Source organism: Nannobrachium achirus (assembly GCF_963921795.1).
Source record: "Nannobrachium achirus genome assembly, chromosome: 13".
Lineage (NCBI taxonomy): Eukaryota > Metazoa > Chordata > Actinopteri > Myctophiformes > Myctophidae > Nannobrachium > Nannobrachium achirus.
The window spans coordinates 17,693,603-17,837,781 of record NC_137833.1 but is presented as its reverse complement, the minus strand read 5'-3'; the positions used below and the strand labels follow the sequence as shown (position 1 = coordinate 17,837,781).

The window sequence follows — 144,179 nt, the reverse complement described above, 5'->3', positions numbered from 1 at the left end:
AAACAACTTCTCCAAAATATGTCCCTAACTCTAATGTGAGTAATATTTTTTAACTCTCCAGACATCACCACCATCATGCTGGGTGCAGATTGCACTGTGGGATGATTCAGCACGGCTGAGTGTTGATCATTCATGGGGACTCTGCCTTTCTCTGTCTCCACCTGGACCATTGTTTGAGAAGATTCGGCTTTTCCCTAGCCTAGTAAATAGACTTCTCCTGCCTTCTGGAGTCTGGTTTACGAGGCTAGCTTTTCCCCACCAGCATTTCTTCCCCACAATCCCGAGAGATGTCACCTCTTTCTTTTTCCCTCTCTCTCTCTCTCTATCTCTCTTCATTCACAGGAAATAATAGAACAGAATTTACATCAGACGACGTATGTCATTTATCAAAGGAATTTTACCCCTGAGATGAGAAACTTCAGTGCAATTCTCTCTCTCTCTCTCTCTCTCTCTCTCTCTCTCTCTCTCTCTCTCTCTCTCTCTCTCTCTCTCTCTCTCTCTCTCTCTCTCTCTCTCTCCCCACAAGAAATAATAAAACAAAAAATACATCTGAGAACATATTGTTGAGAACATGGGAGACTGGGGATGCATTGGGGGAGGGATACTTAGGAGAAACATGGCGCGAAGGAACTATCTGTGTTGACACTCCCATTGTTTATTTAGGGAGCTTAAATCAATGATACAGAGTACTGACTTACTGTTAGCTACTTTACCGGAGATGCAGTGCCTCAAAAATAAAATAAAAACCGCCAAACAGCAAGAATAAGAAGAAGCAGCAGAAGCAGAAGAAGAAGAAGAAGAAGAAGAAGAAGAAGAAGAAGATGAATATTTTAAAACAACAAAAGAAAATAACATTAATATTTAAATTCCAAGAACAAAGCAGTGACTCTTGGCCTATTCAGGGCCTAAATAAATAATTCTGTTTCGTTGTCACAATTATTCTTTTGAATATCAATCTACAGGTTCAAGGAAACTTCTGCATCTGAAAATACATTCTTCCTTCCTGCCACTGGTGGGTTTAGAGAAGGTTTGAAGAGAAAGATGTTTGATCCCTCAAACTAATGAAGTCGAGGTGTTATTAGTATACTATGTAATATGCCGGATGAGTCAATATTGCAATGTTTTCAGAAGTATGTTGTTTTTGGCTTCCCTCCACCTGAGGGAAGCCATGATGGTGGGCAGGGACTTTACCACTGTGCCACCCGAGCGATTAGGTACACACTGTTCCACTTTTACTGGAACTGTACCCAGTTTTGTAACAATCATTAAAGGATGTGGGGTGTGTGGGGTGTGTGTGTGTGTGTGTGTGTGTGTGTGTGTGTGTGTGTGTGTGTGTGTGTGTGTGTGTGTGTGTGTGTGTGTGTGTGTGTGTGTGTGTGTGTGTGTGTGTGTGTGTGTAGCTCCACGGTCACCCTGAGGGCACCTTACCAAAACAGTACCTGTGCAGAATGTTCTCATTGGAAATATATGAAATCAATATCTTTCACTGGACTGTATGAGATGCACTGCATTTCAATGCCAGCAGATACAGCATTTCGGTGCCAGCACATGCAGCAAATCATAGCAGATTCCTGTAGGCCTTTATTTATAGTAGTCACGAGATTGTGAATATTGTTTCTGATTACTTTTTATCTATCAGTGGAAAAACTATGAAATAGTCACTTCATGCATAGTATATATCTCGCCTCTTCAGCTGTGCCTCGAACACATTCCTATGAGTGGTGTGACCTAATTCTTTTGACTTCCACTTCTCTTTTGAGGTTGACACCAAATTGTCAGCTCATACTGTATCTCCAACCATGGCTCACGCAAACGCTCGCTTCAGCAGCAAAATATTTCACTGAAGTTGATCTCATGTGATCTGAGGAAGCTCTGGGATATAATATCACTGATAACGCTGAAGCTCGCCTTCAGCGCAAGGACTCAGAAAATCTGCGAGTGTCAGGCTGGTCATTTAGCAGCAGTGGTGGAAAAAGTAATCACATGTTTTACTTAAGTAAAATAAAAGAAATACTGCAATGTAACTGCAATGTAAACTCTGTTACAAGTAAAAGTCCGGAATTCAAAATTCACTTGAGGAAAAGTACAAAAGTATTGGTATCAAAATATACTCAAAGAACCAAAAGTAGAAAGTACTCACTCAATGCAGAAAGTTTTCAAATTATGTGGAATGTATAAAAATCCTTTGAAAATAGCAGATCTACAAGCTCACAATGCGGCACATCATGACACATGATGTGTAGATCGGCTATTTTGGCCAAAATGTATGAAGTGATGAAGTTAATGTAATGTTTTGTAATTATAATCAAAAGCTACAAAGTAAGTAGTAACTAAACAGTTCTATGATTGCAGTGGAGGTAAAAGTAGGCTACAATATTTGCCTCTGAGATGGTGTGTAGTAGAAGTAAAATTAAGTAAAATTGGAAATACTCCAGTAAAGTACAATACAAACACTTCAAAATTGTACTTATGTACAGTACTTAAGTAAATGTTTAGTTACTTTCCACCAATGAAAATGTGAAAATGTAGGCTTGTGTCTACATGTACACACAGTAAAAACATCACAGTCCCTTGTCCACTTTATTTTGGCTAATCTCATTCAATGGTGTCCAGCACCGAAAACAACGGATGTACAGTACAATCTCTAAGCTTGTAGATCTGCTATTTCTGGTGTCGGACACCATCGAATGGCAAAGTATAAATGCGGCTTTTGTCTCTGTGATGAGGACATCCCTCTCCATGCTCTTCAGGGCATCTGATGAGGACGCAGTTTTTAAATCAAGTGGGACCGTAAGGGCAAATGTGTCACATTCACTCTGTCAGCATGCTGTCGTCACAGACACTATATGGGCCAATGCATACTGTATACCATAGTATGCCGTTTGTCAACCAGTGGTCCACAGACCACTAGATGTCCATGGCATAATGTTTCTCTGCATATACAGTAGCCTTGCGTAGCCAGGCTTACTAATCTGCGAAGAGAAAAGCCTGGTTACAACGTGAGGCTGATACGGCATAGAACGGTGCTGCTTCTGCTGGAAGAATTTTACCAGATGTTTTAGTTTTTTCACAGTGGTGTATTCCCCGCTGGCGAAAAAAAACTGTTCTACTTTTCCCGACTCTTTGGTTGCGCTCGTAATAAACAATATCCAAACAAAAACATGGATTCTGACAAAGTTACACCTATTAAGAGCTACAGTCTATTTAGGTTTGTTTCGCTGGCGGATGTAAACAGACCTGCACTGCGTGACATAACTTCCCTTAACCGCAGCACTTCCGCCACTTCAAATATGCAGCCCACAGCGGATATTGTGGCCAGGGTGCATATACATTAGCTACACGCAGCGGGTGGTGTTTTATAATATGCTAGTGGTCCAGAGCTCCAATAAGCTTTAGAACCACTGATATACAGTAGTAGACACACGCACGCACGCACACACGAGACATCTACTCACCATTACACATCCATACACACACAGACACAAACGCATAAATAACCATGCTTCCAAACATAAACAAAATCTCACACTGCATTTTCATTGCCTGTAGCCATATACACTTGCATCAATGAGTAATCTCACAATTATGCCTTGGCTACTGTACTGTAAAAAGAAATAAAGACATCACCTTAGGACAATCAGCATACATTTCCTTTCCATGTACATAGTCTGAAGTCTCACTGTGATGGTTGCATGTTTTTTAAGTGTCTTAACATTCAATGTTCAAAGTAATCTAAAATAAGCACAACGATAAGACTGTGTTCAAAGCATGGCATTCATGTTTTAACATTTCAAGTATATGGAGCATGGACATAATGAGGCTGTGTGTATGTGTGCATGGCAGTGTGTGGATTTTTTTGTGTGGTCGTATGTGTGTTTGCGTGTGTTAATTAAGCATGGGTGTGCGAGGCTGCTTGTGTTTCCGGTGTGCGCATGCGTGTGTGCATACATTTGTGTGTGTGCATACATTTGTATGTGTGTGTGCGTGTGTGTGTGTGTGTGTGTGTGTGTGTGGGGGGGGGGGGGGGGGGGGGGGTTACAGAACATATGCACAATTGCACATAGTCTGAGAATGAAAAGGGTGACTTGCAGGGACACACTCCAATTGTCTGCATGTCTGTAAAATATGATTAATAACCAGCATCTTGATGATGACAGACAAAGGGAGTCTTTGTAATGGCTGCTTTTGTGGCCGTGGATGTAATTACAGAACAGTGCATTCAATACATCTTCCTCCACCCCTCTAAGTGTATTACTTTGTAGCTTCTCTTATCAGTAAATAAGATTTCTCTGCAACACGGAAAACTCATTTTCATGAAATTAGAATGATTTATAGCACAAAGTGTACAACCAGACCTCTATAGAGAGACATGGATAGACATAGACCCCTGTGTCTCCTTGATTACATACGTAGCGGTTATAGATAAAATGTGTATATACATTAAGTAGTGACATTGACAGTGCCCTATACGGTACCGTATACAGTACTAACTCATTCATTCATGACCTTTTGAAGTGTCTGATAGAACACACGGAACAACAAAGACGAGTATGGTGCTCATTACAAGTGATCCTCCATTAACCAATCGAGTGACATATTGATTCTAGCTACAGTATGCTACAGTGGGTAAATTCCCTTATCTTCCATTTTTCATTAACCACGGTATTGTGCTGGTTATTAAAATTGTATTTGTATAGCATACCCCCCCCCCCCCCCCCCCCCCCCACACACACACAGGATTTATAAATCCCATCTTATGTCATATAACCTCCGAGTGTATTAGCAAAACCAACTGATAGAGAAATTGTAGCACTACTGCGGTTGCTGACTTCTTTAAGGGCAAACCATGATATGAGAGCCCTTGAATTTGAAACACTGGAAATACCGATATATTTCTTACACAGAGAGGGAAGAAAATCCAGATTTACAACAAGCCCACCTGTGGAGAAGACATACAGTGCTGTACACCCATCTTGGAGTCAATTTATAGCCTTTTCAGCCTTGTTGCACCAAAGACAGAATAAAATACCACACTGCCGTATGTGTTCAGTAGCTTGCATGCCAGCCTGTCTTCATTCAGGCGTGTCTATATTTGTGCACATAATGCGGGTAGGAAAGGTGACTTGCAGCGACATATTCATTTGCATGCAAATGTTGGTGTCAATTTATATCATATTTGTATGACTTTTTTTGTAGGGCAAACAATAATCTCTCAAGAACAGATGAATTGCTGCGCACAGATAGGGCGCTGTTTTTCTTTTTTTTTTTTGGATGATGGGTTTCCAGATTGGGCAAACAACAATACATTAGTCCTGTGCCCGGGGGTATGCACACTTGCACACTCACAGTATATGAGGGATTGAATGTACTGTAGGTGTCTCAGAAGTGATGTTGGAGAACCCAGACCGGTGCCCGTTTGGTAGAACAGTCACCATTGACGTCCAGTTGTGCAATACCTGTGGTATCAGTCTGTGATGTCAGTACTATGATGTCAGAGTATGACGTCAGCATGCAGACAGACAGCCATGGTGCCGACACTGTTTATTATCAGTGATGTCAGCATGCTCATCTCCAAATTTGGGCATTGTTTCAGCATGCAGCTGTTATGGTGGTGACACTGTTTAGTATCAGTGATGTCAGCATGCTCATCTCCAAATGTGGGCATTGTTTCAGCAAGCGGCTGTTACTATGGAGGAAGTCAGCATGCTAATCTCCAAATTTGGGCATTGTTTCAGCATGCGACTGTTACCATGGTGGCTACACTGTTTAGTATCAGTGATGTCAGTATGCAGACAGACGGTCAGACGACGGGCGGTGGATGGACAGACAGACATTCGCTAAATTAATAGTTAGATAGATATAACCCCTTTCACGATTCACAATTCTGAACCACCGTCCATTTTCTGGATGTGAGAGATTCCATTTAGAAAGTGTCCGCTGAGGTGCAGGAATATACAGTGCAGGTTGTGCGTCAGACAATCCATAGGTTTATCAGTCGTAATGCACCAAAAATAGTAAAATACATCTCTTCTCTCTGTCTTTTTGCCCGTCTGAATTTATATTGACCTTAATATGACCCTAGGCTGTGGTGTTACAGTATTGTGCTCCTTAAGCCCACCTAAAAATAGCTCCTTCTCCATCTCCTATGGAGGAAAATCCTGCTTTATGCTATGGCTGAACAAACACAACCTGACATACTGGATACTGACACAATTGCACCATATCTATCTATCTAGGTCGTCCTCAGACGAGCCCTCCATCGTTGTTTCCAGTCATCTCGGTTCTCCATACATCTGGCCAGCTCATTGGTGTTCTGTGTCCCTACGTCTTCCTTGAGTATGTCCACGTATGTTTTTGTGGGACGTCCTCGCGGCCGGTGCCCGTGTGTTGGCTCCCACAGTACCAATTTGCTGGCTGGAAGCTCCTGGTGTCTTTGGCAGTGTCCTGCTAGTCTCATTCTTCTGGTGGCAATTTTCTCGCTTACCTTTGGTATTCCCTCATACAGGCTCTCGTTTGTAACATGTGCACTCCTGTTGATGTTGAGTACTGCACGCAACATTCTAGTGTAGCACCCGTCTAGAGACTTCTGCAGGGTTGGCTTCAGGGTCCAGCATTCACTGCCATAGAGGAGAACAGACTCCACCGTTGCAAAGAAGAAGCTAAGTTTGATTTGGTGGGGGAGGTTAGAGTTCCATACACTGTTCATGCCGTTCAGGGCCCTCCAAGCGAGTGCCTTCCTTACTTTAAGGTCTTTCTCAGTTGAGTCGACCCATGCGCCCAGGTACTTGAAGTCCTTGACTTCCTTCAACACAGCTCCTTCTGTTGTTGTCAGAGGTGAGTGATCAGGTAGGTTATAGGTGATAACCTCAGTTTTCTTAGCGTTTAGCCTGAGACCAACTTTGGCACACTCTATCTCCACCCTGTTCAGGAGTTCTTGTGCTTGTTCCATGCTGTCGGAGAGCAGGCTGATGTCGTCCGCATAGTCCAGGTCTGTCAGAACTACTGCGGGATGCCGTCTTGACCTCCTTGGTGTTAGCGTGAAGCCAAGCTCTTGTTCCCGTCCCCCTATGGCTTTCCTGAGCGCATAATCTAGAACTATGATGAAGAGGTAGGGGGCTAGGGTGTCTCCTTGCATTACCCCAGCTCGGATGTCAAACACCTCACTGCTGCCATCTGGGGTCACCACTTTGGCCCTTGTTTTTGCGTACATGGTCTCGATAGCCCGGAGAATGTTGGGAGGGACATTGTAGGCCTCAAGGATCTTCACCATCTTGCTTCTGTGGATAGAATCAAAAGCCTTTTTGAAGTCAATGAAGCACAGTACAGCTGCTAGGTTGTTCTTTTTCACCTCCTCTATTAATCTCCTTAATGCCAGGATCTGTGCTACGGTTGTTCTCTCCTCTCGAAAACCATTTTGGTTCTCTCTCAGGTGAGGGTCGATGGCATGCCGTATCCTGTTCAGTATCATTCGGTTGAAGACCTTAGCAGTGATACATGTCAGGCTGATGCCTCTGTAGTTGTCTGGCTTTGAGAGGTCTCCAGCTTTAGGCACCGGGATGATATTAGACAGAGACCATATTTCAGGTTGCTTGTTGTGCTGTAGAGCATTGTTGCAAAAGTCTAGGATGAGGTTGTCTAGGTCGCAGTTCTTCAAGACCTCTGGGGGTATGCCATCCGGCCCAGCACTCTTTCCCTCTCTTAGGGTGGATTTTGCCCTGGCGAGCTCGCTGATTGTGAAGGGTCCATCGTCGATGTTCAGGCCCTGGAGGACTGTCGGTATATTTTCCTCCTCTCCCTCTTCCACTGATGTTCCCAGGAGCCTCTGGAAGTGGTCGAACCATGTTGCCACCCTCTCCTCTGGACTGTGTCCCTCCACCTGGCCCTCCTTGGCCCTCTTCCGCCCTGTCATCTCATTTATTACCTTCCAGGCCTCCCCGTATTGCCTTTCACCTTGCGCTGCCTGCACTCTTCGCACACTTTCCATCACTTCTTCCCCTTTGATGGCGTCGTAGGTGCTGAAGAGAGACTGTTTGGCCTCGTTCAGTGTCTCGCGACCCTCCTCTGTTGGTTCACGCTCAAAGTTGAGTCGTGCTTCCTCCATCCTGCCTCGTGCTGCTACAACCTTCGGGTGTCTGGACCGTGGTGGTGCTCTTACTCTGTTCAGCACTGGCACGCACAGTCTGGTCGCCTCCTCATTCGCTGTGATGAATCTCCCATATTCACGGCTGGGCTCCTCTCCCCTATCCAGCTGCCGAAAGCGCTTCCTGACTTCCTCCGAGTACCTGGTTTGGAGGCCCGGATTGGTCGTGAATGCCTTCCAGTCATGCCGAATCTTGGGGCTTGGCTTGGGGACCCTGAGGCTCAGTCGTACCCTCATGGAGACCACACGGTGGTCAGAGCCTACAGAGCTGAACGTGCTGTATGGCTCAGCGTTCAGGATGGAATTCCTCCACTTTTGCCTCACTAGGATGTAGTCCAACTGGTATAGCCTAGGTAGCTCCCCAGGCCTTGAGGCTCGGTCTCTGAAAGTCCATCTCTTCCCTGTTCTCTTTCGGAACATGGTGTTCGCTGCCAGGAGCTGGTGTTCCATGAGAAGGGCTTTGAGGTATGTGCCGTTGCGGTTGGTAGACTCATGGTATGGGAATGGTGCATCCTCCTGTCCAATCCTGGCGTTGAAGTCGCCAAGGATTGCCAGGAAGTTGTGCGCTGGGACACCACGGACTGCTTCTGTGAGGTCCTCATAGAACTCCTCAACCTTCTCAGGTAGTGCCGTGTTAGTGGGCGAGTACACCACTATGACTGTTGTTACTGGGTTACCTGCAAACTCAGCTATGAGGATCCTTTCAGTGTGCTTGTGTACCCGTCGGAGAGCTCTGCGCGCCAGAGAACCCAGCATTATTCCCACACCCCCTGTTGCAGCCTGGGCCCCGTTTCGCCCCGCAGATGCAGTGATGAACGTGCGTTTCTCTACTTGGTGGTAAACTATCTTGTCGCCAGTGTGGACTCTTCTGTGTTCCTGGACTCCCAGGATCTCTACCCCCTGTTCTTCAGCACAATGTGCCAATTCCACCAGTCTAGCTTCTTCTCTCACTGTGCATGCGTTGAAGGTCCCCATTACAAATGGTCTCCGACAACGCATGAGTGCATTGGATGGGATGCTGTGGTCAGACAGAACCCTCCCTCGTTCCCGTGGGTTTGAGGCCCTGTCGTCATGATGTCCTCCGGAAGGAGGACCAGCACCACCATCCGCCGCGATGCTCCTGCGGACTCCCGCCGCTGGAAGTATAGGATTTGAGATGACTTTGTTCTTCATGGTTGGCTTTTCAATGCTAGTTAAGGACTGTGGGGTCGCAAATTCTCACAGTCCTGGTTTTTACCTCAGAGTGACCTTCTCCTAGGTGGGTTGCCTACCATGGCTAAGAGCCCCACCCGCCCCGACTGATAGCTCAGATTGCCGGATCTGAATGGTGCACATGCTGATGTTTTAACTCACTGAATGGTTCTAATTCTAAAGTAGTTGTAACTAAATACAGTTCTAAAGTTTCGAAGTGTCTACCTGAGCCTCTCCCTGTTGAGTTCCATCAAGCTGTGTGCTCCACTGTTCCTTTCTGATCCATGAGTGTCTGTGTGTGGCCACTGTCTGCCCTTAAATGCATGTTGAGATGCATAGTAGGGGGAGTGACAAGTGGTGAGCACAGCCAATCAACTGAGCCAGAGGTGATAACAATGTAGTGCCAGCCAAAACCCCCCAACAGAAACCAACCTAAAATCTAAAGTAGTTGTAACTAAATACAGTTCTAAATTTCAAAGTGTCTACCTGAGACTTGAGAATTGCACCATGCAATTATTAATGCCAGCAAATTCCTTTGAAGGAGTATCGAGAAACACACACACACACACACACACACGCACGCACGCACGCACGCATGCACGCACGCACGCACACACACACACACACACACACACACACACCCATGTTCTTGAACTCTTTGGGATGGATGCTATATATATACTGTACTTATTTCTTGACTTTTCATTTCTTTGAATTCAAACAAAAGCTTTCAGGCCTATACCCTGGCAATAAGAACAACAGAAGACAGACAACTTAGGCAGAAAATGTGACTCTTGACAAACAGGAACAAGCAAACAGCTTAGAAATCCCAGCACATGCTGTTCCCGTCAACGCATTTACACAAATGTAATACTGAACTCAAAACTATTTTGGAAGCACCATATTGTTCATCATATCATAATATCAGATATGAATACTGTGGCATACTGTATTTGCAGCATGTGTAGCAGATTACTTCAGGGCAATGGACTAAGAGTGCAGACATTCTAAAACAGCATAGCATTATTTCTTATTTAGCATCCAGACTACATCCTTGTTATATCTCTCATCTGTTTACTCCGCTCTGTCTGTTACTCCATCCCTTTTTCCATCTCTCACTCTGTTTCTCTTGGTCTGTCTGTCTCTGTCTCATCTCTCTCTCACTGGGATTGTGCTCATCATTTAAATATCACCAATAAGTGAGAGATGAAGTGATAGGGGTGTCCAATACGTCAGCTTTTCTGTGTGTGTGTGTGTGTGTGTGTGTACAGTATGTGTGTGTCTTGGACACACACACTCACTCATGCACGCACGTGTGAGTGAGTGCGCACACACACACACACACACACACACACACACACACACACACACACACACACACACACACACACACACACACACACACACAGACATGCTTGTGTAAAGGGGGCTACTACAAAGCCCTGTCAAGATGACGGGGGGTCTAATATGTCAGCTTAGCAGGTCTGCGTACTATGCATGAAGGTGTGTGTGTGTGTGTGTGTGTGTGTGTGTGTGTGTGTGTGTGTGTGTGTGTGTGTGTGTGTGTGTGTGTGTGTGCGTGCGTGCGTGCGTGCGTGCGTGCGTGCGTGCGTGCGTGCGTGCGTGCGTGCGTGTGTGTGTGTGTTAAAGGAGGCAACTACAAAGCCCTGTCAAGCGCGAGAAAGCAGCAGTTTAATCTCAGAACAAACTGTGCCGCAGGACTTAGCAGCTGTTTTTTTTTTTTCTTACACTACGCTACAGCAAAAGGAGAAGGAGACCTTTACATCCCCTTTTTCTTACATGGGGCAAATCAACATGGCCTTTCATGCCTCTGTTAGAGTAAAGGCTGCATCATAGGCTACTCCTTGAGGAAACTGCACTCCAATAGGCTACTGCAGGGGTCAGCAACATTTTTGAACTGAAGCGCCATGTTTTTATTTTGTAGATAGTGAGTGTGCCATGTCAACATACATTTTAATGACACCGCTTAAAAGTTCTGACATAATTTGATTGTCAGGACATTGTTATAATGATCATTAGACTCAGAGCGACTCAGACCTATCTCCCCGACTCCCTCCCCAGTCAATTAAGTTCATCATTTAATTGACTTTAAAATAAAAATCCTCTCACTCACACTTCTGCCAGTGTACCAGTGATCACCCTCCCCTGTGCCAGTGTTGGCACCCATGCCTAAGGTTGTCTACGTCGCTGAAAACTACCGACCACGTTGCGACCCGGTTGTAGGTCGCTAAATGATCTCGCTCTTACTGTATGCACAGCAGCCATATTGGAGAGAAGTTGGGTCTCTTCTCACTTCTTTCACAAGTGTTACTAATAACACTAATGAAGGCTCTGTTCCATTCTGGTCAAACAGAGTCAGGGTGCTGATATTGTGCATGTTGGCTCACACTCGGCTACACCAGTGGGTCTCAAAGTGTGGTCCAGGGACCCTCATGGTTCCTTAGGGTTTGAGAAGTGAGAAGAGGCCCAAATTCACCCAACTACTCTCCAATATGGCTGTTGTGCATATATCCCAGGGGTCTTCAACAGGAGGTCCGGGACCCCTAGGGGGTCCTCAAAATCACTACAGGGGGTCAGCCAAATCTTTGTGTGATAGGATTTTCCTTTCCTTTTTTTACCACTTGAACCCTAGCATCCCTATTTTGAGGAGAACTTTAGCCAAAAATAAACGCCTCACACAAGCTCACAACGCCGTTGTGAGCTTGTAGATCTGCTATCTTCGGCAAAGAGGTTTGGTGTAGAGGGGAGGAAAAGGGCAGACCAAGTACAGAGCCAAAGGTCAAGTTTACTTAGTATTGAGGATTGGTTAAATGTCAAACATTAATCCAACATACACTGATGACAGTGCTGTCAAACGTGTCTATGAAGCTATCTATGAAATGTATTAACTCATTTTGTGCTCCAGAAATGAACGGATTAAAATGTCCAGCGTGCCTCTCGCTTTCTCCATAAGCGGCCAGTCTCTTATTTTGAAGGCCAGAAGTCGATTGCGTAAACACTTCCGGTTTGACGTCATCACGTCATTCACCGGAATCGCTCGTCGTCAACATGCCGTTGTGTAATGGCGGATCGTTGCTTTTCAACATGTGTTTTATTAGCGAGAATCTACTGCCATCCTCTCCTTTGAAAGTGTTGTTTGGAGATAATGGACATTAAAGATGAGATTCCCCATCTGCCTCAATGTTATGGGATTACTATTTTGTGCACGTGACGTGGATCCGTGATGATGATGAATCGGCGAGGGCGATTGTGCCAGGACCTTCCGCGCAGCTACAGGGTAGGAGAACCGCCGTTACAGTAATATAGTACTTTTCACGAGTATACTCGGGATCGGCACCATATGATACTCGAGTATTTTTCACGAGTATTCTCGGGATTGGCTACAAATGAGTTAAAAGGTTTAATATGCAACACAATTTTATACAACATTTACACAGGGTCCCTGCTTCATCTCTCTCTCTAGGTAAAACGCACAAAATGAGTAATTGCAGAGAACACTTTGTCATTACAAATTTGCTTTGGCAGTTATTGCGCTTTCAATATTTTCTATAACAAGCTGAACATCATAGAGACACCAATGCAAATATTATTGGTCAGAAACGTTGCATTATGCCAGCAACGTACCATGTATCACTTTGAAGAAAGCTTGGCTGAGGAGGATAGGAAGCACAAACTCTCCTAGGGACCACACACACAAGCAGATGGGAAGTAATTAATGCACGGTATGTCGCCAGAAATGTAAAAATCTCCAAGACAAATTATGTCACAGCATGTTGGAATATCGTGAAAACAAAGAGTGGAGATCCAGGTGACAAAATTACCAGTCCAGCACTGTACAGTATGCTGCCAGTTTTAGGAACGGTATCTAAAATCCTAGCATTCGGTACACAGTGTAATCTTTTTCTTCTCCAGGCAGACGCCTACCCAAATTATGATTGCATATCAGGGATTTTCTCATGATAGCTTCCCAAATAATACCCACGCATCCATCTCACCAGGGAGGCATAAAGCATATAGTCTCCCTGAGACTATATGTGGCACTTGATCTTTCCCTCTATCTATGCCATTACCACTAGTGAACAGCCTCACAGCTTACAATGAACAGGAGCAGTGTCTCTGTGGCTCCAATAACACAATAAATGGACTCTTTAAAGCTTCATAGGTGACCTACCTTTTCCTTTAATTCTTTTACTTTAAGTATATTACATTATTTCTCACATGCATCTTTTTAAGTGAGACAGAACAACTAAGCAAACAAAAGTTTGGGTTTGTGAAAGACATGTCATTGGCATTCCTCTGATTAATAGCTTTGTTTTGTGGGTCCTCAGACGAATTAGGCATCCATCACCTGCAAAGACCTGACAAACTGACAAAGTCTGTCAACGTAAGTGAAGAAGGATGTTTACCTAGTTGAGAAGCAGAGCAAGAAACAGAAGATGTAATGCTCTACACTGGTTCAATTATTTTCACGAATGTGTCTACCTATTAAAGGCGCGTTTCAAATGACTAAATGTCTTATCGTATAGGTAAAAGACAGTCTAGAATACTAGTTCCCTGTCAAATTATCATGAATCAATATTGGAGCACGAGTCACGACACTGACAAAGAGGTGGATTAGCCTTTGGTGCGTGTATTTCCATGATGGTAGTTTGATCAGAGCAAGAAACAGAAGATGTAATGCTCTACACTGGTTCAATTATTTTCACGAATGTGTCTACCTATTAAAGGCGCGTTTCAAATGACTAAATGTCTTATCGTATAGGTAAAAGACAGACTAGAATACTAGTTCCCTGTCACATTATCATGAATCAATATTGGAGCACGAGTCACGACACTGACAAGGAGGTGGATTAGCCTTTGGTTCGTGTATTTCCATGATGGTAGTTTGATCCGTGACCCCCGCTCCCCCCACACATATCATTATGCAAGACAAAACACATATCATTATGCAAGACAAACACTGACAGGACCTTATGCCACGTGTGTGTGTCGGTGTGTGTGTGTGTGTGTGTGTGTGTGTGTGTGTGTGTGTGTGTGTGTGTGCGCGCGCGCGTGCATGCGTGCGTGTGTGTGTGTGTGTGGGTGTGGGTGTGTGTGTGTGTGCGAGCATGCGTGTCTTTCTAGGACAGATTAACAGAAACAAACATTCACACATTACACCCATACTCATGCACGGTCGCACACACAGAGACACATGCGCGCACACACACAAACTGCCAAATGTTTATCCTGGGAAACAGAAGGTCCCCGGGTTTGTGTCCAACTGTCTGCCCATGGTCGACGTGCCTCTGAGCAAGGCTCTTAGTCTTAATCCCTAACTGCTCCTTAAGGCGCAGCCCTCGTAGCTGCCAACTCCTCCTGGTACTTACTTAGGATGCATGGGTTAAATGCAGATTAGACCACATTTCATTTCTCAGCCATATGCAAATATACAGTGACAAATAATACTGAAGTGACAAATAATACTAAAAGTAGTGGTGTGGACCAAATTATTACACATGCACGCACGCACGCACGCACACACGTACGCACACACACACACGCACGCACACACGCACGCACACACACACACGCAAGCACACGCAAGCACACGCACACATGCACACACCAGATGTGGAAGTGAGTCACGAAACAGGACTGAAGCAGCTTAAGGGCTCTAATGAAATTCCATTTCTCAAACACTTAACAGCTGCACCTCCAGACAGCCCTGCTATAAGTTATCCTCTGAGCTCTCCTCATTAGGACTTCAGGCCACTCCAGGTAACACTCCTGACAAATGACCACAAATCTCAATTTTCTTCTGCTCAATGTTTTAGTTCTCTTTCATTTTTCGTTTGTGTCTGTCTTAACTCCCTTTCTCAGACAATCCTGGTGAATGCAGGTTAAGGGAATGGAGTGTGCTGTGAGTGTGTGCCGTGTGTGTGCGTGCGTGCGTGCCGTGCATGTGTGTAGTGGATGATGGCCACAACAATACACAGACGGTCTGTGGGTCATTATATGCAGTGTCACCAGAGGGGACATGGAGCGAGGCGAGGAATTAGAAAGATAAGGAGGACAGCAAACCCCCAGTAGGCGCTGAGGCTTAATCACCCTGTCCCCGGTGGAGTCAGTCCTGTCAGCACGGTGCAGTGGATCCACCAACGCTGCCTCTCATGGCCGCTGCACACGTCTACAAAGCCAAAACTTTTGGCTCTTCACCAGGTTTGTGAAATGCTTGTCAGGGGTGTCTCTCAAGCCCTTAATGAAGACCCTCATGACATGTGCCCGTCTCCTATCCATGTGCAATAACATCCCTATCCCTATTTTAGTTGAACATGCTCTTGTTTTACTCCAGTAGTTTCTAAAACTTTTTAATTTCAAGGACCCCGGTAACTGTCAGAGTTACAGTCCTGTAAGTGTCCTTTGGGACTTCTGGGGTTGCTTACCAGTGTTGCCAGATTTTGTGAGAGTAAAAGACAGGTCAAAACAAGACCATAAGCAACAATAGAGGGTATACGCGTGTCATCATCATCATACCTGGAGGTTATGCGGGAACGCCTACTGAGTGGTAAAAAACGACTTTCTGGCCTTGACAGCCCATACATCCAAACAGAAAAGTCCTATCTGATTGCATTAAACGGCGTTAAACGACGTTAAACTCACTTTGCCACTCGGTTTCCCACTCGTTTTGCCATTCACTTTGTGCATGTGCATACCCTCTATAGGGCAGGTCATGCAACGTGTTGTGAGCTTGTAGATCTTCTATTTTTGAATAGCTGATGTATACTTGCCTGGCTCCAGCCAATAGACCCGCCCACTCTCTGAGTGGACTGCTTCTCTTGGTCTGGAGGTGTCATATGACGCGTCTCTTGATTCGGTTTCTTGGCTAACCGACCAATGAAATCAATGCAAGACAGAGGAGGGGTGCATCTAACTTTTGAAAATCAACAGAAACAGTGGAGGGAGGGGTGGCTCACCAGAGTTCTTAATTGCCTCCTTTGAACTTCAGAAGAGCTACAACTACAAGTGTCGATAGCTCGTTAGTGATTCTCTCTAATCAATGAAACATCAAAGACAATGACCTGTTTGGTGCATGTCACAGAGGGGAGGGGGAGGAGGGAATGTTTTGTGTACACAAGTCAAACACAACCCCTCCCACCAGATCTCTTGTGATTGTGAATTTCACATTTCAAATCCCCTCCCCTTTGTAATCAAATAGAAGCTCCAGCGTAGTCTGAAATCAGGCTAGATGTATTGTATACGGCTAAAGAAGTGGTTAAACTGAAGCAAGCCCAAATAAGTAACTACACTTTAGAAACAAGCCCGCAAAAATAAAACACACTTCCAATTATTTGACAGGCCAAAGACGCTTGAAAAAGTTAGACTGGGCAACTAACTCTGCTGCAACCCTCTTGGGTGATGATTAGCCCTGGTCCAGAGGGTTAGCGAGTTCTCTCTGCTCTACCAGGCAGTGCTGCCATTCCCATAGACAGAAACTTACACTACTGTGCAAGGTCTTCAACTGTAGTGAAATAAAGACAATTATTTCACTACTCACCGGAAAAAAGGGTCTGTTTTGCGCTGTTGAAAGACAAAATTTCTCTGGATTGCAAAGCAAACATTTCCCTCAAAAATATTTTTACCAGACGATCAGCTTCTGCTTTTCAGACATTCACTTTGTTACTGTTCTCTGACAGTAAAACACAAAACAAAAAATGCACAAAAGTGCAAGCACTTGCACACAATGACCTCCCCTCGCCAGGTATGTGACCTTGCATAATTGGAAATAATTATCTCTTGCTGAGAAGTTAATTTAGAAAGCCACGGAGGCATTGCTCTGTTGTTTTTATGCATTAAATGCATTAAAAATATGTGAATAATCCGAAACACCTAACCTTGAGGTTGAAATCAAATGCAACGTGTGACGTGGAGTATTTTGAAAAGGCTACCACAGAATGTCTGGAATGCGAGGGAATTAATTGTGAATATCCCAGCATCAGAGTCAGAATCACTTTCATCATCAAGCACATTAGCACAACTCCCAAACCCGGGGTTCTTAAACCTGCATAGTTCTGCATAGTCAGAACTTGAAGGAAGTTGTTTACCTCACTTCCTGTTTGATATAGTCTCGTGTGGCCAGACAACTATTCCACAATCTCCGAATGCTATATAGTCTGGAACTACACCTCCCAAACGGCAAGTAATGGAAGCTGGCATTTCCGTTCATGAAAATATATTTTAAAATTTCATTTCTGCTAAGCAGCAAGCTAAATATGCTTGGATGATTATTATTTATATTAGGATAAATGTGCTTCACTTCTGCTTTAACCGGTTACTCATCATTCTTCTTACGTTACCACAGGCTGTATGACGGGAGCATTTGCAAATCGTGGAGTCAACAGTCTGGCCACACGAGACTATGTTTGATGTAAAGGAAGACATAAGTAGAGAGTGTGAAGGACAGACACAGAGAGACAGACAGACAGACAGACAGACAGACAGACAGCCAGACGGCAACGAAAACTGAAAGCCATATCTATCTATAAATGCGAGAAGTCTCTGCGTGTCTGCGTGTATGTAATCCGCGTATCTCGAGAACCGTTCGTCCCACCGGCTTCAGATTCGGCACGCACGTTCTCCGCCGCGGCGCGGAGTGCAGTGCCCGGCCTCGACCCGACCCGACGCGCGTTTTTTCCGAAACGGCGCAAAACGTTCGGAATCTCCTTATGCGGAGCTGATTGTTGACATCAGGCTGTTCCGGAGGAAATCGGCGAAAGCTCTGACTCATTGTGACATCACTTCATAAAAGGCTCTGACATCACGTACGCCACATGAGTCAACAAAAAATCTCTTTGAGTGTGTATGTATGCATGTAATCCGCGTATCTCGAGAACCGTTCGTCCCACGGGCACGCGCGTTCTCCATATATGGGCAAACAGGTATAATGAGGTTTGCATTAAAGGGGGAACCGGCACTGTGTCTGCAACACAGTTGGAGGCACAGACAGATACTCCATATATGGGCATAAAATGGACGCAGATAGACAGATATCTCCATATATGGGCATAAAATGGACCCAGAACTATAACTGCAGTGATCTCCATATATGGACATAAAATGGACGCCGACAGACAGACAGACAGATACAGATATCTCCATATATGGGCATAAATGGACACAGGCAGACAGATGGTCAAAACGGGTCCTATGAAAACAGGTATAATGGGGTTTGCATTAAAGGGCGGGGCATTCATTCCCTATTTACATTGTTCCGAGTTGGCCAGGTCGCCGACTAGACGCTAGTAGAGAAAATTAGCGATAGAGATTGACGGAGATATGCATGGGCCTAATTAACGTCGAGTTTGGCATCTCGGCTCTAGGGAGACACATTTTCAGGAGCGCGGCGGCCCATCTGTGCCCTTACATAAAGTCTTTCCCTCAAGAGGGATTACGAATGGGGATGTGGGGAATGCCCCGATCTGTGCCATTCAGTCTGGTGAAAGGAAAGGGAGATGAACCGTGAAGAAAAGCTGGAACTAACCTGAAGGGCATGCGTTGACAGGACGTGGTAAAACATCTCCATCACATCACTGCCTTCCCCCTCTCATTTGCATCCCTCTCTCTCTTCCTTTGCTGTATGTGTGCGAGGACCAGGATCAGAATCATTGTCAGGGAACCTGCCATGTTGAACAGGAATTCACAGTGATCAGAGATGTTTTTGACATTACCCACATGAAGTTCCCAATTCTGGGGGTGAACATTATGGTGAAAATAGCAATTTCTTGTCTTTGCATCATAACATTTTGAATGACACTGTATTGAATTAACCATAGGGATTCCTTATTGGGGTTACACATCGCCACTCCGACATGTTTCCTTTCCGACATGTCGCCTTTCCGACACTAACCCTATCTCTAACACTAACCCTAAACCTTAGGCCCATGGGGAGTGTCGCCACTCCGACAATAAGAAGTCAATGTCGGAGTGGCAACACGTCGCAATGGAAAACCGTTACCCCTTATTGGGGCATGCCGCATGTGTCCTGGGGCCATGCAATCTGTTGGGGAAAAAATACAATATACTGGTGTCTTCTGTTTTTGTTTAGACTTTTCAGAAGGATGCCTACAAAATGACATGTGCCAGGCCCAGAATCCTACATTTGTTTCCAAACCTCATGCAAATAGCTACACATGATCTCTGTAATGTAATGTGATCAAGATGTATGTGTCAGATTTCTCATATTCCATTCTGACTGGCTATACGAGTGGCTTCCAGTGTGTGTGGAAGTGGCCCATTTTGCTAGGATCGTACGATCCAAAAAAATATTGCTTGAACATGTACACATGTCCAAAGAGAATATGTTATCCATCTGTCTTTGTAGTTCTTGTTGACTCTGACATCTATTAATCAATGCTAAACAAATATAATTGTTCTCATTATGCACATTATACATTACAGTATCCATCTTTTGTATAGTTAAAACATACAAAAAACACAAAAAAACACTGTTGTCAGATTCATCACTACACTGGTATGGAGGGTTGTAACTGAAATCCCCAGCAAACATACAGTATATGATGCAATTTACTGTGAGCTGAGCTTTTAATTTTCCCTCTTGTAAACATGGAATAACAAAACATATTCCTTTCTCCCATGCATAAATACATCAACAGGACTTTATCAACATGTTCACAGGCACATTTTCATAACTTCAAAGGCAACAGAAGGGGAGGAGAGAGAGCTGCCCTTCTTGTTAATGTGACCGTGAGGTGAACTTTGAGTGTTGTCTCCATCGTGGGTTTTGCTGACATTCCTCCGCCTTCTCTCTCCCAGCGTGAACTCAAAGTTTCAGACTATGGCATATACAGTATTGGTACCCGGCTGCTACTTATTTTTAAATGGGTGATTCTTACAGCAGACTGCACCCACGGGTGGTGCAGGACCAAGGGATTCATCCGAGAGGAAGGTTTGTGACTGGTTGCCATGGTGCATGAGCTCAGCGATGTTGCAGAAGGTTTAAATATATTACTGTGGATCCATATGGTCCAGCAGCTCTCTGCTCCACCTCCACAACCTGGCTTGACCATAACCTCACACCTGCTGCCAGCAAGAAGACATGCATCTGACGAAGAAAACTTGCTTAGATGCAAAAAAAAAAAAAAAAAAAATAGCATGCACATGCTCATTTACGCATACACACAAGTGTCTGTGATAAGTATCTCCTGAAATATTACATGAAATAGTGTAAAAGTCTTGGTATACTTGGAATACTTGGTATTCTTTCATTTCTTTTTTGGTTCCCAGCTTATAATTCCTAGAAGGTCAGACTCCTCTGACTAGTGTTTTATGTTCCAGACTGTGGTGGGAACGTGGGAGCCAGTAACAGCAGGAGGCCTACAAATGGGAAAAATCAAGCTCTGACTTCCAATGTCTCAGAGGCAAATCTTTTCAAGACAAGTATTTACCCAGTGAATGTTTGCAGAGCAAACATCGACCTTTCTAGCAATGCCGTGCTTCTCACTCATTAAAACACATTAGGGGCGTCCGTGTGGCACAGGGGTAACAGTTCCTGCCTGCCTGCCAACCGCAGAGACTAGGGCTTTGAATCACATTCAAAGCCTTTGTGTCAATTCCAGGCAGCACCTCCAAACATATCTAATAAAGCTGTTGGTTGGTTGTTAGCTGCCTTGCCCTCCGTAAGGATACCTTAACAGTAGTTGTTAAGCGAGGGGAGATCGTTACTCATTCTATATTGCTGTCCAGAACACGGTCAGCTTGGTCACCAGAGAAAACAATGATACATTTCTGCAAATTGAATGTCAAGGTTTCTATATGAGGACCATGTCGACTGAATTGCAAAGTGAACTACTTTACTGAGTATTTTACCCTGGAAGAATGGGGTCTACAAATACAGTTTCAGTTTTCCACTCAACACTACGCTAGGCTGGAAAAAAGCAATCTGGGAACCAACCCTTTTTTATTTAATTAAATGAAACTTTTTGTTTTTGCCTCTGGGGGCATCATCTCCTTTTTTTTTTATGCAGTAACAGGAACTTGGTTCGGCTCCTCCCCTCTCTTAGTCAACTTCCTCCCAGATGCTTCTGTGTGCTTTAATGCAGTGGCGCTGACATATTCTCCTGAGAGATTAAGAAGAAAGTAAAGTTAACATTTTAAAGAAGAATACCTGGGCACTTCAGTGGAACACTCGACTGGTCTGCACGTTTCTTTATTGCAGGGATGACTGATGTTTCGATGCTAAGTTAACATTTGCTTGTACACACGATAAAATAACAAGATTTACTGTTACTAACTGTACTCTGTGGCCGCAAGCGCATCGTTTAATATTTTCTTTATGTGGAAATGGTATCATATGGTTCAGTATCGCTCAGAACAACTACAAAGTGGAACTTGATGTTCAGCTGATATGCTGCAGCATACTATCTCTTTGTATCCCCCTCCTAGATATACACAAAAACTTAATTCCCTACACATATATGCTGATATGCCAGAGAGGTCAGAGTGCGATGTCAGCAGCAGAGGAGAACTCCTGGAGCATTTCTGTACTTCAGTGCCCAGCTCAAGGGCACTCGGGTAGAGTATGGGCTCAGCTAGAATACCATCCTGATGGCGCCAAGAGATCAAACATGCTTTGAGTCACTGGTTGGTCCCCTGGCCCCTACATCAAGGCCAGCCTCACCCCCCCCCCCCCCCCCCCCCCTCCCTCCCTCCCAGTGGAGCGCTTCTAGCAACTCCGGGTTTATCTAATAAAGCGGTTGGTTGTTAGCTGCCTTGCTCTCCATAGGGGCACCCTAACAGAAGTTGTTAACCGTGGGGAGATCATTACTCATTCTATTTTGACGTCCAGATCTTCCCAGCAGGTGTGTGGTTTCAAAGTGGCTATACCTTCCAGTCATGAACCATCCAAAGCAGCACTTCATACTCCCCCACTACCTACAGTATCTCTGATCTGCTGTTACCTTCAGAACATGAAACAAAAGCATTAGAGAGTAGGAGTCAAGAGACACGCAGACATTGAGAGGAGTCCTCTCAAAGAGAAGTGGGACAGTCAGCGACAGCGTGTACATTTTTTACCACAGGGAATGGTTAGATGCTTAAATACATCTGTGGCACTGAGCATCTTTGGGTTCCACGAGGCAGGTCTCTCAAAATTGAATTTAAAGTTGTGAAAATAAAATGCAGATTATGCGCAGGTCAGCTTATTCCATATCTTTGAGGTTCAGGAAAAGGTAAAGCGAGGGGTTGAAAAAGCACGACCAGGCAGATAGCATCTCTGAATCTATAAGTGTCTTATGACGCCTGTCAGCGTGGTATGAGAGTGTGCCTAATAACTACCGACACTGTGGATGTGTGCAGATGGTGGGGAGGAGCAGCGGAGGTTCGAACAGCTTAACGAGCCAATCAATCAACCCGGTTTATCCGCAGATCTAAATGGAATGAAATACATCCATGGAACGCAGACTCATTTATCTTCCATGCAGTTGACTGCGCAACGGATTAATAAGTGCTCAATAGATCCTCAGCCTCCATTAGATGCATTAGAGTTTTTTTAATCACAGGTCATTGAGCAATTACAGTGAATATTAAACACCATAGATCTGAAAAGCATCTCGGGGTGATTTACAGCAAGTGTCAGAAAGGACATTGTCCAAGTTTCTTTTTTTTCTCTCTCTCTTCATAATCCCCGCCATGGAGGTCATGTTTTCGGTCTGTGACCTGGCTACCGTACATACTGTCTCCACAAAATAATGGCTGGACTGTTGATTTTGGTGACCCCATGACCTGGCCCCTAACTGTACATTTATTTTCTTGCTAATAATTAATAAGTCGTGAAAATTGCCGATCCACAAGCTCTCAACGTGGCGGGAAGCAACGTGTTGTGAGCTTGTAGATCTGCTCTCTTCACTATTTTGGGTCCCGGGCCTATGTTTAATATCTCTTTTGGCTAAAAGGTTTGGGAACCACTGGTGTCGCGTACCACACGTCTCCTTCAATATGGAGTGGCCAGCTGCTTCTTTTCAGACAGTGAGGAGTTTCACCAGGAAAGTGTAACATTGGCTCACACATCTTCTCAGTTCCCCACTGAATATGGTCTATGATCAATCAGTAGGAGTCCCTAGTTAACCACTTAAAGGGAAATGCAGCTCATTTTCAACACTATAGAAATATGCCATTCTGGGAAATTGCAAGTTGCCGTGATGCGAGTCACACTTGCAAATCTTACCATTTGAAACTAATTCACTAATAAACCAGTAAGACGCCCTAAGGGCGAGAAGCGACCTTGCCCCCAAGGGCACATTGGCGTTGCATTGCATGGGGACCCCCCAAAATATTTTGGGGACCCCTCTGGGGGTCCCGACCCACAGGTTGAGAACCACTGATCTGGGGGGGGGGGGGGGGGGGGGGGGGGGTAATGGATGGAAGGCAAGACAAGTACAGTACTATAGTCTGGTTGCCCTGACCACACTGGTAGCCTCATTACTACACCTTAGAGCTGTTGTGTGGAATAAAAGTCCTCCCCACCTCTTCTGTGTTGCCTAGAATTGATTTTTGCGGACATGTGATCAGTGATGTATGGCCGATGTAATCTTTGGCCCGCCCTCCAGGCAGCATCATAGACTAGAAGGGGGAATCTCATTTCCAACTGAAACGGCGAGACTTGTTTGAGCCTTTTCAGCCAATCCAGTTATATTGTGTACAAGTGCTACTGTATGTCAGTCTTGTGAACAGAATATAAACTACTAGATTTACTTGCACCTTCAAATCCTCTGTGTGACATATTGTATATGAGCTTATTTGTATTGTAACATGATAACTTTTCGAAACAAACATGATAATTTCTAAATAAATGAACGGTTGCTAAACATCTATCATCACGTTATCGTGTCCGTTCAGAAACATCATCACGTTACCAGTCCAAATAAGGGCATATACTGTATATTAGCGATGATTTCCACATTCCGAATCTCTAAGCTAAGGAATAAATAATCGTTGTGCAAGTAATTTATTTATGGCAAATGGTTATACTGTATATTCTGTTTTGCGGGACATAGCACTTGTACGCAACAGTACTGAATTGGCTGAAAGGCTCACACGAGTCAATTTTATATTTAAGTACCACCGTATCAGTTGAAGATAAGATTCCCCATTCTACAGAGGCTGCCTAGAGGGCAGGCCAAAGAGTTCATCGGCCGTATGTCACTGATCCCCAAAATCGATTCTCCGGTCCTACCGTCCTAGGCAACACAGAAAGGGGAGACTTCTTACTCTAACAGCTCAGAGGTAAAGTAATAATAACATAGTCTAAAGTTGAAAATGACCAGCATTCCCCTTTAAGCCCTATTCATTTTTTTCTTCCTAAAATAACCTTAGCTCACAACTTGCCACATTGCATTGCTTTTAGATTAAAATAGTCAATAAGCTCCAATAATGACATGCCCAAAACAGGGACGCCAGAGACAATCCTCTAATGACTTACAAGCCTCCAATAATGCTAATTGCAGTTGGAACTCCCAGACCAAGCTGGAGGCATCGCTGCTGCTACAGTATTGTACCCAGACTCCTCTCCAAATTTGCATGCAGACACAACATGTGCTGTGCACAATGCACATCCATGTCCCAATAGATTTTGGTGGCATGACCTTTCCTCTAGTGCTACTGTACTGGTCATCAATCCACATTGAACTAGATTGGCATCCAGGGAATGTGTGTGCTCACTTTGGCAGCGACCGGGCCAACGGCGACTGAGATTAGGTGCACACAAACTGCGAGGACACACGCACGGACGGACGGACACACGGACGGAGGGGAAAACATACTCTCCCCCATGCCTTCGGCTGGTGGAGACAACTAGGGAAACTGGGGAGATTGTAGGCCTTGGTTGAGGTCTGCACTACTCAATAAGCTAGCAGTATAAATGCTACAGTATACATACCAATCTTCCCATGTTGTTTATTACTTCCATGTGCTTATATAATAAGAAGCAGTATAATCTCACTGTGCAAACAGGATTGGTTCATTTAAGATTCAACATTAATTTACAATATCTTTATCCTGTCGCATAAAGATAAGGCACTCAACTTACCTTAAAGAACATGCACAATGCATGGAGCAAAGCTTGAATAAGCTTGAATGTAAAGCTTCTACAATTCAAGCGTTTTCAAAATGTCTTATCTCTATGGAAGGAAACCAATAATCTCTATATGCATGCTGAGAAGGATTGGGAACGATTCAGATAGTCCTGAGCACACAGCCAGGGTGCCATCAAATCCTATTCCCACACTGAATGATGTTTAAACAAATCAATGGCATCTGTCATCTACAATAAGACCAAGAGCAAGTGAGTTTATACCCTCATCAACCATCTGAACACATGCTCGTAGAGATAAGAGAGATCCTACGCCAGCAGTCCAACTCTGACAGCAGCACAACAGGCTCATTGCAAAGCTGAACTCAAACTGGGATACCAAATCATGTGCAGTCTATCCAGACTTCAGCAAAAAATAAACATGCTCAACTACCATTATTACACGAAAAAAGAAGTGGGGGAAAAAAGTCTGTGTGCTTAGCTGTGCTCATTTGAGCCAACATTTTAAATGACAGGTGAGGAGGTGGGGTATTTTTCATTAGGCAAAACAAATGCTTGCAAATATGCCAACAATATGATTCACACAAATAATTGCACCAATGCACCTCAGCACCATTGTCCATTATTATGGACAATTTAAATGGATCTACAAAAAGAGCAATTACAGTATATAAATGTTGTTGTGTGGCTATCTTGCTGTGGTGATCTTTAATGATTTCTAAGCAAGGGAAATGATTTATTACTGGAAAGGCATTGAAAAGGATGCTCCTCATATATAGTGCCTGCAATTAGCCCCAGGCCCACTGGGCAATCAATGGCAGTGGGGGTGTTACGGTTGTTGCTTTCATATGAGAAGAAGGCTGTGGTTGTCGAGGAAGTAATTATAACCAACTGAACTGCAGCCTTCAGAATCAGACATGAGAATTTGCTGAAGTGCAATCGCTGAAGGCACTAACACCTATTTGGAATTTCATGCGGACTTTAAAGTGAGTGGTCATGCTTATGCTAACTCATTAGTTGCTTAACATTGGTGTGTGTGTGTGTGTGTGTGTGTGTGTGTGTGTGTGTCTGTGTGTGTGTGTGTGTGTGTGTGTGTGTGTGTGTGTGTGTGTGTGTGTGTGTTTGAAAACACACAAGGAATTTGCCTCTCCTTCTATGATAATAATGAAAACTGGCAGATATAGTTTACTATATCAGCCGAGATCCGCGTAAATCTCTTTTCACCAGAGATTTACAGTAGATCAATATTAATGAGCCCATTAAAATATATGTGACCTTGATACTATACAGTACACAGTTCATTACACATTCAACAAGCTTGTACCCCAGTTCAACACCAAAGTAACATAACATCACAACATACTAAGCTATCAGTATGTTACCGATGGATGCTACCATAACTATGGAACATTGCCATACTGTCCATGGTTTGATGGTGGGAGACTTCTAGTCGAGTGCAATTGTACATTTGCCTATGGGGGCAATTAAAACACAATACAAAGAGTCCATAAGCAAAGGGCTTTAAGTCTTTCAGATTTTGCAAAGACAAGAAAAAGCTGTTTACCCACAAATAACACATGTTAGAGCTAATCCTCAAGACCTCAACCTGAGCAGTAGTTCCCAAACTTTTTAGTTTGGAAACTAAAAAAAGAGAAGAGAAAAGAGAAATGCCTGGTGTGGTTTAGGCCTTTAAACATGGAACCAGAAGTTGTGCTGCATGTATTAATTATTGATGGAAGAGAGTTGATCAATAATTGATTTGACCTTGTTGAGGTACTGTCTCAACAATGTTATTGCTGTTATTGCAGGGGTTTTCCAAGGCTGAAAGTTACCTCAGCAGGGATCCAAACTAACATAATTTATTCAATTCATTGCCTTTCAATTAATTGCGCATGGAATAGTGAGGGATTATCGCAAAACAAACTTCTAAGCTAACCTCTGTAGCTCCAGTCATTGACTACTGGAAGAAATGCCTTGCACGATCAATTTGTGAAACTTTGTCTGCTCCAACTAGTTTTATCCAGTCATTTAATGAACCAGAAGTTTGGCCTGTGGCCTGCTTGGTATCTCACACTGTTCTCTATGCTGAACACTATCCAGCCCCTGTAAACTAGACTGCTAAAAGGATTAGTGTGTCTTGTCGCCCCCTCATTACCACACTTTCTTTTTCAACAAACACCCTCATTAAAACTTCTAAGACTTCAAATCAAAATAAAATAATAATGAATAAAAATAGCTTACACATATTTTTGATTAATCTTCCATCATATCAATGCACTGCTAAATAATCCTTCTAATGTGTTGCACAACTGCAGCCTTTTGGGTTATCCCTCTATTCATCCCTCTATGGAAAATCCTGGCGTGATGATTTGAGCTTTGTTTATCTTTGTACTCCACCTTGGAGTAGATCAATTGTTGAGTTGATAAGATTGTGTCACATATGAGGCTGGGATGGTCTATGAAGATAACTCTCAATGCTACACGAGGAGCAGTCATTCGTGGTAATATTTAAATTTAATTTCAAAGAGACCATGAATTAAGAGTTTCTCTGAGAGAATGAAAAAAAAAATATATTGGCTACAGGAAAGTAAAACAAATCATGCCATAACATATAAATCTACATTTGATTCAATGATGGCAGTCAAATGTAGATTTATATACCTTTGTGTGTCCGTTTGCATGATATTACCAGGAAAACGTGTTCTGCTGCAATCATTAAGCCTTCTTATGCGTTGTTTGTGATGTCTTTTTGAAGATATGTTGTGTTAGCAGCAGGGCAGGAATTAGCCTAGGCCATGACCGCCGTTGCCCCTCAGATTGGCCTTGTGCCCATCAAACCAATGGCATGACCTGAGGCCACAGTGGCCTTAATGCCCCAGCTGACTGTAGCACTTTGTGCTCTGTCTCTTTCTTGTCAATATGTAGACAGTAGACACAAGTGTCTTTTGTTGAGATTCTGAAATCTTAACTCCCCAGAGTCCCCGTCTTTTAGTGACTTTGATTGGTGCAGGGCTGAGCATGGATCATATTGTAAATACCATCATTTATCTATTTGGACTAAAATCTTGTTTTATTTGATGGCCTTCCTGCCCTGGCATTTGGACTTTGTCCACTCCAACTCCAAAGGCCAAGTGGCCTTGCCCCTAATATGACAAAATGCCAGGCCTGGTTAGCAATACTCTGCTGTCAAAGAAAGTGCCTATTTGAAAGTCTCTACCATGTCCTGATTCCAGTTGACTACGGGAGGACAAAGGTGGAGTGAGCCCTTCTGAGCCCTCATAGGTAGAATAAAGGTGCGGTGTGACCGTACCCTAACAGAGTATTTCTACACTGCAGTACTTTTACTTAGGTAAATATTTGAGTACTTTTTCCATCACTGTAAAAAACACTGTCCTCCTTACATCAGGTAATCAGATTTTAAAGGTGAAAGAAATGACAGCTCTCCTGCGTTGGAGCAACCAAGGCCATGTATTCAGTATCTCTAGTATCGGTATAGGGAGCAGGTTGAGTCATGTACCTACCTGCATCTCATTTGTCTAGATGAGTAATACTATTGGTGGGAGGACAGCGCCTTATGTGATGGGCATGGCGTGTTCATTAAGGTGCTGGAAAAGTCTGGTGAGAACAGATTTAAATTGGAAAACTGCAGGCTACCCTCGCCTCAAGCCATCACACCCTGGTGCCAACCTCATTTTCAGTTATCGCTATCAGTGACAACAACATTGTCACTGTCTTCGTCACGGTGTCTCATATCAAAATAGCAGTATAAATTGTTCAAATCACCTGCGGAGGGCACATTGAGTGAGAAAAGGCCCTGTTGCTTCCTGTCTTCTCTGTCCATCTTAACATTATGCCCTTGTATCTCCATTCTTACTTGTCTCTTCCAGGCCGGTGTGGCCGAGACTATGTTTTTGCCCCTGTAAGAAAGAGAGACATTATACATTATCTCTGTAGTCATGTGATCAAGACGTCATATATCTGACACGTTTATTATATTTACAGTCCAATTGGTTATGATTGCTTCCAAAGTTTGTGTCCCAGCAATTGCTGGGAAACTTTGCACGCACATTCTCGCTAAGCCAAGGAAGAACCTCCATCCCAAATGTTTCAAATCTCCTTATTGTGGCTACACTACGTCTTGGCCTACAGTAGATGTCTTCAACCTTAGCCATTTTCCCCCCTGGATTCCTTTGATCATGACGCAACTTATAGGTCCTATTTGTGCCAATTATATTTTCTGCCATAGTGTGTTTTCTACAGTAGACTACTACTCCTACTGATTTTGTCTCACACTAATCGATACACTTTCTCTAGGGTCATATGATCATCAATATACGTTTGTTTTTTCAGATCCCTTTCCAAGTGGCTATGAAGTTTGCAGGCCCTGGTATAGGCAACCCGGCCTGGCGGAGACCTGTGCTCTGAGGAGCACACTTTTCTTGTTATGCATGTTATTCCCGATGATGCCTCCAAGCTAATTTCTTTAATGTTGAACTGCTTCCATATCTCCCTTAGTGAAGGTAGCCTTCCTCTCCTTGAGACATTATTTAATTTCTCTAGAGAGATGGTAATACATTAATATTTCCTATCAAACAAATGTGTAATGAGCACCTTACTGTGAGCAAACACATACACATACTGAACATTCACAGAATTAGAATTACCGTTACTCACAGAAGGTGAAGCAAGTGGGTGCAATTTGTTTTTGTGCAAGTTCCATAGTTTTTGTTATATCCAGAAATAGAAAGAAAATGACAGGGGACAGCGGGAGAAAGGGGAAAAACCAAATAAAATATATATACAGATACACATAGCATATCCATCCGGTACAGTACATGAGGTTAGACATAGGGTGCAAGCTGCAAAAAGAAGATGAGATGAATATGCAAAAAGTGTCAACATGTTGTCAGGTTCAACCACATAGTTCACACAGGTAATGTTCAGTCATGGTGCAATCGACATGGTCCACAATCCATAAAATATCTAAACCAAATTAATTGGGCCAATTGTGAGAAAGTCAATTCAGGCTTTTGCAAATCCCGCCCCATTCTGCCCTGTTACTATGATGGGACATTAACCCTGGGCAGATTGTTTTTATAGTGGCAGTGAATGGGATTTTTTTTTTTCATAGCCTCATTATTGCAATTTAAAGTACCAAAGGAAAAACATCTAGGTGATATTAATAAAAAGGGAAGACAAAGGTACAGTAGTTACATTGCAAAACAGGGGGTTTCCCCGAAAATATATGTTTTAATTTGTTTAATCCCAGTGGGACAGAATCACTATTGCAGATTATTTTATAGTGGAAGTGGATGGGATTTTTTTTTCCTTCATAGCCTCATTACAGCTATATAAAGTACCAAAAAAAACACATCTACGTGATATTAATAAAAAGGGAAGAAAAAGGTACAGTAATTACATAGCAAAACAGTAATTTTCCCCCGAAAATATATGTTTTAATTAGTTTAATCCTCTGGATCAGAGAGAGAATAGAAATCGCGCATTGCATCTTGGGTAGGAAGAGGAGAACTATAATCTGTTCTCCTCACATAATAGGCTGGCTTTTCGTAATTCTGCCCATTTAAAATATATGTACCCAAACGTAACAAGTTAGATCATTGATAAGGTCCATGTGAACTAGTCTGTTGAAGCTTATTCATTACAATGATCGCAAACGCTATGGTCGCGAGCGGCCTGGTCGTGCTCCGCAGTGCGGACAGCCGGTGAAAGACAGCTCCCACTTTCTCCGACTGCAGAACTCCACCCCCGCTTGCAAAAAGTGAATGTATTTTTCTGGTTGGCCAGTCAGGGAGTCTCAGGGACCAATCAGAAGGCTGACAAACGGTGAATTATATTGACCTTTCAAGATATTGTTGAAAACCTTTGATGTGAAATAAAATTCAACCATATAGGCTACTGTGTTTTATCTAGAATCAGGTTGAGTGAATTGGTGGAAAATTATTATTAGTAGGTCTATTAGATAAAGTAAGGGTTAGGAATGCACTGTTTAATTGAACTGCTGCAATTAAATCTTTGGTGGGTCTGGAATAGATTTTTTTCCTTTTTTTTTTTTTAAACACAGGCGGCATATGGCTATCATTCACTCTCACTTTGAGACAACTGTTGTTGTTTTTAAATGTGCTAGCCTATATAAAAGAAGTCACTTACATGACAGGTGGGAGAGTTGCAGGTGACATGACTGAGTGAAAGAAAATAACATTTCTCAGAGCAGGCTACACCAGTGGTCCTTGAAGGAGTTCCTGGGGGGTCCCCAGCTAAATGATAGTTAGGAACCAAATGGACCCTTATGGGTCTGTAACTCAGAGAGTGTACAAATGGGTCCATTTGGTTCCATGTGTACACTCTCAGAGTAAAATTACCATTGATTTTACAATATAAATTGGGGTCCCACTGTCCCAGAGATAGAAATAGGCTACCATTAAATCATGGGGGCCTGCATGTCAAACTGGGGGTCCTTGAAATTAAAATGGTTGAGAATCAAGTGATATAGCTGTAAAAATCGTCTCTTTTGGGGGTCCCTGGCATGTCTTTTCAAATGGGGGTCCGCGGGCTAATAAGTAGACCTATCTATTTGGGGGTCGTTGATATGAAAAAGTTTGAGAACCACTTGAGCTATAATTGTACCTTTGCGCTTACCGTCGTTGATAGTCCCCGTTCTGTTGCTTAGATACGATACCAAACAAACTAGCCTACAACATTATTGTGTCCTGTGTCCTGTCCTGTCCAAACCAATGGCATGACCTGAGGCCACAGTGGCCTTAATGCCCCAGCTGACTGTAGCACTTTGTGCTCTGTCTCTTTCTTGTCAATATGTAGACAGTAGACACAAGTGTCTTTTGTTGAGATTCTGAAATCTTAACTCCCCAGAGTCCCCGTCTTTTAGTGACTTTGATTGGTGCAGGGCTGAGCATGGATCATATTGTAAATACCATCATTTATCTATTTGGACTAAAATCTTGTTTTATTTGATGGCCTTCCTGCCCTGGCATTTGGACTTTGTCCACTCCAACTCCAAAGGCCAAGTGGCCTTGCCCCTAATATGACAAAATGCCAGGCCTGGTTAGCAATACTCTGCTGTCAAAGAAAGTGCCTATTTGAAAGTCTCTACCATGTCCTGATTCCAGTTGACTACGGGAGGACAAAGGTGGAGTGAGCCCTTCTGAGCCCTCATAGGTAGAATAAAGGTGCGGTGTGACCGTACCCTAACAGAGTATTTCTACACTGCAGTACTTTTACTTAGGTAAATATTTGAGTACTTTTTCCATCACTGTAAAAAACACTGTCCTCCTTACATCAGGTAATCAGATTTTAAAGGTGAAAGAAATGACAGCTCTCCTGCGTTGGAGCAACCAAGGCCATGTATTCAGTATCTCTAGTATCGGTATAGGGAGCAGGTTGAGTCATGTACCTACCTGCATCTCATTTGTCTAGATGAGTAATACTATTGGTGGGAGGACAGCGCCTTATGTGATGGGCATGGCGTGTTCATTAAGGTGCTGGAAAAGTCTGGTGAGAACAGATTTAAATTGGAAAACTGCAGGCTACCCTCGCCTCAAGCCATCACACCCTGGTGCCAACCTCATTTTCAGTTATCGCTATCAGTGACAACAACATTGTCACTGTCTTCGTCACGGTGTCTCATATCAAAATAGCAGTATAAATTGTTCAAATCACCTGCGGAGGGCACATTGAGTGAGAAAAGGCCCTGTTGCTTCCTGTCTTCTCTGTCCATCTTAACATTATGCCCTTGTATCTCCATTCTTACTTGTCTCTTCCAGGCCGGTGTGGCCGAGACTATGTTTTTGCCCCTGTAAGAAAGAGAGACATTATACATTATCTCTGTAGTCATGTGATCAAGACGTCATATATCTGACACGTTTATTATATTTACAGTCCAATTGGTTATGATTGCTTCCAAAGTTTGTGTCCCAGCAATTGCTGGGAAACTTTGCACGCACATTCTCGCTAAGCCAAGGAAGAACCTCCATCCCAAATGTTTCAAATCTCCTTATTGTGGCTACACTACGTCTTGGCCTACAGTAGATGTCTTCAACCTTAGCCATTTTCCCCCCTGGATTCCTTTGATCATGACGCAACTTATAGGTCCTATTTGTGCCAATTATATTTTCTGCCATAGTGTGTTTTCTACAGTAGACTACTACTCCTACTGATTTTGTCTCACACTAATCGATACACTTTCTCTAGGGTCATATGATCATCAATATACGTTTGTTTTTTCAGATCCCTTTCCAAGTGGCTATGAAGTTTGCAGGCCCTGGTATAGGCAACCCGGCCTGGCGGAGACCTGTGCTCTGAGGAGCACACTTTTCTTGTTATGCATGTTATTCCCGATGATGCCTCCAAGCTAATTTCTTTAATGTTGAACTGCTTCCATATCTCCCTTAGTGAAGGTAGCCTTCCTCTCCTTGAGACATTATTTAATTTCTCTAGAGAGATGGTAATACATTAATATTTCCTATCAAACAAATGTGTAATGAGCACCTTACTGTGAGCAAACACATACACATACTGAACATTCACAGAATTAGAATTACCGTTACTCACAGAAGGTGAAGCAAGTGGGTGCAATTTGTTTTTGTGCAAGTTCCATAGTTTTTGTTATATCCAGAAATAGAAAGAAAATGACAGGGGACAGCGGGAGAAAGGGGAAAAACCAAATAAAATATATATACAGATACACATAGCATATCCATCCGGTACAGTACATGAGGTTAGACATAGGGTGCAAGCTGCAAAAAGAAGATGAGATGAATATGCAAAAAGTGTCAACATGTTGTCAGGTTCAACCACATAGTTCACACAGGTAATGTTCAGTCATGGTGCAATCGACATGGTCCACAATCCATAAAATATCTAAACCAAATTAATTGGGCCAATTGTGAGAAAGTCAATTCAGGCTTTTGCAAATCCCGCCCCATTCTGCCCTGTTACTATGATGGGACATTAACCCTGGGCAGATTGTTTTTATAGTGGCAGTGAATGGGATTTTTTTTTTTCATAGCCTCATTATTGCAATTTAAAGTACCAAAGGAAAAACATCTAGGTGATATTAATAAAAAGGGAAGACAAAGGTACAGTAGTTACATTGCAAAACAGGGGGTTTCCCCGAAAATATATGTTTTAATTTGTTTAATCCCAGTGGGACAGAATCACTATTGCAGATTATTTTATAGTGGAAGTGGATGGGATTTTTTTTTCCTTCATAGCCTCATTACAGCTATATAAAGTACCAAAAAAAACACATCTACGTGATATTAATAAAAAGGGAAGAAAAAGGTACAGTAATTACATAGCAAAACAGTAATTTTCCCCCGAAAATATATGTTTTAATTAGTTTAATCCTCTGGATCAGAGAGAGAATAGAAATCGCGCATTGCATCTTGGGTAGGAAGAGGAGAACTATAATCTGTTCTCCTCACATAATAGGCTGGCTTTTCGTAATTCTGCCCATTTAAAATATATGTACCCAAACGTAACAAGTTAGATCATTGATAAGGTCCATGTGAACTAGTCTGTTGAAGCTTATTCATTACAATGATCGCAAACGCTATGGTCGCGAGCGGCCTGGTCGTGCTCCGCAGTGCGGACAGCCGGTGAAAGACAGCTCCCACTTTCTCCGACTGCAGAACTCCACCCCCGCTTGCAAAAAGTGAATGTATTTTTCTGGTTGGCCAGTCAGGGAGTCTCAGGGACCAATCAGAAGGCTGACAAACGGTGAATTATATTGACCTTTCAAGATATTGTTGAAAACCTTTGATGTGAAATAAAATTCAACCATATAGGCTACTGTGTTTTATCTAGAATCAGGTTGAGTGAATTGGTGGAAAATTATTATTAGTAGGTCTATTAGATAAAGTAAGGGTTAGGAATGCACTGTTTAATTGAACTGCTGCAATTAAATCTTTGGTGGGTCTGGAATAGATTTTTTTCCTTTTTTTTTTTTTAAACACAGGCGGCATATGGCTATCATTCACTCTCACTTTGAGACAACTGTTGTTGTTTTTAAATGTGCTAGCCTATATAAAAGAAGTCACTTACATGACAGGTGGGAGAGTTGCAGGTGACATGACTGAGTGAAAGAAAATAACATTTCTCAGAGCAGGCTACACCAGTGGTCCTTGAAGGAGTTCCTGGGGGGTCCCCAGCTAAATGATAGTTAGGAACCAAATGGACCCTTATGGGTCTGTAACTCAGAGAGTGTACAAATGGGTCCATTTGGTTCCATGTGTACACTCTCAGAGTAAAATTACCATTGATTTTACAATATAAATTGGGGTCCCACTGTCCCAGAGATAGAAATAGGCTACCATTAAATCATGGGGGCCTGCATGTCAAACTGGGGGTCCTTGAAATTAAAATGGTTGAGAATCAAGTGATATAGCTGTAAAAATCGTCTCTTTTGGGGGTCCCTGGCATGTCTTTTCAAATGGGGGTCCGCGGGCTAATAAGTAGACCTATCTATTTGGGGGTCGTTGATATGAAAAAGTTTGAGAACCACTTGAGCTATAATTGTACCTTTGCGCTTACCGTCGTTGATAGTCCCCGTTCTGTTGCTTAGATACGATACCAAACAAACTAGCCTACAACATTATTGTGTCCTGTGTCCTGTCCTGTCCAAACCAATGGCATGACCTGAGGCCACAGTGGCCTTAATGCCCCAGCTGACTGTAGCACTTTGTGCTCTGTCTCTTTCTTGTCAATATGTAGACAGTAGACACAAGTGTCTTTTGTTGAGATTCTGAAATCTTAACTCCCCAGAGTCCCCGTCTTTTAGTGACTTTGATTGGTGCAGGGCTGAGCATGGATCATATTGTAAATACCATCATTTATCTATTTGGACTAAAATCTTGTTTTATTTGATGGCCTTCCTGCCCTGGCATTTGGACTTTGTCCACTCCAACTCCAAAGGCCAAGTGGCCTTGCCCCTAATATGACAAAATGCCAGGCCTGGTTAGCAATACTCTGCTGTCAAAGAAAGTGCCTATTTGAAAGTCTCTACCATGTCCTGATTCCAGTTGACTACGGGAGGACAAAGGTGGAGTGAGCCCTTCTGAGCCCTCATAGGTAGAATAAAGGTGCGGTGTGACCGTACCCTAACAGAGTATTTCTACACTGCAGTACTTTTACTTAGGTAAATATTTGAGTACTTTTTCCATCACTGTAAAAAACACTGTCCTCCTTACATCAGGTAATCAGATTTTAAAGGTGAAAGAAATGACAGCTCTCCTGCGTTGGAGCAACCAAGGCCATGTATTCAGTATCTCTAGTATCGGTATAGGGAGCAGGTTGAGTCATGTACCTACCTGCATCTCATTTGTCTAGATGAGTAATACTATTGGTGGGAGGACAGCGCCTTATGTGATGGGCATGGCGTGTTCATTAAGGTGCTGGAAAAGTCTGGTGAGAACAGATTTAAATTGGAAAACTGCAGGCTACCCTCGCCTCAAGCCATCACACCCTGGTGCCAACCTCATTTTCAGTTATCGCTATCAGTGACAACAACATTGTCACTGTCTTCGTCACGGTGTCTCATATCAAAATAGCAGTATAAATTGTTCAAATCACCTGCGGAGGGCACATTGAGTGAGAAAAGGCCCTGTTGCTTCCTGTCTTCTCTGTCCATCTTAACATTATGCCCTTGTATCTCCATTCTTACTTGTCTCTTCCAGGCCGGTGTGGCCGAGACTATGTTTTTGCCCCTGTAAGAAAGAGAGACATTATACATTATCTCTGTAGTCATGTGATCAAGACGTCATATATCTGACACGTTTATTATATTTACAGTCCAATTGGTTATGATTGCTTCCAAAGTTTGTGTCCCAGCAATTGCTGGGAAACTTTGCACGCACATTCTCGCTAAGCCAAGGAAGAACCTCCATCCCAAATGTTTCAAATCTCCTTATTGTGGCTACACTACGTCTTGGCCTACAGTAGATGTCTTCAACCTTAGCCATTTTCCCCCCTGGATTCCTTTGATCATGACGCAACTTATAGGTCCTATTTGTGCCAATTATATTTTCTGCCATAGTGTGTTTTCTACAGTAGACTACTACTCCTACTGATTTTGTCTCACACTAATCGATACACTTTCTCTAGGGTCATATGATCATCAATATACGTTTGTTTTTTCAGATCCCTTTCCAAGTGGCTATGAAGTTTGCAGGCCCTGGTATAGGCAACCCGGCCTGGCGGAGACCTGTGCTCTGAGGAGCACACTTTTCTTGTTATGCATGTTATTCCCGATGATGCCTCCAAGCTAATTTCTTTAATGTTGAACTGCTTCCATATCTCCCTTAGTGAAGGTAGCCTTCCTCTCCTTGAGACATTATTTAATTTCTCTAGAGAGATGGTAATACATTAATATTTCCTATCAAACAAATGTGTAATGAGCACCTTACTGTGAGCAAACACATACACATACTGAACATTCACAGAATTAGAATTACCGTTACTCACAGAAGGTGAAGCAAGTGGGTGCAATTTGTTTTTGTGCAAGTTCCATAGTTTTTGTTATATCCAGAAATAGAAAGAAAATGACAGGGGACAGCGGGAGAAAGGGGAAAAACCAAATAAAATATATATACAGATACACATAGCATATCCATCCGGTACAGTACATGAGGTTAGACATAGGGTGCAAGCTGCAAAAAGAAGATGAGATGAATATGCAAAAAGTGTCAACATGTTGTCAGGTTCAACCACATAGTTCACACAGGTAATGTTCAGTCATGGTGCAATCGACATGGTCCACAATCCATAAAATATCTAAACCAAATTAATTGGGCCAATTGTGAGAAAGTCAATTCAGGCTTTTGCAAATCCCGCCCCATTCTGCCCTGTTACTATGATGGGACATTAACCCTGGGCAGATTGTTTTTATAGTGGCAGTGAATGGGATTTTTTTTTTTCATAGCCTCATTATTGCAATTTAAAGTACCAAAGGAAAAACATCTAGGTGATATTAATAAAAAGGGAAGACAAAGGTACAGTAGTTACATTGCAAAACAGGGGGTTTCCCCGAAAATATATGTTTTAATTTGTTTAATCCCAGTGGGACAGAATCACTATTGCAGATTATTTTATAGTGGAAGTGGATGGGATTTTTTTTTCCTTCATAGCCTCATTACAGCTATATAAAGTACCAAAAAAAACACATCTACGTGATATTAATAAAAAGGGAAGAAAAAGGTACAGTAATTACATAGCAAAACAGTAATTTTCCCCCGAAAATATATGTTTTAATTAGTTTAATCCTCTGGATCAGAGAGAGAATAGAAATCGCGCATTGCATCTTGGGTAGGAAGAGGAGAACTATAATCTGTTCTCCTCACATAATAGGCTGGCTTTTCGTAATTCTGCCCATTTAAAATATATGTACCCAAACGTAACAAGTTAGATCATTGATAAGGTCCATGTGAACTAGTCTGTTGAAGCTTATTCATTACAATGATCGCAAACGCTATGGTCGCGAGCGGCCTGGTCGTGCTCCGCAGTGCGGACAGCCGGTGAAAGACAGCTCCCACTTTCTCCGACTGCAGAACTCCACCCCCGCTTGCAAAAAGTGAATGTATTTTTCTGGTTGGCCAGTCAGGGAGTCTCAGGGACCAATCAGAAGGCTGACAAACGGTGAATTATATTGACCTTTCAAGATATTGTTGAAAACCTTTGATGTGAAATAAAATTCAACCATATAGGCTACTGTGTTTTATCTAGAATCAGGTTGAGTGAATTGGTGGAAAATTATTATTAGTAGGTCTATTAGATAAAGTAAGGGTTAGGAATGCACTGTTTAATTGAACTGCTGCAATTAAATCTTTGGTGGGTCTGGAATAGATTTTTTTCCTTTTTTTTTTTTTAAACACAGGCGGCATATGGCTATCATTCACTCTCACTTTGAGACAACTGTTGTTGTTTTTAAATGTGCTAGCCTATATAAAAGAAGTCACTTACATGACAGGTGGGAGAGTTGCAGGTGACATGACTGAGTGAAAGAAAATAACATTTCTCAGAGCAGGCTACACCAGTGGTCCTTGAAGGAGTTCCTGGGGGGTCCCCAGCTAAATGATAGTTAGGAACCAAATGGACCCTTATGGGTCTGTAACTCAGAGAGTGTACAAATGGGTCCATTTGGTTCCATGTGTACACTCTCAGAGTAAAATTACCATTGATTTTACAATATAAATTGGGGTCCCACTGTCCCAGAGATAGAAATAGGCTACCATTAAATCATGGGGGCCTGCATGTCAAACTGGGGGTCCTTGAAATTAAAATGGTTGAGAATCAAGTGATATAGCTGTAAAAATCGTCTCTTTTGGGGGTCCCTGGCATGTCTTTTCAAATGGGGGTCCGCGGGCTAATAAGTAGACCTATCTATTTGGGGGTCGTTGATATGAAAAAGTTTGAGAACCACTTGAGCTATAATTGTACCTTTGCGCTTACCGTCGTTGATAGTCCCCGTTCTGTTGCTTAGATACGATACCAAACAAACTAGCCTACAACATTATTGTGTCCTGTGTCCTGTCCTGAGATGGTTTTGTCGAGGAAGAGAGGGACTATTTAGCATAGGAGTAATGTATTGTTATTTCCAGCTACCGATGTAAAGGATTCCCATGCTTGCTAGAATACGACACGAAGCCTACAAAAAACGTTTTGTTGCCACAATAAAGGCAGCAGCCTACAGCTGCTAACGAGCCATCAGTGCACCACCATAGCCACCTGGCTGTCAGTCCCAGCCGACATGGACCTTATTATTCGCCAGTACCTGACCAAGGCTAAAGAACACAACGGTATTATTATGCATGCAACTTTATAGCACGTGTATACTTGACACTATCAGTGGTGTAAAGCACCGTTTCTCAAACGTTTAAATGTCAAGCTTTCCCCCTTAACTCTGACAGTGTACAAATGAAACCAAATGGACCGAAAGGGTTCATTTGGTTCCATTTGTACACGGAATCCACTTTGAGAAACACTGGTGTAAAAGTAGGCTAAGTACATTTACTCAAGTAGGCCTACTGTCTACTGTACTTAAGTGCAGTTTTGAGGTATTTGTAGGCATATACTTTTATTACTTTACTTGAGTAGCTATTTCCAATTTCCAGTACTTTTACTTCTACTCCATTACATCTCGGATCCAAATATTGTATTATTAGCCTACTCCACTATATTTATTTGGTTACTAATTTGTACATTTGAATTACAAAACATACATTAACCACTTCAGCCCTTATACAGAAGCCTACATTTCGCCAATTTGAAAATAGCAGATCTACAAGCTCACAAGGAGTCTACGCATTGTGAACTTGTAGATCTGTTATTTTCAAAAGACGTTTGCAAAAACAGATAAAAGCCATTTTGGGAAAAAATGAGATGACTATTGTAAATAACAGTTAAGTTAGAGTTTTATTAGAATATAAAATCAATTTTGTTGTTAAGGCAGATATATCCCATTCTAAACGCCCTCAAAGATCAGGTTTTGTAGCAAAAACAGACAAGTGACATAGCTCTTTGTTTGCAGAAACAGATAAATCCATTGGGCAGCGTGTTTAGACCATGTGATCCAAGATGGTGCCCCATTATGCACCAAACTTGTCTCAAACATTGTTCAGGGGTCTGCCATGAGGATAGTCAAACCAGGGGCCATGTGTGGCCCCCAGGGACCATGTGTGGCCCCCAGGTGCCTCTGGGTGCCACATGCACACTGTTGCCCCGTTTTGCACCAAACTTCTCTCAAAGACTGTTCCAGGGGTCTGCCATGAAGATAGTCACACCAGGGGCCATGTGTGGCTCCCAGGGGCCATGTGTGGCCCCCAGGGGCCTCTGGGTGCCATAGGCGCACTGTTGCCCCATTATGCACACTGTTGCCACCATTATGCACCAAAAGTGTCTCAAACACTGTTCAAGGGTCTGCCATGAGGAAAGTCACACCAGGGGCCATGTGTGGCTCCCAGGGGCCATGTGTGGCCCCCAGGGGCCTCTGGGTGCCATAGGCACACTTTTGCCCCATTATACACCAAACTTGTCTCAAACACTTTTCCAGGGGTCTGCCATGAAGATAGTCACACCAGGGGCCATGTGTGGCTCCCAGGGGCCATGTGTGGCCCCCAGGGGCCTCTGGGTGCCATAGGCGCACTATTGCCCCATTATGTGCACTGTTGCCCCATTATGCACCAAATGTGTCTCAAACACTGTTCAGGGGTCTGCCATGAGGAAAGTCACACCAGGGGCCATGTGTGGCTCCCAGGGGCCATGTGTGGCCCCCAGGGGCCTCTGGGTGCCATAGGCGCACTGTTGCCCCATTATGCACACTGTTGCCCCATTATGCACCAAAAGTGTCTCAAACACTGTTCAGGGGTCTGCCATGAGGAAAGTCACACCAGGGGCCATGTGTTGCTCCCAGGGGCCTCTGGGTGCCATAGGCACACTGTTGCCCCATTATGCACCAAACTTGTCTCAAACACTGTTCCAGGGGTCTGCCATGAAGATAGTCTTGCCAGGGGCCATGTGTGGCTCCCAGGGGCCATGTGTGGCCCCCAGGGGCCTCTGGGTGCCATAGACGCACTGTTGCCCCATTATGCACCAACATTTTCTCAAACAATGTTCAGGGGTCTACCATGTGGCCCCATGTGACGTGTGGCTCCCAGTGGCCCCTGATATACAGGGGCCCCTGATGAGGCCTGTGAGGTGGCCCCTGGTGTGACTATTGTCATTGTAGACCCATGGACAGTGTTTGTGCCATATTTGGTGCAGATCAGAGCAGCAGTGCGCCTTTGGCACCTGGGGACCCCAAGGGCCACTGATATGGCACACTGGGGCCCCTGGTTTAGCCCTTTGTGTGACTGTTGTCATGGCAGACCCTTAAACAGTGTTCATGCTAAGTTTGAAGCAGATTGGAGCAATGGTGTGCCTTTGGCACCCCGGGGCCCCCGGGGGCCCCTGATATGGTACACTGGGGCCCCTGGTTTAGCCCTTTGTGTGACTATTGCCATGGCAGACCCTTAAACAGTGTTCATGCTAAGTTTGATGCAGATTGGAGCAATGGTGTGCCTTTGGCACCCTGGGACCCCCGGGGGCCCTTGATATGGTACACTATGGCCCCTGGTGTGGCCTGTGAGGTGGCCCCTGGTGTGACTATTGTCATGGTAGACCCCTGAACAGTGGTTGTGCCAGGTTTGGTGCAGATTGGAGCAACGGTGCACCTTTAGCACCCCAGGGGCCCCTGAGTTGTCCCCTATTGTGCCCCCTGGTGGCTACATGTGGCCCCTATAAAAGTACAGACTACTTAAGTATGTTGTCAAAACTTTGTTTTTGATCTCCTGTAAAACTCTGGAAATCCTTTTTGCGTCCTCGATATGGCCAAATTCAATGGTGAAACATCAATTGTGGAGTTATCTGTTTTTGATAAAAAACGACTGTTGGAGTTATCTGTTTTTGCCAAAAAAATAAGTTTAAATTAAAAGAAAAACTATTTTCTAATAAAGTTACATTTTTTATGATACATCTATTTTGTTAAGTCATTTTTACTTAGTCAAATCCACCCAACTTCAGTTTGATTGATATTACTTTGAGTGCACAATAAAAAAACTGGATTTGTGAACATTTATAAAAACGGAGTTATCTGTTTTTGCAAATGAACTCTTCAATTTGAAAACTTGAAATGGGACGATGAGTACTTTTACTTTTGGTACTTTAAGTACATTTTCATGCCAATACGTTTGTACTTTTACTCAAGTAAATTTTGAATTCTGGACTTTTACAGTTGTAACAGAGTATTTATATATTGCAGTATTGTTACTTTTCCTTTTAGATCTTTTCCTTGTGTGACTTTTGTTACTCACTTTTCTTCTCAGACCCTGGAGGTGTTCAAGCAGCGTACCGCCTGATCAGAGACGCAGCTGCAGGAGGAGATGGAACGACCAAACAAACAGCGTGCTGCTTCTCCCCAGAGCTGTGCGTTCTGTGTGCAGAGGAGGCTCTGCAGGTGAGAGGCAGGGGTGTCACAAGGGGGGGGAGGGGGGAGCCTTAATTATTTTATACTTTTAGCTATTGAAAAATAGCAGATACAGATCTGCTATTTTTGAAAAGTCGTGATAAAGTGTGCAAATCTTTGAATATGTATTTTTTAAGCGAACATTTGGAACTAAAATTTTGCTTCTGGGGGTCCCTGGAACTAAACATTTTGAGTTGGGGGTCCGTGGCCAAATACAGATAATTTTGGGGGTCCTTCACATGAAAAGGTTTGAGCACCACTGACATGAAAACATGTTGTATATCATGCTTGTATATAAAGCACAACATAATGCAGAATAATGCGTTCCCAGTCTAAATGGGTTAACCCCCCCCCCCACCTATGAAGAACATTCATGGGGGGCCCACAGTGAATCCTTGTACCCAGGGCCCAGAATTTGGTGCGACACCCCTGGAGAGAGAGGCCATTGTTGGGCTCTTTGCAGTGATGGAAAAAGTACTCAAATTCTTTACTTGAGTAAGAGTGCCAATACTGCAATGTAGTCTGGAATTCAAATTTGACTTGAGTAAAAGTACAAAAGTATTGGTATCAAAATTGACTTAAAGTACCAAAAGTAAGTACTGATAAGTAAGAATGTCCCTTTTCATTTTTGGGTGGGGGGAGGATTTTATGCCTTTATTGATAGGACAGTAGACTGACAGGAAATGGGGGGAGAGATGGGGAGTGACACGCGGCAAGGGTCGTGCGGATCAGGAATCGAACCGGCGATGCCGTCAGGCATCCATGCCTAAGCCAATGCCTAAGTGGTATGCCCCCCCCCCCCCCCCTTCAAGTTTTTAAATGTATAAAAATATTTTGAAAATAGCAGATCTACAAGCTCACAATGCGTCACATCGCAACACATTGTGACGCATTGTGAGCTTGTATGTAAATCATCTTGTAGATCTTGTAGATGGCATTTTACCATATTTTACCGTAACAATACCATAGGCCTGCATTGCAAAGTCAATAAGAAATGCCCTACCCACAAAGAAATCCCCAGAATTAAAGGTTGAGATGATGACACATTGATGTCCTGCCTGGAACCTGAAACTGTTTTGTTGTGTAGGCAGGGAGAATGTTGCCCTTGATGTGAATCATTCCTGGGGGCGGGCTGTGGTAAGACATGGTGTTTCAAACAGCCTCCTGACTTGAAATAAGCATCTGACTTTAGAAACAAAAGGAAGGCCAATCCTTCCTTGAAGTGTAGTGAAAACTTGCTACCGTACACAGCGCTTTGACCAGAAGGAATGTAAATTAATAAGCGTGTGACCCTGCAGACATCACTGACCAAAGACACGAGTCATCCTGCTAATTGGATAGATCTACAGTAGGCAGTGCCTGACAGTGATAGCATTACATGACCTCTTTAGCATACAGAGTTGGGTAATATTCTTGAACTGAATGGCAGAACTGTATTTCTTGGGTTTCTTTGGTGTTATTTTTCCATTTTCAGGTTTTGATTAGCTGTTGTGAGCTGTGTGAACATATTTCTATAATTAACATACATAGCTGATATTCGGGAAATAAAGACTGCTGGATAGGGAATATACAGTACATGTAGTGTATCATCATAGATCACGGCAGTTGTGGTTGCCGCTCTGAGAAGTCGGTCTATAGGGGACAGTGGTGAGTAGAATAGACATGACTAGACTTGGTTGACATTTGCATTAAAAATCTGTGCAATCCAATGAAATGAAATACTTGTGCTCAGCTACTATCTATTTTTTTTAACAAAACAAACAGCATACAATAACATAAAAAAAACTAAAGCCTATAATCATGATTCTGCAGCAATACTGTTATAAAGTGCTGGATACTTCATTATTAATGAGCATTGAGTTAAGGATATAGACATTATTGTCAGTTGCTCAGTCTAACGGCCTGGGGGTAAAAACTCTATCAACGTGCAGTGTGACAGACAGTGTACTGCCCGATGGGAGTATTATGAAAAGGTGACGAGGGTGATTGTTGTCCTTAATTGCACCCTGTGTTCTCTTCCTGCAGTGGGTGCCAGTGGTATAGAATAGATTTTCTCATCCAGTATGATTCTTGAGGCCTGTTTAACGAGCCTCCTCCAATCAAATACGTTGCCAGTCCATGCTGTTAAGCCTCCCGAGATGCTTCCAATAGTGTATGAATAGAATTAGTCTCTGTGGCCATACCAAACCTTTTATGCAAATATTTTGAGTAAAATTTTGTTTTCATGGGAGAAGGCTAACCAGAAAAATGAAAGCAAATCAGACATGCATTAAAGGACTTCCAAACAAATTTGGGTACCAAGGGATGGCCAGATGACAGTTCTTTCTCTACAATCATAATTCATTAGCCACTTTCAACCTGGTGTCCCTATTTTTGGGGATTTCAACATTTAAATTATAATTGTTTTCTTCCAAAACAGCGAGAATAGTGATCAACAAGTTTACAAATGTGAGAAATTGTGATAAATAGGGCTCTGGTGAAACGCATTGACCATCTGGTCAATGCGTTTCAATTAGAAAACATATTTTCCGCCTGGAGCGGGGAAAAAACCCTACAGTATACTGCCCAAAGGACACTGTTAAACACATGCTACACACATCCCCTCTCCTCTACAGTACAGCACATTCCCTGGCCCTGCTCTGTTTCGGCAGTCTCATTCAGAGGGTGCCAGTACTGCAGAAGAGAGATAGGTGACAAACAAACATTTCAGCTCGGTTCCGATAAACAGCGTTTAAATAAACAAAGTTTGAACTTCTGAAATCTGTGTGTTTTTCTTTTTTTCTTTTTTGTAAATGTCACGCTACAAACACAGCCGCTTCCAAGCCGGCTAGATGTAATGGGTGCAGGTAGGTTGTGTAGTGTGTGTAATGGTCCTTTTAGTGGGAGTGGAGTGAGAACAACTAGATTCATTAACATTAACGGAAGAAAATCTGCATCCGTGCGCTTGCGCGCCTAGTGGGTTTCAAGCATAAGACACTCTTTTGCCACCCTCTATTTTTTTTTCTGAAATGATGCCTCTGATTAGAAATGAGGGTTGTATTATCTATTGAGTTTGTGTTGCTTGTGTTTCAGCTGGGATGCTGTGAGATAAGCACAGCATGTCTGAAGATGTACTTTGAAGGCCAACCACCGGCTAATCAATTCTTGTGTCGAGCCTACCTCTGTGAGGGCCAGCTGACGATGTCCCAGTCAACCACTGGGAGTGTGGTAAGCACAGTCAATTGGACACCTCTCCAACAGGAGTTGTGTGTCTACAGTTTTCTACGACATGAGCGGGAAACTTTACACACAAACACAAAAACTCCCAGTGGGCCTACAGTACTCTTGAATGGTACAGTAGGTTGTTCAATCAACATCTTTTTTCCCTGGATTCCTTGGATCATGACGCAACCTGTGTTACATTTGTACAACCTTAAGTGGTTTATGATAGCAGAGATGTGTAGGTCCTTTGCCTGAAAATATTACATAAGTAGGTAAAATAATCTCTGAGTAAAATAGTGAAATGTGAAAAACTTTACAATTGTGCAGGCTCTCTACTACTACAGACGAAAACTCACTCAAATAGACCACAGAAGTTTGACGTCACTTCCGGTAGATGGCCTTATTTGGTTCACATAAAAAAGAAAATGTGTTGATATCCCATTGGGGAATCTAATAGTTCGCCCCATATAAGAACTGTGTTCCAAAAATAAACAAACCACCCTGGTGATTTTACTCATATGGCTATGAAGCATCGACTAAAGATTACCCAAAGAGTAACACAGCAAACGCTAGAAACAAGTCAAACAAAACCCAACGACTACATTTCCCTTGAACGTGGCTAGTACTGTAGTGAACAGTGATTTCAAACCCGGAAGTGTCCCGGAAGTGTACTTAATTAATTCGATTTTCTCCAGAAACAGGCTATATCAAATATGAATGAATATCATATATATTATCGTCGCTGTCCGGCAGAAACCTTGTATCTCCAAGTTTCAAATTTGTATGTTTTTTCGCAAAGTAAAGCCTTGCTTCATCAGACAAGGCTGTCGCACAAAGGTAGTGAAAACAGCAGATCTACAAGCACACAACGCCTCGCGGTGCGAGGCGTTGTTGGACATACAACGAAGAGTTTTGAACATACAAGGTTTCCACCCGACAACGACAATATATATATATACATCTGGGGTCATGTGATCAAGATGCTTGAGTTAATTTTTTTAGATCCCATTCAAAGTGGCTATGATCACAGTTTGCGGGCACTGGCTAGGCATTAGGCAACCCAGCCTGTGGGAGACCTCTGTTCTGAAGTGTACACTTTTCTAGTTGTGTTTGTATTTTTGTTCTTATGTGTTTTTTGTCGTTGAACAGACTGTGAAACTGAATATCCCTCTGGGACAATAAAGGCTGATTATTATTATGATCTCAGACACAGCTGGAACGATTGGGGTCAACCTTTGCGTGCAATAGTCCCAGTAGACCAATTTTCTTCAATTTGGCCTTATGGTGGTGTTTTATCAGAGCCACCTTATATTTTGGCCTATACAACCAATGTTTGGTTGTACAATGAATCAATCTTTCCCCCCTGGATTCCTTGGTTCATGATGTGACACCACATAGACAGTAGGCTATGCCCATTTCCACTTTTTCCATTTCCTTCATTTTCTTCAAAACACACTTGTTGCTACTACAGCGCTCCTACAGTACTACTCATGTGATAAACATGTATCAGTCAGATGCTTCATCCTTTCCGATTGGCTTTTTATTGCCAGCAAAATTTGCACAAGGGACCATGCATAAAGTGAATGGCAAATCGTCTCTTTCTGTACAGTTTTTTTTTTTCTTCCTCCTAGTATAATCATAATACCTGATTATCATGTTTTAGGGGCGAAACAAATCATGGCACCCCATCTTTAAAATAAACTGAACATTTTGGAAATATTTTCAAATAGTTTTCTTTTTTCATTTAAAATTCTTACTGTACCAAAACCGAACCGAAACCATGAGCCAAAAACCGAGGTTCGAACCAAACCGTGGGCTGATGTTGCACCCCTAGTTAGCTGCAGAAACTTGATTTCTGACAATGACCGTCAAACCTGTTTTTGATACCCCCCCATTAATCTGTCCTCATGGTCATGTATTTACTATTCTCTCATGTTAAAGGATTATCTTCAATAAATTATTAAATGGCAGCACAGATTGAATGGTAGACTGTACTTGTTTGATGATTTGTTCTTTCCTTTCCCCATCTCAGGAGGATTTTGAAAAGGCTGCACTGTGTTTCCTGAAGGCGATTGAGATATCAAAGGACAAGCCAAGGTATGCAATTCGGCAGAAGTTAGCTTGGAATTGCTTTCCCCTCAAAGTGGCAGGGAAGTTGAATAATTTATCTGTGTATCGTCTTTCACATTGTCTGTCAGGACTCTGGAGGAGCACTAATATTTCAACATACCACTAAGTGAAAGGGATTATAAAAGAGAAAAGGGCTGGAAGGAGGAGAAGGATGTCATGTTCATGGCTCTTCCACTTCAGTGATAATGCACAAGATATTTTGGGACATTAAAGACTGATTTGCTGAGAGTGGAGTTTCATTTCAACAATGCTTTCTCTTCCCGCCAACCACCTCATGAACGCTCCACTGATAGTAAAATACATACTTTAACAATGCCATGCTCCTACGTAAATTATATGAACTAGCCCTTACCCGTTCAAAGATATGAGCTCCGAAATGATGTGCAGTGTGTGGGTTATGGGATGTGCACTGTGCACACAGTATATGAGGGATGGAAAGTAACTTTAACTGGTGCTTGCATGATAATATGTAGGGGCATCAATGTAAGAAATACCCGTTTCGTTTAATGGCTACAGAGATACTGTGTACCGATCTGCATGATTTTTGGACAAAATCTGTAACAGGGCAAGACAAACGACCCCCCGCCTGCACACACACACACACACACACACACACACACACACACACACACACACACACACACACACACAGAGCTGGTTAAACATGTTGCCTCATGCTAGATGCAGAATAGATATGCCTCAAGCTAGATGCAGAATAGATATAGATACACCATAAAAATGCTAATATACAGCATATGATTTGTGAAAGTGACAAACGGGCTTCACAGTTATGTCAGGTGTGTTCATATGCTAATGGTGATGCGATTTCAGATCAATTGCTCCAGCCACTGAGGAGAAACGCTGTGACAGACACTCACTCAGACAGACAGACACTCAGACAGACAGACATTTGGAAAATTATATGTTTGATATGAATGAACGAATGAATTTTATGCCCAGCCAGCATAAATTAAAACAAGCCATTGTGAAAAGAAATAAATTACTAATGCATCTTTCAGCCTTCAGACCATCATTGAGTAGGAAAGAAGTAAATCACTGACAGAAGCTTACTATGTATTATTGAAATGTTTATCCATCCATCCATCCATCTTCAACCGATTATCCGGAATCTGGCAACTTCCTCCACTCCCTCAGGGAGTATTCCGAGGCGTTCCCAAGCCAGTTTGGAGTGCCACGGGGTGTCCGCCCAGTGGGATGTGCATCGAGGAGTCAGACCCTCCTAGGAAGGCGCTCGGGGGGCATCTGTACTAGATGCCCGAACCACCTAGGCTGACTCCTTTCCAAGTGTAGGAGCAGCGGTTCTACTCCAACCCTAACCCTAACCCTCTCTCGGGTAACTGAACTTCTCACCCTATCTCTCAGAGAGATACCAGCCACCCGTCTGAGGAAACCCATTTCGGCCGCTTGCACCCGCGACCTTATACTTTCGGTCATGACCCACACTTCATGACCATAGGTGAGAGTAGGAACGAAGATTGCTCGGTAGACAGAGAGCTTTGCCTTCCAGCTCAACTCTTTTTTTCTTCACAACAGTGCGATTTAGCGACTGCAAAACAGCTCCTGCTGCTCCGATTCTCCGGCTGATCTCCTTCTCCGTCTTTCCCTTTCTCTCATTCGTAAACTCCTTCACCTGGAGTAAAGCCTCATTCCCTACTTGGACTGCACAATCCATCAGTTTCCTGCTGAGAACCATGGCCTCAGATTTAGAGATGCTGATCCTCATTCCAGTCGCTGTACACACTGCTGCGAACCGATACAGAAATGTCTATATAGGCCTACTAATTAAACAATCTTTTCTTTTCTTCTATTCCAGGCTTTGGAGATTTAAATAGTTGAACAATCTCATGGGATGAAATGGGGAACACAAAGATGTAATAAGAACCATCAAACATAATCTTGTGTCTTGAGACAAAGGCTCTGAATGCTTCACCTAATGAACCCATAATATGTCTCTGAGATGCTGAGTGAATGCTCCCAATTAGGCTAACAGCAAAGGGAATACATATCTATCTAACACATGTAGTCCAGACTAATGCACAGCACACTCTCTGGTGAATAAATTAGCAATATGCAAACAGGCTGCCCTCCCTCCACCGCTTTTTTCTTTCTTTCTTCCTCTCAAACTGGCTAGAATATATAGATTCTATAAATATTTTATTTCTCATATGGAAATGTGCTATGCAGCGGATTGATTCCCCTGTGGCTCATTGAGTTGTGGTTAATAGATTTGCAATGCTCATTTGCAACTCAGACAGGTTTGAGGTTTCCATCCAAAGTTGACACTTGGGATAAATTGGTTGGGTTAATTGAGATGCAATCTGGCGTCAAGGATAAGTTCGGTCGCTCTTTTGCGGAAGTCTGTAATCGAGAGACTAATTGAGATGTACCAAGACATTGGGTAGCTCATATATATGATATGCAGCCATATCAATAATTGGATGGACTCCTTTCACTGCTATTGTTATCTAGTTGTTTGCTTTCTTACCAGTCAAGTCACAGCTCACGCTACAACTAAATAATATCATGAGACAGAAACAGACCAGGAAATGATAAAGTGAAACTAGCGAAGAGAGATTGTTGTATCATAGTTGTTAATGTATGCATGTAAAAGCTTCATCTTCTTACCTGCACTGCTGCAAACATATTGTATCAATTGATACAGATAGCTAATGTTCTTGTTTACAGGGATTCCATGCTGTAATTAGACTCATGTCTTGTTCCATTATGTTTACTTGTTTATGTATTTATTTTTACCAGATATAATTTTGTGGTCTTCAACGCCTCAGTGCTTTACTTCAAGGCAGCGCGGCCTCTCCTCCATCCGGGTCTACGTGCACACCTTGTGCCCTCCCTCACACAGGTGGTCAGAGCCCTGGAAGAGGTAGCAGAGCAAGACCTCGACTGGAGGGCTCAGCTCATGATGCAAGTGCTGCCTGTCTTTCACTCACTACCAATCAATCACCTCGCATCAGCGTCAAGTGCACAGTACAATCCTAAAGGGCTGTCCATACTGTCTCCGTCCACCAAACTTTTCGACTTTCGGACGTGCAGCTTTCTCTATTTCGGGGTAATGCTTTTTTTTGTAAAGTGACGTCATTTTGTTGTTGAACCGTATGGAAGCAAAGTCTGTTATTTCAATTTAATTTTCGCATTCGCCATTTCATTTGAATTTTGTCATATACTGTACAGTATTTGCTTCCATAGAACGGGACCTTTCCGCCGAAAGGTTTGGTGGTCGGAGACAGTATAGACAGCCTTTAGTGTTAAAGGGATATTTCACTTTCATAAAAAAAAGTTTGGTCATTTTATCGTCTACTCAGGCTTTTGGGAACACCCGGGACAGTTTTTAAGTTGATTTATTCAGTATTTACTAGACCTTGCCCGGGAGGGTGTGCACAGTATATGAGGGATTGAATGAAAGAGTCTCAGAAGTTATGTTGGAGAACCCAGACGTATCAGTGAGGTCAGTCACTCATCTGCAAATTTGGGCACTGTTTCAGCATGCGGCTGTTACCATGGCGGTGACGCATGCGCAGTATACAGGCCGCGGTATCAGTGATGTCATTTATTTGGGCACTGTTTAGTATCAGTGATGTCAGCATGCGGGTTCCGGACAGACAGACAGACAGACAGACAGACAGACAGACAGACAGACAGACAGACAGACAGACAGACAGACATTTGTTCGATTAATAGTTTAGATATATTTGAAATACATTTTATCAGCCCTTCTTATACAAAACCCTTGTAAATTCAAACTCCATTTTAAACATGATAAAACCTGTCCTTGGTTGTTGGTGTTGTTGTTGTTGTTGTTGTTGTTTTTACAAGTCTCAGTCACATGACATTCTGCTCTTCCACGTTCCTTCCATCTCTTTGCAGACTCTTGGTTGAGTGCCTTGTGGACTCTGGGAACACGAAGGATGCTTGCAGTTTTGCCAAAGTTACAGAAGATTTCATCAAGTTGAATCATCTCCTTCATCTGTATCCCAAAATATTTACCCTTCTGGTAAACATCCTCCATTTTTTGTTCCATGTTCTGTAGATCTAGATTTTTGTGGGTGACTCATTTACAACATCACTCTTCTCTCTCTCTAGGTTCAACACAAGCTGTTTGAAAATGACCGCCATGAAATTAACCAGCAGTGTACCGTTATTTACAAAATACAGCAACTTAAAGAGTAAGTGACCTTTTTTGTTATTGTAATTTGTTTTGAATGCATTAATGTTTTCTTTCTTTTTTTTTTGCTGTGAGATTGCTTATTTTTTAATATTCTTTTGTCAGAAAGCATTATTTCCACACACTATAATGATGAAGGCCTGTCTTATTTATCCTCAACAGACATAAACTGTTTTTAAAAACAATCAAACTTTGAAAAAGCATTTTGTGAAATTGTTCGTGGCACAATTGTTCTAAAATTGTTGCTGTTTGTGGTTTGTTAATGCATCCCTCCTAATCCGGATACCAATTGAGTTAACAAGGTCACAAATGCCGCTCCATAATGAGCATTAAGGCACACACAAATGCTTTCTGAAACCCATGAAAATGTATTTTTCACAGCTTGCCATGCCCTGCGAGGTGATAGGATTAACGGTGGTGTGTTATTGTTTTCTCTGCTCCTAAAGCTTTTGCTCTCTAAAGCCAACTCGGGCCCACTGGGACTACCGGACTTGGGTCATTGGGGCGGTCATACTGCCTGGGCAGTTACATTATGAGTTAAGCGTGGCTTATGGTGGTTAACCCATTTAAAACGGGTACACATTATTGTGTATCATTATTTTATGCTTTAGCTATTGAAAAACAGCAGATATACAAGCTCACTGCACAGCACCGAGTGCCGTGCTGCGAGCTTGTAGATCTGCTATTTTTGAAAAATTGTGAAAATTAGAATTTTGACCCGATTCTATAAGTGTCTTTTGAATCCTTCTAAGGTTTTTTGAAAAACCTATGTTTCTATGTCAGCAATCTGGCCAGCCATCGTCAAAGAAAAGGTCCTTTTCACTTCAACTGGAGCTCAGTTAGTCTGTTCTTGAGAGACTACTATGTCAGTGGTTCTCAAACCTTTTCATGTGAAGGACCCCCAAAATGATATTTATTTGGCCACGGATCCCCATCTCAAAATATTTAGTTCCTGGGACCACCCAGAAGCAAAATTTGAGTTACAAACGTTCGCTTTGAAAATACATATATTCAAAGATTTGCACACATTTTCACGACTTTTTCCAAAAATAGCAGATCTACACGCTCGAGCTTGTATATCTGCCTATTTTTCACTGGTTAAAGCATTCAATCATTCTAGGCCTAAATGGGTTTTAAAAGAGGTGGACAAAACCCGCACCCCTGCCCCCCGCCCCTCTCTGCGGGCGTGTGCTGGACGTGTCAGAGCGCCTTATGGCTCACGAGCTCAAGCTGTAGGCATAGCATGACTCACTTCGACCCCACCATCATCAGCATTACGTAGGCCATTATGCCTGCCTGGGGTTTATTCAGTGATTAATGCTTTTGTATGGGTGCGCGTACTGTACTGTATGTGTGTGCGCGTTAGCGCACTCGTGCATAAACACATGTTGGCGTTTCTACCCGATGTCAACAGCAACACGGACGAAAGCAACAAGGATAAGCTGAAGAAGAAGGAGGAGGAGGACACTGCAGCCAAGCTCAAAGAAATATTTGATCTCCTGGTGGAATGCACAGCAGGCCCTGCTCCCCCTCAGAGCACCCCCATCCCTCCAGTGGACAGGTGACCCCCTGCTTTCCCATCACATGTCCTCTCCAACAGTAAAGCCACGATTCCCCTCCTTCCTCCCAGTCTGATCTCTACCATCGCACCCTGAACTCCAACTATAATAAATCCCCATATGGCTATCCCATGGGATTACTGTATGGCAGCATGGTACAGTAGTGATGTGGGTTGCATAAACCCTATTTTATCTTGGGTTTGCAGAGTGGCCTTGCTGTTAGAGCTGTCTCTGCTGTCCTTGCAGCTGAGGCATCCGGAGACGGCTGCTGACTGTTTGAAAGAGCTGAAGTCTGCAGAGGACGCCGTGAGTGACCGATAATCACACAGGACCCACTGTGTTAGCATGTATTTAAGCCTGCGTGCACCGTCACATATGATGAATTTATGCAAATGAATACACACAATTTGACGCCCACGCTCCGTGGGGGAGCACATGACAAGAGATGCGATAAAACAGCTGAGTGTTCCCACGAGGGCTTGCCACTTTTCTCCATTAATCTCCGCCATTTAAAACAGATTTGGTTGAAATGGGCACATTTACATGCTTCTTGTCTGCTGACGGATCTTAACCACTTAAGCCCGTTCTATACTTTGTCGTACACCGGTGTCGTGCGGTGAAAATAGCTCACGACGTGTCTTGAAATAATCTTTCCTATAATGACATGCCCAAAATAGGGATGCCAGGGTGAATGTAGTTTTAATCACAACGCCCCTTTCATGCATATCGTCACTGTCGGGCAGAAACCTTGTATCTCCAAGTTCCAAATTTGTAGGTTTTTCGTAAAGTAAAGCCCTGCTTCATCATACAAGAGTGTCGCACAAATCTAGTGAAAATAGCAGATCTGCAAGCACACAACGCCCCACGGTGCAAGGCGTGTGTGCTTGTAGATCGGCTATTTTCATTGTTTAAATCTTTTTTTAAATGATAAATACAAAACAATACGGTTTTGGACATACAAGGTTTCCACCTGACAACAACAATGGGCTACTGTAGATGAAAAGTGCACTGTGATAATTCCTTGGACCCAGCCTCCTGAAATCACAACGAGAACTTGTCTTTGCAGACTGCTGGCCAGCGCATAATGATGGAGTGTGTCCAGTGTGAACTCTGTCTTCTGAGTAAAGAGGGGAAGATGAATGACTACTCCAAAGCCTGTGTGGAGGTGCTCCATCATGACATGTCCATGTGTTTGTCTCCAAAGCATGTTAATGAATGCCCTGAACTCTTTTTTTAAAATCTCATCTAATTAAAATGTAGAATGCTGGCAAGCTAATTGGCCAACGATACATTCCACTAGTGCTAAAAATACCTATCATACTTGATTGATTACCATGGTAAATCTCTTGTTAACTGCAGAACTTGTTAATTGTCTCCACCAGCCGAAGGCATGGGGGAGAGTATGTTTTCCCTTCCGCCCGTCTGTGCGTCCGTCCGTCCGTGTGTGCGTCCGTCCGTCCGTCCGTCCGTCCGTTACCAGCTAATCTCCGGCGCCGTTGGCCCGGTCGCTGCCAAACTGTGCACACACACTCCCTGGATACCAATTCAGAACCTCTGCCCCACATTTTTCAGATGGGCCTGTTCTAGCGCCACCAGGAGGCCGTTTTTTTCAAAACTAACTATTGCCCGTACTCAAAAATCACGCAAATCGGTAGACATTGTCTCTACAGTCATGTGATCGACATGGATCTGTCCGATTTTCCATATTCCATCCTGATTGGCTAAAACTGGCTTCCAAAGTTAGCAGGATTGGTCATTTTTGAATAAAATGCCTGAAATCATGAACGCAGTATGCGATTTTGGTAAAATTGTGCATGCACATTCCCAATAGGCACAGGAATAAATGCCACTTAAATGTTTTCAAATCGGCCTCATGGTGGTGCTATAACAGGCCGATTCGTGTTTTTATCTATAACTCCACTGATCAGTGTACAACTTTGTATGTGCACTCCCTAGAGGCCAAGGAAAAACCTTTGCCCTGCTTTTTTCATATCTGCCTTTTATACGACTTATGTAAAACACATTTTTTCCTATTATTCCTTGAGATTTTATCCAAAAATCATGCAAATCAGTACACAGTATCTCTATAGTCATGTGATCAAGACAGATCTGTCCGATATTTCATATTCCATCCTAATTGGCTAACATTGGCTTCCAAAGTTTGCAGGATTGGTCCATTTTGAACAAAATCACTTAAATAATGAACGCAGCTTGTGATTACAGAGAAATTCTGCACGTACATTCCCACTAGGTCAAGGAACAAATGCCACCCTTTTCACATTGGCCTGTTATAGCGCCACCAGCAGGTTGACTTTTTCCAAACACATTTTTGGAACAAAATGCCTCAAGTCATGCAGGGTCACATTGCTATTAAAGGCCAAAGAAGACATGGCACCCTTTTCACATTTACCGCCACCAGGACCAACCTTACCTGGTGGAGACCTGTGCTCGGAAGAGCACTGCTTCTAGTTTGTAATGTACACTAGCTTGAATATTGTGTGTGTGTGTGTGTGTGTGTGTGTGTGTGTGTGGGAGGAAAACACACGCATGCACGCATGCACAGACACACACACACACACACACACACACACACACACACACACACACACACACACACACACACACACACACACACACACACACACACAATTGTATCAAATCAATATCATGGAACAATCTCTGCTTGGTCTTGTACAGTATCCCCTAAGCGTTGCAAAACTCATTGCTACTGGAGAGATATCGCCTAGCCTGTCTGTCTGTCTGTATTTGTCATTGGAAGGAGCGCTTGAAGGAGATACGCAAACTGGATCAGTGTCTACAGAGCGCGGAGAGAGAGGGCGACCCTGGCTCTATGCAGGCAGTGTGTGCCTCCCAGTGGAGGGCCTGCCTGCCCCTCCTGCAGCCCAACTTACGGAGGAACATCAAGGCCGAGCTCCTCAGAGTGGCCCAAGTGCTGGAGAACACGCAGAGGTGACAGTGATGCAATGATGGTTGTGAGTAGCCTCGTAAACCAGTCTCTTCCTAGTGAGCAAATAGAATATCACTCCAGCAGGAGGAGGTTTACGAGGCTAGGTTGTGAGTGCCATTGTGCATGCACTTGTGCATCTACCCGTGTAACCCCAGGGCTCCACTGGCTGCGTCGCGTTGCTCTGCGTCTTGACGGCGTCATTGACGCAGACACGTTGCCGTCCGACTTGCTCCACTGAACGTGAATGTGTTGATATTTCAATCAAAGATCATAGGATATTCGCATTATCAACTGTAGTGTTATATATGCCTAATTATAATAATTTATGCTGTGTAAAGTGCCGGAAAAAAATAGCAGATATACAAGCTCACAACATGTCGAGTGCATGAATCTGTCATCATGCTGTTGTGACTGTGTCTGAGCTTGTAGATTGGCTATTTTCGGTACACCAGTCCAGCGCAGCCACGATAATGTATAGCCTAAAATCAGACTCAGTCACTCACTGCTGGCCTGTTTTTAGGAGGAAGAATTGAGAAAGTTGTTGCCTGTTGTGAACTTGTGATTAGCCTATATCAAGTGGGAAGACCACTGTAATTACATAAAAAAATATGCGAGGAATTTTGGGACATCTAGTCACCCTTGTGAATGACGTGAATGGATATCCAACAGCAGAAAGGCATGTACGGTATATATACATTTAATATGCAATGCAATTACATTTAATCATAATTTATACATGACTGGACGTTGTGGACGCCGTCAAAAAATTGAACCGGGGCAATTTTTTAGTTTGGACGCCGGCACCGGAGCGTCCGACGTTGACGTTACCGTCGGCAGTGGAGCTCCCTTCATTGATTAAAACGGGAGCGTTCCCAACGTTGACGTTGACGCGACGCTCGACGCGCTCGGTGGAGCCGGGGGGTAAGGGAGATTAGTTTTTTCTGTCAGTGATGTGCATGTACTATTAAAATGTGTTAAATGTATGCTTCTGGCTTGTATTCATTTAGTTTTTTTCCAGTTTGCGTTTCATTTTCATATTGTATGTGTGTGTGTCTGTCTGTCTGTCTGTCTGTCTGTCTGTCTGTCTGTCTGTCTGTCTGTCTGTCTGTCTGCTGTGTATGTGTGTGTGTGTGCCTGCATGCATGCGTGCCTGCATGCGTATGTGCATTCTTTCCACAGTATGTTGCTGGACACCCGCTGTCAGGTTCACTCTGAGCTGGCAGTGATTGAGGAGGAGGAGGAGGGACGGTTTGATGCGGCGTGGTCGCACCTTCACAAAGCCTTGCTATTGGATGACGGGACGTGGCGAGAACATCTTTCCACAGCAGTCCACCTCCTGCAGCTCAGGGGGAGCCTCTACCAGGCCACTTCCAGGACTGAGGACAAGGCAGCCATGCTTCTGCAACAGGTTCTCTGTCACACAAGCACAATCATTGTATTGCATATATACAGTAAATGCACAATGGTGTTGTAAATGAACCATTTGCCAGTAAGTAATGTGTGTTCAGATATGAAGAATTTGACGGCTGGTGAATTGCTTTCACAAATGAAAACATGAAAATTCTCACTTTTTAGGTACACTTGTCCAACGGCTCCTTAACGCTGAATCAGCCAATCACAAGGCAGCAACTCTGTACATTGATAGTCCAAAGGATTGGGCCGCTCAACTCAAACAACTTAGATCAATGCAGGTTGCAGATTCTTAACCCTTTCAGTGCCCAGAATCACCACTAGAGGGCGCCCAATGGCCATAGAATCCACCATAGACATACGCTGTATATGCACAAGCCGTGCGCAGCCATGACGCGCCTGAACACTTTCCTTTGTGCATGAACAGGAACAGGATGAAGTTAGCTTGAAGTTAGCTATTGGCTACCAAGCATTTTAGAAGCCCTATTTTCGGCGATTTAGCCGTGATTAAACCTTGCACACCTCATGGATATGCATGGAACAGAGAAAATGAGCTCTAAAGATCCTGGATTGCATTGGAGTGGATGGCAAATATCGGCGGCGCAACGCTCTCGCGGGCCGTGTAAACAGATGACGGCCGGCGGCCCGGCTCGAAAAAAAAAAAGACGAACTAGTTCGGGATTGGCACCCCGAACGTTAATAAGGTCCAAACTATCCCGAACTAGTTCGGGATAGGCACAATAAGAGTTAAACAGCGTATGCTTTTGTGACTGCTACTGGTGCATTACAATATATTTGAAATTCATTGTGAGTACTTTTGATCTGTCGTATGTAAAAATATGTCATTGTGCAATTGCTTTAAGATAAAACCAGGTGACATGACCAGGTGGAATGTCATGCATTATAGGGTTTCAAAGCCACATCTAATGGTTTTTGGATTGCATGCTGTGAGACACAGGAGAAAGCACGCCTGCTGAGGACAGATTATACAATAGAAAATGAGGAGCATCAAAGAAAACATCTTTGAAAAAAAAATCCTTCTCTCTCTCATTCTCTCTCTCTCTCTCTCTCTCTCTCTCTCTCTCTCTCTCTCTCTCTCTCTCTCTCTCTCTCTCTCTCTCTCTCTCTCTCTCTCAGACCAAGAACAGGCAGCCGCAGGACAAGACCGATAGCCGTCCATTGCTTGTTGAAGTTGGTCTCCTGTTGGCCCCAGATTCTTTTCAGATGGTGCTGGATGCAGACAATTCCTCCAAAAGTATTGACCCTTTTTTGGTTCTTTCTCTCAGAACATTTCACCAAAACACAACATCATGTTCCCAATAGATGTTTTGTAAATCTCACGTAGAATCTTCATACCCGGCAGTGCAGCTAGTCGAAAACCTTGAGTCTCTTATTTCGGGTCAGTCAGCCAAGGTTCGGACATGAAGTTAAGCTGAGAGCTTGACTATCTCGAGACCCATTTCAAATGGTGTGTTTTTCTTTTGAGGAAACTGTGCTGTCTGGGCTCTGCTCGGCTGTTGTTCACAGCAAAGCCCCTAGCTGTCTCCATCGACCCTGTGCTATACGTGCAGTCAGTGGAGCGTGAAGCCCAGAGGCGGAGAGGGGGATGGGTTCCAGGAAAACGCTTTGATCTCAACCTCTGCAGGCTCCTTGGTGCTCAGGATCAAATGAGCATTCAGCAATCCTAATGACCCAGAGAAAGGCTTTCCGCTGACAGTTACTGTAGTCAAAGTGTCGGCTGTTTCCTCAAGTGCTGGGTCAAACACTTTGCCCCTCTCCCCCACCCCCAGTGAAACCTTCTTTGTCTGAACACCTCGAGCGCACGCCTGAGAACACAACCACTGGCACTTAATGACTGTGTTTTGAACTTCACGCAGCTCTTTATCAATCATTTGCTAACACCCCTCCCACTGCTCCTGTGTTAAACACGAAATTCACATCCACTCGTAATTGTATTTTTCTCTCAGATTGAACAATATGTTTAAACTGATAGCCTGATGCTCTCAATATGTATTTCGTACGAGGTGGAGATGTGCGAAATCAATGGGCCTTTTATGATTACGGCCCATTGGTTACCCTTTGTCTGCTTGAGCAAACGTCATATAAATGATAAACCTTTGCAGTTAGGGTGTTGTGTAACACAATTGCTAGACTGTTTAGCATTTGTGTTGAGCACAAGTGTGTGTGTGTGTGTGTGTGTGTGTGTGTGTGTGTGTGTGTGCGTGTGCGTGTGCGTGTGCGTGTGCGTGTGTGTGTGTGTGTGTGTGTGTGTGTGCGTGCGCGTGTGTGTGTGTGTGTGTGTGCGTGCGTGCGTGCGTGTGTGTGTGTGTGTGTGTGTGCGTTGTCTAGTCCCTTCAGGTAGCCCTGGGTCTGGTCCAGTGGCTCAGCTCTCTGCTAAGGCTCAGCACCACTCTGGATCTGTGCAGAGGGTGGAGGGGCACCTGACCAGGCTGGGAGATGACACCAACCCCAAGGAAAGGTCAGCTGTGTGTCTGTTCGTATGTGCTGCAGCTACTGGCTACATTAATAAATAAAAAGTAACCCCCTGTTGGCAAGCCCCTTCAGAACTAGAACATCTCAGAATAGTGTGCCGGATAGTGTGAGTCAACCCGTATACCCGCAGGTCGGGAGGTAAGACTTCAGTAAAAATGTGTTTGTGGAGGGCTGGTCAGCATTGCGGTAGCTCCTGTCTCCCTCCTCCTCCTGAGATCAAAATGAGCTAGTGTTCAATGTGCTGCTTATTTTATCAAATTATGCGTAGCTGTGTCTGTTAATATCCCCTCTCTGTACAGCCATGTCAACTTTAATTTTGAATATGGGGTGTAATGTTGGCCACTATATCTATGAAATGAATCTTTTAATGCTTATTCTTTAAAGAGATATATGTGTCCTGTGTAAAAAAAAACTAAACAAAAACAAAAGGCTGCTACTGTAGGTCACAGCGTGGCGTCCTGTGGCGCTGTCCATCGTCAGTGGTGCTGAACCATTCACCAGTGAATGCATGTACTGTAGATCAACGTGGATATTTAAATTTCCAGTGCAGGGAGGTTACAATACTAATACAACAGTGAAAGTCTGTTATGTGTGGTTTCTTATTCTCTTATGTACACAATTACAAAGGATTGGAAATGGTTAATTGTCTAATTCGTCTTTGCAGAGCACAACCCAGCCTCTATTACTGTATATGGGAATACACACTAAAGGCAGGTGTGTGTGTGCGTGAGAGTGAGGGAGAGAAAGACTTGTCTGTGCATAAAAGCATCTCTATGCCTTAAATGAGTGTAAATTCTCTCTCTCTCTCTCTCTCTCTCTCTCTCTCTCTCTCTCTCTCTCTCTCTCTCTCTCTCTGTGTTTCTCGCTCTTGCTATTTCACACAATCCCTCTCTTTCTCTCTCTGGAAATTAATTTAATTGACTCCTTAGTGTGGTGTAGCCAGCGGGAAGCTGACACTTACATCATAACTTTGATTGACTGATGATAAAACTTGACACACGAAATGGACATTACAGATTACAGAGAAATTTGAAATACAGAAATGCATTTACCAATTCTAACTATAGGTGTGGTGGTCAATATTAATACTATACAAGTTGTTGGGCTTCATCTAAAGTGCAATCGCTTTCTGCACCCTATAGCAATGTGCATAAATGCGCCTGACCGCAACGTTTGAAGATTTGCAGTGGCAGTGCACTTTAATGGGTCTTGCGCTTGGTGTAGGAAATGGTCCATAGTCTTGCTATTATTATAAATGGTTTTGATGTCTGCACAGAGCACAAAGATTGCAAGTATGTGTGCAAGATTGCAAGTGTGTGGGTGTGGGTGTAGTACAGATGTGTGCATGCATGTACTGTAGGCTGTGCCTGTGTTTGTGTGCCTGTCACTGTGTGTATCGTGATTTGTGCCAGCGCTTGTTTCGATCATTACGTCTGTCAGTGTAAAAGCGTTCTGTTAAGCCAGCGGACATGTCAACTCTTCTGGGTAATTGTTTATGCACTTTAAAGTTTTCCGTGAAGGTGAGTTAGGAAATTGCTTCCGTCCTGTTCCCCGCCAACGTTATTAGCCGTAGCTTTTACTGAACACAAGATTCTAATGAATGTTTGGTCCATAGGGGCCCTTCTGAGGCTGAGAGTGTGAAATGTGTATGGGAGCCTTGTCTCCATCTCTTCACAGTAAAATCCTGAGTGTTAATTCCACTCTTGAAAGTGTCCAGATGGAACCCACTTGGATTATTAGTACACTCTCAAGCATTGTATTAACACTCTGGATTTTGCAGTGTTCCCACTTCCCACTTCTCATCCCTCCTCTTGAATCCCACTGGTCTCCCGATATCATTACTGTACATCTAAACTGAGCTCGGATCAAAAAGCATTGCCTCTGTGTGGCAGGGAAGAGAGCATCATCACCATCAAGACGGGGAGATTCCCAAAGGAGAGCCTGAATTATTTATATACTCCCAGTAAACAACCTCACATAGCATGCTTTCATGCTCTTGACCTGACCTCTACATTCGTTTTTCCCCTTGTTTTTCCAGGGTGAAGCTGTGGGCAGCGCTGGTGAAGACGGCCAGGAGACAAGAAGTTTGGGATGTTTGCCGAACTGCTTGTCGATTCTGCTTGCTTTACGATGATGGAAGGTGGAACGCTTCTAAAATTGAGAGTAAGATTCATTGAAGCTGTTGGAGTAATAGAATGAGGAAGCACATTTACTAGATTTAAAGCCTCTGACACTTTACCAATGGGTAGCATGTCTATAATGTCCACAGTGATAAATATTCTCTATATCGCTGTAGTAAGCTGCATCAGCCTAGCTTGTTTGTTATTCTGATTCCAATGGGTGACAGAAGAACAACAGGCAGAGTTGCAACTGTATTTAGTTGCGGATCACGGTGGTCAAAAGTTATGGTCTATTTGTTGCTCCAATGTCCTTCCCGTTCCTTCTGCCGTTCGTTTCCCCAGGCCAAGTGTCCCCCTTTGCCTTTGCAGATGGAGAAAGAATGTAAGCATTCTGGGTATTGTAGTGCTAATTTGTCAGACTGAAAAGTTCCTGCAGCGATACAAAGAAGATGGATAATTAGGCCATGAGGAGGTGTTTTTTATATGCACTTCATAAAATAAATACATTTAGATAAGCTTGAAAAATGATCCTTGAAGTCAAATTCCTATAAAATTGATTGAGAGGCAGACAGATGTTTATCCTCCAAGTAAAAGAGATGCATTTTCAGCATCGGTTTTCAATTGTGAAACTCTGAAATTGTGAATGGTTGTTGAGTGGCTTGAAGCAGGAAGTGTACATGTAACATCAGGCAATAATATGTAAATGAACTGCGGAACACATCTATATGCCTTGGGACAGTATCGTCTGTTTTGTTCCTCACACAGGAATAATTAAGAAAGCTAGGAAGTAATAATTGAACATTTACAAACACTTATGGGATGGTAATGTTAGTTCTTCTTTCAGCCTCAACGTATATATTGTCACATCTGAACATCTGGATTGAATGGCTATTTTGGTTTCTGTCTAAGCCGAACCAGAATGTAGAGGAAGCAATGTTTAATCAGCAATAGTAGTGAGATTATCTTTCCACTCCAACTTAAATGATTCTTCCTATTTAGTTTGATAGGGTTAGGGTATATATCACGATATTCCCAGTTGATTATTTATAAACTAAATGTACTGTACAGTATGTTGGCATTACTCACACATGGAGTTGCGTGTCTCCCTCTCTCTGCCGCTGTCCCTTTCTGTCTCTTTTGCTTTCTTTCTCTCGTCCCCCCCTCCCTCCTCTCCTCTAGCCATCTCTCTCTCTCTCTGTTTCTCGCTCTGTCTCTCTCTCTCTCTCTGTGTCTGTGCATCAGTCTAGATGCTGTGTGCAAAAGACAGACAGCCATTTTCATAATGTTCTCTAATAACAACAAAGCTACTTCACAACAACAATGTTGTTGTAACTAAGACATACATACTGTACATATATTTTGTAAATGCATAGAGTATCAAATACGAGGCAAGTTTGACATGTTGGAATTTGAGTGTAAAGCTGACGTGCTGCAGAGGGATAACAGACGGGATAACGGGACAACAGAATTCGTTAAAATAATGTTGTTGTCTTTGACTGAAATACAGTAATTGCGACCATTGGTCGCAGAGTTAACTATGAAAACCATCACATCTTGTCCGTAACTTGTCCGTAACGCCTCAATGTCTATACTGTAGCTGCTGACATCACATTGTGACATCACATTCCGTCCTTGTCCCTTGTATGCACATATATGGAGATCCCTGATGTCATCAATATTAACAATAGAAGATGCTGGTCGGTCGAACTTCAGGGTCGACTATGAGGCTTAATCATGAGTTTGGCCAGGGGTAGGCTAAGCGGAGGACATTGCTCTAGTCTTTTATGTATGTAATCTTGTTGTTGTTCTTTGTGTTATGTTAAATGTGTGTATACAGTATGTGTTTTACATACATGGCTGCTGGGTTGTAAGACAAATTTCAGTGTGAGCTGACAATAAAGTACAGTACTATATCATATCATAAAGAGTAAGTAGAAGGTGACAGCCAATTCTCACAGCCCAGGCTGGAGTATAATTCCAATCTCATTTCAATCCAGCAGGTAAATGCTTGAAGCAAGAGATCCATGAGGAAGCTGGTCATGGTCACAAACTGACCCAACGCTCAGAAAAGGACTTACTGTGCCTCCTAGCTGAAGTGTGCTTCATCAATGCTGAGGTAATCACAGCACTTCTAACCTGTCTCCTGCAAACATGCAAACTAACCTGTGTTCTGCTAACCCACCAGCCCCTAATATGAATGTATGCTCACACACATGCACATACGCACCCATTAGTAAATAATACTAGTGAAGAAATACAGCTCATTTAGTTTTCAAAGTTATAACATTGATTGAACTATCTGAGAAGATGGTAAAATAACGTGAGATGTATTATGTTTTCTAGGATGGATTCACAATATGACATTGAGAACAAAGAGTGTTCACAGCAGCAGACATGCATTATGGGATTGAAATAAGCCAGGGTGGTTAGTGTAGTTTTGGCTGGTTGCCTGAGGAGTTGTACCGTTGTTCCCACATTTCATCAAACCGGTTCAATTGTTTACGTCCACAGAGACATTAACATGACAGCACTGAAAATAGAGTTGGTGACCTTGCCTCCTGTCACGTCCCACTCCCGCAGAAAAGATCCTGTCCCATCCCAATCCTGGACCAGAATAAAAAAATGTATCCCGTCCTGTCCCACTCCTGTACAATGACTCCTGGTCCCATCCCGGTCCTGGTCAAAATCACTCCCGTTCACCTCCCGCTCCCGGAAAAAATAAGAAGGAAAAAAGAAATATATATATATATATCGCGCAGATGTTTTTCCATTTTGATCCATATTATATTTGATATCATGTTTATTATTATATAATGTATGATTTTATAATGTTTGCAGTTCGAAGACCTCACTTTCTGGCACTGTTTATTTCTGCGGTTTGATGAACTGTTCTGGAATGATTCCCACTCCTGCCCACTCCTGGTGATTTTCATTCCTGTCCCGTCCCGATCACGGCATTAATACAAATTTGACTCCTGTCCTGGGGAATCCCACGGGACCCACGGGACCCACAGGAATTCCTGTCAAATGTCATCCTCTACTGCACTTACTGTATGAGTGTGTGTCTCTTATAAAAAATAAGTTCCCAAACTAGTTCGGGATTTCGGAACGAGCCGTAGTGTGCTGATCCCCAAGAAATTCGGGATTTTATATTAGTATAACATTAGCGGGTCAAAGGGACTTACGGGTGAAAGCGACTCACTGTGCTGTGTTCCATTGGGTGATGACGTCATCATGAAGCGTATAATCCTCAGAGGCTCCTTCCGATTCATTGTGCTGCAAAGGCACTGCTTTATCTACCAAAAACGCTTCGATCGCCAAGAACCGCTTTTTTTCACGGCGACACTGGGCCGTGACGGTCGGCCACGGTTCGAATTTTTCTTCTCCGTGTGAAGTAAACAATCTGGTCAACATCCGGGGATTTGTGAATTTCCACAACATGGGACACCATGTTTGGATGATTACAAAAATAAAGGTACTAAAAGTGTTTTAAAAAATCCAATATGATGACCGGGGCTATTTTGTATGTTCGTCTTTCTAGGCTCCGTTAGTCGTCTGCTGCAGGAGCCCAAGACAATCTTTGCCCGTATCTTTGATCGTCTCTAGTTGAGTTTTAGTGATAGTGTAAAAAAATAAAATAAAAAATAAAAATAACAGGGGAAAAAGTCAAGCATTTTCACGCAAATGTTAAAGATCACTTGTCGCGATGTGATGCGTGAGCTATTAGTTCGTATAATTTCATTATTCATCAAAGTGGTTAATGTTTTTATGTTGGGGTTATGATCACGATTCACGATGCAGATCATGTCAATATTGCACGTTGAGAGGAGAAGGCCTTTTGTTGTCTTGTTCAGGCCACCATCCAGAAGCTACGAGCAGAGGGGGTGCAGTTCAACAGCCCTGCCGTCCCCCCAGGGGAGAGAGGGACTCATGTGTCTGCAGACCATCCACACTGGGCAGTGTACAGGTGGCAGCACCCACCCATTCATACGTACACTTATACACACTCGCACGCACACAGCACGTCCTTTCACTCTCAATGTCTTAGGAATCCGTTAGGAATTAATTGGCATAATGACTAAATTGGGGAGAAAAAGGGCTAAAAATAATTGGCTACTCTAAATGATATTAAAAAAAAAAGAAAATGTTGCATGGCCCGACCCGAGACTCGGACCCAACTACTGTATATCCTAGCAGCCATGGCAATCCCAAGCAATTTTAACTTTAGAAGAGAATCTCCTCAGGGATAATTAGAATAATCCAAAGTGTTTGTCACGCCTTCCTGTATAATTAATGTATTATTTTCATGTAATAACTTAAAATAACTCAAAATGACGTTCACGCCTTCCCATTGATTAATGTATTATTTTCAAGTAATTACTTGAAAATAATTACCAGTAGTAATTGGCTTTCCTTATTTACAGTAGTTTTATTGCACCACAATCTGGTTAAAAACACTGATTTTCTAGTACAGCATGTCATTAGTTTTTCCTTGTAAATGATCAAGAACACGTCTCTGTTGACTGTGATAGATAGCTCTAAAATCAGCAGCAGCTCTAATTGCCGGAGGGAAGCACATGACATGAAATCTGCATGTGCACTGCATGCACCCACGCATATTATGCATAATATGCATAATATGTACGAGTAAGCATATTTTCCAATTTAGTCTATTTTACATTTTAGAACAGGAATAAATGCATACAGTATTAATGTCAAGCAGTGCTAAGCCAAAGAGCTAAATTCACATGACCTCCCAAATGCACAGTGTTAAAATCAAATGTTATATCCATAGTATACAATCTAAAAATCTTAGTGTACTGTTTGTATCCTACAGGTTCCCTTTGGAAAAGTCATAAATGTTGTTATAACACTAGACCATGTCACATGAGGCTCTTCAGATTTAAACACATTATTTATATTGCATAATGATACTCAATTTACAATTACAATTTACAATTTAGGCATTTAGCAGATGCTTTTAATCCAAAGCGACTTACAACAAGCAGGTAATACATCAATATAATAAGTAATATGTCAGTACATCAACAACAATACAACAAATGCATATGAATATCAATCTAGAAAAACAATAACATAGGTAGACCACGCACCTAATCAGTAAAAAACCTTTCTAAACCCAAAAATGCCATCTAGCTTCATGTGTGGTCACCGAGGGAAGGCATTTATCAGAACTAGAATGTTTGGCGTCAAAAGGTTTATGGGTGTTATACACTGGGCACAGACGCCATCTGGATAATTGCCATCTGTCAGAAGTGCCAAGGGTCTGCTTAGGGATGGTCTACACTGGCCTTCACCAGACTATTACTCTACAGAGTAACTCTGTAGTGGCACATTTTTTAAATTTATTATTCAGTGGTGGGTCATTAGAAATGACATGCAAATACTTCACGATAGCGTTTTCATCATATAGGTCTTATGAGGATAGATTTATCCATGAGACAAAAAGTTTTAAAGTTTTTTGTACTTCTTGTTTAAAAAGTCAGATATTATAGGCCTCATCAATGCCCTCCCTGGCTAGAAAGTGTTGTTCCAAGCCATTGGGTTTTGGGGAAGACTGAAATGCCAGCAGGGCTATCAAACTAACCAGTCATGGAAAAAATGGGACTTTAAAGTTTGCACACTAACAGTTTTTAATTGACCAAATAGTGCATGGTCAGCAGTTATACATTCATAAAATAAGTGACAAAATGCTACATTAATTTGTGGGAAATGTAACCATTCGCCTGTAAATAGCCCGTCTGTATGATGACCTATCCCTGGTGGCTCCAGTCATCTAAGTTTGCGGTGCTAAACTTGTTATGCATATTGGCTCTAGCTACTGTATATCATTAGCACATCTCTTCAAGCAGTCCCTGTATAGTTAGACTTCAATGAGCTGCAATGTTGAAAGTTATGTTTGAACCAATCTGTTTTATCATCCTATTTGTCAGCTTTATTCTTTCCTAACAGAATCCTCCAATTAATTTTCATTATTTATGTAATACACAGTATATGCTTTTACTGTATCTATTTATGTTTAACATATTATCTGTGAAGCACTTGGCAACTTTGGAAAAGTGATAGTTTTCTTTTTAAAGTTTTCTTTTCCAAATTCGATAAGCACTCGAGGAGTTACATGTAAAATTGTTTCTGCCTTTCTTTCTCTCGTTCTCTCCAACACAAACTTGTCGTCTTATCTTTTCCTGTGTGTAATAACTTAATTCCTATATACTTTGTTGATGGGTGTCCCTTGGAGGTCTAGGCTTGGTTCCCTCCTTTCTTCCTTTTTTCCATCCACACCAATCTCTTTGACTGAAAATAGCCGATCTACAAGCTCACAACTCATTGTTCTCTGATGCGTTGAGTTTTGACCTTGTAGGTCGGCTACTATCGTTGAATGTTCACCCGTTGTGACATGCAGAAGCAAGGCACGAATATTCACACTTTCTTTCCCCCTCCATCAGCGACTGGATCCAAGGTCTGTCTGCCTACGCCACATCCAGCTTTCTGCGGGCAGCAGAGCTGGGATCAGAGATCAAAGAGCATTGGGTGGTGGCCAACACGGCCATATACCTGTGGAATTACAACAAGCACCTGCTGGAGGCAGGAGAGTACCACCGCCTCGTGCCAACGTTCCAGAGGCTCGTGGGGATGCTCAGACAAACACAGTTCTATGGGTGGGTGTCTCTGAATCACCATAAGCAGGGCCAGGGGCTGAAATTTCATGAAGGGCACTTTTGTTGAAAATAGTCAATCTACCACAGGGGTCTTCAACGTTTTCAGGCCAGGACCCCGTAGTTGAGAGAGAGATGAAGCAGGGACCCCCACAACCTTTTCAAAGATTCCATATTGTTTCATCGTTTGACAGCACAATCATCAGTGTATTTTGGATTCATGTAAATTCGTGTTTCAGATATTTAACCACTTGAACCGTCAATACTTAATAAACTTGACCTGTCACGCTGTACTTAGTCTGCTCTTTTGCCCTCTACACCAAACCTTTTTGCTGAAAATAGCCGATCTACAAGCTCACAACGCCTCGCAGCGCAAGGCGTTGTGAGCTTGTAGATCTGCTATTTTTGTCTAAAGTTCTCAGAATTTGGACACTAGGGTTCAAGTGGTTAGTTTAAAAAAGGAGAAAAAAAAGTTTCTATCACACAAAGATTTGGAGGACCCCCTTTAGTAACCCTGAGGACCCCCTGTTGAAGACCCCTGATCTAACAGATTGACTGTTTTCGATGCAGGGCACTGACTGCACTCAACTGAGTATAATCAAGCCTTTACTGGAGATGTGTGAATGCTGCACTCATGTTTCTGAGAGTTCGGAAAAGGCAATTCTCTTGAATGCTGCCTTTGGCTACGACCGTGGTTTTCAACCCTTTTTCATGTCGAGGTCCATTATTTATTCGTCATTTGAGCCGCAGACCACCATTTGATGAGATTTAGCCTCTCAGACCCAAAACTTAAAACATTTTGTTGTCGTTGGATAAAGATTTTGACTACAAATCCATGCTGTATTGAAGTGGTGCTTCAGAGATAACAGGCAAATGTTGATCAAAATAAATAAATCTACATTCTCTAATTGTGTAGACTTCTTGTAAATTAAGTAATGCAGGTGTTTAACAATCATTTAACTTGAGAGCATAAAATGAAACCAAATTGACCCGTATTTGGTTTCATTTTACACTCAAGAGTTAAATATCTATAAGGGTCCATTTGGTTACCAATTCCATAATTTAGCTGTGGACCACATGGAACCCCCTCAAGGACCACTGTCTGGTGGTCCCCAGACCACTGGTTGAAAACCATCGCGGTACATAGAGGGGGCATTTGCATTTCTTTCACTATAGTAAAAACTGCATTCATGGTCTGGACAGGGCACTTTTTACAGACGGGTAAAAGGGCAGGGGCTCAAGCCCCCGTTGATGTCTACAAAATCGAGATAGAGGGTGATACAGTCTGTGTACAATCTTAGGCCTTTAGCATGTTTGTGATCTCTCCTCCATTGCTTTGCATACTAGACTGTTGGAGTTACTCGCAGTGAACACGAGACAGACTAATTGGAGGTTTAAAAAAACTTTTACATCCATATAAGCCTTTGCTTCTAAAAGTTCTAAAAGTCACCCTGCTCTACGTGCTGTCAGAGTCACCTTTTAAGATCTCTTTTTTTTCTTCAGTTCAGTGTCTGAGGAGCTGTGCCTTGGTGATATACCAGAATAAGAGGTCATGTTTAAACCCCAGGCTGTGCAAGACAGAATTAAATGTTCATGAATACTGACTGAACTGACCCAGGGCGTCGGGGTAATTATGTGAATTTCGAGATTCATTGATATTCCCCTGCTGTAGTGTACAAGAAATTATGCGGACACATTTACTCTCCAATTTCATGGGTATATTGTAGTTAAGTGTTTTGGGTTGAAAGCACCACACATCAAGTGCATTTGTATTCCCAAAGGGAATTTTCCAAAAATGTGCGGAACAGTCAACACTCTCTCTGTGCTTGGCAGGGATCGAGTTCTGTTTGTGCTGCTGTGCGATGCGGTGGCTCGGGGCCTCATACAACCCCTGTGTGAACCAGATGGCCGCAGAACAACTCCGGCTGAGGACAAAGCAAAGAAAGGAGCCGGGAAGGTGATGGAGAGGGTCAGTAACCTCCATGGGGTTCCCATAGACCCAGCTGCCCTCCAGGACATCCGTAAGGCTTTGGAGGTACATCTTCATCTATATCTGAGATACATCTTCATCTATATCTGAGCATATCGTCGTTGACGGGTGGAAACCTGGTATGCCCAAAACCTTCCTTTTTTTGTTATTTTTAAAAGGATTTAAAATAGTGAGAATAGCCGATCTACAAGTGCTTGTAGATCGGCTATTTTCACTACTTTTGTGTGACACTTTTGTATGATGAAGTAGGGCTTTAAAGGATTAAATGACTTTTTTTCTATTGATTACTCATGCCATGAAGTCTGAGTTCAATAATATTTTTTTGTTTTAGTCGCATAACCCTAAGACAAAAATGTCATCACAATAAATTTACTCACATTGATTCCGGATCCGGAATCAATGGGAGTACATTTACTAAAATTTATTTTTTTTGTCTTAGGAATGCGGAAAAATACAAAAAAATATTATTGTTGAATATTGTCTCCATGGCATGAGTATTCAATAGAAAAAGTCATTTTGGGGGTGAACTACTCCTTTAATTTACAAAAAAACATACACATTTAAACTTAGAGATACGTATGAGGTTTCTGCCCGACAGTGAAGATATGCGTGTGTTTTTTGCCTTTATTTATGTCTGTCTTCATGCATCAGTGTTTTAGATGGTGGATGCCTTTTTGTGTCTTGACAGAGGGTAGGTATGCACTATGCAGGGGTTCACACTGTACGCCAAAGTGATGAGCTGGCATGGCTGGTTTGAAGTTTATTTGATTTGTCAGACTTAAGCCCTGTGCCCCATCGGTGTGTTTCAACTGCCATTTCTTTCCACCCGCCGAGAGGTCGTTTGTTTCCTGCGCAAATAAAAAAACACTTAACTGCTGACTGGAGCAGACAAACTCAAATGCTGACTGGGACAGATTGCTCAAGGGGGACCATGTGCTCTTAGTGAAATATGAAAGACGGGCTTGTGTTACGGCGATGGAGAGATCGTACTTTGCATAATGTACATTGACCTGCCTCTACATGCATGTGTTTGTGCTCTCGTATGCTTGCTGAATGAGAACCTGTCATGTCAGCTACACTGCTTCATACCTGACATTATATTATGATATGATGAATGTGACAGTCTGAGAGTGAGATCTGAATGGACTGTGAAAGTCTCTAGGAATCTCTTTGAATGCATGTTTTTCATTACATCAAAGAACTGATGTGTGGCTTTCTCATATACAGTATACTGTATACACATTATTACATGGTCTCTATGCACTAATGAAGTCATTCCTCTGTTCTTGCTGCTGTAGTTAAAGGGATATTACACTTTCAAAGTCATTTTATCGTCTAATCAGGCTTTTATGAACACCCTGAACAGTTTTTAATTTGCTTGATTCAATATTTAGATATTTGATGTAAATGTTACCAGGCCCGACACGCCCAGGCCCTCTCCACATACACACCCATTGTAACTTCAAACTCCATTTTAACCATGATAGATTCATTAAAAACACCCGTTGTTTTTTCTGTTGACTCATACTACCCTCCTAATACGTGAGCAGGCCGTGTTTTTTCGATAACTTTTTTCATTAATTTTTAATAATTATTTGGGAAAATGAAAAATATTTAATACAAAAATGGATTATTAAAAATAAATGAAAAAAGTTATCGAAAAAACACGGCCTGCTCACGTATTAGGAGGGTAGTTTGGGTCACCAGAAAAAATAATGGTTGTTTTTAATGAATTTATCACGGTTAAAATGGAGTTTGAAGTTACAATGGGTGTGTATGTGGAGAGGGCCTGGGCGTGTCGGGCCTGATAACATTTACATCAAATATCTAAATATTGAATCAAGCAAATTAAAAACTGTTCAGGGTGTTCATAAAAGCCTGATTAGACGATAAAATGACTTTGAAAGTGTAATATCCCTTTAAATGCTATTTTCCTTCTCTTATTATAATCAAAGGACCTGCCAATCCCATAAGTTCATTCTCCAGATGAAAGGCACCTTTCATCAGTGAATTATTAACCAAACATCTACCTTTTCTGAAGAGGAGTTAAAAATATCCTTTCAAACTGTTTCAGTTTTCTGACTCGAGAAAACAGGAGAAGGAAACATAGAGATAGATTATAGCTTTATTATAGATAGGTTATTCCTCCTTCTTCTGCGTTGGCACAGCAGGTGAGCGGTCGACCCTATGATCATGCATTGATGGAGTCTAACTCTCCTGCTGGATGGCAATGTTTCAAACAGCTGGGAGTAGAAGGGGGAATGGAGAGATGCGCAAAAGGGGAGTTAATGAAACATTGAATATGAGAATCTCCAATTTTATGTACCGCAGGCTTACATCACAGAAGACGTGTGTTGTCTTGCGCGAAGATGCCTTGGTCTACAGTGTGGCCAAAGACTAGCGTGTGTTCACTTGAAGGGAAAGTCTTGCAGATACATAACATACTGTAACATAACACCACTTAATGGACGCTCTCAGCTAAAGTGCCTTACACTGTCGTCAATGAAAACACTTTTAGCAAGGGAGGCCCCCGTGGGAGTTTCACTGTGTTGATGCCATGAGCTACAGTATGCTTTGCTAGCTATACATGGAACATGTATAGCTAGCAGTGGTTCTCAACCTGTGGGTCGGGACCCCCGGGGGTGTCCCCAAATTATTTTGGGGGGTCCCCAGATCATTAACTTAATGTGCAACGTTTTCTCACTCAACAGTAAACAAACCAAAATGAAGTTTAAGTGTATTGGGGGTATCTTTACATTTCCAAAGTGACAATATAAGGACTTTTTAATACTTCTAAAATGACAAATTAAAAATTGGTGAAATTGTGAAATATTATTAGAGGCAGAAATTGTGAAAATAGCCGATCGTGAGGCGTTGTGAGCATGTATATGTTCTATATGTTGCCAGTTAACGTATAGTATATGTCTTTCTAGCTGTGTGACTGTGCCCTCCACCTATCCAACTGCAATGTCCCAGGGGAACATGTCCCCATCGCAGTGAGGAGACAAGTTGTGGCCACATGGGTACAGATCAAGACACACCTGCAGCAGCAGATTGGTCCAAAGATGGACATTGATGATGAGGTATGCCATCTACTGTAATCCTGAGTTTGACTGATTGATTGAAGACTTTATTAGAAGTTTGCATAGGAAAAGGTACAGTTTCATGACGGTACAGTTCACTGGTACAAGGTCTACTAAAAGGAGATCCTAGAAAAGACTAAGCTTATTTCCATAGGAAACCATTGAAGTATCTCATACCGGTATAATATAAAGCAGCTGGATTGATGGCATACCAATTTTCTATTCAACATCATTCTAATTTTGCTTCATATGCCACAGTTCTAATGTGCGTTTATGAAGCGCAAGTTAGGCTGTTAATTACTGTACATCCTTTATGCGGTATAGAGATGTTTCACAACGTTCTGCTGTTCTGCTTATTATGGAAGTATATAAAAGTGTCTCTGATTAGCAGGAGATCATTTTGGCAGAAATATGGGAAAAGGAGCTTGGCAATTTGCCAGTTAAATGGATGTTTGATTCATCGGCAGAATACTTTAACTGTTGATTGACTAAGTATACAGTCAAATCCATCTGAGTATCCATTTGTAATTCTGAGAATATGTCAAGTGTAACCAAATGGACCTGTAAGGCCTCATTTGGTTACATTTGTACACTCTCAAAGCTAAATGAACACTGAGGATGTTCCAGTGTATTTTCTCAGGAGAGGACAGTCGCCTTGTGAAATGCTTTGAATGAATCGCTGTGAAATGGGGTCACTTCCAACCATGCAAATTAAGAAATGCAGTGTTAATATAAATGATAATTATCTGTAATTGCAATCAATAAATCATTCATCGGTTCATTTTAATGCGCAGTGGGAAGTCATGCATTATCGACGACAGCATCTCGTATGTATTTGGAACACATGCTGTAGCATATAGTGAGTTTTGAATGCGGATACGCAAATGCATAATTTACGAGCATGTAGTAAAATACTGTATACTGTATGACTCTATAATTATACATACAGATTGTATATCCATCACAGTACTACAATTATTTCTGTGTGTGTGTGTGTGTGTGTGTGTGTGTGTGTGTGTGTGTGTGTGTGTGTGTGTGTGTGTGTGTGTGTGTGTGTGTGTGTGTGTGTGTGTGTGTGTGTGTGTGTGTGCGTGCGTGCGTGCGTGCGTGCGTGCGTGCGTGCGTGCGTGCGTGCGTGCGTGCGTGCGTGCGTGCGTGCGTGCGTGCGTGCGTGCGCGTGCGCGCGCGCCTTCATGTGTCCCTGCAGTGTATGAATGAGACTGTGTCAGCCATGACGCGCGTGTTGGTCGGAGTGGAGATGCTCCGGTGCAACAGCAACCCTGGGCAGATGGAGTTCTCTGTACCCAGCCTCTCCACAGTATGTACTGTACCTCCGTGTGCATTGCACGTTACCGCTCTTATTTTGCATGTGACAGTCCAGATTGCACGCAACAGATGCCCGGCCGGCGTCACGCTCGGATCCTCTGTCTGTGTCTGAGTCTGTGTTCTGTCCTGTAGCGCACAGTCATCACTATGCATCGGTGCGGTTTGCTGATGGCTTTTGTGTGGCTTGAGTCTTGCAGTGCATTGTTCTATTTTTAATTTGTGCTGCCTGCGTTTAAAGAAACATTTCATCCGTTCCCATGATGGTGTCCTACTGCTTCCCTCACCAAACACATCTCCCTCGCTCCGTCTTTCTGTCCCCTCCTTTTCTCCAATCCCCCCCTTTAATCTCCCTCCTCTCGTTTCCTTCACTCTCTTCTTGCCCCAATTTTTTTCCTTTACTCCTCCCTCCAATTTTTCTCCCTCCCTCCCTGCTTTGTATTTCTCCTTGTATCCCTCCCTTACTCTACCTGTTTTCCTCTGCTCTTCCACTCCCTCTACACCTTCTCCTCCTCACTCCCTCTATGCCTCCCTCCCTTCATCTCACCCGCCTTCTCCCTCACTCCCTTGCCTTAAATTATTTTCCCTCCCCTCTCTGATGATTTCCCAAATTCCCTCCCCTCCTGCCTCGTTTTCTTGTGCCTCCTCCTTCATGCCTCCACACGTTTCCTTCTCCCCCCTGTCCCCCGTCCCCCATCCCTGTCGCTCCTCTCCTGTCTTCCACCTCCCTCCCCTCTTCCCTGTGTGACACGTTCCATCATTAAAGCTGGTGCGCATGGCGTCCGACTGCCTCTGGAGTGATGCGGTGGTGGAACTGCAGGTGTGGGGCCAGCTGGCTGCCTTCTGCCACCGTGCCAATGAGCACAGCCTAGTCCTCCTCTGCACCCAGAGTGCTCTGCAGCTGGAGACCGCCGCGGCTCAGAGGCTCAAGGCCGCGCCCTGTGCCCAGTAAGTGTAGCTGACCGCCAGATTACTGGGACTCGCGTTCCAACACCCTGAGAGGCTGCCAAGTGTCAAGATAAATCCAGAATTTGGTTCACTCTGCCCTCTTTTTTTGGGGCTTGTTCCCCATGAGGCCCAAAGTTAAATCTGAATTCTGGCTGTGCTTACCGTTGGTGCATATTGAGCTTGGCACATTTCCTGGGGCAAGCTGCCCAGATCACTCATGTCACTCATACTACTGTGATTTTCCATTGGCCACTACTAAGGGGCAGCTGCGATTTGTTGCCTTGTTACTGTCTTATATTCCAAATGGTCAATGGTAAGTAGCCTACATACTTTCTGTTAATGATTATACTATGTGTATTTTTTTGTAATGTGTGAAGACAGTAGACTGCGTGAAGTGAGTGAGATGAAAAAAAAAAAAAAACTAGGTGAAATCTGCCGATCTCAATAGGTACCAACGGTATGTTGTCGGAAAAAGTGGGGGTGGTTGAGATTTTTGTTGCTTGATGATGAAACTGCACGAGGTCAAAATGACACCTTGTGCCCATGAGAGAACATTGCACTCAGTGTTGCATGATCTTAGTTTTGTTTTTTCTAAAAGTTTGAGAGGACCACAATGGAAGAATTGGTCTGAATAACTGATGTATTTATGTATGCTGTCTGTAGATAGATAACTGATGAACCACTGTTCCAGGTACAGTCCTTCTGCAGTGAACGGGATGCTGAGCAGTGCCGCCTGTTTGAGGGGTTTGAGTTTGGTCCATGAGTCCAACGGTGATCCACGCAGTTACACCCATGCTATGGAAGTGCTCCTCTCCAGTGTTAGGTGCGGGACCCCCCACCCTATAATCACAAAGAGTTGAGGCATGCCATTTTGTATAACACAGTTCTATTATGAAAATTGCAGATCTACATGCTCACAACACCTCGCGTTGCGAGGCGTTGTGAGCATGTAGATCGGCTATTTTCATCATTTCTCCCTCTAATATTTGACAATTTGGCCAATGTTTAATTTGTCATTTTAGAGGTATTAAAAACTCCTTAAATTGTCACTTGTCAATGTGCAGATACCCTCTATACACTCAAATAATTTGGTATAACAGGTTGAGAACCACTGGTATAAATGATTACATTTTCTCTAACCTTCTGTATATCTTTGCACGTTTGATAAGCCTGATTTATACTTAGTGGCGTGCCGGCATCACTCACCGAATCTACAAGCTCACAGCCACAAGTGTCTCAACATGACGTGTGGATTGGCTATTTTCAGTACTCAGCTCAGCACACATCAAGTATAAAACAGGCAATACCTTTTGCTTTCTAATCGTTATTTCAACCATCTCTACTCCTCTCAGCTATGCAGAGAAAGCTGAGGACGTGGCACTGTGCATGGCTGCGGCCAGACACTACTGGAACACCTGCCTGCCTCTGACACACACCCCAGCTGAGAGATGTCAACTCCAACAGCCCCTGGAGAAGATCCTGAGTGCCCTGACCAACACCGGCAACAAAGACACTGTAATGAATAAAATCCTTCTTTACCCCCCGGCTCCACCGAGCGCGTCGAGCGTCGCGTCAACGTCAGCGTTGGGAACGCTCCCGTTTTAATCAATGAAGGGAGCTCCACTGCCGACGGCAACGTCAGCGTCAGACGCTCCGGTGCCGGCATCCAAACTCAAAAATTGCCCCGGTTAAATTTTTTGACGGCGTCCACAACGTCCAGTCATGTATAAATTATGATTAAATGTAATTGCATTGCATATTAAATGTATAGGTCTATACCGTACGTGCCTTTCTGCTGTTGGATATCCATTCACGTCATTCACAAGGGTGACTAGATGTCCCAAAATTCCTCGCATATTTTGTAATTACAGTGGTCTTCCCACTTGATATAGGCTAATCACAAGTTCACAACAGGCAACAACGTTCTCAATTCTTCCTCCTAAAAACAGGCCAGCAGTGAGTGACCGAGTCTGAACACAGATTTTTAGGCTATACATATCCTGGCTGCGCTGGACTGGTGCACCGAAAATAGCCAATCTACAAGCTCAGACACATTCACAAAACAGCTTGATGACAGATTCATGCACTCGACATGTTGTGAGCTTGTAGATCTGCTATTTTTTTCCCGGCACTTTACCCAGCATAAATTATTATAATTAGGCATATATAACACTACAGTTGATAATGCGAATATCAACACATTCACGTTCAGTGGAGCCAGTCGGACGGCAACGTGTCTGCGTCAATGACGCCGTCAAGACGCAGAGCAACGCGACGCAGCCAGTGGAGCCCTGGGGTTAGGAAAAACAAATTAATTATTTGATCATTTATTTTGATCTAATCTCTCTCTGATATACAGTACTGTATGTGCTTCTAATCTGGACTATGCAAATTCTAACTACCCACAATGAATGGACGATGGACACTCGTTGGGCACCCTATCGGCCATATTCACAACATGCCAGCCATTTTCCTGATACTTGGAGAGTGGGAAACCACAGGAGGGGCAAAGTGACTTTATATCATAATTTCTTCTTAGTCAACAATGGAATACCAAAAAAACCTTAAATACCTCAAGGTTTAGTTGCAGAGTGGCGAACATTTAACATGGCGTTCCGATTTTGGACATTATAGGTGCGTTCCAAAACAGCACCTATAACAGCAAGGTCACAATGCATCGTAATACGTCCCGTTGTGAGCTTGTAGATTGGCTATTTTCACACGTGAAGTAGCATATAAAATAAGAGTTCACGTTCTAGAATTCATATTTTACAATCAGAGGAATAAAATAAATTACCTAAATAAATGTCCTTTAGGTAACTTTATTTAATTGGTACGGGTAGCAAATTGAACAACGTACAGTATACATTTCAGCACAAAACCATCTTCACCGCTACACAATCAACGTATACCGCTGGAGAAGACTTTGTACTGAAATGCTTACGTTGTTCTGTTTGCCAATTGAATAAAATCACCTGAAGGACATTTCTGTGCGTGCGGTATTTGATTAATCAAGGTCATGCATTGTTCTTCTCACTGTAGTATATCTACTGTCTCACATTAAGCACCCACTGTCCTATCAGGGTTAAGGGCTCTGACGTATTGATGCCTTTCCTCTTCTTTTTCTCTCCTATAGAAGCAGCGGGGAGTGAAGTCCCTGACAACCCTCACTCCTGGGAGCTCTCAGCCTGAAGCATCAAGTGAGTTTGTAAAGCTACTTCACATGCTTAGATGTATGGCTTTTTATTGTCTGTACCTGGTTTCGCCAATAGATGTATTAAATGTGTTATTTCCATACTGCAGCTAGTTAGAGGGCACATAGTTCATTATTCCTCCCAAGATAGAGAAGTTAAGCTTTGAGGTCTGCAACATTTTGAATGTTGCGTCTGCACAGCAAATTGGCTGTTGAACCCTGAGCACTCTGTGTGCTATGAAGAACAGTTTGAGTTTGAAACTTCATTTTCTCTTTGTTTGCACGTGTGTGTGCCCGTGTGTGTTTGCGCATGTACAGGTGAAAATGATTTGGCCGTTCAAGTCGCAATTTACAGCCTGCTGTTCTACATCCACATTGATCGATCAGACTGGAAAAGTGCGTTGCAGCTGCTTGACAAAGCAATCAGAGACATGCCTCGAACTAGACACTGTCTGTAAGTACAAAACACACTACAGTATACTCCATAGCTGAATCTGGGAATCAGAAGTTCCCTGGTTCGCCCCCCGGTCCACCCATGTCAAAGTATCCTTGAGCAAGACACTTAACCACTATAAAAGTCTGTGTTTCCGAGGCTACTTAACCACCAACTGCTTCCCGGACACAGTACTAAGACTGGGGTACAAACTGAATCTAAGTGCCGTGACAAAAGAGAGAGGAGTAGACTACTAGTAAGACACCTCAGGGCGACATGCGACGAGGTCGCACCAATTCTTGGCCATCTGGCCAGTGATGTATATCGGACCAGTTACCCATATATGGAGACCCCTGCATGATAGTCAACAATGTTATGTCAAACATGCCCAAATATGGGCATTACCAAATATGGGCACTCCCAGATATGTCCTTAATATTGATGACATTGAGACAGGGATCTCCATATATGGGCATAAAACGTATGTTAATTAGTTAGGCCAAGCAGGACCTTGGCGAGTTAGGGCCTGGGTTTGATGCCTGGGGATCTCCATATATGAGCATAAGGGGTACCCTAACAGGTTATCATCTGGGAATGCCCATACTGTATATGGACATTTTATTTATTTTATCCTTTATCCATATACATATATGGACTTAATATTAACGTTTTCGGGGAAGGTAGGGTGTAAATCAGAGTAAAGCAGGCTTTTGGGCCAGTTAAGGCCTGGGATTGATGACATCAGAAATCTCCATATATGGGCATAAAAGGGATTTTGTTTCTGGGAATACCCATATATGGACTTTCTATTTTATTTTATCCTTTCTAATAATTAATAATAACATGTATCCATATATACAATATATTTTATGCCCATACATGGAGGTCCCTATCTGAACCAGCCACACAGATATGGGCCATGTCTTGGCCATCTGGCCGTTGATATATATCGATGACATCAGGGATCTTCATATATGGGCATAAAAGGGATTCTGGGGAATACCGATATATTAACTTTTACATAGGGAACCAACCAATAGACTGTAAAAAATTGATGTGTACTGACACAGACAGGCGGAGACAAGCTGCGACATTTCTCGTGGTAAACTGAAGGTCGCAGTTATTTTTTATCGCATGCTGGTGTCACTTGCTTAAAATCAGTTTTGTTCGGTAAGAGACACTGACGGCCTAACACGTTTTAATAGGATAAATAGATAGATACAGACTTACTGCAGCATTTTACAGATTTTCACATAATATTCACAACCATTTTCTGAATTGCTTGGTGATGATGACTACTTTGGCTGACCCCTTGTGAATGTTTGTATACGGTAAATTGTATGCTCAGTCTTTAAATACATAATCAATATTTACTCGCTCTTCATGGCGTATGAAGGTGGGCTGTATTATGACATTGATTATATCATGCCCTGGTCTCAAACCATGACCGCGTACCCTCTCTGTTGCCCCAGGCTACTATATAAACACCGCGTGTTGACGCGAGCGAGGCTCGGGGAGAGTGTGTCGATGGACATGCAGAAGTTCAGGGACAAAGGGGAGATGTACTGCTCTGACATGTGGCACCAGGTGGCCCTGTGTGCCCGGGACCTGAGCCAACAGCTGACCTGCTATCAGAACGCTATCACATCTCTGGTGGTAAGAGCTGGAATAATAAATACATGAAATACAATAAAATAGTTACATCTAGCTATAATACTATAGCTAGATGGGGTCCTTGGCATGGAAACGTTTGGAAACCCCTGGACTATTAATCTGCTATAGCAGTGGTTTTCAACCTTTTTTCATATCAAGGTCCATTATTTATTCAGCATTTGAGCCACAGACCACCATTTTGATGAGATCTCAAGACCCAAAACATAGAATATCTTGTTATTGTAACGATAACATTGTATCCACAATTCCATGCAGTATTGATGTGGTTCCATGGGAGAGATAACAGGCAAATGTTGACCTTAATAACATTTCTTCCTCTTCATTCTCTAATTGTGTAGACTTCTTGTAAATTAATTAATATGGTGGTTAACAATAATTTAATTCTGGAGTGTAAAATGAGTGTAAAATAAAGCCAAATGGACCTGTAAGGGTTACACTCTCAAGAGTTACAGCTCTATAAGGGTCCATTTGGTTACTAACTCATTTAGCTGGGGGCCGACAGGAAACCCCTCAAGGACCACTGGTGGTCCCCGGACCACTGGTTGAGAACCGCTGTGCTGTAGTATACTTCATCACTATAGTCACTATGGTGATGAGATACTGTAGATCAAGCGTGCATCCTGTTCAAACTTGTACTTGTCCTGGTGTGTGCATTTGGAAGAGGACGTTAAGAGGTCTACATCACCATCTTGTGGAGACAACATGTCATTACATGTATTTTGTTTTCTATTGAACTGAATAGATAATGCTGTTCTATAATGTCCTGTTTTTCAGAATGTTGAGAGTCAGTGGCAGAAGGTAGGCCTTCTGCTGGAGTTTGGAGAGTGGCTTTACAGCCAGAACTTCCCTATAGCCGATAACCAGAACCAGGTCCAGTGGGCCATAGACATTCTTCTACACTTCAACACAGCACAGGCAGAGGGAGAAGATGGTTAGTTGCTAAATACTAAAACTATTTTATTTCATGAGGCCAATGCTTTTTGGATTTGAAGGAGAAAGGAACAGAGTGATGTGATTTGAGGTAAGGGTCAATTCACAGCTCTGTTGTGTCTGCTATGATTATTATAATTTCTTTCCTTCAATGGAATTTTATGGAATTTTTACACTCCATGAAATATTAAACCCAGCAAATGCTGCTCAAAGGAAAATCAACTCCCAAAGGAAAACATCCAAACAACAAACATCACAGGGTTCTGAAAAGCACTGCTGGGTCACATCTTTGAATCTGATTGTTTTAAGATGCCTATTGTGTACAACCCTATAATATTCACAATTCAAATAAATTTGAATTGGCATAGCTGGGGTTATTTTGGTTAATTCTGTTCATAATGATGTAATTATGTTTTCATTTTGTCAAGGTGCATTAATGATGTCATATTGCTGGACAATAATTATGGATAATCATATTTTATATTGCACGTGTCGTGCATTATGTTTTCATGTTGAGTAGTGTTATTCCTCTGTCCTCACTTGTACAAACAGCACTAGTCAGAGAACTACACATCTGGAAAACCGGCACTTTGTTGGCACAGCCCACCAGTTGCTCAAAGCCCCGGAAGATAACAAAAATGACCGTTTACAGTATTTTCCGGACTATAAGGCGCACCGGACTATAAGGCGCACTGTAAATGAATGGTCTATTTTCGAACTGTTTTCATATATAAGGCGCACCGGACTATAAGGCGCACATAATAGACGCTACCATTGTTGCGACCGTAGGTCGCATTTACTATCAAACCCTGCACAAAGTGTAAGTCCGTCCGTCAGTCCGTCAGTCTGTCTGTCACACACAAAGTGTAAGTCCGTCAGTCTGTCTGTCACACCTCACACGTCACACTCTTGCCCTGCTCATATCTCCGCAACCGTTGCCCCGATCCATGCCAAATTTTGCACACACACTCCTTACCTGCCAAACTACAACCTCCAAGGACCCCCGGAGCTCCAGGGACCCCCAGGTCCCTGGGGGACCCCCAGATGTAAAAAATGACCAAATGTGCTAAACTGACCAAATGACCACCCCAACGGGGCTGCTCACGGGGAATTCCCGGGGACCACCGACTCCTGGTGCTCCAGAACGGATGCAAAAGTGGTGGCGCCCCCAGTGGAGGACCCCCTACACTGCAGCTCACATAAAATGCCGTAACTCCGGCTAGGAGCGACCGGGACAGCCGGGGCCGGTACCTATTCGTCCGCCTTGCCGGCGCGGAGACCCCACCCCTCATTTCTCACATGGCCCTCTTCTAGCGCCACCATGAGGCCGATTCTTGAAAAACACATTTTTGGACACTGCTCCTACAATTTTTGCCTTAAAATCACGCAAATCACTACACAGTATGTCTACACTCATGTCATCAACATGGATCAGGAAGATTTTGGGCAAAACACATTGTCTACACATTGTCTACACTCATCCCATCAACATGAATCTCTCCCATATAGCGCCACCTCCAGGCCGATTTTTAAAAACACATTTTTGGACACTGCTCCTACAGATTTTGCCCTAAAATCACGAAAATCACTACACAGTATGTCTACACTCATGTCATCAACATGGATCAGGAAGATTTTGGGCAAAACACATTTTTGCCCTATTTGTGGAGATAAGTGACCTACGGTCGCTTATCTCCCGATTAGGGAGCCTTACTGGTGTTATGCATCCAACAGATGGAGCTGTGCTAAAGGGAATGTCAACGTCAATGAATGATCCATATATAAGGCGCACTGGACTATAAGGCGCACTGTAGTTTTTTGAGAAAATTAAAGGCTTTTAAGTGCGCCTTATAGTCCGGAAAATACGGTAGATCCCGCCTACTGTATCCGATCATTTCCACTCACACATACAGCACATGAACACAAACAGTTGTTTCCGTGTCTGCTCTAGAATGGAGATGCAAATTAGAAAGCAAATTACTTTTTTTTTGTTTGTTTAAGAATCCATTGATCAGGCTGGGAAAGGATTATTTTCGATTCCGATTCTAGGACACCCGTGGGTGTCTTTTGAACTCTCCCGTGTGCGGATCGGATCCGACTTTTCAAAAGTTGGTGAAAAATGCATCTGAATCCTTGCAGAGAATTTGTTCATTTCAGAGTTATATAGGCCAATTATAATGTATTCAGGCATATAAGGGATCCTTTTAAATACATCATATACGGTATGTGTATTGTAGAGGACCAGTCTAATGATGGAGGTGTGACCCCAGTGAAGAGCGAGTCTCTGGTGGGAGTGCAGCTGCTGAGGGAGGTGAAGCGTCTGGACAGCCTGGTGAGAGCATACACCTTGCTGGCTGTGATGGCGGACAGGGCCTCACCCCAGTACCAGCTTAACCTGCTCCGAGCCTATACCTTTGTCCTGCAGATATGGAAGGTAAGGGGCACCCAATCACCACTTTTTAAGTACAGGGGTCTTCAACGTTTTCAGGCCAAGGACCCCTTAGTTGAGAGAGAAATGAAGCAGGGACCCCCACAACCTTTCATAGATTCCATGTAGTTTCATTGTTTGACAGCACAATCATCAGTATATTTTGGATTCATGTTAATGTGGGTTTTCAGATATTTAACCACTTGAATCATCAATACTTAATAAACTTGACCTTTCACTGTACTTAGTCGGCTATTTTCCCCCTACAAAGCTCTTTACCAAAAATAGCCGTTCTACAAGCTCACAACGCCTCGCAGCGCGAGGCATTGTGAGCTTGTAGATCTGCTATTTTTGGCTAAAGAGCTTCTCAGAATATGGACGCTAGGGTTCAAGTGGTTAATATGAAAAAGGGGTTAAACAAAACAAGTTTCTATCACACAAAGATTTGGAGGACCCCTTTAGTAACTCTGAGGACCCCCTAGGGCAGGGGTGGGCAACTTTGATGATGGTGAGGGCCACTATATTTTCACCTTCACTCCAGAGGGCCACATTGCATATTGCTACGTCCTACTTTATCATTCTAGTATCTCATACAAAAGAAGCAAAAATAGCAGATCTACAAGCTCAAAACGCATGAATATTTTTTTGTTATTTTTGAATTTGAATCCTGAAATGTACAAATTGTATTGAATTTCAAATGCATTTAGTTACAGTATACTCAGTTAACTTTATGAACTTAAATACGAATACGAAAAAAAAAACTAACATTTCAGTACTACTATACTAGTCATTAAGCTACTAAGATAGACTGAAGGAATTAAAGTGGGTCATGTTTGCATGTTTGGAATTATAACAGCTGAAATCAATAATATATCAGTATTCCGATATTAACCTGCGGGCCGCATTAAGTGAAGGTGGAGGCCGCATGTGGCCCCCGGGCCACCAGTTGCCCATGTATGCCCTAGGGGTCCCAGACCCCCTGTTGAAGACCCCTGCTTTAGTACAAAAACATTTGAATGCATTCAGTACTGTACTACTACTACTGTAGTGCGAGCTCATAAAGAAAAGAAAAGTCTGCGAGCTCTTGTGTCTCTGCAGGTGTCTATGGAAATGGTGCATGAGGCGTACAACGAGACTGCGAAGAATCTTCCAGCTCAGAAGTCCCCCTCCTCTGCCTCCAAGAAAGACAAAAGCACAGACAAGGACAAGGGCAAGGGCAAGAAAGCTAAAGACATTCAGCCGGTAGGATGTTTGTAGCATCACTGTTTCAAATTCACGATCAATAACAAACAACATTTCATCCTTTGCTGTTTTCATATAGTTTAATGTAAAAATGTTATTGAAAAAAACACAGCCTGCTCACACATTCAGAGGGTGTCAGGAGTCATTAGAAAAAAGGACGGGTGTTTTTGATGAATCTATCATGGTTAAAACGAGTTTGAAGTTTGTATATTAACACATCTGGTGCCAACCCCGAGTTTCCCGAGTTTGTATTGGTACCACCCCTGTGCCAACCCAGAGTTTCCCGAGTTTGGGCCGTTTTTGAAGGAAAAAAAAATTTTTTTGTTTGAAAGCTGTGAACAGTGTGCACACACGTGGTGCATCATCTAGGCATGGGCGTGCACGATCTGTGCTCTATAAATTACATGGAGGTCTATGGAGACCATGGCATCGCGGGACATTGAAGAGAAAAAAATCATTGCAACATAAGTGTTAAGGGGCGTGTCTGATATCAAATATCTAAATACTGAATAAAGCAATTCAAAAACTGTCCTGGGTGTTCCCAAAAGCCTGATTAGATGGTAAAATTACCAAAAGTTATTTTTGAAAGTGAAATATCCCTGAAATATCGACATTACCCAGTTGCCAGTGTTGGGAACCTGCCACTCTTGACTTGACACAGTTTTACTGCAAGCCAATACTAATAACAAATGTTATTTCCTGCTATCATACGCTTGGCCAGCCTCCCACTGATGAGAAACCTAAACGTCAGTTCCAGGAGGAGGTGCTTCCTACCAGCCCAGAGGAGTGGGCCCGCTACGCCTGTCCTGAGGAGGCCCGCACCACTTTCAGAACCAACCGCAGCCCCCACTGTATCAACACACACAGTATCACCAAGGAGGCATGGCCACACGCACACACACACACACACACATACGCGCGCGCACACACGCACACGCACAACGCGTGCGCGCACACACACACACACACACACACACACACACACACACACACACACACACACACACACACACACACACACACACACACACACTTTTTGCCTGGAAATGTATGAACATATATTTGATATACTGTATGCAACATATATGTGTATCATATATGTGACTTATTCAAAATTGGCTGTCTCCATTTCTACATATTATGTATACCAGTATATATCCATACTGTATTATGTGGCATATGTGGACATATATAATCTATATATGAGACATATATTTCATATACTGCATATGCACATATATGAACCTGAATGTGGCATATATGCAGCATATATTCTGCATATAGTTGCCATATATTATTGGCAAAATTTAAGAATTAAAACAACTAGCCCTTACCCGTTCAAAGATATGAGCTCTGAAATGAAGTGCAGTGTGTGGGTTATGGGGTGTGCACTCTGCACACAGTATATGAGGGATGGAAAGTAACTTTAACTGGTGCTTACATGATAATATGTAGGAGCATCAATGTAAGAAATACCCGTTTCGTTTAATGGCTACAGAGATACTGTGTACCGATCTGCATGATTTTTGGACAACATCTGTAACAGGGCCAGACAATCCCCCCCCACCCCCACCCCCCCCGTGCGCCACACACACACACACACACACACACACACACACACACACACACACACACAGAGCTGGTTAAACATGTTTCCTCATGCTAGATGCAGAATAGATAAGCCTCATGCTAGATGCAGAATAGATAGTAGTTACACCATAAAAATGCTAATATACAGCATACGATTTGTGAAAGTGACAAACGGGCTTCACAGTTATGTTAGGTGTGTTCATATGCTAATGGTGATGCGATTTCAGATCAATTGCTCCAGCCACTGAGGAGAAACGCTGTTACAGACAGACAGACAGACATTTGGAAAATTATATGTTTGATATATAAAAAATAAAAATCGTCTGGCCACCAGGGGGGGGGGGTGATTTCCCACCTTGCCACTCCTATAGAATGCCACTGCACACACACACACACACACGCGCGCGCTCGCGTGCGCTCTCCCCCATTACCCTCGTTACCCTCGCTGTGATCCCAGTCATTCCCTGTGGCAAGGTGTTGTGTTTAATTGGCACAATTATCCATGCAGCAAAGATTGTATCGCTTGGCGACAATCCCAGGGTTGAAAGCTCAGCAGCTGGAAACACTGACCCTGGTGTTGACAAGCCACTGTGTATGTGTTTACCCAAAGGGAAGGTGCACTTATTGATCTTGCTGCATCAAATCACACTGACGGAAGTGGAAGAAATTACAAATTATTCTGTTAGAATTATATGACAAAAACATCAGTGAGATGCAATTATTTTGTTGTGCAATAACTGTTGACCAGTTTTTAGTGAGGCCCATTCTGATAGGGCAGTTGTTCTCAATTGTTTTAATTTCAAGGACGGACCCCCAGACTAGTAGTATGCATCAGGCCACGGGTCGGACACCTAACTATGGGAGTGTACACATTCTCTGAGTTACAGACCTGTAAAGGGTCAATTTGTTTCCCAACTATGGGTCATTTTACTGGGGAGCCCCTAGAACCACCTCAAGTACTCCTGGGGGTCCCCACTCCTCAGACACCACTTTGATAACCACTTTGACAGGAGATGCACAGGTCATCAGTAACACATTGATACATACAAAGTTCTTTGCAATGTTCTGTAACAATAATTAATTATTGTTTTCCAAGAAAGTTCCAAGAATGTTTTTTTTTCCCCCCCATCTGCCGGCAGACTCAGAGCCTGTTCTATCTTGATCTGCTGGCTAAGGAGCTGCAGTCGCTCTCTCTCACCCACCTGACTCTACCCATATTGCACCTTGCTGAGACCATTGCTCATGACCTTGCAGACAGGAGGAGCCTCTCTGACCTCTACCGTTTCAGGTAAGAATTAATTGACACCTCATTAAACCTTAAACCTGCACTATACTGTATACATGTTGGAGTGCACTGCCCCACAGTTCTGTTTAGTGTTCAGTTTAGTGTTGACTCTCCCAAGATACTATCTACTAGTGATGCGCGGGCCGACCCGGTGCCCCCACCCGCCCGCCAACCCACCCGCAAAGGGGCGGGTGGGTCAAGGTTTCAGACTCAATTGGCGGGCGGCGGGCGGGCGGGTTATCACCACTCTCATGTGCAAAAAATAAATAAGAATAATCACCTGCTCTTATTTGCCCTTTATTCTTAATAAGAGTAGGCCTATAAGAATAATAATACAACATTTTGAATACGAGCATGAGCGATCGAGTTTTAAATATACGCTGTATAAATATGATTGACATAAAACCTGAAACGCCATTCTTACCCCGACGATGCCCCCTCGATTTAGAGAGAATGAACGTCTTTAAATGAATGTCTACTGTAGACCTTTCTGTAAAGCGACTTTGGGTACTTAGATAAGCTGTATATAAAGATGAGCTATTGCTATTGTGGAGATGATATAGGCCTACCATCTTTTTTTTTAAATGCGGGTTGCGGGGCGGGCGGATTCGTTGATTTGTAGATTGTTCTGTGGCGCGGGCATCACTACTATCTACACATTCCGCAGCCTGTTTTTTAATATAGTAGTTGTACCAGACTGTAGTCGGGCTGGTACAACTACTGTACTACATACTGTAAAAACTGGCTTCCTGGCAAGTAGTGCTGCCTGACATGTCTCAGCATAAACAAACCACCTCTGCTGCCTTCTCGCAGTCAACTAAATAATTAAATTGCCGCATATAACAGTAGCATGAGTCTTGATGTGTTCACCCTATGTTTCTCAAGCTGTTTGCTTCAGAGAAGGAGATTTATAGGAATTAATTGAAAGCTTAAAGAGGACTTACTGCTCGAGAGCTGCTATTATGCCAGTCATTTGTCAAGTGGCAGAAAAGGAAAAACAATCAGCAGTGGTATTTCTTCACCCAATTACAACACTGAGTGATACACCTTTCGTTGTTGTACCCACGTTGGAATCAGAGGGCAGCTAAAGGGGGAAACATGTTTCTCCCTATAGCTGCCCTATAGCCAACAAGTGGCTGTGTGTTACTCTAAAGCAGATAAATCAGAAATAAAATACTATATTACCCCGTTGAAACATCTGTTCTAGATTTACTGAGTGACTCAATAATAACTGCTTTTGTCTGTTTCTGGTTTCCTCACCTGTTCAGAATTGTGAAAATCTGTTGTCAGTTGGGTCTAGAGACATTTTCACCGTACCATGGAAAGCTAGTGAATCTGAGCAGCATCAAAGAACAAGAGCAAATGAGGTTTGTCTACTATTTTCTTTTTCTTTTATTTTGTTTTAACACTTTGTGCTTTCATGAGCAATGTGCTGTAACCACTGTAACCAGTGGTGTAATGTAACTAAGTATATTTACTACTCAAGTAACTGTACTTAAGTAAAATTCTGAGGTATTTGTACTTTACTGGAATATTTGCAATTTCCAATACTTTTACTTCTACTCCACTACATATTGGATCCAAATATTGTACTTTTACTCCACTACATTTTTTTGAAAACTTTAGTTACTAGTTACTTTGCAGATAAAAAATATATAATATTATAAAAAATACATTTATCACTTTAGCCCTATTTTATAACTAGGTTATTTGAAAATAGCCGATCTACCATGCGACGCGTTGTGAGTTTGTAGATCGTCTATTTTCAAATATTTTGTACTTATTTTTGATGCTTTAGGGTGCCCTCACACCAAAATACCTATGAGAGTGGAATCCGCGTTTTTTGCAGAAATCCTCTGCTGGCATGAAACCGCTTCACTCTCATTGAAATGCATTGGCGGAACGCGGATTCCACTCTCATAGGTATTTTGGTGTGAGGGCACCCTTAGGCTGCACCCAAACCAAAGTATGGTCGCCAGCGGATAAACTATTTTTGTGCGCGGCTGACTAAAACGCAGAGAGCTCATTCTGTAGAAAGCCAGTGCTGCGCCTGTCAGTCACTTCCAAAACCCTTCCCATTCCTCCTTTGACTCACCTGATTGGACAGAGGGGAAACCGGAGAATTTATCTGCTCCAGCATAAACGCAAGTTCGGCGCGGCGCGCACAGATACTGTATCCTCTACTGGCATGAAACCGCTCTATTGCCATTGAAATACACTGGCAGAATGGGGATTCCACTCTCATAGGTACTTTGGTGTGGGTGCAGCCTTAAAGGGGAGAACCACCCATTTTCAACAATGAACTACCGGTATGTCATTAATATACCTTTGAGTTGTAATGTGGAAATAAGAAAAAGTCCCCCCCTTCTGTGTTGCCTAAAACTGGAGGATTGATTGTGGGGTTTGGCTTGCAAAGTACACCTTACTGTACATACATACATCACAGTATTTTGATGCCATACTTTTACTCAATTACATTTTTTCGAGACTTTTACTTGTTACTTTTTTCCACCTGTGGTAATTACATGGTATCCATGATTCCAGGTGCCGCAAAGCCATGGCTCTTCAGCGAGCGAGGAGGAGCTTGGACACTGCTGTCAATGAGGTCAGTCAGCTTCGGTAGTAAATGACTATACCATTGACTCACAGTACACAGTACTAGACAAAATCTTACTATTACTCCAAAATCTCACAAATTGGCGGTATGCTTTGGAAAATTGTAAGCAGTTATGGCAATTAAACAGTACAGTGAATGATTGTCAGTGGAATAAACATGCCAGACCTCTGGGATGGTCCTTTAAGGTAGTAATTGCTTTTCACGCTACACATGTCCCCTATCCCTCATGTGATTAACGAGACACATCAAACGTAATGGAACATAATGGGACAAATTCAAAGCATGTTCTTTTTGCTCAACACAGTGAAAGACCCTGGCCAGTGTGGGTCTGGAGAGAACAGCTGTTGATAATGGCTCCAGGGGTGTCGCACCAAATTCTGGGCCCTGGATACAAGGATTCACTGCGGGCCCCCCCATGAATGTTCTTCATAGGGGGAGGGGGTTTAACCCATTTAGACTGGGAACGCATTATTTTGTGCTTTAACTATTGAAAATAGCAGATAAACAAGCTCACAGCACGGCACGGAGTGCAGTCTTTGAATATTTCAAATCCTTATAAGGTTTTTTGAAAAACCTATGTTTCCATGTCAGTGGTGCTCAAACTTATTCATGTGAAGGACCCCCAAAATTATATGTATTTGCCCACGGACAACGATCTCAAGATATTTAGTTCCAGGGACCCCCCAGAAGCAAATCTTTAGTTACAAATGTTTGCTTAAAAAATACATATATTCAAATATGTGCACACATTTTCACGACTTTTCAAAAATAGCAGATCTACAAGCTCGCAGCGCGGCACTCGGTGCCACGCTGTGAGCTTGTATATCTGCTATTTTTCAATAGCTAAAGTATAAAATAATTAAGGCGGCCCCCTCCACCTTGGGCCCTGGTAACTCAGTCCCACTCCCACCCCTTGTGACGCCCCTGAATGGCTCTGCCGCAGCCATTAAACCTCACACCTCAGCAACATGCTATATGTTGCTATCCTAGCAACAGCACACAGTAAAATCCTCAGTGTTCATTTATCAATTTATTACCTCAGAGTGTACAAATGTACAGCACACCAAATGTACACTCTCAGAGTTAAATTAATCACTGAAAATATTACTGTGAATGCTGTGTCCTAGCTACTGTAGCTGTATATCACATTGCAACATCAAGTCTAGCTTGCCTAGTAACAAAGGTAAGAGTCATCCTTCTGGTACCTTGGTGGCTCAACAAGTTGTAATAGTCCTTATGATTAAAGAGAGAGAAAGAGAAAGCGAAACAGGCAGGACACGTAGGCAGAGCTGTTTGGTCCTTCACATATTTTTTAGGAGTCCCTCTTCCTAACAGAACCCCCAAATCCCCTCTGCAACAGACCGTAATGAGTTTTACTATTGTGAAATGACAAAAGTTACTTGCTTTACCTTGATTTTATCTTCAAATCCCATTAACAAAGAGTTATCCTGCTCTATCCTGCTTTAGGTCATGCAGTGTTTGTTGTAATGTCTTGTAAATTAATGTGCATACATTTAATTTATGTGCTGATTATGCCGTGCAAACAATGTGGGTTTGAAACAATTCAGAAGGTAATATTCTTAACCCTATACTTTGTTGACCTGAAGGGAGAGGCAGCTAAAGCTTGTGATTGGCTGCGCGGAGGTGGCGAAAGTCGGGGGGGACGGAGATACACCTAAACCTATCCTTATCCCTAACCCTAACCTCAGTAAAACTAACGCTGGTGAATGCTAACCTGCCAACGCTGGTGAATGCTAACCTGCCGAAGCTGGTGAATGCAAACCTGGTGAATGTTAAACTGGTTGGACCAACGGTGCTTAACACAGTTGCTTTTTTGATACACTCGGACTTAAAGACCTGCAAAAAATACTCTTGACCTTGACCTGAGTCCCCCATGAGTATATTCTTGGCCCCCTCCTTTTTCCCTAATTGTACACCAAGTCTTGCACCAAATACAGTAGCTGATCTACAGGCATAGTACATGTCGCAAAGTGACAGTTGCACCCTGTCCGTTCGCCTGTGTGTGTGTGTCCGTCCGTCTGCGAGCAGGATCAGCCTGTTATAGCGGCACTAAGAGGCGTATTTTTGTTAAACGTTTTTTTTTATATTGCTCCCTCAGATTTTGTCCAAACATCAAGAAAAAATGCGATTGGCGTGAAACAGGAGGCCACAATAACCTACCTGACCTGGAAGAGAGTGGAAACCTGTGCTCTGAGGAGCACCTTTTCTAGTTATATTTGAAAGCTCAATTCATCGTGTTTTCACAGCAGTGTTGTATTGAGTTTTGTATTTTCATACGGTATATTGTGCATTTGTTTTGATGTATTGTGTTACAAGCTCACAACGCTTTGTGTAGCGATGCCTGTGTGAGCGTAAATCTGTTTTTGACAGAATGAGCGACATGCTCAGAATAGGAATGCTATTGTTCAAGCGGTTACAATACTCCAGTTTGACAGGTTAATAAGGATTACAGATTGCTGCACTCTGTGGCTCTCCACGTACTTCTGACAGCAAAACACATACAACTGCCACACTATCCTTGAATGTAGATTCAAATTCAATTGAATTTGTCTTGCACCTAGAGCTCAACGATTCATGCAGTGTTGTTTGAGTTGGTGTTTGTTTTGATGAATTGTGTTTTGATGTGCTTTGATGGAACTGAAAAAAGAATTTTCCACAACCCTATTGTTTTCACAGAAGGAGGTGGACCACCTAGGTGGCTCTGGCCTGCTGAATGCTGAGGCGTGTGCTCATCACATCTGGCTGGACAAGGCTGAAGTGTGTCTCAGCATGGGGCTCTATCAGCATGCCAGGCAGCTACTGGCAGAGGCCCATCTGGTGGCCATGGTGAGTTGAATCAGCAGGAGACCTGGATTTATCTTGTGTAGTGTTCATGCACTCTGGTGGTGCTGTCGTGAAACCTCACTTCAGGATAGGATCTGCTGTCAAATCCCGCTGTTTGTCTGTGTGGATCGGGAGGGATCAGATGTTATTTTAGTAATAATTATGTCTGTGGTGGAGAGCTGGGCAAAGTAGCTGATACACAAGACAATACGTCTCGCATAGTTTCACATAGCCAGACAATCTGCATACTGATAGACCAAGTGACATACATCTAAATTCAATTAATGGCTAATTAGCTAATTGGTGGAAACAATAATAATAATAATAAAAAAGTTATAGAAACAATGCAAAAACTTCAGGGCAGTCCTTCATATTGGGATATGGTATCATTATTGGTTTTCAAAGCAGTGCTGGTTTTCGTCAAAGCCAATTCAATGAATTTTGATTTCCCCAGACGTATTGTTAGGCGGAGATCTCTGACCTTCTGGCTACACAAGACTAGGTTTCACCACATCACAACAATCCTTATCTGTTGTGTTGCCAGCCTCATAAAAGTCAGAACAGTGTGGTGGTAATGTCCAAATTACTTGTGGTTGCGTTGTTCCACTAAGCCAGGCTTATGCATGAAACAGCTGTCTCTCTGCCACTCAGTCAGTCTGCTAATCGCCATGAGCAGTAATTCCATCTCCTTTATTAGACTCCTTAGACTGAGTAAGGTAATGTAACGTAGGTACCCCTACAACCCTGCCACCCACGTACTAATCGGTACCAAAGAAAATGTTGTCATAACATCAGATTTGCCACATCTTTAAAATAAACTGTGACCTTGATTGGAACGTAACAACAGTTTAGTCAGGAACACTCACATCAAAGTAGATTTAACCATTTATTGCAACAAATGGAATACACAAACTTGGCGTTAAAGGTTAAAATATATATATATATATATATTTGAGCGTGTCCTGCATAAACCAACGCTAAGCTTCATGATGTGGCGAACCGTATGTTATATATAGGCTACTATTATCAGACTTTAGTCGACAAACTCAACACTGCTTGGAATCCCCTCTAGCCTCAACACTTACTGCACTGCTTTTTACTTAATCCTCACCATTCAGGAGCTGGGGGACCAGGCCGCTGTGGCGAGGGCCCTGCTCGGCCTGGCCAGGCTGGCCTGTGAAGAGCAGAACCATGCTCAGGCCCTGCCGTTGCTGGAGAAGGCCCAGGAGCTCGGTGGGGACGAGGAGTTCTGGTACTGCCTCACTCTCACCAGGGTCAAAGCCACCGTGGGCATGCAGAGAGGCCCGGATGCACACAGCAAGGTCTGCAACCACCTACAACACAGCGGTTCTCAACCTGGGGTTTGGGACAATATTTATCTGTGGAACTGAGTTAAACTAAATGTAATGCCTCAACTCCTACTTAATTGGTTATCTGGGTGGGAGGCGGAAGGATGCTAGCCTCGCAACAGCCAGACTCTCCCAGGGGAGAGTCTGGGAGTCCTCCGTAGACAATGCATTATGCAATGACGTAGTTACTCACTTTGACTGACAGGTCCAGTCAGTAGTCATCAGCGCATCAAAACATCGTCGGGAGAACATCAAATACGTCTTTTCCAGACAGAAATTCCAAAGGTGCAAACTGTTGTTCGTTTTTAAGTTATGAGATGCCATTGATTTCAGATAAAACTTTGCTTAATGCAGCTTTTATTTGCGTTTTGTGAACTCGCATCGGACATGGGGTCCGCCATGTTTGTTGTCAAAATGCGAGAGCTGTAGCAGCCTCTCGACCAATCAGGAGCGGTGTGAGGCGGGTTCGCTTGAAATGATTTTTTTTTTGATGATTTTGATTGGAAATTAGAAAAAAATTGCTAATAAAGAGGCTCATTGGGAGGGACACCAGACCGAGAAAGGAAGCACATTGGTGATGACGTAGCTCGGGATGGCTTGCGAGGCTAGAAGGATGCTGCAAAGGACCATTACTACATCTAGGTTTAGTAATTCCTTTGTCCCTTGTACAATCAGACTTCTAAATAAAAAGGTCAGCAGATAGATACATGTAGCATGTAGGAACATGTTTTAAGCACTTCCCTGAACGGGATAATAAAGTTTACCGTGCCCTTGGGAGGGTCCCCAGTTCAAATATGATTATTTTAGGGGGTCTCGGCTTGAAAGGGTTGTGAACCACAGGCCTACAAGACTCAAATTGACTGTATTTGCGATGTGTTTAATGCTACTATTCTTCATTGTTATCAGCGTCTGTTTCCTTTCAGATCGCTGAGATCATAAAACAGGGCTGCACAACTCTGAATTCAGTTCTGGAGCAGCGGCCGAACCGAGCTGCAGCCATCAGATTCCTAATCATGTCACTTGAAACTAGGTACAGTACAGTTCAATGTCCCTCTCTCTCTCTCTCTCTCTCTCTCTCTCTCTCTCTCTCTCTCTCTCTCTCTCTCTCTCTCTGTAAATGTATTATGTATAAAAGGTTTTGATTGATTGATTGATTGATTGATTGAATACATTATTAGACAGAAATGTAAACAACGCAAGTTACAGTCACATTTGGGCTAAAAGGATTTGTTTCCATGGTACTTTGGAGAAAAGCCTCCACAAAAAAAGTATGTAGTAAACTACAGATTATCATTGTTAACCTGAAGTGACGACGAGGCCATGCACAACAAGCTGCCTGTGTAGAGATGGGTTATGCAATGACTAAGCCAGGCCTCTAGATGTCACTGCTGTGCTGTGTTGTCTTCCAGAGGCGCTGTGGAACACTTACATGCAGGTGGTCTTCTTGAACCAGGGGAGTTCCTGTCTACCCAGACAGTTCAGAGGCTCATGTCAACCTGTGACACTCTGGGAGAGTGTGCCAGCGGCTTTATTAAACTTGGCTTCAGAGAACAGGCAGCAGAGGCACATCTGGAGCATGCACAGGCACTGAGGTTAGTAAGTTGTACACTGTAGAATCCTGGGCGTTAATGTAACCAAATGGACTCGTCCATTATTGAATCAGTGCGTTGGTTCGCTGAAGATCATTAACCTAGAGCATACATGGGCAACTGGCGGCCCGGGGGCCACATGCGGCCCCCACCTCCACTTAATGCGGCCCGCAGGTTAATACCGGAATACTGATATATTATTGATTTCAGCTGTTATAATTCCAAGCATGACCTGCTTTAATTCCGTCAGTCTATATTAGTAGCTTAATGACTAGTATAGTAGTATTAAAATGTCTTCTTTTATGTCCAACGTATTTGTATTTAGGTTCATAAAGTTAACATGAGTATATAACTAAATGCGTTTGAAATTAAATCAAAATGTTACATTTCAGGATTCCAATTAAAAAATAAAACAAATAATTCAGGATTCCAATTCAAAAGAAACAAAAATAGCCGATCTACAAGCTGCTTGTAGATCTGCTATTTTTGCTTCTTTTGTATGAGATACTAGAATGACAAAGTACGTAGGACGTAGCAATATGCAATGCGGCCCTCTGGAGTGAAGGTGGAAATATAGTGGCCCTCGCCATCATCAAAGTTGCCCACCCCTGACCGAGAGGATCTGGCCTGTATTTGATTAGATTTGTCAGCATTAAGTGTAGTAAATTAATGTTTGTGCTCTGAGTCTGAATCACTTTGCAAGACTAGGGCTGTCACTTTTTCAACAACAACAACAAAGATCTCCTACGTTATTTTAAGTCACTCTAGATAACAGACTCTGTTAAAGAATGTACTGAATTCTATTCCAACTGGATCTCAGAGAGCATTTATTAAAAAAAATCCACGGCTTCTATGGTTGGCATTATTTGCTAGAGCCAAGTGTATGACTCCTCAGTCTCCTTAGTCCTTACTGACATGTATGTATTGCTCCTCAGAATCCTGGCCAAGCACAGTGCTGACGTAGAGAGGAAACGGCGCCACCTGTTGGATGCCTTCTACCAAATGCAGTTTGCTGTCTCCGAACAGGAACACGTGGTGCTTAACGCCCAGAATCTACTACCTACTCCTGGTTATTCAAGGGCGGAGGTACAGTAAACAACAAACACATGCTCCCAAGACCAAGACTTAGAGAAAAAAACAAATGTATTTTATTATAATTAAAGTACAATGCAGTTTGTAGATCCGCTGTTTTTGAAAGTGGTTAACTACATTTTTTTTACCACTTAAACCCTATATACTTTGTAGAGTCCCCCTCCTTTTTTCCCTCTACGCCAAATCAATTCACTGAAAATAGGCAGTCTACAAGCATTGCGTTGCAATGTGTTGTTAGAGTGCAGATCTCCTATTTTTGCCGAATGTTCGCCCTTGCCCCAGAATAGCGACACGTTGGCATTTTATGCTTTATTAATTCAGGACAGTGAACAGAGAGACAGGAAAGAAGGCCCACTTATACTATAGTTCTGAACGTGTACATATATACAGTATTTATTTAACTTATCCATTCAGAACTGCTTGCATACTTTGCACTATTGCATGTATGTATATGTTTCATAACCATATGCTTTCAGAGTACGTGCACAAATATGAACGATATGAACGCAGAGAGTACAGACAGAAACATCTGTACACATATTGAACATACTGAGCTACCAGAGCGCTCCGAGCTCTCTCTCATTTCAACCAATAACCACTACTCTACTGACGTTTTCTATAGGTGTTGATCGTCAATTACCGGTTCCAAAAATAGCGACAAAAAAGCATGTGTTAAAAGTGGGGAAATCATCAGCAAGCATTCGATGCCTTACAGACTCTTTTAATTACAGAGGAAATCACATTTGCGTCTTGGCGGAGATAAGGGCATGCAGATGGCAACATTTTGTGATCCTATTTAAAGGGAAAGATTTGTCTGTGACAAAAGGCCCATATATAGCTGGCTGTCAGAAATGACAGCCTTGATCTTAGAGTAAATGGTAAATGGTGCATTTATATAGCGCTTTTATCCAAAGCGCTTTACAGAGATTGTGCATTACATTCACCCATTCACGCACACATTCATACACCGGTGGCAGAGGAAACCATGCAAGGCACCAACCTGCTCACCGGGAGCAATGTGGGGTTCAGAGTCTTGCCCAAGGACCCTTCGACATTAACTCAGGGTGAGCCCGGATTCGAACTGGGAACCCTTCGGGAACCCTTCATGCTCTAATAACGGTTTCTCTACCCCTGAGTATGCCTCAGCCCTTCGGTGCAAAGCCGCCAGCAAAATAGTTAAGTCATACCCATTTAGCCATTTGATTGAATTTAAGTATTCTTTATTTCTTTTGGAGGATATTAATATGATCAAAAGTAGTACTGCATGGCAACATTCAAAACGAAGGAACATGTCAATAAATGGGCAGACATTTCTGAGTGGGTAGAGAGGCCAGCTGGGAATCCCAAGGTCACGGGTTCGACCCATGGCTCGCCTGGTCTACAGTACGTGTTTGCGTGTCCCTGAGAATTAATAACAATAATTAAAAAAATTAAAAACTACAAGCTTGTAGATCTGCTACTTTTCTATTATTATCAGGAACATTTTAGCAAAACTTTTAAAACTTTAACGTTTTTCTTTTTTTTTTCTTTTTTTTTTTACTTAATTTTTATTCGCAGTTCGTTACATGTACAAAAAAATATATACAGGGTCAACATTATTACAACAGTTTAAGTATCACATTTTAGTCCATGTTAGATGTTTGTGGTGTCATTATGTTGGGTTTTATATTCAGTCCATTTCTCCCATTTCTCAAGGAACAGTTCTTCTTGTATCCTGAGTTTGTGTGTAAATCTCTCCATCACATATTATTTCCTCCACAATGCACAGCCACCGCTCACAAGTTGGAGGGTCACTTTTATACTAAAGTGAACATTTTTAACTCAAATCATTGCTTCTGGTGGTCCCTGGATCAAAATATTTTGATACATACATTTTGGCCAAATAACATTTTGGGGTCCTTGACGTGAAAATGTTTGAGAACCACTGATATAGAGACATACGTTTTCTGTTCAGATTTAGAAGACATTTGTAGAATGGGCCTCAGGCCTAATGGGTCAACCCTAAGTAACAGGACGTTATGGGGGGAGCGCCTCTTGGAACAGTTAGAGGCAGGCTCACTTAGACACGTAGACCCAGACTGCATGCATGGGACACAAACTGTCAAACTTTGACACGCAGACCCAGACTGCATGCATGGGACTAGGGGTGGGCGATATGGTGATAATTATACAATATCTCTGAAAAGGCATATCGTGGAGACATTGTATCGTCTCCACGATGTGCCTTTTCAGAGATATTGTATATATCGTGATACAATGAGGGAGCCTTGTAAAAAATCCTGTTTAATCGTTAATACAGAGATTCATTGAAGAATTCAATTTAAACCTGCATTTTAGTCTAAATCCGTAGTTCTCAAACTTTAAAATGTCAAGTCTCCACTTAACTCTGACAGTAGGCCTATACAAATTACGGGTCCATGTATACTGTCAGAGTTACATACTTGTAAAGTTCAATTTAGACCCCCCAAAAGGAACCCAGAGAGTCTAGTTTTTGTCAAGTAACTTGAAAAATAACCAATGTGAAAAAGATTCAGGATAAAATCGTGTATCATGATACAGCTTGGGAAAATATTGTGATATTGTATTTTTCCATATCGCCCACCCCTACATGGGACACACACTATCAAACTTTGACACGTAGACCCAGGCTGCATGCATGGGACACAAACTGGGGACCTTCCGTTTCCCAGGTGACCTCTTCACCCACTCAGCTACGGCCGCCATATATACATTACACACTCAACCACCCATAGCTCTCCTATGTCCTCGTCAGAGCCATTTGAGCAGCCATCTGCTGGTTGAAGCAGTGAAAGCAATTACTACCAAATACTGCCTTTCCCTAAATCTCCACTAAGCTACATCGCTGAGGTTGTTAGCACCTCTGTTGCAAAGCATGGGGTGTTCACGATTTCATGTCATGTATCAGCCAAATTAGGGGTGTGCTCTTGTCTGTGTGTACTTTTAGTTGTTTTGTGTGTGTGTGTGTGTGTGTGTGTGTGTGTGTGTGTGTGTGTGTGTGTGTGTGCGTGTGCGTGCGTGCGTGCGTGCGTGCGTGCGTGCGTGCGTGCGTGCGTGCGTGCGTGCGTGCGTGCGTGCGTGCGTGCGTGCGTGCGTGCGTGTATTCTTGTCTGTGTGCATAAGTGTCTTTGTGCATGCGCCAGGCGTGTATATTTGGCCAGCCCCAGGTCTGAAGCCATGGTTTAACAATGTCCATGAAGCAACTATTAGCTTGCCAGCAACAGATGGGCGAGATGACCATGTTCTCCTTCCTCATTGACCAAGCTGCACAGCACATCCAAGAGCTGTCGTGCCAGAAATCGCCTGGCTCTGGCACTAGTGGCCATTTTGAATTGTGACATTGATCTTATCACTAGCAAATTAACATTTGATTGAAAAACTACCAGCTGTGAATCCATGTGGAATCGTGTTAGTGCACAATAAAATCCTCAGTGTTAATTTATCCATTGGTAACTCAGATTGTACAAGTGTAACCAAAAGGACCTGTAAGGATGCATCATGTATTGACTAGATTCTTATAGTTACAAGGTACTTTATGAGACAAAATAAAAATCATATGTATTAAATTGAATCAGATTTTTGGGTTGATGGGCACCTTTTTATCACTCCACTAGAAACTCCTACTGGCTTCCCCAGAATTTGTTGATCAATTGATTGAATACATTAACAAGTTAGTTAACAGTACATGTAGTACTGTCAAAATATATGTAAAAATGATAACGCAAAAAGCTCAAGGGAGCTTTTTCAATTTTGGTCCATTGTACGAACTCAATCCAAGAAGATAATGAGCTGGCCATCTTGGTCTACTCAGGGAGGGCTATTCCTCAGTGGTCAAAAAAAGCCCAGTCACCCATTTTCTACAATCTACCGGTAGCTGGAGTAAGGGTCAAGCAGTGGTGTGATATGGATTTTAGAAGTGTGGGTCCTAAATTCATGACGTCATGCATGCACGCTGTTTTTATTGTTAAGTGTGTGTTTAGTGTGTGCATATGAGGCGCACGTGCGTGCAGCAAAATAAGTGTGGGCTCGCCGAGCCCACACGAGCCCATGGCATCTCACCCCTGGGGTCAAGAGAGCTTAGGTGCAAGCCCTACATTATGTGACATACATAATAATCTAGTTCTGTGGATCATCTGCCATTTCAAAAGACCTTTTTTAATTTAAATATTGTGTATTAGTGCCATGCACTCTAGAAATTTATATATTTTTTTAGACCACTTTGAGACCGCTTAAGTATTTATTGTCTGTGTGAACACAATATGTGCGTGTGTGGCGTACAAGTGGGATGTGTGTGCAGTGTGCACTGTGCATGCATATATGTTTGTGACTACAGTACACACAGTAATGTATGCATAAAAGTGCATGTGAGAGAGTGCATGCTTGTACAACAACAAAATGTTGGAAACCTTGTATGTCCAAAACCGTTCGTTTTGTATTTATCTTTTTACAAATGATTTAAACTAGTGAAAATAGCTGATCTACAAGCACACAACGCCTCGTGTGCTTGTAGATCTGCTATTTTTACTAGTTTTTTGCGACAGTCTTGTATGGTGAAACAGGGCTTTACTTTACATAAAAAACTTACAAATTTGAAACTTGGAGATACAAGGTTTCTGCCTGGCCGACAGTGACGATTTGTATGTGCGTGCCTATACAGTATATCGTCGTTGTCGGGTGGAAACCTTGTAGGCCTATGTCCAAAACCGTTTGTTTTGTATTTATCATTTTAAAAATTATTTAAACGAGTGAAAACAGCCGATCTACAAGCACACAACGCCTCGCACCGTGAGGCGTTGTGTGCTTGTAGATCTGCTGTTTTCACTACTTTTGTGCGACAGCCTTGCATGATGAATAAGGGCTTTACTTTGCGAAAGAACGTGCAAATTTGAAACTTGGAGATACAAGGTTTCCACTCGACAACGAAGATATCTTCCTTACACTTGCATGTGTTTTCTGTTTCGTGTCAGAGTCCTAATCTCACGCTGGCAGCCAGGCGGAAGCTGCAGCGTCTGCGTCTGTCCCTGGCAGAGCTGTCCCTCGCCATGCTGGAGCTGCGCTGTGCCGAGCAGACCAGGCACACCCTGGCGCGGGAACGCAAGTCCTCTGTTGAGATGGCGCTGGAGGACTTTACGCGGTCCACACCTGACCCCGACTCCATAGAACAGGTTAGACCACACTAGTTCCCAAACACTGGGCCGGGAGCAGTGCATAATAATTTGTAAATTAATAGGTGCCAGAGCTCTATAGGCTCCTCATGCACTCGCGTTTGTGCGCTTGCTCGTGATGCGCACACACGGGGAAGAAAAAACGGTTTATTTTGCTTGTGTTTTTTATCTGGTTTCTACAGTTTATTGTTTACAAAACCCCTCCACTCACTGTGGACATTGTGGAGACAAATCAGTGGCCACGCAAGCATGACAGGTTTCTTGTTTACCAACATCGAGACTACAGTATATACAGTATGTGCCTGTTTTATATAATCATTCAGTTCCCAACACATCCCCAAAACCAACAGCACCCCTATTCAAAGTTGTTAGAAATTTCTTATTCAGTGCAATCCATCAAATACAAAATTCACTACAAACGAAATGAACATACACACTCGAAACATACACTATACACACACTAAAAATTTAATGTAACAGATAAACACAGACAGATAAACAGAACAAAACAGAACAAAACAACATTAGTCAGCACATATCCATGACACATCAATAAACTGCTTAACAGCAAAACAACACCCCTGTCATAGCAAGACCATCATATCAATGCTCCACCAGACCTCATGTATCCTCAATCAGAGATGGATTTAACTCATTTACTGCCATAAAAAAAATTGACTTTTGGGGTTGACTGCTGCAATTTTCGTACCTTTTAATGTGGGTGTGTGCGTGTACATCGTGCATGCATGACGGTGCACCCTTATGAGTGTGAGAGGGTGATTTCCAATTGATAAAAATTCTCCTAGCTAATAGAGTGACAAAAGCTAAAACATCCTTTTCCAATTTAGAGAGCGAGGGCAATGAGGGGACAACCCTAAACAAAGCACCAAAAGGAGTAGGCTCCACTCTTTGCCCTACTATCCCTGATATAGAATGGAAGATCTCTGTCCAATAGTTGTGTGCAGAGGTGCAAAGTCAGAACATATGATATGAATGAAGTCTGCTGGAGACGGTTGACATCTATCACAATTCACAATCAGGAGATACATTATCATGAATTCTAGACAACCGAGCCTTAGTGTAGTTAGTCGATACGGTGTAATAGTTTACATTGAATAAGATAATGTCTCGCACAAATAGATCGGCTGTTTTCACTACTTTTGTGTGATGGCCTTGTATGATGAAGCAGGGCTTTGCTTTGCGAAAAAAAATATACAAATTTGAAACCTGCCCGACAGTGACGATATGTCTGTACTCGTTTTCAATCCCTATCCTCATTGAATCCATGTGTCCTTGGTCCAGGAATGGGTGTGTGTAGGCAAGACCTTGGGACAGGTGACCATGGGCCACCTGGCTGCAGTGTGCTTTCCATCCCCGGACAGCCTGGAGACCAGAGCACGCTGCCTGGTCCTCACAGGGAAGTGCCTGAGGCTGCAGGCTGCACTGAAGGACCCCATCCTTCCCTCTGCTGTCTGGGACACACACAGCCAGGTATGCAACACAAATAACTACACATGGACACACATACTGTAAGCCAGTGGTGCAAAGTAACTAAGTGCCGTTGTTGCCTATTGAGCTTGGCACATTTCCTAACTAAAAACTAAAACTAAATAAACTAATCTAAAACTATTAGCATTTTCCAAAAATATAAACTAATAAAAACAAGCAAATCCGCTCTAAAAACTAATTAAAATGTTAAAGCAAATATTTAAAACCAACTAAAACTAAAATGAAAAATCCAAAACTAATATAACCTTGATAAGTACTTGATAAGTACAACTCAAACATAATGTACAATATACACACAGATGCAAGCAACCTGGAAGCAGAGACAATAATGGTGGAGGGGCTTATAGTGATTAGAGAGATGATGTGAGTTTATTTAACCTAAAACCAAGGAGCTCAGGTCTCCACGGCCTGTGATCATGAGGGGATTGCAAACTAATCGCGGTCATTATTATCTGTGATGTTGGACCAAACTTTTTGCAGGAGAAGGCCTGGTCCGAGGCTAAAGCCGTTCCTGGAGAAAGGGAGGACATAGCCAGACAGAAAGGCACAGAGTCGAGCAGCGCAGAGGCCAAAGCTGCAGAGCTGCAGGTACCATTATAAACTGAACCCATCCCTCCTGACTGGAGCCCTAATTTAATGTCTTTATAAAAGAGGCTCACTTCATATCCCACCACTTTAAAGGACAACTTTGTTTTTTTTTACAACAAGGGATCATATTTTAGATTGTAATTAGAGAAAAGAAAAGATGAGTAGCGATTTTAGTATTTTGATTTCAGTGGCCCCCAACCTGGGGGCATGCATGTTCTTTTCTCTAATGACTATCTAAAATATGAACCCTTGTCCTTTAAAGTGCTGCTGGTAGTTCGCATATGGTACACACAGTTAAAGATGCCATGTGTTTGTGTGCGTACCAGCATGCGTGTCATGTGATGTGTGTGGCTAAATTTCCCTTTATTGCACAGAAGAGGCGGCACGAAGCCCAGCAGTTGTTGGCCCAAGCCAGTGAGACGCTGGCCCAGGCCGTCAATGTGTGTCTCCAACATAAGCTGTCCTCCTCCACCCTGGCCGATGCTTCCCACAACATGCTGGAGTGTCATGGCCAGCTTAACCCTGTTGTTTCCGGCCAATACCTAGCCCTGCTGCAGGTATACTGCTATGCCAAGTCTGTTTTCTCTTTAAAGCAGGGGTCTTCAATGTTTTCAGGCCAAGGACCCCTTAGTTGAGAGAGAGATGAAGCAAGGACCCCCACAACCTGTTAATAGATTCCATATACTTTCATCTTTTGACAGCACAATCATCAGTGTATTTTGGATTCATGTAAATTTGTGTTTTCAGATATTTAACTTGAACCTCAATAATTAATAAACGTGACCTTTCACTCTGTACATATAGTCTGCTCTTTTTCCCCTCTACACCGAAGCTCTTTGGCAAAAATAGCCGATCTACAAGCTCACAACGCCTCGCAGTGGCTAAAGTTCTCAGAATAGTTTCTATCACACAAAGACTTGGAGGCCCCCCTGTAGTAACTCTGAGGGCCCCCTAGGGGTCCTGGACCCCCTGTTGAAGACACCTGCTTTAAAGATCATGTAATAAAAGCTACGATTTTATTCCTGATGTGAAATTAGGTTGTTACATTAGTCAAGGAATGACGCATTGATAATGTGCCATAGCGGGGCTAAAAATATTTACCATTACAGATTACAAACACAAAAATCTTTCTCCCTTCTGCTGTAGTTTGTATTGCAGTCACGCATGAGAGAGAGACTTATGTATGTGTGTGCGTGTGTGTGTATGCCTCATTCCGCTCCCCGCGTGCACGCCGCTCTCTCATACATCTGCTATTGCCAGCTGCCTTGGCTCACTTAATAATATTCTTTTGAAGATATCATCACCTAATTCCCCAGACATGAAAAACAGACCCTAAAAAGAATGTCCTCCATTCATCCTCCTCCTCCTCCTCTTTTTTCCCCCCGTTGACCTCCAGGGCTGCCGCAGTGCCGCGGCGGCAGCCCAGGTCCTGAGCTCTGCCTGCTGCGCGGACACCTCGGCGTCGCGGCTCTCTGCTCTGCTCAACCTCCGCGGGAACCTGCTCCGCGGCCAGGAGGAGCAGGGACCCAGCAGCATGCTGAAGGGAGTGGAGGATGCGCTCAGCAACCTGACCAAGGTGCCACACCAACACCCAGGGGCGTCACAAGGGGGGGGGGGGGGGGAGTGGGACTGGGACTTACTAGGGCCCAAGGTGCAGGGGGGCCTTAATTAGTTACCTATTGAAAAATAGCAGATATACAAGCTCACAGCGCCGCACCGAGTGCCGCGCTCTTTTTTTCAAGCGAACATTTGTAACTCAAATTTTGCTTCTTGGCGGGTCCCTGGAACTAAATATTTTGAGATGGGGGTCCGTGGCCAAATACATATTCATTTTGGGGGTCCTTCACATGAAAAGGTTTGAGGACCACTGAGATAGAAACAGGTTTTTTTAAAAAACCTTAGAAGGATTTGAAATATTTTCACGATTAAAAAAAAAAAAAATAGTAGATCTACAAGCTCGCAGCGCGGCACTCAGTACCACGCTGTGAGCTTGTATATCTGCTATTTTTCAATAGTTAAAGTACCCAGGGCCCAGAATTTGCGACACCCCTGCACACCACCACCACCACTCTCTGCACATGATTTATGGCTACTGCTCTATTTACCCTGTTCACTAGAAACCTCTCAAAGACAATATGGAATTGGTCCCTTTATGTCTTTGGTTTCTTGAGTGTGATTAGTACCTTAAGTAGATTCTGGGGACAAAAGGCCAAACGTGCGACTTTCTTTTCTTTTTTATTCCACTATAAATGAAAAAGAAAGAAATCACATATTGTTCTTGAAATGCAAAGAAGCCTTTCCTTATCGTAGATCTAGGGAGGTTTGTACAATTGTAAGTGGACAGACGTTTTGTTCACGTGCATTCAAAATCTGACCTTTCCCCAGTCTCTGACCTTCATCAGGACGATATACTTTTGTTACCCAGGCTTCTGTTTAAAGGGCTAACGCACAAGATAACCAACCGCCTTGATGATTTTATTCAGGGCTTTTTCTTTTCTTCCCTTTTCACTCTATACAGAACTATAAAGACCAAGCTTAAATGCACCTGCTTTCAATAACATCTGCTTTGTGCATTATACATTCACAGGCATAACCTTCATATCCGTATTGACTTTTCTGTTGTGCAGGCTTATGGCCATATCACTATTAATCCCAACCACCTGAGCATCCTTGGAGAGCTGCCATCCAACCTGAGGATTCTACTCCTTCAGCACACCGAGGATGGGTACGGTCTGACTGCTGGCTCTAGCTCTGCTCTGTACTCTGTCTGTGCCAGGGTTATACTGTACTAGTAAGACACCTCAGGGCAACAAGCGACCTCGCCTTAAAGGGCGAGGTCACGCCACAGTGATGTGGACATCAGGGATGTGGACATCAGTGATGTGGACATCAGGGATGTGGACATCAGAGATGTGGACATCAGGGATCTCCATATATGGGCATAAAAGAGATTTGTTCCCCTGGCATCACAGGGATCTCCATATCTCATATATGGGCATAAAAGGGATTTTTAATTTCCCCCCTGGCATCACAGGGATCTCTCTAACAGGGCATCATTAATATTGATGACATCAGGGAACTCCAAATATGGGCATAAAAGGGATTCTGTTAGTGTGACATCAGTGAAGCCAAAAGGTGTGATGTCAGAGCAGCAAACCAATTCTATTAAGAGTGGTTCCCCTGACATCACAGTGACATCAGAGCATAATGTCAGAGCGGCAAACCCATAGACCGTAAAAATGTGCACACGTCTACACAGCGGGCGGACGTGTACAAGCTGTGGCGTTTCCCATAGTAAACTGCGACCTTTGGTCGCAATAAAATAACACAAACTAGAACTGACAAAACAAACTGTAATAAAAATTTGGCTTTGAAAAACTATAATAAAGGAAAATGAAACTGTTTACAAAACTAAGTGTAGATCAGCTGTTTTTGCTATTTTTTTATCCATATTAAAACCAAAAACTAAAACCAACACTAAACTAACTCTAATCATTTTCAAAATCTGCTCCTAGACTAAACTAAACTAGAAAAAAAAAAACACTTTAAAAACGAATTAAAACTATACTGAAAGTCAAAATGAACAAAAAAAAATATATATATACTGTATATATAATAACCTTGCTGTCTTACTGTTGGCTCTCACTCTTCTCCGTCTATTCCCGCTCTTGCTTTGATGTATGGCCCCATCTGCCTACAACTGTCTCATGGTGTATGAGTGCATGACCGCAGGTCACATGTCACATTAGGTTAACTTGACATGGTCAGACTAATATCACCGTGTAGATATTAGTCTGGGATCTCTGTGCTAAACCTGCATTTCCAGGGGGCGGATAAAAAAAATGCCTCTGGTGATAGAGCCGCCATATATTTGCATACTGGGCCCTGAATGGTCCCTCACAACTTCAGAGGGAATGAAATCCAATCACAGCTGAGCGGTGCAATGGCAGATTCATCTGGTTTCCAGGCTAACATTGGGTTAGGATTGCAGATATAGGGCCGCCCTATTCTCGTCTGTACCTTAGCCCTTATCCCCACACATATTTACGTGTTTTTACTATTTGGAAAACATTTTAAAAATCTTCTAATAGCCGATCTACATTGACACGTTGTGAAACTTGTAGAACGGCCATTTGAACTATTCTTCTTTACACAATTTACAATTTAAGCATTTAGCACTTTTTGGGGCAATGTATACACTATACATTGCCAAAAAACACACTATACATAATACGGTCGTAGACAGAAAAAAAATAAGGGATCAAGTATAGACCCCTGGAGGTGGTCAATGTGGATAATCGGTGCCAGTGATCAAAGTTCCCATCGATGTCAGGTCACATTTCTATCAATAAAAACTCTTTAAGAATATATGTGAATAGACCTTCTATAAATGTGTGAAATATCTGTATGTGTGTGTGTGTGTGTGTGTGTGTGTGTGTTTGATTGAACTGTTCTGTGTGTTTCAGGTCCGAGCTTTATGGAGCGTTCTATGAAAAGTCCAAGCTGGCTGACACTCCGAAAGGGAAGCCTTTGCCAGCTTCAAGTGAGCCTTGTTCTTCATGTTCGCTAATAATCGTCCCTCCCACAGTTTTTTAAATAACACAATTGATGAGGGCAGATAGGGAGAAGATCTTTACATCAAGGAAGCAAGCACGACTCCATAAATCTTCTCTTTCTCTGAGCAATTTTACCGGGTGCACGGTCGGGAAAGTAACTTTTAACAAGAGAATCTCTAAACAAGAGAATACCAGCACACACGGAACTGTCATTTAAGGCACTTTTGTTTTTGCCTGGTTAAGACCAGACTGCACTCAACACCACCCCCTGGTGGTAGTGGTGTTGTAGTGAAGTCTGGCCCTCCACGTTAACTAAGCTTTTTCCCCTAGCCCGATGAGAGTGCTAGCCAATCAGGGCTGTAGGCTTGGGGTACGTGGTGGGTGGTGGCCTGGTTCAAAACCATTCAGCCAATCAGGCGAGTCTGTGTGTATACAAACACATCCTCCCTCCACTCTCATTACAGGCATCAAAGAGTTTAGTTGTCTTTGATGTTTCATTGATTAGAGAGAACACTAACGAGCTATTGACACTTGTATGGCTCAATCAATTACTGCGGTTTTCAACCCCTTTGAAGTTCAAAGGGAGCAATTAAGAGCAAATCACCTTGACATTTTTTAAACCGCCCCTAACATCACGTCAATAGGCTTTAGCCCGCCCCCCAGAAAAATAATCTCTCCCCGAAATTCCAGACTCTCTTCCCAAAACGAAGTGTGTGATAGAGTCTGGTTTATCAACCAGGCAACTTTTGTTTAAGTGTATACTTGCAAGCCACAGAGCAAACAAACAACGTACGTGTTTCAGCGTCAAGCCTTCTTCAGTGTTGTATGATGCTGTCACTGGAAGTGTCACAACATTTTATAGTGTCCGCAGTAAAGACAACTTCCCGTGTCTGTGTAGACGTTCCTAACTTCAGACCAACGTATACCTAAAGTGCAGATAGGGAGATGGACACACAACATACTGTGCTGTAGGTCCAGCCGGAATCGAACTGGGGAGGTTGTGGTTGTATGTGGTCGCTCAGTGTATCCAGCTAGCAAGCAACAGCTGAAAACCGCCAACCCCCTCATCGTTATTTTTTCTCTAGCTCCAGGTAAACATGACATTTGACATACAGTGCTGGATACGGCATTGTTTTGAGCATTCCCATGGAATGAAATATGTATTCCTGTGTAACATTTTATCCCATGAGGCAGATTGAAAGTTCAATGTTTAATGAAGGCAAGGAGGGAGAAGGTGATGGGAAGAATAGCAAGGCACCCGGAGTTTCCTCTGACGTCTTTGCAACTGGCCCAGCATGTGAACACCAGTTTTTTACACGCCCACTCCCCAAAAAACGATCATTATCATAATAATATCTCCCCAAATTACCTTTCCTTTGACAAGCCCGCTAAAATCAACTCATGCAGCCCAAGAGATAGGATGGAGAAAACAAAAGACCAATTGAGAGAGACAAAGAGAGGGCGGGAGACATCGAGAGATATCGTCACTGTCAAGCAGAAACCTTGTATCTCTGTCATCTAGTGCTGTCGCCTCACAGCTAGAAGGTCCTGGGTTTGATTCCCGCTGGGGACGCTGTGGGCGCTGGGGGGCGTCTTCTCTCCTCCGCATCATCAGCGCCCATATCCTTGGTGGGGTTGGCGAAAGGGCCTTTCTGTGTGGAGTTCGCATATTCTCCCCATGTTCCCTAGGGTAGGCACCCTCATAAAAAACATGCAGTAATCCTGGTCTCTATAATGCCTCCCCCTGGAGGGGAAAGGAACTGGTTGGAATAACGTGTTCCTTCCACGAGCTACAGTACGTCCTACCGGGTAAACTCCCCCTGTCAGGTGATAAGAAGCGGCTTGCTAACTCCTCATGTACTGAAGGAAGCATGAGCTCAGTTCGGGGCCCTCCCCAGGTTGGCAGAGGTAAGGTATCGCCCAGGATTGCAGCTTAGGCATTGGCACCAGGTGAAAATGGGTTACAAAATCGTAGGATAAAAGTAAATAATAATAAAAGAAACCTTGTGTCTCCAAGTATCAAATTTGCATGTTTTTTCATAAATGAAACCCTGCCTCATCATATAAGACTGTCGTACAAAAGTAGTGAAAATAGCAGATCTACAAGCACACAACGCCTCGCAATGCAAGGTGTTGTGTGCTTGTAGATCTGCTATTTTCACTCTTTAAAATATTTTAAACAATGCTAAATACAAAACGGAACGGTTTGGGACATACAAGGTTTCCACCCGACAACGACGACCTGAGAACAAGACTGGAGGAGAGGGTGCAGTGCTGCTTCAGGGGGACCAATTACAAGGCCTGTACTCTGTGTGTGTGTGTGTGTGTGTGTGTGTGTGTGTGTGTGTGTGTGTGTGTGTGTGTGTGTGTGTGTGTGTGTGTGTGTGTGTGTGTGTGTGTGTGTGTGTGCGCGTGTGCGTCTGCCATTGTATGCATGTCTGTGTTTGTGAACTCTATCACCTGCAGGTTCACTGAGGTGCTCCAGGGTGGCCAAGGTTTCTGTCTGCCCCAGGGCTCTGCTGACGCTCCGGGACCGCGCTGTGACCTTTAGCCTGGAGACAGTGGTGGAAAAAGTACTCTTGATTTCTTACTTAGGCAAAAGTATCAATGCTGCAATGTGGAAATGCTCCGTTACAAGTAGAAGTCCGGAATTCAAAATGTACTTGAGTAAAAGGCACAAAAGTATTGGTATAAAAATGTACTTAAAGTATCAAAAGTAAAAGTACTCATTATGCAGAATGTCCCATTTATAAAAAAAAATCTTTGGAAAATAGCAGATCTACAAGCTCACAATAAATGGCGATGCGACACATTTGTAGAGCAGCTATTTTCAAACGTTCAAAATGTATTTACTGCAGGGCTGAAGTGGTTAATGTATGTTTTGTTATAATAATCAATCTACAAAGTAACTAGCAACTAAGGTTTTCAAGTAAATGTAGTGGAGTAAAAGTACAACATTTGGATCCAAGATGTTGTGGAGTAGAAGTAAAAGTAGTGGAAGTTGGAAATATTCAAGCAAATTACAAATACCTCAAAATAGTACTTACACAGCACTTGTACATAGTTACTTTACACCACTGCCTGGAGACGAGAAACCTCAGAGATGCCTCCCACGAACGGCAAAACCCCCCCAACTGTGGGTCCTGGGTGAGACCTCTGATGCCTTTTGTCTCTGAAAGCATTATTATCCACTGCACACCTCAGTGGCGTCAGTTCAGAAAAAGCTAAGGTATGGCAACATGACTGGTGTCTTGCTTCGCGCGCGTGCAAGACACCTGCATGTTGCCATACCTTAGCAACAGGATTCATTTTTTCCCCCGTTTCTACAGTTTCTTGGGCTGGATATGGCAACCGGAACGGCTGTTCAAGTGCAGCTAAACTTGGCATAGGCTATAGTAAACGTGCCACAATTAACAATAATGAATTGCACCTGTACCATTTTGTCAAGATGGGGAGAATACAAGTGTGGAGAATATCATTATAATACCTTGTTAAAGTGACCATTTTGTAAAATTTTGCATTTGTAGTTATTTTACTGTAATTTAACAACATAATAACCAGAACAGATAGACAAAGAGACATTAATGGATTTATATTTAAAAGTAACTTTTATGTTCCCCCCTGGACCCAGGGGATGGCAGCTGCATACCCCTGCCATACCCAATTGACGCCCCTGGCACACCTCACAACAAAGTACTCACAAGCCCTCTCACGTCCACTTCTCTGAGCCTGACCATACAAATTTGGTATATTTCTTGTTCCTGTGTCCAGAAAACCACCGCAGATGAAGAAACTGGCTTCAGAGACATTGTGCATGGTATGGAGGACTATCTGCATCCGATTCTCTCGCAGTTTGACTTCTCTTGCTTCAGGTGAGTTGCATAGGTCAGCAGATCTCCCCCCTTTTTGCTCCAACAGAGATTTGGAGGATGTTGTTTTCCTGACTACAGGGAGGCCAGGCAGCTGTGTAAACATTTGATACTTTGATGTGAAGACCTTAATTAAGGTAAAGGATTCTACTAAAAAGAGGTTTGTATGGTGACTATAATGTTGTGTAGATCAGGGGTCTTCAACGTTTTCAGGCCAAGGACCCCATGCCCATAGTTGAGAGAGAGATGAAGTGGGGACCCCATAACCTGTTCATAGATTCCATATCGTTTCATTGTTTGAGAGCAAAATCAATCAGTGTAGTTTGGATTCATGTCAATTTGTTTTTTCAGATACGTATTTAACCACTTCGTCAATCGAAGTCAATACATAACTTAACATTTCACTCTGTACTTAGTCTGCTCTTTTTCCCCTCTACACCAAATGTCTTCTGCGAGGCGTTGTGAGCTTGTAGAGCGGCTATTTTTGGCACAAGTTCTCAGAATATGGACGCTAGGGTTCAAGTGGTTAATATAAAAAAGGAGAAAAAAGGTCACACAAAGATTTGGAGGACCCCCTGTAGTAACTCTGAGGACCCCCTAGGGGTCCCGGACCCCCTGTTGAAGGCCCTTGGCATAGATGTTTTGACTTAACTGTGTGTGTGTATGTGTGTGTGTTCTTCTCAAAGCACATTGCTTATTACCTACAGTACCAACAGCGGGCAAGCCGCAGGAATCTTACTCTAAACCCAGGTTCTCCTTCCTGTGTTTCTTGAGGCTTGGATCATTGCTTCCTTCCCCCTACTTGTTTGTGCTGGGCCCCTTACTGTAGCCTTACTTATTCCTCCACCCTCCTTATCTCCCTCTCTCAGGCACCGTGCTCCATCAATATCCGACCCCGACCCCCCCAAACCCAAAGAAAAGGAAGAGAAAGTGGGATCTGATAAAGGTCTATCAGGTGCGTCTTCGCCTCAACTAGCTGATAGTCAGTATCCCCCGTGGCCGTGGGGTTATCTATACTGTGTACCTTATGGATCAGGATGTCGCTGTTAGGTCTGCATTGTGTTCCTACCTGTTGGTTTGGCAGTGATTAGCGCCTCAGTGGGAGACTCTGCAGCTCTGCTTTACCCCTCTCTCTCCGGGCCATGCGGAATACAGTAGTACACGATTTCATCCCATTCAAGTTGGCTTTCAGACACAAGGTGATGCCTTAGGTATCTGTACAGTGTTGCCACTATAGGGATGGGACGTTAATCATTATTATCGTGATAAAAAAACACTCACAATAATCGTATTGTGGAGATTTAACCCTCTAAGGCCCAAATATAATGATTATAATTACATCTAACGATGCTTCTCCTCCATTCACGTTTGGTGAATGTAGCCTTGGCCAGGAAAATTTGATGTCATCAGGTGGTAACCATCGATCATAAGGTGTTTCGAACCGCAAACCACAACACCCTCCTGATGGCCGGTTCGGCAGTGGTGGCCAAATCACTGCCCATCTCCTCCTCCTGACCAAGGCTAAACTCCCCTCTCCTGCTCTATTTGTTTTTTCCCAACAAGAGGCTTCTCTGGGGAGGTATTGGGTGGGTCCCTCCTGAGGTCTTGAGGTGACACAGGTGCGTAGAGTTCTCCAGTACTGTGGGGTTATTCCTGCCTGGAGTTCTCCTTCGTCTCACCAACTCACCAACCAAGTTGTGCGCTTTTTATTTCAAGTAGAAATACTTGAAATAAAAAATTGAAAAAAATCAGATGGTGTTGTAGGAGTCCTAATAAGAGGAAAATGTAATGTTTTTTTCAAAAAAATGTTTTTGTAAGGTTTTATAGCCATAAATCATAAATCATAAATCATGCTCTAATTTACATATGGGGGATATTTTTCACAATAATAACATATGTACATGTTCTAGACATTCTAATGATCACCAAAAAAAAATAGTACAGGCATTTTACTTATGTTTTTGTGAGGAATAGCTTCCATGAAAAAGTGAGATGTTGTTCGTCAAAATTCTGGAATGTCAGCGGGTGTGGCGGGTGTGAATGTCAGCCCCTGTGGGGGGTATTTATATGCAAATATTGTGGCCAATGGCATTGTAATACTAAACAATAGAATCCAATGGTGATGTTTAGGTGGTAGGGGGAGCTAAAATAAAATGATTTAAACCTTTTTTTGGATAAAATACAAACGTTGTAATATTACAACCGTGGGCCTTAGAGGGTTAAATGTATTGTCATGCACTGGGATCAATTCACCTTACCACTTAAACCCTCGATAATTGGTAAAACGGACCTAGAAGCAATGTACTTGATGATTTTTTTCACACTCTTTTTTTTGGGGGCAAATGTCCCACCCCAGGATAATGGATGTTGGGGATATTTTGATTATCACGATAATATCGTTAATCGCAATTTCTTTGGTCACAATATTCGTGACATGAAAATGTCATATCGTCCCATCCCTAGTTGCCACATTGTGTGTGTGTGTGTGTGTGTGTGTGTGTGTGTGTGTGTGTGTGTGTGTGTGTGTGTGTGTGTGTGTGTGTGTGTGTGTGTGTGTGTGTGTGTGTGTGTGTGTGTGTGTGTGTGTGTGTGTGTGTGTGTGTGTGTGTTTGCGTGCGTGCGTGCACAGTGAGCTCTCCCATTGAGTCAGGGGAGACTCTGGTAGTGCTTGCAGACCGCAGGCTGCTGCAGCTGCCACTGGAGGCGCTGTCCGTGCTGCAGGAGGAGGGACTGAGCTCCGTCTCCAGAGACTTCTCCTTGCAGTTCCTTCACAGTCGCCTGCACAGGGAGGAGCCAGAGAAAGGTCTGTCTGTCTGTGTGTGTGTGTGTCTCTCTTTCTCTCTCTCTCACTCACTTACTCACTCACTCACTCACTCACTCACTCACTCAGAGGCGTGATTTCAGAAAGAAATAGGGGTTGGAAAAAAAGAAATTAGTTAGTAATTTCGAAAGTAGTGAAAATAGTCGATCTACAATCTCTCAAGCGACACGTTGAGAGCTTGTAGATCAACTATTTTCACTAATTGTTTGGAAGCGAAAAGAAAAAATGTTCGACTCTGTAATGACATTCCCAAAATAGGGACGCCACATTGAAAGTGGTTAATAAATGAATGCATAAAATAAATTGAGATTAAATATGAACACTAGCACAATTGCCATCCTCTGATGCCCCAAATGACTCCCCTGCTCGCTCGCTCACTCACTCACTCACTCGCTCGCTCGCTCACTCACTCACTCACTCACTCACTCACTCACTCACTCACTCACTAATAAAATGTATTTTGGTTTTGACACACAGGAGCAGAGTCAGTACAGCTGTACAGAATGAACGGTGGCCCTAATGAAAAGGGACCCCACCACAATATTTTATATCGCCAACTCGTTCTGCGCGCCTTATGTTTAATTAGCGCCTGTTGTGGAACTCAGATAAAACACTGTTCTGCATCGGCCTCACTCTCAAGGCCTGGGAATGGTCATTCCAGAGTTAAATTAACATTAAGTGTTTTGCTGTGCGTTCACTCACAGAGGTTAAACATCACTAGAGGGCACTCGGTTTTTGTCATGCATGCAGCCCAGCTATTCTACCACACTGAAACCAACTACAGCTGAACATCTGCAATGTGTAAGCCTCTAATCCTGACTGTTAATTCAACACTGAAAGAACACTTTTAGTGTTCAGTTAACGCTCAGTTCCGCTGTGCAGGGCCATCAGCTTACTTCACAAAAACACTAGTACACACACACAAAACAAACCCATTTTGCCGCAGCATTCACACACATGTCCAAACTAGATAGCGGTGAAAACAAAAGACCTGAGTGACTACTGCAGCTCTTCCTCATTCATTAATTGGAAAAATGCATAGTGCAAATGAGAATCCAGACTGGCTTGGCTGGTGGCCATGAGATATTACTGGCAGGTCTAAGCCCAACCAGTGAGCTGCTACTCCACGTGCATCCAACATATTAAGCAAACATGTTTAACATGATTATTTTTTATTTTAGGCAAGCGTTGTCATCCAATTGACAAAGCCTGCTTAAAATATTGGCAATATTAATATATCTTTAATCATCCATTCCGGATTACAAATACAATGCACTGTATACAGTATACTGACTACACTTTTTCATCGCAGAGAATAGGCTATCCACTCGTAAAAATACAACTAGAGGTTAATATAACAAGTCTATACACTTTGTCAGTCACTCAAAATGAAAGCAGTCCATATAACTGCATTGATTGTAAAAGAAACAATCTGTATTTTTATCATCTGTCCTCCTGTAAGCCTTCAGAATTGGAATGCCATAGTACCTTAATGCCAGGCTTTATAAAATCCAGAAGGCCATCCATAAAAACATAGAATTTGTTCAGCTGACATGCAGAGGTTCATGTACTGTAGACAACTGTGGATGCTGTCACTCGCTTTGCTGAAATTAAATGGCAATTTACGGTAGCTATTTCCTTGTGGCTTTAGCCTGGGTGTAACCTCGCATCACCAGACTTTCCACTGCGGAGGAAAGCCTGGTATTCGTTCTAAACCGAGCCGTGTGAGCTGGTTTAGAAAAGAATGGAAAAAAGGCTGGTTCCGGTGGTTGTTTTCAGACCCGTTGGCGTCAGTGTTGATTTCGTCGACTAAAACTATGACGAAAAATGTTTGTTGACTGCGTTTTTTTCACTGACGAAAACAACATTAAAACTAAATAAAAACTAAGCTGTGATGACTATAACTACTGTAAGTCTAAATATATTGACAATTTTGTCAACAAAATAAAAACTAGACTAAAACGTTAGGGAGGGACTAGTGGAGAAGAGACTGGAGTCATTTTATGTTTGGTTGCTCTCAGGTGAAAATAGCCGATCTACTGTACAAGCTCACAACGCGATCGGCTATTTTCAGCACGCAACCAAGTGTAAAATCAGTCATTACGATGCCATCAAGGCCTGCCAAAATACATTTCAGACAGTTGACTAAATCAACTGTAGATTTAGTCACCTAAAATCTTATAATATTTAGTTGACTAAAATTAGACTAAAGCTAAATGACATTTCATTCAAAAGACTATGACTAAAACTAAATCAAAATGTGCTGTCAAAAGCAACACTGGGCGTCACATTGTTTTTGTTCCCCACATAATGCGAATCAAGTAGTTTATAGTAGCTAGTCGCGCTACAATTACCAAACAATTATTATACCAAAAGAAACAAAACGATTATACCAATCTAAAACTAGGGGAATCATTTTGGAGGTGTACGACGGCACCCGTGGTTCCGGTCGGTGGTTCTGGCCACCCGATGGCTACAAAATGATCCCGACCGGATCAGAAACCTGAAAATAGTATTGTTGATCCCAGGCTAGCTTGGGTGAGGCTGGTGAAAGTGTTGTGGTAGTGGACAGAAGGGCATTCACCAAATATTCGAATATTCGCTTTTTTTTTCTTCTTTTTTTTTTTAATATATCGTTTATAAAGCTTGGCTAGATAGGAAGTCAGTTGCCAATGCCCTTTGGTGGATTAATTTGTTAATGCTCTATACAAGGAGTTCTCAAACCTTTTTAGGCCATGACCCCCAAAATAAACATATTTGACCTGGGGACCCCCACCCTAACAAGCACTTGGAATTGTAGGTATTACATTTAATGTGACTCGGTTCCATTGCGAGGCGTTGTGAGCATGTAGATCGGCTATTTTCACAATGTTCGCCTCTTGCTTACTTAATATTTGACAGTTTGGCCAGTCCTGTCGAATATTCGACTATTCGAATACTTTGAGGTCGAATAATTCGAATACTAAAAATCACTATTCGTGAATGCCCTAGTGGACAGGTATGCGATTTGAAATGCTTATATGCGTGAAGGTGAGGATGACCGATCTGGTTAAACAGTGGTGCAATTACATTATTATTTTATTATTTGTTCTTTCCTTTTATGCTTTTCAAATGTTTTGTAGTACCCCTCTGTTGTCTTAGGTCTGAATGTGTCCGTAGGCGTAGTGTGAGGTATGCAGTATGCACACGATGCACTAACTATGACTAGTATATTGTTCACCATTGTCGTCGTTATAGTTGTGGTGTGGACTTTGCCATCCCCTTGAATCATTTTGAAACAATACATATATTGTTAGAATTGTAGTTTAAGTTATACTGTTTGGTGCGTACGGCCCATTATTCAGTCCACAGGAGCACTGAAATGTCCACCTTTTTTCAGCAGTGACTTTCTTCACCCTCGGTGGAATTCTTAATAGTTTGGAATGTAAATGGAATGAAAGGGGAGTATTATATTTGATGTTGCAGACAGTTTTACCCTTTTGAAGGTTGAAACATTTGCATAACCCTGGTCAGTGTTCAAAGGTTATAGTTAGGGTGTGTATGTGTGTCTGTGGGTTCGTGTGTGTCTCTGACACAGCCAAAAAGAAAACATAACTTTAATCGCACATCAAAACATCAAACATCTAAAAAAAAAAGACTGAATCAGGCACATGGATGAGGATGAATGTGGGAAAAAAGGGAGATATTCGTCTCTCACCTACAAGCAGCATTACCATAATTTTGACATCTCTAGTTTGCCATTGTGTGCATGCACAGGATAAATTAAAGCTTATATCTATAAAAAAAAGGCTGCCTTTGAGTGGGAAATACTTATTTAACGTCTCTGTTCTCACTACATTTTACTAAGTTTATTGGTTTAGATCTGTTTGGAAATATACATTTTGTCTTCTTTCTCTTCTTGATATCTTGCAAGCAAAGCTGCAAAAGTTTTAAGATGGAACAACAGCCCTTAGAATAGTGCTGCTCCTTACACCCAACTTGCCAAAGAGTGATGCTAGAGGAAAAGCCATAGGGTTGCTCACAAGTTTCGTCCTGTATGTTTCATCCTGGAATTGGCCAATCAGACTGAAATATCTGGTGTGGAACTGATCAAATGTTGGTCTGATAGTGGTTGTGCTAGACGTCATGGGTTAGGATTCATCTTCCATGTGCTCAGCAAGTTCAAGGTTCAAGGTTGTACTTTATTGTCACGGCTTTTGTACAGGTACATAAGAGTAAAACTTGGTTTTGTTTGGCATCCTTCAGACAATACAGTGGTATATATAATCACAGCAAATGATATAATAACAGCAAACAACAGAAAAAAAATCTAAAAGGGTAATAATAATAATAATAATAATAATAAAGACTTAGAAAGATTTGAGAAAAGAAAGAGAGTGCAAAAGAGCAAAGAGAAAAAAGAGCATCCTCAAATGTATGTACATGTGCATAAAGTTGGCATATTGTATACACCAACAGCATTTTATACTTAACTTTTTTGTAAACATCTTCACAGTATGTTCTATGTGCAACAGGTTAGTATGTTCAACTTCACAGTATACATTTATGTACAGTAGGCGCAATTCAGCTTCAAAACTTTCATTACATTTTTAGCTGTAATTACTATTGTTGTTACTACTACCACTATTATTTATATGGTTTATGATTGTACTCTATTTAAGAGCCAGGAAATAATGTCTGTTGTATTTTATTTTGTATAATGTTGTACAGTGTGTATTTTCATGTTTTTATATTGTATGTATCTTCTATCGACCCCAGGAAGATTAGCTGTTGCCCCAGTGTCAGCTAATGCGATCCATTTAATAAACAATAAACAATGGCAATCTGCCCGATAGATTTTGAGATATCTTGTGTGCCAGTCGATATTGTGGCCTAATGGAGGAACTAGAGGAAAGACCATTGGGTCACTAAAATCAGTGAGAACAAAACATTCCGTGGCAATCCTGCCAGAGAACAAAGTGGTGGACGGACAGATGTACGTATGTACAGATGTACGGATGGACGGACGGACGGACGAGCCAACCGATCGACACAGCCTTCCCTAGAGCGCCGCCGCTAGCGGGGCTAATGAAAACAATATATAGCACTGTTGCTATCAAGCCGCAAATAGAGTATTTTAATATAGAAGCATGCCATAGATATATTTATTTGTCTCTATGTGTCTGTATGAAATTACAAGGATGTGGCAGCCTGCTTAGCAAGTCACGTTTCTAGCAAAGGCCACATCTGATAATTAGGGGTATGTTAGCGTTCAGATTTGTTCCCTTTTTAAACTTTTAGAACCAAACAATACCATACAGTAGTTACTCTAGTCCCCTAGTTCTTAACGTTCAGCGCTACAGAGAGGGCAACGTTCGTTATATTATTATACCCATGATAAAAATTGTATGGCAGCAGAACCAACTAGCCAATTACATCAAAATGTCATGGGCCATGCAAATACCCTTGAAGTGAAGTTTGTGGAGGTCAAGGAGTTAGAAAAAGAAAGAAAAATAAAAAAAAAATTGACGATCGGTCAAAATGCTGCTCAATTTATCCCCTCAGACGAGCGATCGTGTATTAATTCTGCATCCTGTTTATGACAGTTGAAAGCGACAACAAAAAGGAGACCAAAGGTGGCAAGGCAGCCAAGGGGAAAGGAGATCAAAGCAAAACCATCAAAGTGGTGAGTTCAGTCAATTAATCTGCGTCTGCCAGATACAGGCAGCGGTATTACTCTTACCAGCAGTCAGCACTGCCAATTATTTACCTCCACCGCTCTTTTAAGTGTGGCTTTTCAATCAATTACATAATATGTTTTTGTAAAGATCCTATTTCAGCCGGGTCTGTGAGCATTTATCATGTCTCATGCAGTTTCCCCTGCTCTTCCTGCCATCTGCTTTCTCTCCTTGCCCGTCCTCCTCCCTGACTCTCTTTTCAAAACCTTCTCCTTTTTGACTGCTGCTGGCATTTGCAATACCAAGAGAAAGTAAATCTAAACTGAAATAACTTGATGGATATCATTTTCTCCAGGTGCCAGTGAATCGTGTCTTGCCTGTGAATGCAATCCCAGTAGACACACGTCACATCAAATGTATCTTTTTGTCTTTATGTAAAAATACATATTTGACCTCTGTTGCATATTGCTCCTGTATTCATGCCCTTAGAACATATATATAAAACATGTCTTACAAAACAAGTTTATAATGCTTGTCCTTTATAACATAGAAATGGCTTACATTAGACATAAACCTCTAATTTCTTCCAAAACACTTTAACAAGGTCACTATTGATTTGTCATAGTTATGTGAGTTATGTGGTCCTGTATATTGTTGATCAATTTCTCAATATTGCACCACTGTAACATGGCTCGGTTTAAAACCTCCCAATAGTATTGATTACCAATGCAATTGCAATCTTCCAATGCCATTATGTAGTGTATGGTGTCATTTTTCACATAAAGTCAATCTTAACAGACTGCCTAAGATATTGTGGATCTTCACGAAGACACTCTTGGTAAGTGGATGTGACGATGCAAGTGGATCTGTGGACATGAATCACTTCCATATGTTATTTTAGTGATGATGCCTGTGTGTGAAGATTAGTCTTTATTTTCTCTCAGGATCAGTTCAACAATTTTCTTAAAACTGTATCTAGACAGAGACTAGCTAGATCTTGAATTAACAGACATTGTGCATGTGCGCGTACATGCAAAACCTTTGTATTTCTGTGTGCTTGTGATCAGTGGTGGAAGGTAATTAGGTAATTAAGTACGTTTACTCCGCTGGGGCCGCTGTTTCAATTGTGGGCGTGAATTTGTAGGCGCCCGTGTGTCTCTATGCCTGGTTGTCAGGTGGGTGGTGACCCAGCTGAAGTTAGCCACACCCACAGTGTTGGGTGAATGGTAAAAGGGGAGGGATATATATATATATATAAATATATATATATATGGGTATATGATGTCATTTAATCTGTTTTTCGACTGGGCCTTTTGACTAAGAGACTTTCAGCTTTCAGGAAGTAAACACAAATAATACACAGGGAAGACAAATCTGCACATTATAACCCCACTGGTGGCCTATTAGAATCTTAACTTCATAGACATACAAAGCTGAAAAAGTACAAAACTATGGCACCACCTCTTCAAGTAAAAGCTCAGAGCACGTTCTTCCACCACTGCTTGTGATAATCTTCTCTGTGATCTGCACTAGCTGCTCTCTTGGGGGCAAGTCAATCCTGACCGTAGCAAACAATACAGGACACAAAGACCTCCACCGCCCCCTCATACCCCCAATCTGGAGTAAAATACGATAGCCTCCTGATAAATGATAGCGATGTTTTCAATGCCAGCGCATCGATGTTATCTCCAGTTGGATGAATCACGGCAAGTAAAAAGGCTCTGGTGTCTTGTTGCACCACAGAGGAGGGCTTCTTCTTGACACTCGGCAAGGAGAACTGTGCAGTGATTAATACCCAACCGGCTGAAACTCAGCCGACTGTTGACGGTGTCATGACACCTTTAGAGTGAGTGTCCTTCGTGTGGCTAACCAACTTCTCTTACAAAAGCCTTGCCTCAACTTCCCATTATGAATCCACTTGCAATTCAGATTTTGTTTTTATTTAACTCATTCTGTGCCAATCACGTGTATACACGTGATATATTAGCGCATCCCACAGTGCCAATCACGTGTATACACGTGATTCAAAAAAAAAAAAAAAAAAACATTTTTGAAATTTTTTTTTTGAATTTTTTTTTGGACCCCATCAAAACTAGTGAACATGATTTCAATCGCGATTTTGCATGTTTAACCCCCATACAACCCCCATACAACTCAGGTAGCAGACCTCCAAGCTCACAACAGTGTAAAACATAATGGCTATTATCTCAAGAATGCCTGAACGGATTTCCAATCGGATTTTTTTGTTTGAAAGCTGTGAACAAACTGCACAAACCCACAACAATGCAATCCAGGATTGCATTGGATTTTTTAGAGCTCATTCTTCTCTGTTTTTTTCCCATGCATGAGGTGTGCAAGGTTTAATCATGGCTAAGTTGACGAAAATAAGGCTTTTAAAATGCTTGGTAGCCAATAGCTAACTTCAAGCTAACTTCATCCTCTTCCTGTACATGCACAAAGGAAAGTGTTTAGGCAAGTCATGGCTGCAGGGCTTCTGCATATACCAGCATATCTCTATGGGATTGTCTGTGGCACACTTGGCCCCCTCTAGTGGTGAAAGGGTGGCATTAAATTAAGATGTCAAGAAAGGAGACTGTGTGTGTGTGTGTGTGTGTGTGTGTGTGTGTGTGTGTGTGTGTGTGTGTGTGTGTGTGTGTGTGTGTGTGTGTGTGTGTGTGTGTGTGTGTGTGTGTGTGTGTGTGTGTGTGTGTGTGTGTGTGTCACAGTTTACAGTTTAGGCATTTAGCAGATGCTAAATCCAAAGCGACTATGCTGACCTTCAAAGCAGCAGGTACGGCTCCTCCATACCTCCAAAACCTGATCAACCCATACAACCCCACCCGTTCACTCAGATCAGCCAACACAGGGATGCTGACAGAACCCTCGCTAAAAAAAACTCGTCCTAGACAATTTGCCCTCCTGTCCCCCAAACTGTGGAATAAACTCCCACCCTGTCGCACTTAGAACAACAGACTCACTCCCTAGCTTCCGCCGTGGACTGAAGACTCACCTCTTCAGACTCCACCTAAACCCATAGCACTACTGTAACACTCCCCTTCCCTCGATGACCACACATGAAGCTAGATATAATTTTTAGGTTTTAGACGTTTTTTTACTGATTAGGTGCGTGGTCTACCTATGTTATTTACCTATGTTATTATTATTTTTTCTAGATTGATATTCCTATGCATTTGTTGTATTGTTTTTGATGTACTGACGTGCGTGCGTGCGTGCGTGTGCGCGCGTGTGTGCGTGTGTGTGTGTGTGTGTGTGTGTGTGTGTGTGTGTGTGTGTGTGTGTGTGTGTGTGTGTGTGTGTGTGTCAGATGGGACCAGCAGTCTGACAGAGAGGATGAAGATGACCCTGGAGAAGCTCAGCCAACATCTCACTGCGTGGGAGGGCAGCAAACAAACACCCAGGTCAGAGGTCAACGCTCAGCGGTGCTACGAAGCCTCACATAATCCATATCACTATCAATACACCATTTCCATGGGCGCCGCACACATCACATCTCCCTAAGCTGCAGCCCTGTAACTTATGTGGATGCGATGATAAACGTGACACGACATAATGAATACTTGTCGTTTGAGTGTAATGAACATAAACTGTTCCGTGTTCCCCTCTGCTAACCCCAATCCATGTCTGTCCAGTCTGTCTGAGGTCCAGCACCTGCTGTGCAAATGCAGCGGCTTCATTTACTTGGGAAGGGAGCGCTTCATGGCAAACATCCCACCCAGCAAGCTAGCAGCACTAAACCTGTCCGGTACAGTATCTGACTGTTCATTTTACTATAAATACTATACTACATTTTAGGGATGTTCCTAGCGACTAATTTCACTGACGTGTACACACGACAATTTTGAAACCGAATATTCGACTATTCGAAAATTAATTGTTATTTTTTATTTATTGTAATTTCACCCAGAAAATAGCCAAAACTGAGCACACTTCGATCTATTAGGGCAAACCTCATTTGAAAAAAGTATCAAGAATATATAATATAAAAGCCTTTTAAAATGTTATATAATATTGAAATCTTGCTCAAATTAATCAATTACATCATTGCGTGAATCTAGGTCAGATCAATAATTAGCGCATCAGTCCCAGCTGGGCCTGGGTCGCTACAACAGCTGACTTCTGACTGGAGTTGCTATACTAACTTGAGCAACAGCTCTGCTCTTTTCAAAGTTAAGCTACATAATGGTATTCCATTCTCAGCCAATGTATGATTAAGCATTCTCCTTGGCTTGTTCTCACCTCAAAATATGGATTAATTCATGGACCGGATCACAGATGCAGCATGCAGGGTATCCTACTCAAGGTAATGAGTGATTCACATCCAGTATCTTTAAGATACACTTCGCTTTGCCATTAATTTACTCGCGCAGAGTTTCAGAGTTATGAATGATGTTGTGCAGGCAGCAGACAGTGTGTGGCTGCGTGCAGTGCCATGCACACTCACTGCAGGTCACCGCGACCACTGACCACGTGTAGCGCAACAGTCAGACAGACACAGACAGTCATGCTCCGCAAATCAACCAAGGGAATGCTTAATTTGCTTGTTAAAAAGTAACATTTTATTAAGACAAGACAGTAATATGGGCGCAGAATTTAAATGTTTAATAAAGTTAATATCTCAATAATTAAAAATATAATTAATAGAATAATCGAATTCTATTTTCAAAACGAATAGTGGTTTACAAACCGTTTAGTCGGATAACCGAATACATGCGCACATCCCTACAACATTTTACTATAAATACAGTAAATCCAGAATAATACCTACCGTTGCAACTGTACAAAACTGGCCCATAGCTGAATTGAGAGGGGATGACCTGAATTGAAACACAATTTTGGAACTAGATCTATGTGTGTGCATATGCAAGTGTGTGTTTATAGCAATACCCTCTTCAGCAGTGTTGAATCAATCTTATTACAGCGTCTGCTGTAACATTTACTCGGGTCCAAGGAGAACTTGTAAAATGTGTGTCCATGAGAACGTCAAATTATGTATACTAGTCCTTGCCCGTTAGAAGATATTTGTTCCGAATTATGTGCAGTTTGGGTAATGGGATGTGCACAGTATATGAGGGATTGAATGTAGGAGTCTTAAAAGTAACATTCCCCAGACGTATCAGTGATGTCAGTCATCTACAAATTTGACATCTGACATCATACATACAATCCCTTTTATGCCCATACATGGAGATCCCTGTCTGTAGAAACAGCCACACAGATACAGTATGGGCTGTCTTGGCCCTATATGGATTCTGTTAGTGTGGTATGTGGCCGATGTGGCCTCCATATTTGGGCATTCCCATATGAAGTCCTGTTAGATATGGCCTTAATATTGATGACATCAGGGAACTCCATATATGGGCATAAAAGGGTTATGTTAGCGTGGTTCCCCTGACATCACAGTGAAGTCAGAGCATGATGATGCTTTTCCTATGAAAAGGCCGGTGGTCTGAGACAGTATGGCCACTGGCCAGCCCTTTATTTTATCCCAGAAGACTTGATTCTTTACTCCCCCAGTGTTGCTTAAATACATTGTCCATCCCAAACTGCCTTTTGGGCCTTCACACATTTCACATCTTACACAGAAGAACAGGTGTGGATGATTTATTTATTTACTTACTCCTGTCAATCATAGGCAAACAACGGTAGGCCTGGCTTAATTTGATGTGATTGACAGAGATCCCGCTGGCTTTACGCATCACCCTAGGCCACACACATGCGCCACCTGCTAGCGTGGCATTAGAGCTGCTAACTATAGTGTGGGTGACACGATGACCTGAAGTCCAGCTGTTACCTCACAACACTGGGACTCTTCCTTATTGTACAAGCCTGCATTATCGCAGACAATGGCAAATGTATTTCCTTCGAACAGTGGTTTTCAACCCTTTTCATATCAAGGTCCATTATTTATTCAGCATTTTGAGCCTCTGTGCAGGATTTATTTATAAAGAGAAGAAACCCAACGTTTTGACTTCGTAAGGTCTTTTTCAGGGGAATGAGGGTGTAAAATGAAAACATATTATGGACCAGTAAGGTTCATTTTATACTCTCAACAGTTAAAGAACTATAAGAGTCCATTTGGTTAACCATCATTTAGCCGGGGACCACCTGGAACCCCCTCAAGGACCACCACCGGTGGTCCTCTGACAGCTACTGTAGTTGAGAACCCCTGCCCTAGAATAAAGGCATCTTACACAATATACTGTATGCATTCTTGTTATTTCTCTTGGTTCACTGTCTAGTGTATAGGTTGTTTTATATCACTGTTACTTGACAGTTACTATCATATTTAGTTGAGTTTTCATACGGTATGTATATAGTATATACTGTAGGTATTGTAACAGTCATAATACTGTACCCCTGTTTGTTCTAAAAGATAATGGTAATTATTCTATAATAGTCCTATAAAAGCAATCAGAACTAAGAGATGGAATTGAATTGATTGTTGATTGATATGGTTTGCAGTCTCAATAAGTAACATCTTTTTACTGTGTTGGACTTTCTCTAAAATGGACATATCAAGCTTCTTTACACTGCAGTAGTGTCATACGGTAGTAACAGTTACTTTTGTCTCCCCAGAGTGCCGGATGGCTCTGCTCTTTGACCTGGTGCAGAACAGTGCCTCTAGTCTCCAGTCAAACACTGACACACATAAGAGGTAACACAAGTACTTAACTCAATGAATCTGGCACAAAGCCTTATCTCTGACACTTTCAACCTGGCGTCCCTATTTTGAGCTGTTGTTATAGAGTAACAATGTTTGACGTCATTTACACATCCTACCTGGTCCCTGTTTTTTTTCCCCCCGTTCTGAATTCCCATAGACTTTTTTCATATCGCGTCATATAACAACTGTGTTCCAAACATAAACAAATTATCTCAGCGGTTTGACTCATATGGATAAGAAGAAACAACTGATTAGATGGTGAGAAAACGCTAATTTTACTGTTGCCGAATTAGTTACATTTTCGCCAGAAACAGACTGTATCAAATATGAGTGGCGGATTATCATAAACCATACAGAGCCACCTCCCCGAAAATATTGCTGAGAATATTGCGGAGACTCAATGTTATTCTCCATAGAGAAATGACTTCCGCGAACCGGGGATGAGCGAGTGACATCATGACTTCGTTACTCTATAACTGAGCATCTCCAAAAACTGCTAAAATAGCATACCTACCAGTTTATTGCTTATTTTCACATAAAGTATAAAATAGGGATTAAACACTTCAGTCCTATACTTAGTTGACCAGATTCCCCCAGGGCCTTATACTAGGCTGCCTCCTGTTATGTCTTCGTCGAACAGCCAATCTACAAGTTCACAGCCCCAGAATAGAGATACTAGCATTCAAGAAATTACGCGGTTAAGAATGAATTAGCTCGTTGATTCTGTGTTTGGAATTTCTTTTTCTATATAATGCACAGCATCCACATTGGAAAGAAATTCCTTCCTTAGATAGATAGATAGATAGATAGATACCTTTATTATCCCAAGGGGGAAATTCAGTTGTCCAGTAGAAGCACAGCAGTATACAGTTATTTACAAAGTTACAGAGACGTAAGAAAAGATAGATAAGAGGGAAAACAAAAAACAAAACAAAGACAAGAGCAGTACAGTACCAATAAAGAGAAGGTGCATCAATAGAGGGGGCGAATAATATATAAGTATATATACATAAAGTGTCTTGCAAAAGAGACCATAGCAGTCAATACTAGTTAGTGCAAACAAGTATCTCACTGTCATTGTTAAATAAAGCAAAAATACTCAGAAACTACCAACACAACCTAATAGTGCAATGTCAAAAATCAGTGCGAAAAAAGAAGAAACTAGGAAGCGTGTCACCGCAAGACGCACATGAGCACTCTTCCTGGACGGTCCTTAGAGGTCAAAGTCAATACAGCAATAGTTCCTTAGAGGTCAAAGTCAATACAGCAATGGTTCCGTCAGTCTAAGTTAGGAAGGGAGACCTTTTCAAGCGTCCTTGATGTGTTACCAATGATTCTAATGAAGACTGTTCCATTTAGTTTAGCACAGTGGTTCTCAGATGTATTAATCTTTAAGGACCATTATAACTCTGAGAATGTACAGTAAGTAGGTTGGAGAGGCTTATTGTCGGTATCAGCCAGAGCGTAGGAGGCTATCCCTGTTTTGCAATGCACTAGACCCCTGGGAGATGGGTTGCTGAGGTGGAGCACAACACCTACCATCAGCTCCCATGACTCCCAGGACTCAACCACCCCCAAGCCATGCTACTCATGCGCTGAGTTGGCGCTGCGCAGGAGCGAACTCCATAGCCGCGGGAACTAATTTAAAGTAGGAGGTGCTGTCACGCGTTGGGACCTGGGGGAGAGGGTGCGGCCGCCCCCCCAACACCCCTACTTCCCTCGGGGATGGCGAACTCATGAACTTGTGGTCGAAAGGCGAGCTACCGACTGAGCTACGCGTACACAGAGAGTGCACAAATGGACACTTACGGGTCCATTTGGTTCCATTTGTACGCTCTCAGAGTTACACACCTGTAAGTGGCAATTTGGAACCCCTCAAGGAACCACGAGTGTCCCTGGACCTCACTTTGCGACTTTTCAGTCTTTCCTGTGAGCCAACATACAATCAGCATGTCTGTTTGACCAGAATGCAATGAATAGAGCCTTAATCGTTGTCATTGGTAATGAAGGAAGTAAGGAAGAGGCCCAGTTTCTTTCCAATATGGCCGATCCATCCCTCTCTTTCTCTGTTGCTCCTTATTAGGGATGGGATGATATGAAAATGTCATATTACGATTATTGTGACAAAAGACATTGCGATTTACGATATTATCGCGATAATGAAATTGTCCTGGGTCGGAACATTTGCCCAAAGAATTGCAGATCTATAAGCTCACAACGCGTCGCAGCGGCTATTTTTTGGCACAGACATTTGATAGAAAGTGAAAAAAGACTGTATCAAGTACCTATATTATAAGTACCTTTTACCAATTATAGAGGGTTTAAGTGGTACTGGATATGCAGCTCGTCAAATAAAAGGTGAATTGATCCCAGTGCATGACGGAGGACGATATCACGATAAGTTAAATCTCCACGATACGATTATCGTGAGTGTTTTTTATCATGATAAACGATAAAATCGCTTATCGTCCCATCCATACTCCTTATGTCTCTCTCTCTCTGTTTGTCTCCAGTGCTGGACTCCTTGCTCTGGACAGACCGCTGGAGACGGCAGTCCTCCTGAGCCTGACTGGGGTCCGCTGTATCGTCCTCAACCAGTGGCACAGCAGCGTTCAGAGGAACACACACCATATGGATTCAGTCCTGGACAGTGAGTGGCTGTTCCACACACATATTCAGCTTACCTATTTACTCATTTGATATTTTAATTAATGACAATGCGGATGGGAAGGGAAATGCAAGTGGTGGATGGGGGTGGGAAATGAAGTGAAGCCAGGCGCACTGTATGCAGATGGTCATGCATTAGACAATTGCCATTCCTGCAATGTTGGTCCAGTGCTTGGTACATATGGTGTATTGACTAAGTGTAAGCAGGCTTGGGTTGAGGAAATTAATAGGATTTGAGAATGTCTCCTCCCGAGCTTTTATCATTCACATGGAACCACAGTGGGCACTGAGCAGACATCCGTGTAGGTCCTAGGAGGTCATTTTGTGGATATCTGTCTGGTTAGTTTATTTGGCTTTACACTGAATAGATCAGTGTAAATAGATCATTTTACATCATCTGCTGTTTGAGGTGCTGTAGAGCAGGGGTTCCCAAACTTTTTTGCCTCAGGGCACCCCTATAAATATTGTTTTCATCCGAGGCACCCCTACATTAAATTCATAATGTTCACTCCCAGCACCTTACATTTATGCCATATTTTAGTGATTATGTTGCAAGAAAAACATTGAGATAATTGCCATTTTGGTTAGAACTGACTGAAAATAACTTTATACTTCAGGTTTAAAATGATACTAAATATTTTTTTAAGTGTCCAAATAAATTCCAAATGTTATCAAATTATCTCGCGGCACCCCTGGACTGCCTTCATGGCACCCACTTTGAAAACCCCTGCTAGAGCCATTGTTAACGACTCCGGACCTCCCGCACAATTACTTTGATTTTGGGACAAATTAGGTTTCTGTGATTTTTCTTCTATGACACAGTGGAAATGACCAGTATTCCACCGGGAAAAGGGATCATTGCCATTTGACTGGTCTTGATTGAATCCACCTGCAGCACATCCACTATTAATATATGCAGCCCAGAGGGTCAGAAACAGCGCCGGTCACGTGGTCCATGTAACTCGAAATGTCACTTTTCCCTCATAGACTCCAATGCATTCTGTAAACATCCGGGTTCAGCGCTGTGTCACTATTAGCCAATAGATGTGTTGTAGAAGAACTGGCCCCATGAAGTGAACGGAGTTGGCACGACTCTCCAATAGAGGGCTCTGATGCAGCCTAACAGAACGCACTTTGCCGCCGGAACTTCGCCCTACTCAAGTCCCAAAAATACCAAGCGTCTGTGATCAGACTCGTCACACCTGACCCCACACAGGCTAGTCCCAGTTGGGTGGTGTCCCAGTTGGGCGGTGCAGCGATAAGGCGGTGGGGGAGTCTTTCCAACAGACTGTAAAGCAAGCGATCTTCATCCCATTCATGCGTTTATCGTGCGCTTGCCCAGGCCTTACAGCGCGCACAGCACGGCCTGGGCATAAATATAACGATTGCATTCACCACGGCTTCGTAACTCTTCACCTGTTTCCTCAAAATTGGGCCCTAAAAGTCATGGTCTGTTGTTACCACTAAGTGTAGCTTCCGCCATGGACTGAAGACTCACCTCTTCGGACTCCACCTAAACCCATAGCACTACTGTAACACTCCCCTTCCCTCGATTTTACTGATTAGGTGCGTGGTCTACCTATGTTATTATTATGTTTTCTAGATTGATATTCCTATGCATTTGTTGTTGTTGATGTACTGACATATTATCTTGCTTATTATATTGATGTATTACCTGCTTATTGTAAATCGCTTTGGATTAAAAGCGTCTGCTAAATGCCTAAACTGTAAACAGTACTAACTGCAGCACACTCTGCACCACGATTGCTTTGTTTTAAGGTCTGATTATGCCAGTCACTGGAAGATTGTTAGCTACTGTACAGTGACACACATTGCGTTGCAGGCCTTCTTAGAGCGGGAATGACCTCTGGACAAAGTGTCCATGCCTTGAGGAAAGGAGATGTGAATGGCACAGACAGAGATCCGAAGTGCACAGGATTAAACGGTAAATACCTTGCTGTATTATGAATTGTGTGTATTATGAATGTGTTGTCATTGGACGACATTGTACGTTGTCACACTCACCGTTCTGTCTCCCTGTCTTTCTGTGTATTTTTCTCTCACTCCCGTCATCTTTCTTCATCTATCTTTATCCTCGTTGCCTCTCCTTTTGTCTATCTTTGATGTCAGTTTTATCTCAATTTCTCCCTTTCTCTTTCCATGTAATCTATTTCTCTCACTCCCTCTGTTTCACCCTTACCATGTTTCTCTGCCTCCCTCTCTCTCTCTCTCTCTCTCTCTCTCTCTCTCTCTCTCTCTCTCTCTCTCTCTCTCTCTCTCTCTCTCTCTCCCTCCAGTGGTGTAAAATAACTAAGTACATTTACTTAAGTACTGTACTTAAGTTCATTTTTGGGTATTTGCACTTTACTTGAGTATTTCCAATTTTCAGTACTTTTCCTTCTACTCCACTACATCTCAAAGGCAAATATTGTACTTTAACTCCTTTACAATGATTTGAAAACGTACTTTGTAGATTTGGATTATTATTTCAAAATATGCATTAACCACTTCAGCCCTATATACATTTAGACTATTTGAAATAGACGATCTACAAGCTCACAATGCGTTGCGATGCAACGCAATGTGAGCTTGTATATAATGAGTACTTTTGGTAACACTTTGAAGCCAATACTTTTGTACTTTTACCCAAGTAGATGTTGAATTCCAGACTTATTTCTATATTGCAGTATTGATACTTTAGTAAAACATTTGAGTACTATTTCCACCACTCCCTCCCTGTGCCTTTCCTCCACAGATGCGGTGTCCCAGTCTGACTTTAGGAGTAATGGCAGCCCTGATGACATCCACAAAGTGGCTCGTTCACTGTCGCCATTCAACTGCATTCTTTATGGCCTTCCTAACTTAGTTACCATCTGATTAATTTGATTGTCCGCTTAAATTGATTTCCCCTGCTAAAGAACAAGGGTATCACAAGGGTTTTAATCTCATTAAAGGAAAACATACCTATTGACTCTTTAAATTCACGTTCCTCTTTCTTTCAATATTAATAATATAAATGTTTTACAACATTACGTTTAATTTTCTGTTTTGTTATGTATAGTACATTGGCTCCAGAGGACAAGGCTTCTTGTGTCATCGAAGAAGTCCTCTTAGTACAGGGGTCTTCAATGTTTTCAGGCCAAGGGCCCCTTATTTGAGAGAGAGATGAAGCAGGGACCCCCAAAACCTTTTCATAGATTCCATATAGTTTCATCGTTTGACAGCACAATCATCAGTGTATTTTGGATTCATGTCAATTTGTGTTTTCAGATATTTAACCATACATAATAAACTTGACCTTTCACTCTGTACTTGGTCTGCTCTTTTTCCCCTCTACACCAAACCACCGAAAATAGCCGATCTACAAGCTCACAAGGCCTCGCAGCACGTCACAGGCGTTGTGAGCTTGTAGATCGGCTATTTTTGGCTAAAGTTCTCATAATATGGAAATATGAGTTCAAGTGGTTATTATAAAAAAGGGGGAAAAAGTTACTATCACACAAAGATTTGGTGGACCCCCTATAGTACCTCTGAGGACCCCCTCTTGAAGACCCTTGCTTTAGATATTTTTCATTTCATTTCAAGCCTTTATTTAAACTCTGACCCCATTGAGGGAAAACTCATTCACTTCCAAGAAGATGACATTGAGGGTATGGAATTCATTTTCCACGTATGTTGTGATATATAACACCACACCATTGTTTCCAGGGTTATGCTCAACTCTCCTGTACTGCACTTTGTGTGACATCTTTGTTCAATTATGCACAACAAGGTAAATACGATAAATCATTGGTTCTTAAAGTGGGGTCCTAATGGATTTGGTTCCATTTGTACACTCTCAATTAAAGTGGGGTCCCAGAGATAGAAATGCCATTAAATGGGTGTCCGTAGCCTGGGGGTCCTTGAAATTAAAATGGTTGAGAAACACTGCTAGAGCCATAAAAACTAATCTCTTATGGGGGTCCCTGGCATATCTTTTCAAATGGGGGTCAGTGGGCTAATAAGTGCCAATTTGGGGGTCCTCAACATGAAAAGGTTTGAGAACCACTGTGATAAAATGATTCTTTACCAAACAATAGCTTTGTCTGGACATCTGGGTGCCGGAGGCGTATAGGTACCCTGTGGAGACTGTTGTTCCATTCCTCTGTGGTGCCTCCGGCATGGCCAGGCGCTCCAATTAATATAATCGGCCGCGTGTTCGTTGATGGCAAGCTGGCAGGGATTGGGTTCTTTGATGCTGCACTAGCAACTCCTACAGGATGTTTGGGACGCCATGTTGAACTGGGAGCGGAACTGGGAGAGAATGTGAACCTGCATGTTAAGCTTTCCCTGTGAGATTCCTCATTTTCAGGTGAAAAGTGCATGCTAGTGTAAGGTTTGAGAGCTACAGAGCAATCGAAGGAATAAAGATTTAACAGAACCTAAGCACACAATGTGCCATACAGTACCATTAAGTTTGCACTATAGGGTTTTAGAATGACAAAGAGGAGATACGTTCAGGCTCTCCTCAGACTGTTTGCTTCATGGGTGTTTAATAGGGGAGTAACAATTTAACGGAATAAAAAAACTGATTTTAGTTTGCAATGATCTAATTCTACTATATCGATATGCAAAATCATATATCGTACCGTTTGGCTTTGTATCGTAAGTTCGGCATCGTTTTACATGTGTGTAAATGTGTGTAATCTCTGTGTTCATGTCAAGGTGCAGGTTCGTCCATATGTGTTGAACTATTATGTCCATGTATTTGCTAGAGAATCACAGTGTTTACTTATTTATATCCATATTAATAGATTTTCCCCTTAAAAACATGCACGTTTCACACAGATTACATTTCTTTGCTAATTAGTTACTATTGTCCATGTATCGTATCATCAACCATATATCGTGATGCGTATCGTATTGTTGTTAAAATGTATTGTTACACCCCTAGTGTTTACTCAAGCCTTGCCAACAGTATACTATGTGTATAATAAATGCTGACCTTATCTGGTATCTATGTGAGATCCTCTGATTACATGGAGACGAACAGATGCTGAAACTCTTCAGGGTGCTTCAGAGTCAGTAGAGAACACCTCTCTCAGATATCATTACGTGTTGAGGTACCATGGACAAGTCCAGGGAGTCTAGAAGAAAGAAGTCACCTAAAGCAGGTATGTTAAGCATGGAAAACTATGGAATTTAACTTGGGTAATTTCCAGGTCTGGATAAGTATGGATAAAAGAAAAGGAGAGCATGGAAAACATGTATGCTTACAGACTATAGCCCCTATATTCAGTTTCTAAAATATACATTTAGAATTTCTCTAAATTGATCTTCCAAGCTGTGTCTTTCCTGCCATTGTTTGAACATTCATTCAGCCATGTCATTATGAGAAAAGTAAACAGGCTATCTTTTCTGCATAAGGAAACCTGGCCTTGGATCAAGAATGTCATACATTTATTGTATCGATTCTGACAATTGAGTTCGGTATATCAGTCTTTCTTAGACACTTCCTGAAATAGTGTTTGGAGTTCCGTGTTTAATGCCTGTTCAAGTCCCTACATGAAAGAGGTCTTTCATGTAGGGAGGTCCGGATATTATTCATTTATTTGGGGAAGTGTCGTCATAGATATTAAACACATGTCAAAATGTATAAAATAAATCTATGACCTGATCTAAAACTAAAGGAAACCATACCTTATGGTATGAGGTTGGACCCAGTCACTCAGTCAAAAACAAAAAGGATGCCTTTCAGTTCATATACCATCTCTTTAATTAAATTGGGCTCAAATTATTTGAATTAAGCGGTTCATGTTTGTAATTCCAATTTAGGGGATATAGTAATCAGAATATGCAATGCAATCATAAGCTTTTAATCCTGCCATTTCTCAAAATGTATGGTTAGGCCTATATTCCACTGAATTATATAATACATTCTTGTTAATTGAACCCTACCATCCCTGTGCTGAGGCCAATATTAGCAAAAAATTGCTGATCTGCAAAATCAGTGCATCACAATGCAATGTGTTGTGTGCATGTAGATCGGCTATAATTGTCAGCGAAGATATTTAGTGTAGAGTGAAAAAAATATAGGGGATCAACTTGTGATGAAGTACAGAATGCCACTGGATTTCAACAGCGTGATCTCTAAGCCTTAAAGACAGATACAAGCTACAACACCGGTTTGTCCAGAATGAGAGGCGTTATACCCTAATAGAGTTGTAAGTCATTTCGGGTGGAGTCCACTCCAACGCTGATTGGATTTGTGTGCTATTGCTGGAACGGGGTTAAAAGAGTTTGTTCTGTCCCAGCTGGGAGAGATGCAAAAGGTCACCATGGCAATAGACGGGATGCTTTTCTGAGGATAATTACATTTTTCGGGTTCAATGACATTAAGCTTATTTGGGTTTAAAAATATATGTTGAATGGACTGTCTTATGTCTCGTGTGTGTGCATGTGACGCGTGTGCGTGCGTGCGTGCGTGCGTGCGTGCGTGCGTGCGCGTGCGTGCGCACCTGCTTGTGTGTATTTGTGTATCTGTTGAACAGGCTTCTCAAACATCCATGGAAACTGTGGAGATAAATTGGCGAGTACGGAAGTGGACAGAGATAAGGAAGGTAGTGTATACCACCTCAAACCTATTTACACTTCATTGTGCAGAAGTGTGTCGCTCACCAGAAATAACAGATTTAGGGTAAATAAAGAGATCAGTGGCTCTCAACCTGTGGGTCATTATTTTGGGGGGTCCCCAGGTGATTAACTTAATGTGCAATGTTGTTTTGTCTCTCAACAGCAAACAAACCAACAAAGTTTAAGTGTATAGAGGGTATCTGCACATTTCTATAGTGACAATTTAAGGACTTTTTAATACCTCTAAAATGACAAATCAAACATTGGCCAAATTATCAAATATTAGAGGCAGAAATTGTGAAAATAGCGAGGCGTTGTGAGCATGTAGATCTGCTATTTTCACAATAGAACCGTGTTATACAAAATGAAAGGCCTCAACTCTTAGCGCTCGCCAGGGTTAATATATGATTATTGTGGGGGTTGTGGTCTGAAAGGGTTGAGAACCAGTGGTGTAAGCATTATTTCGGCTTAAGGCCCAACAACTAATCTGATCTGATTAGACAGATGATTTTAGGTTTCTGAACAGAATAGCCTTGTACTTTATATTGCTGCTGTCAGGTGGACACATACCGGTATGTATTAGTGAAAATAGCCAAGCTCAAAAGCTTGGAAAGTCTGCTTTTAGGTAGGGCATGTATTATAAAAAAAAAAAAAAAAGTTGAAGTATGGAGATACTTTCTGGTTTCTGCCCATCATCAACAACATAGAAAAAGCTAAATGAAGGGCTCAAGTGTCATCTCATTGACTTCTGATGTGAATATTGTATTGATTGTGGCAGTCAAAGAAACATATGCCATCTCCATAGCAACACCCTGACTCTTATAGCGGCTTTGTTTATGTCAAGCTCAAGATGAGCATTTAGTCACTGTCGGGCAGAAACCTTGTATCTCCAAGTTTCACATTTGTATCTTTTTTCGTAAAGTAAAGCTCTGCTTCATCATCATCTGCTTCATCATCTGTTGCACAAAACTAGCGTTGTGTGCTTTTAGAATCGGCTATTTTCACTATTTTAAATCGTTTTACTTTTAATGGTGAATAAAAAAACGGTTTTGGACATACAAGGTTTCCACCCGACAACAACAATTTGGCTCAAGGCCATAGTTGTCCTGTGCCCTCTGAACAGACATTGATAACGAGATTACTGTACTGGCCTGCTTACCCGCAGACACACAGCCATCATCATAGTGATCATGAGTGCAGAGCTGTCTAGACATTATGAACAATTTGCTTATTACCAACCAATTACGCATATATAAAAAAAGAAGAAGCCGTTTTTTTTCTTCTTTTGATTCCCCTCAAAGTGGGTCATCGGATGACATGTCATCCAACAGATTTCTGCTCCTACAGTACAAAGATGCACTCACTCACTCACTCACTCACTCACTCACTCAATTCAAAGGGCTTTATTGGCATGAGAAAACATACGTTCATTGCCAAAGCAGAAGTGTACACAATACAATACAATCAGAACAAAATATGTACAGGAAAACAGTTTTCATGCATCACGGTAACGTGCAGGCAGGGCAGGGATATATACAATGGTTTTTAAGGTGTTTGGGTTCCATTTGATATCCTTCTCCTATCACAGCAGCTCACGAATCTTGCTGCTGTGTTTGCACATTGTTTTACTTCACCCAGCAGGTATGGGAGTTTTTCATCATTGGTCATGTTTTCAAACTCTTCTTGGGTGGTTATGATCTGTGGGAAGTATGTGTCTCTGATGTCTTGGTACAGCGGACAAGTGGTTAGAAAGTGTAGCTCAGTTTCCACTTCATTTTGTGTGCAGTGGGTGCAAAGTCTGTCTTCTCTAGGGAGCCAGGTATGCCTGTGACGTCCTTTCTCGATTGCAAGACTGTGTTCACTGAGTCTGTACCTAGTCAAGATTTGTCTTTGTTTTGGGTCGGCCACCTTGCTCAGGTATTCTGCCATGGTGCATTCTCTGTTTAGGGCCAAATAGCATTCTAGTTTGCTCTGCTTTTGGGTTGCTTCTCTCCAATATGTCAGGTAGCTTTCTTTCTGCTTTTTTATAATTTGGTTTAGTCCAGTGAATTGCCTGTCTGGTGGCTCTGCTTGTGTTTGTGTACAGAGTTCCCGGACCAGTTGGCTGAAGGGTTTCTCTGTGTGTGAGTGCCTTGTTATGAAGTGCATCTGGGTCACTTTCTTTTAAGTGGTTATAAAATTTGAATGCTCTTTTTTTTTTTGATTATGAGAGGGTAGCGTCCTAATTCTGCCCTGCATGCATTATTTGGTGTTTTCCGTTGGATTCTGAGAATTGATTTTCACTCACTCACTCACCTCACCTCACCTCACCTCACCTCACCTCACCTCACCTCACGTAGCCAGGCTTACTCATCTGTGAAGAGAAAACCCTGGTCATGACATAAGGCACAGAGTGGTTAGAAAGGTGGGACTTACAGTACGCCTTGTGAATTTCCCCGGAAGTTGTCTATTTTCACAATGCGTGTTTGCTTCTCGCGCTCCTTTGGTTGCGCTCGCAATAAACAATATCCAAACAAAAGATGTATTCTGACAAAGTTACACCAACAAAACCTATTAAGAGCGAGTTAAGAGCTTTGTCTTTTTTCACTATAGGGGATGTAAACGCCACATTTGAGCATTTACGTTAAGACAATGCACATGCACTCACTCACTCACTCACTCACTCACTCACTCACTCACTCACTCACTCACTCACTCACTCACTCACTCACCCACAAACTGAAAGTCAAAAGCACACACTGCCAAGCCTCAGGTCTATATAGTGAAAAGTAAGTTTCAACTGTGTGTGTGTGTGCGTGTGTGTGCGTGTGTGTGTGTGTGTGTGTGTGTGTGTGTGTGTGTGTGTGTGTGTGTGTGTGTGTGTGTGTGTGTGTGTGTGTGTGTGTGTGTGTGTGTGTGTGTGTGTGTGTGTGTGTGTGTGATGTGCATTTTGTGCGTAGGTGAGAATGAGCTCTCCATTTTGCAGCAGACCTACATCCGTCTGGGGGCAGCCAGAAAAGCAGAGGAAAGGGAAGCCCAGGAGATGATTCGCAGACAGAGGTGCTGTTCAACTGCACATAATACTGTATACTGTAAAGTTGTTCATCGCTGTTTTGCAATAGTCTAATCGTAACTAAAGCTGTCAAATGTAGTGGAGTAAAAAGTTAAATATTTGCCACAGAGTAGAATAATAATAATAATAATAATAAAGAAGGACAATAAATTGAAAAAGTTAAGGAAAAGTACCTCATAATTGTACAGTACTTGAGAAAATCTACTTAGTTGTACCACACTGGTACTGTATTAATTATTTTTTTCAAAGGGCCTCAGACTTCCCCCAAAAGACTTGGAAAGGGTCATTCTTACAGTACATTAATTTCTTTGAGGCTATGCTGGAATTGACAAAATGCAGCTGCCCGCCTCCTCAGAGGCAAAAAAAACGTGGTCACATCACCCCAGTCTTGGCCTCACTCCAATGGCTCCCTGTGCATTTCAGAAGTAATTTTAAGCTTTTATTGTTTGTTTTTACGGCCCTTAACGGCCTGGCTCCTGCGCACATTTCTGGACTCACACTCTGGCACACCCCAAGTAGAACCACGAGGTCAGCTAATCAGTTGCTTCTGCCTGTCCCTATAATCCTTATTGAAAGCACACTTATTTTCCTTGGCCTCACTCTTAACTGAGTGTGTATCTGTGGCTATTATGTATTGTTAGCCTTTCTTTTTTCCACCTCACTCATGTAACATTTAGTTTGCTTTGTCTTTTGTCTCTTACTGTTTAATTATTATTCTCATTTTGGTCGATCGAGGTTGTTTTAAATGTGCTCTATAAATACAGTCAAGTTGAATTGAAAGTTATCGTAATGCACAGATTAAACACAGTATTAAGCAGGGTATAAATGGGCCAAATATTAACTCTGGAGAAAAGACTTAAATAATTAAAATGTTGTGATGATGTGTTAACATCACAATGAAGTTTAGCCAGCATTGACTCAATTATTCAGTTCAGCAATGACTTGGAGAAAGTCAAAGCTGTGAATAGTCTCTTGATGTGGCAATGTTATGCCAGTCTCCAACAGAGCCATGGGCTGCTGTCTGAAAACCCTGTATTTCAACGCCTTTCATTTTCATTTTTCTTACCCCAAGTCTGTGAAATGTACTTACTAGTCTAAGCGGCAGATTCTCCAAGCAAGTGAAACACTGCCTGCCCTTTTTAGG

At 42.6% G+C, this 144,179-nt stretch overlaps 1 protein-coding gene across 1 annotated transcript; it reads left to right on the top strand.

Moving 5' to 3' along the window:
* Positions 1–40,215: 40,215 nt before the first annotated feature.
* Positions 40,216–137,706, top strand: cfap46 (cilia and flagella associated protein 46; the record flags this gene model as incomplete). Its single annotated transcript, XM_080740602.1, has 56 exons — positions 40,216–40,264; positions 43,328–43,458; positions 46,540–46,674; positions 48,701–48,765; positions 51,577–51,745; positions 52,918–53,000; positions 54,414–54,560; positions 54,765–54,864; positions 55,625–55,723; positions 57,338–57,528; positions 58,706–58,934; positions 60,074–60,191; positions 61,286–61,415; positions 63,468–63,592; positions 65,550–65,665; positions 67,404–67,516; positions 70,017–70,229; positions 72,060–72,261; positions 75,150–75,299; positions 76,507–76,617; positions 77,389–77,570; positions 78,262–78,393; positions 78,923–79,085; positions 80,707–80,770; positions 81,082–81,217; positions 82,669–82,852; positions 83,645–83,801; positions 86,038–86,234; positions 87,327–87,470; positions 88,192–88,350; positions 90,200–90,348; positions 91,614–91,712; positions 92,890–92,950; positions 95,660–95,809; positions 96,925–97,128; positions 98,079–98,185; positions 98,565–98,747; positions 99,680–99,830; positions 104,822–105,019; positions 106,322–106,510; positions 107,009–107,116; positions 107,491–107,673; positions 108,513–108,692; positions 109,744–109,841; positions 111,583–111,659; positions 114,139–114,245; positions 115,444–115,544; positions 116,411–116,523; positions 118,192–118,344; positions 123,948–124,027; positions 124,375–124,435; positions 127,345–127,438; positions 127,670–127,782; positions 130,617–130,695; positions 133,218–133,354; positions 137,540–137,706. 56 exons carry the CDS (start codon positions 40,216–40,218, stop codon positions 137,704–137,706), a joined length of 7,536 nt encoding a protein of 2,511 aa, XP_080596728.1.
* Positions 137,707–144,179: the final 6,473 nt, after the last annotated feature.